The following is a 144,179-nucleotide window of genomic DNA, read 5'->3' on the forward strand; positions in this document are numbered from 1 at the left end:
TGGTTATAGGAAACGGAGACTGGCTATCGATTACTCTGAGACAATCAACAAATTTACACTTCTTGATGGGTACCCTCTACCTCGAATTGATGATACAGTGAACAAAATTGCTCAGTACTATGTGTTTAGCACAATTGATCTACAGAGTGCCTATCATCAAGTCCCTATAAGGAATGAAGATAAACCATACACAGCGTTTCAGGCTGGTGATGGCCTGTATCAGTTTACCAGAGTCCCTTTTGGAGTCACCAATGGGGTAGCCTGCTTCCAACGAATTATGGATTCACTCGTTCAGGAAGAGCAACTCATGGGAACTTACGCGTATTTAGATAATGTTACCATTTGTGGCAAGACCCAGGAGGAACATGATGCAAACCTTGATAAGTTTTTGGAAGCCGCCAAGAAGAAAAATATCAGTTACAATGAGGAAAAGTGCACTTTTTCAACTAAAAGGCTTAGCATCCTTGGTTATGTAGTGGAAGGAGGCTCAATATTCCCAGACCCTGAACGACTACGACCTCTACGGGAACTTCCAATGCCTCAAGACAAAAAGTCACTCCGAAGAACTCTTGGTCTCTTTGCTTATTACTCACAATGGATCTACAACTATTCAAGTAAAGTCCGCCCATTGAGTGCTACCACATTTCCTGTGACAAAGGAAGCAGAAGCCGCTTTCCATACTCTCAAACAGGACATTGAAAACTCAGTAGTTCAAGCCATTGATGAGTCCCTACCATTCGAAGTGGAAACGGATGCATCTGACATTGCCATTGCTGCAGTCTTATCTCAGGCAGGACGACCAGTAGCCTTCTTTTCGAGAACTTTTCAAGGATCAGAGAAATGTTACGCTGCTGTAGAAAAGGAAGCCCAAGCCATCATAGAAGCAGTTAGCCACTGGAGGCATTATTTAACTGGTAGACATTTCACCATAAGGACTGACCAACGGTCCGTGATGTATATGTTCGACAAGAAGCACAAAAGTAGGATAAAGAATGACAAGATATTACGCTGGAGGATGGAACTATCGTGTTATGACTGATATTCTGTACCGACCAGGTCAAGAGAACATCTCACCTGATGCATTCTCTAGGTCCCACTGTGGAGCAGCATGTCATGATTTGCAATCACTCTCAGCGCTCCACAAGGCTTTGTGTCACCCAGGAGTTACACGCCTGTACCATTTTGTCAAATCAAAGAACATGCCCTACTCAGTGGAAGATGTGCGACAAGTGATCAGAGCATGCAGAGTATGTGCAGAGTGCAAGCCAAACTTTCATCAGCCAGAGAAGACTCATCTCATAAAATCCACCCAGCCTTTTGAAAGATTGAATATAAATTTCGAAGAACCTCTACCAAGCACAAATCAGAATAGGTATTTCCTTAACATAGTAGATGAATATTCAAGGTTTCCCTTTGTATTCCCCTGTGCAAATATGGCTGCTTCAACTGTTATTAGTTGTCTTTCACAGTTGTTCTCTATTTTTGGTATGCCAGCTTATATCCATTCAGACAGGGGATCCTCGTTCATGAGTAACGAACTTCAGGAGTTTTTGGCTAGGAAAGGTATTGCCTGCAGCAGAACAACAAGCTACAACCCTCAAGGCAATGGTCAAGTGGAGCGGTTCAATGGTACTATATGGAAGGCAGTTACAATGACTTTGAAGTCGCGCAATCTACCTGTTCAACACTGACAAACTGTCCTACCTGATGCTCTTCACTCTATTAGATCATTGCTGTGCACAGCTACTAATGCAACCCCTCATGAAAGACTCCTCAACTATTGACGTCGTTCCTCTACGGGAGCCTCCGTGCCCACTTGGTTATGTCATCCTGGACCCGTTCTCCTGAAGAGTCACCGTAGGATGAACAAGACGGATCCTTTAGTGGAAGAGGTAGAGCTCCTGCAAGCTAATCCACATTACGCCCACATTCGCTACCAAAATGGTGAAGAGACTACAGTATCTACAAAACATTTAGCTCCAGTTGAAATCCCCATTAGTGTGGAATCTCAAGATACACCAATAGATGTGAAAGATGCTTCGTTTTCTCCTGGAAAGCCCCTTGAGACTACCCCTATGGAAATAGAGGATTCTGCTCCAGCAGTTAATCAAACCCCGCTGGAAAATATCGAACCTGGTGAAGAGGCTCAAGGGCTACGAAGGTCGGGACGTGTACGTCGCCCACCTAACAGTTTGGGAGATTACTGTCTCTGATATTTTAGAAGGGGGAGATTGTAGTGATACTGGTCCTGTGGGGAGCAGTAGCAGGATAATACTGCACCACCTCTTGGGGCCCTTAACAATAACAACAGTTTGGTGTGTGTCATGGGCGCCAACACATGGTGTGTGATTCTCTCCTCCTCTATATATATATTAGTGATGCAGATTACATGGTGAGTTTAAATATGTGGCCTGTAGTTATAACTTTTCTCTTGACATATGCAAGACATCACCATCCCTGTAGAAGCCATTATTAGATGTACTAGTCATTATATTTTGTTGTTGCAGAAGTACTATGAAGATTCTATGTTCAATAAAGCCTAGAGATAAGGCCTGTTTCTATCACAACAAGGTTATACCCAAGGAATGGGATCATTGACAAGCAGAAGCGCCACGAGTTCGCTAAGAGACAACACAATAAGTGTCAGGGGCCCAAAAATGTTCAACTACCTCTCAGCATATATAAAGGGGATTACCAATAGACCCCTGGTTGTCTGGATTCGCTCTGTAGACTTCGTCCTGTACGGTCACAGACGCTCCTGCACTTCTCAAACAGTCTCCCTACGATCCCCATTGGGGAGGGGAACCTCTATCATCTCCACGATGTCTCATCGTGTGAGGATTAAACCCAAGACTACTGTCATCAACGATGCCAGGAAGCTTGAACTTGCATCCTCTCTCCAATCTAGTTTGTGAGTTAAGCTCTCGAACATTACTACTCTGAAATAAGCTTTCCTTGTCACCTTTCTTGATGATGAAGAAGCAGACAAGGTACTCACGCCTGCTGCACTGAAGATCTTAAAGGACCGTGGCTTTACCATCTCTACCTCACCTTACATGCTAGCTAAACGGTCAGTGTTCATGAAACGCCTTGATAAGCTCATCACGAACCTATCTCCCTTAACGCCTGGGCCAAGACTGACTGTTATGAAGATCCCCAACGCTTCCACGATGCTCAAGGTCACGTTTCTGGACGTCACCATGGCGACCAGAGCACTGTCTGATGGCCTGGCCATCTCCTACTACTTTATCAACCCTCGTTAAATTGAACCAGAACGCTTCAACCATATAACACCTTGTTGGACATGCTACTCCTACAATCATTCAACTGCCGAATGCCATGTGAAGAACAAGAAGATCTGTTCCACCTGTGGGTCTGAAGGTCACGACTTTCGTTCCTGCACCTCAACTGCTGCTCCCACCTGCATCAGCTGTAAGAGTGACCACCATACACTGGCAGCCAAATGTCCTGTTCGTAAGGAGATCCTTTTTAAGAAGCTAAAGGAAGACCTGAAGACTACAGGAAACTCTCCTACTTACGCTGCTATAGCTAAGCTACAGACGACCACCACAAGCTACTCAACAGCCTCCACCACTCAGCAGCCTCCACCACTCAGCAGCCTCACCACTCAGCAGCCTCCACCACTCAGCAGCCTCCACCACTCAGCAGCCTCCACCACTCACAGCCTCTCCTCTACCATGATGAAATTAAGACGATATTTCAACAAAATTCTACTACTGCCTGATGTATGCACACATGCAAAATGCAGCTAACCCGAGTTGTTTCAATACAACTATGAATGATATTCTTGCCCTCAACAATCTGCCATCATTCAACTTCCCAGCTAGTCCTGCTTCAGCTGATGTTTTGAAGATTATTCCAAAAATCGTCAGCTTCGAGGCACCAGATGACTTGTAAGATATGATTTCTGCAGAAGCTACCTGCTCTGCTTAGCATTCCACCAATGAGAGACCGCCTCCTCCTCCAGCCACCACGTCTGTCAAGACAAGAGCAGCGTCCTCGTCTTCCATCACCACTAAACCTATCCAATCAACGACTTCGCCTGCCTCAGACTCTGATGATGAGAGCCTCGAAATACCTGGAATCACTTTCTTCACCACTCGTCAGTATCCTACAACGTTGATTCCCCGGACGTTGATCCACCTCCTCCAGAATGAACATGCTAAGTTCACCTGTACTGGACCACATCCCTGCAGCCTTGCGGAAGTGCTCAGTATCCTTACTGCTCCTGGGGGTAAACCCCGACGGCACGTTTAACCTCATCCATCTACCAAAAACGAAGTTCTTGTCTCTGCGTTCTGGGACACTAGTTTAATAAGCCTCCCACCGACCATCAACTATACACCTCATCCTGCTGGCTGCCTTCTGACCTTCCCAGCTCCTGTCGCCGCCTTTGTCTTACCCTCCCTGTGAGCCAAGTACTGGCGTCTGTCAACCATCTTCACCTACGCCTGCAGTACTTCCGTACCACATGTCCCAAAGTGGTTGGGCCACTTGCCTATTCTCCTCCTCCCTCCCATCCTTTTCCAGTATTTCCATCCTTCCTCATCCTTCTTCCTTCCCATCTCACGACAGCTCTGGCCGTCGTCCTCGTGCTTCGTCCTGTCTGGTTGTCTTCAAGAAGACGCTGGACAGGCACCTGAAGTCAGTACCTAACCAACCGGGTTGTGGCTCGTACGTCTACATATAAAGGGGATTTTGGCTTATATACCCAATTGTTATAAATATTTAATAATAATAATATATTTATTTACTACAAGTACATGTACAAGGTATACAGACCATAGCTGACATCAGTGACATACTACTATATACAAAGTCGCTTGTTATGCTGAGCATTTCCCGCAAATTAGGTCAATTTTGTCCCAGGATGCGACCCACACCAGTTCACTAACACCCAGGTACCCATTTTACTGATGGGTGTCTTATGGAAACGTCCTAATGTTATCCAGCCGTTTATTTAGGTACCGGTACACGTAAATACAGTTATCATACAGTGTTAATTAATGGTCCAAGTAGGACCGAAACATCGTGGTAAGCTCCTCTCTTCTATGTGCGGGTTATTTGTGTATCGTTCCAGTCACGGTATTGTGCCTTTTTTTGTTATCAGTGTTAATTACCTAGGAAACGCCAAAAACGTGAGAGATTATTTCCATTGTGGTCCTAATAGGACTACGTATTCTCATTTTTGCTAAATTTAATTGTTCTCATGCTAAACATTTTATGTTTCGCCAGTCTGATGCTTTTTTTATTTTTTGCATTAGCAAAAATTAGGTAGACCGCAATGTATAGCTAATTTGAGACCGTCATTACTTTAGTGTAAAAGTGTAATGTATGTAGCCATATTTTAGTTTACCATGTAAACAAGAGAATTAATGTGTATTTAGATGAGATAAGCAGCTGAAACAACACAAATATTTACTATATACAGGAACATGCGCATCAGTTATACAATATATTTGTGGAAGTGACGTTGCTAGTCAACAAGAGAATTGTAATAGTCTTTCACAATACTGAAATACTTGATTTTGTGAATGTCAGGCTAAAGGGAAGTATAAGTAGCTTGGCATGGAGGGTGATCCTCCTTAATGGGCGTGGAAGCGCGTTCCTGGCCACTTAACTCTGCTGGTGATGGTGGCGAAGGTTCCACCAGGGGAGTTTGATCCTCCTCACAGATGGCCTTCCAGCTCATGTAACTCGCAACTGTAAACAAGGCAGGTCCTGAAAATCTGGAAGTTACTCTGTAGTGAAGACGGGAAGATTTTACCATCACTGGGGTGGGTGTGTGTGTGCGTGGTGGCTGTAAGTATCATATATGAGCTGTATGTATGAGTAATTCAGAGGGACATACCTCCAGGAATACTGATGGCAATATATCTGGACTAATATTCTCGTATTTTTCACTTGTGGTCTCCTAGCAGCGCTAATCAATTACGCTTTTTTTTTCAGTTTGTCCATTGAATAGATTTTTCAGAGATATATGTAAATGATATCCGTGTCTTCTCTGCCCTATGTTCAACTGAGAAATATTTCCTTATGCATATGTAAGAGGTTTGTTCGTGGCTCAAATGATATTCCCTTCAGGTCACATCTGAAAGACCCGGGTTCAATCCGGACATAAGTGCAAATGTTGAGTATGTTTTCTTACACTTATTACCTCTGCCAACCAGTTATTAGGTACTTGGGTGTTAGTTGATTGTTGTGAGTCGCATCCTGGGAGAGGGGATCAGGTGATCCAGGTGAAAATAAGCCAGACTGAGTGACTTTCTTGGGTTTTCCTGTATTATGAATTCTCCGGATTAATACCCCAAATATAAACTCTTTTAAGATTTTTATTGAACTTGTACCTCATTGAGTTATCTTAGCTCATTTATTTCTTTGGATTTATTTGAAAAAAAAAAAAAGTCATTCCTGTGTTTTGTTAATAACTTGTATACAGAAATTCTTAAGAAGTATCTGCCATTATTTTTATACTTGTAGTCATTATCACGTACATTTTTCGATAGATTTTTTCATTTGTTTTTTTCAGAACCACAACATAAATTATGCAGTAACCAGAGAAAATAATAGACGGGAGGTGGAGCTGAACATGACTATGGGAACTATATACATTTACTGTCCGTGGGAGGACAGTTCTCCAGAGCCTCTTCTGGACATATGTGGGAAATATGTTATTGCTCACCCTGAAACTTTCTGTGTATTACACCAAGAAACTGGTCTGTGGTGCCTCAGACCAGGTGTTGCTCTCCCAACAGAAATATGTGAAAAGTTGATAAGTCTGTGGCAAGACAGGGATCCTGAGGCACTGGATGATAGATTTATTAATATTTTCAAAGACTTGACTAACACGAGGTTAAAACGTATAACGTTAAGAAACTCTGGGGTGTCGGATGGTGGCCTGAATCTCTTACTTTCTCATCATTTAGTAGAGCTAGATATTAGTAACTGTATTAAACTCTCAGAAAGAACATTAGAAAACATTAATAGAGTTGGTGACAGTCTAACAGCTTTAGTGATTGGAAAAACCAAAGATATTTTACCAGACTCTGTGTATTCACCATCTCTTGAATCCAGTGACAGTTCAGACTCCAGTCCTGTTAGCGAAATCAAACAAAGGGGATACATCTTGCGAACACCAAATTTGAAAAAACTGGTGGTTCGAGAGCTATATCTGCCTAAAGAAAAGGAATACTTTTCTCTCCTCCTGAAGCCTCTTACAAAACTCACTCATTTGGACTTGTCAGGCTGCTTGTTTCTTAACGATGCATCTTATATCCTTCCCATGAAGTATCTAGTCTCCATAAACCTGCATAATGTCCAAAGAATACAAGAGGCAATTCCAGCCATCTCGGAGATGAAAACATTAAAGTCAGTATATATTTTATTTTGTTCTTTGCAAATATTTTTCTTTGTCAGATAGGTAAACCAATGATTAATAGATAATAGTAGTTTTATCTCTATTTTCTATGTACAGAAAACCCTCAGTTTACTGGGCTTTGGAAATACGGAACAAAATTCACTGAGTCAGTTGATTCAGAATCAACTGACAAACTGCACTGGTTAAAGAATTGACCATTTTGTTATGATCGTGGCAAATTAATCTCGTATCTGTAGCTATACCACAGTCACTGTTATCGGTCATCTGCTACCCCATATTAGTCAGTTAAATTGAGGGTTTGCTGTATTGTAATATACTCTTTAAGTTCCAGCTACTGAAACCAATACTGGGGTGTTTTTTAAATATTCGGTATCCAAAGATTTTCTGCAAATTCTATGTAGATCTTCATGTTTCTTGAAGGGATGGGATGATGCCAAATTTTTTACTGATATTGATACTCAGTTTTAGGCTAATACTGACACTGATACTTTTTCTGTATTTTTATTTTGAAATTATGATAACTGTATTCAGCAAGGCAATGCTCATTGCTCAATAGGTATTAAATAACACATGGAGGTTAAATATTAAATAATTTAATTTATCTCAGAAGTCAGTGTTATTACTAATTTCTAGTACTTACATGTAATTCACAAACTGAAAAAAGAAAACTTGGAATTTCTGTATCTGCCTGCATATTTAGTAATCTGATGAAGACATCATCAGAAATTAATTAGGAAAATAAAAATGAGTTACCTCACAATCATAGGTTGGTGTTAATATTTCAGAAGTCCTTTAAAATAATAAAATTATGTTAAAAGTATCAGTTGGTATCCGAAACTTTTTCACCTATACCATGAAAAGGGCCAATACTCACCAATACCGATAATTTGTTAAAACCCTCGTTTCGTGTTAGATGGTATGTAATAGCTTAGCACAGAATAATGTATGCACTGTGTACAGCATCACAGTAAACCCTCCATTAAATGGATCTTGGAAATACAGAAAATTCGCTGGGTCAGTAGATTTGGAAACAGTGGAAGAACTCCTGTGGTGAAGGAATTGTTCATCATTATTACAGTTGCGACAAAGTAATCTTTCTTTATCCACCACATCTGCCATTAATGGACACCCAATTTCCCCCCCCCCTCATTTAATCCCATTATATAGAGGGTTTACTGTACATATTCTCAGTCCCCTTCAGCAGGGCTTTTGCTTCCATTGTTATTGTAGAGGAAATATTTTTGTGAGCAGTACTGTGTATAGTACTGTATGTTCAATATTTTAAAAGTTAAAATTACGTTTTAAGCAAATCTGTGAGGTGGTGTGTTAGTAAGGAGAAGCTGTAATATTTTAAACTGAGTAAAATTGTTTAAAAAATAGTATTTATACATGCAGTAAATATAAAAAATCATGAGAAAGGAGAGAGATTCTTTTTGACTAATTCCTACAACTAGCTCCTCTTAGGATATGCTGGGGTTATTGGGTGCTTTGAATGCCTTCCATGATGTGGGAGATCTATTTTCTATACTTTGTTTAGTTTTATTTGTAGCCAACTTTACTTTACCTGGAATGCTATAGTCATCAGTGTTTGCAAATGACTTAACATTTTTTCTTTTTTACTTTTTTTTTTTATAATATACTGTAGATTTCTGGACATTTCTCAAGCCAACCAGAAGTATGGTGTGTTCGAGTCACCAGACACTGTCCTAGCCAACCTGGTGTCAAGTCTACCCAATCTAATCAGTCTTGACATTTCTGGCACAAATTTGTGTGGGGATGGTACTTTTGATGAATACAGAGACTTGGAAAAGGTAATATTTGTGTGTTCAAGTTTGCCGAACATTCTTTCCCATTTTATTGAGCATTAACGCTTTCAGGGTCCCGAGGCCAAATTTCAGTGTGTACCAGGGTCCAAGAATTTTCAAAAAATAATTTTGTTATTTTTTCCTATGAAATGGTAGAGAATCTTTTTCTGAAGGTAATAAAACAAAAAGTACGAAATTTGATGGAAAATTGGCGAAATTATGCTCTCGCAAATTTTGATGTTTCGGCGGTATTTAAGCATCGGCAATTTTGCCGACTTTGACTCCCATTTTAGGCCAGTTACAGTATTTTAGTCAACCAAATTCTTAGCTATTTCTCTAGTATTACCTCTATTCTATCGATTGAGCACAAGAAAACGCCAAGTCAGCTGTTTCAACAACAAAATAAAGTGACCGAAATTTGGTAATTTGGCCAATTTAATGTAAAGTTCAAAATATTCCCATTTCAAAAGAAGGTCCAGAATAAACAATGCAGGCATTCCTGGCATTAAACTAGCATTTCCTCTGTTCATTAGTTATGTTTTCAGGCTTTACAAATTAATTCCATTTTGATTTTTTATTCGCATAATGAATTTTTATTCAAACCAAAAAAATAGAAGATTTACTCTTATGCAATACTGTAATAATTGTATAAATAATATCACCACATTTGTGAATGTATATTAGACCCACCAGCTGTCATGTACTAAACTTGTGAGGTCATTTGTTTACTCTTGAACATCAGCAAAAATTTAACATTTCTGCTACTTTGAGCTCAGTTTCAAGCCATTTCCAGTGCTAAAACCAATCAGAATAATCTCTATTTCTGTAGTATATCTTCTGTTCTATCAAATGAGACCAAAAAATTGCAAATACAACTATAAAAAATATACGAAAAAACACTGCAAAGTCACTTTTAATGGAAAATTACGGTCTCAGTTTTTTCTCTCGTGCACTGTGTGCTGCAGGGTTTGTTTTATGTGGTGCACACATACCACATAGATGTATTCTCTCATATCTAGGCCAAAATTTACTGCTCACAGCTTATCAGAGTGAGCTGAGTTCATGGCGTAGATCTACGGTTTGGACCCTGAACGTAAAGCCATAGATCTACGGCACGGACCCTGAAAGGGTTAAATAAAGCATGTTCATTATTTGAAAATGGAATATGTTAATCTTTTGTCGAAACTCATTCCCATAAACAGTCTTTTTCTTAAGCTAAAAGATTTTTACATTTTGCTGTTGTGAGATTGGGTGACGAGCAATTTTCATTACTATATATAACGTAATAATTACCAATATTTTTTCCCACATATTCTTCAGTTCACTTTACAGTTATTTTATTTATTTACACACCCTTTTCCAGAACGTTGACTATCATGTTAATCAACAGTATACTGTTTGTATGTATATATGTATGTGTGTGTTTTATAGTGATAAAAATACTAGTTGCAGTGAAGTCCTTTATTAGTGAAACATTTCACACACACGTGACCTTTTACAAGTTCATATTCTACCCATTGGTGAAACATTGTACCTGTATTAGTAAAGAACTTAACTGCAGTTGACTTACAAAATCGTAATAACACGATTGCAAACAAACCGTGGTGAGAGGGTGGGGTTAGAATTCATGACAAGTGAGTTGTAAATCAACAGTCTACTCTGTGTATGCATGTGTGCGTGCGCACGTGCGCCTGTGTTTGCACATTCTGACTAATTATAGTACCACATATGCATTGTGTGTTCCCAAAAATGCCATTATTTTTTTTTTTACTAATTGATGAATTATATGGTCGTGTTTTGTTTTTTTGATCAATATTCAAGAGTATCTTCTTTGCTTTCTTCTTCTGGCTTGTTTGCCAGTAGACTGCATGGGTAACCAAGCTGCAGTTAGTGATTACAAAATGAAAATTCTGCATTGCCATTGTGTACTGTATGTAAATCTTTGTGTTGTTTATGCAAGAAAAACTTTTTTTCAGAAGAGCGAAGATAGTGGAAACATGGAGACAGACCTGTGTGATATCCCAGGACTCAGAAGTCGGATACAAAACCCACTGGAGTTTCTTGGACTGTATAACACACTTCATGATGCATGTCACAGAAATCACATCCCTGCCAAAGTAGTAAGATCGTAATTCATTTGACTAATTGAAAAAAAAATTTTTATACCACTCTTGGCTCTAATATCTTATTGTTATGATTTAATCCAGCTGACTTTTAAAGTTTATTCAGCAGATTTTTTATAAACAATTCTGAATTTTAATATGAATTGAAAGAAGTTTAGGAACAGCCATATTCTTACCTAACAAAATTGTTGTCTAGTGATAAAAATACTAGTTGCAGTGATGTCCTTTATTAGTGAAACATTTCACACACACGTGGCCTTTTACAGGTTCATATTCTACCCATTGGTGAAACATTGTACCTGTATTGGTAAAGAACTTAACTGCAGTTGACTTATGAAATCATAATAACACAATTGCAAACAAACCATGGTGGGAGGGTGGGGTTAGAATTCATGGCAAGTGAGTTGTAAAACTCCAGGCCAATGTGTAAACCCCTGGGCCAGCTGGCTACAATAGGATTCATCCAACTAGGTATATTGATACAGCATAGGGAAGTTAGCATAGGCCCCAGGCCCATGTTGTAGGGAGGATAGCATGGGCCTGGGGCCCATGCTGTATAAATATACCAAGTTCAATTAATCTTATTGTAACCAGCTGGCCCAGTGGCATACACACTGGCTTTGAGTTATACAACTCACTTGCCATGGGTTCTAAACCACCCCTGTGCTATGTTTTTTTAACTGAAGTTAATGTCTTATCATCACTTGATGGCATTACATTTCCAGTTTATAACAGAATTGCTATATATTATCTCCATCCAGGTGCACTTAACAAATTTATCTCCTAGATCACTGGTGATGCAAGTGAGGAACAGATCTTGGCAGCCACAGCAGCATATCTCGACAGACCAGAAGTACTAGTTAAGGCTTTGAATGAACTTTTTCACATCTTCCGGTTTGAGACGTGTCATGATCAGCAGAGGGCCCTTAATTTAATTTTACTCTCTATGTTAAGACATCGCAGAGAGAAACATATTCAAATATCGGGGAGGTGTGTATTTCTTAAAATTCATATACAGATTTGATGTGTTATTTTTTATTTAAGTTTAATACACTGTATACGTATTTGTTAAAACTATTTTTCTAAATCCTGTACAGGCATACCTTGCTAATACAGTGCTCGCTTTAAAGTACTTTGCTAATACGGCGCTTTTCAATTCATATTTAGTATTTTTGGCACTTCTCTTAAGATGGTTTTTGTCAATTTTTTTTTTTTTTTTTACTTTTGCATTGTTTTTTAAGCTTAGTGCTATTGTACATTTAATAAATGATGGTGTAAACATATTTTTAGGCTTTTATATGCACTGGCAAGTGAAAAAAAAATGCTGTGATTCATTTTGTGATATTCACTTTACAACAACGGTCTGGACCCTAATCTGCCGTATTACTGGGGTATGCTTGTGAATTGGTTGTGTACATTATAATATTTTATGCTTTTCAGCAGTTGTAGATGTACTTAATTTTGTGTACTTTTCTACTTAAAAGTGCATCGCTATTCTACATTGCAAAGGGAGAAGATAAAAATAGCTTAAGTGTTAGAGCAAGACAGAAGATGATAATAGTTTTGCTAGATGCAATGGAGACACACCTTGATGATTCGACTATGATGCGCAATGGCTGCCTCACCCTGTGCCAATTCAGAATACCTCAAGATGTGGTAAGTGCATTACTTAGTGGTAACAGTGTAGATGTTATTGCATGACATTGATGAGACACTGAATGCCAACTGGTGGAGTTACTAAAAGTATTAGTCAGAGGGCAGAAGAGGGGTTGTTGAGAATGGAATAAAGTAGAATGACTTGGAGAGCATATAAATCTGTAGGGAAAGGAAGGTGGGGTAGGGGTCGTCCCCAAAATGGTTGGAGGGAGGGGGGTAAAGGAGGTTTTGTGGGCAAGGGGCTTGGACTTCCAGCAAGCATGCATGAGCATGTTAGATACGAGTGAATGGAGACAAATGGTTTTGGGGACCTGATGAGCTGTTAGTGTGAGAGCAGGGTAATATTTTGTGAAGGGATTCAGGGAAACCGGCTAGCTGGACTTGAGTCCTGGAAATGGGAAGTACAATGCCTGCACTTTAAAAGAGGGGTTTGGGATATTTTCTGTTTGGAGGGACATCTAAACTGTTGTATATGAGTGCCTCTGCTAATGCAGTGATTATGTATGAGTGATGGTGAAAGTGTTGAATGATGAAAGTTTTTTCTTTCTTTTTGGGTTTTTCTTTCTTTTTGGGCCACCCTGCCTCGGTGGGAAATGGCTGACGTATGTATTAAAAAAAAAAAAATACTGTTCACTATTTTTAATGCTAATCAGTGTATATTCAGTGTATTTTTATGTTTTGGTCTTTTCTCATAATTGTTGCTTTTATATCTGCACTATTGTATTATATATAAATTCTTGTACATTGCCACTAAAAAATCATTCACTGTAATTATACAAATATATGCTACAAAAAAAAAAAAAAAAAAAATGCTACAATGCAGAATTTCATTACTTTCTTGGAAATGTTATGGAGGTTTTGTGGAAAGAGCATGACAAGTAGTGCACACCTAGTTGTGGCAGTGGTGATGGATTATTTTGGTAAAAATCAGTCAAGAAATGTGTGACAAATGAGAATCATCTGTGTTGTGCTCGGCAGACTGAGGATCATGCCTTCACCATGTCTTACACTGTATGACCCATATGAGTTTAGCACTTAACATTATTAAAAAAAAAAAGTGTAATATATATAGTATCCATTTTCTTGTAGCTTTGTGCCATTTGTTTTATGGGCTAGTTTACAAGATAAAATTTGGTCTTTAAAGTGCATATGTTATGCTCATACTATCTTGGTACAAATAAACTAGGAATTGGATTTTTAATTTATTTTTCTTAAGTTATAATGAGGAATTATAATTGTCTTATTGTTTGGATAAATGCATTATCTTTAGTTTAGGTGTATATTCATTAGGTTTGTGTGGTTTGTTAATTGCTTTGGTAATGATGGATCAAGAAATCTGGGAGGTTTGGCAAGCTCCCTCCTGTCTCCTGCTCCTTGCACTGACAAACTAATAAAGGGAGATGCAGGGAGGGGGGTCATGTAAGTGAAGCTGCTCCCTAACCCACTGTTCTACATTTTAGGATTCTTACTTTGGGTATGTAAGAGTACTTGCGTGTATTGTTCACACATGTATCACTGTGTGTATTGTGTAGTGTAGTGTCTGTAGGTCTATCCTGTAATTTTACGTATTTTCATCTTATGTACAGGTTCCGTAATTCAATAACTAACTTCTTCAACAAATTCTGAAGGAGTCTCAAATATTCAGGAAATCAACACGACATGAATGACCCCAGTACAGGCTCTCAGAATATATAATTATATTTATGAAAGAAAAATATATATAAAAGAGGGAGCAAAGGGCTAGTAACCATTTCTCCTGTATAAATTACTAAATTTAAAAAGAAAACACTTTCATTTTACTTTTTAGGTCACCCTGCCTTGGTGGGATGCAGTCAGTTTGTTGGAAAAAAATTATGACAAAACATAAAAGGTAGTAATGAAGAGTGCAGATAGGGAATGACAGTTTTAAAAATGCAAACAAAGATATGAGTATTGCAAGATGTTAGTAAAGTTATTATGACAGAAACACTGAAAATTATATTCAAAGTATGTCATTATTATTTGCATTATTTACGATAAAGCAGTTATGCTGTATGTATTAAGACTTTTTTTGGTTGAAAAAAGCATTTTATTCCTTAACTATAAAAGGGACAGTTTTTATTTTCAGAAATCTTATTTAAATCAATGTTTTAACTTATACATGTGCTACTTAACGTTTTTTTAATTGGCATTCTTGTTTGGTTTTGATAAGTATTTATCATTGTTATTATTTAGCTTTTATTTGTAATTTGTTTTCAATACTACAGTGAACTCTACGTTTAATGGACTAATAGCAGAGAGGGAGTGCCCTTGAAATTGATTATCCGTTACATACTTATGATGAAACTTTTTCCACGATCATGTCAGCAACGGACAATTCTGGATTAATGAACTTTGTTAAGTTTGAATGAATTTACCTTAACAGTAACATAACTCTTTATTGAACAAACTTTGTCCAATATTTCTGAATATTGTCTTGCCATGGATTTTGTCCGGTATATCATTGTTTGTCAAATTGAGGTTTTACTGTACACGTGTAGTGATCCTTTACACAGGTTTAAAATTTAACTACAGTACCATAACCTTCTTTCAATTATATGACCAAGAACTGGCTTAATTCAAAAAATGCAGCTGTTAATATTTTTGGATTTTCAGCTGTTTGAATACCGTCGCTTGGTGCAGCTGTTACTACGTTTAATTAGAGGCAGAGGCGATGGTGATGATTTTGTGCGCCGCATTGCCATCTATCTCTTGAATTCCCTAGCCTGCCAAGTGGATGGGGAGCAGAAAGAGCTGGTTGGAGATCTTGGTGCTATTGAGGTGGGTTTTGTTATGCATTTGTTTATCATTATCATAATATTATCATAATCACAATCTTCATTTTAGCATGATACAATACGTATTTATAAAGATGGGTGACATTTAGGTGTGCTTGCAGAAAGCCATTGTTATGCAGAGCATTTTGGACAAACTAAACTCTATCTTAAGACGAAAAAGGCAATAACTAATTGATTGTTTATACAGTGGACCCCTGACTTACGATATTAATTCATTCCAGAAGTCTGTTCGGGTGCCGTTACTGAACGAATTTGTTCCCATAAGGAATATTGTAAATTAGATTAGTCCATTTCAGACCCCCAAAAATACATGTACAAAAGCGCTTACAAAAATACACTTACATAATTGTTCAAGTAGGGAGATGATCGTAAGGCGAGGGTTCACTGTACGTATATGGTCTTTAAGGGGTCGTAAACTTATGGTAAGATATTAGTTCATTACATTTTCTGAATCATACAGTGCATTTTGTGAAGAGCCTGTTGAAGTAAATTTAGAATTTTCACAAAGATATGGCAGATTTATTTTCATCTGCATTTCAAGCGCAATGCTTTAACCCTTAAACTGTCCAAATGTAGATCTATGTTCGCTCATGTAGCACTCCGAACGTAGATCTACTTATTTTTTACACACTTATGGAGAAAATCGAGGTCAGAGCGCTACACACGAAAACGCAGATCTACGTTTGGACAGTTTAAGGGTTAATTAATTATGACATTTTCACCTTGCTACATTATCAGCGTGCGTGAGCGTGTTAGATAGGAGTGAATGGAGACGAATGGTACTTGGGACCTGACGATCTGTTGGAGTGTGAGCAGGGTAATATTTAGTGAAGGGATTCAGGGAAACCAGTTATTTTCATATAGTCGGACTTGAGTCCTGGTAATGGGAAGTACAATGCCTGCACATTAAAGGAGGGGTTTGGGATATTGGCAGTTTGGAGGGATATGTTGTGTATCTTTATACGTATATGCTTCTAAACTGTTGTATTCTGAGCACCTCTGCAAAAACAGTGATAATGTGTGAGTGTGGTGAAAGTGTTGAATGATGATGAAAGTATTTTCTTTTTGGGGATTTTCTTTCTTTTTTGGGTCACCCTGCCTCGGTGGGAGACGGCCGACTTGTTGAAAAAAAAAAATCCCCATAGTGATGCTGGATCGTCTCATAGTGGTACCATTTAAGTGGGCTCGATGCCAGATTAAAAACTCATGAACCCGTTTTTATCTTAAATAGCTGGAAAAATTTTCTCTTTTCTTTCTTCTTTGGGCCATACCCCACCAAGGCAGGGTGGCCCAAAGGGAAAAACAGAAGTTTCTCTTTAATTTTAGTAATGTATACAGGAAAAGGGGTTACTAACCCCTTGCTCCCAGAATGTTAGTCGCCTCTTACAACACGCATGGCTTAGGGAGGAAGAATTCTGTTCCACTTACCCATGGAGATAAGAGGAAATAAACAAGGAACTAATAAGAAAATAGAAGAAAACCCAGAGGGGTGTGTATATATATGCTTGTACATGCAAGTATAGTGTAACCTAAGTGTAAGTAGAAGTAGCAAGATGTACCTGAAATCTCGCATGTTATGAGGCAGAAAAAAGACACCAGCAGTCCTACCATCATGTAAAACAATTACAGGCTTCCGTTTTACACTCACTTGGCAGGACGGTAGTACCTCCATGGGTGGTTGCTGTCTACTAAACTACTACCTACCTATGATGTTAATAGTCGTAAATTATGAAAGCTGAAAATTAGTAAAAATGGTCATTCACTTGACAGTGTATCTTGATCAACAGACAATGTTGAAGCTGATAAACGACAGGTTACAGCGGCACATGCATGACGACATGCTGGAGATTGCTTGGTCAGCCATGTGGAATGTCACTGATGAAACTCCTGTCAACTGTTTACGCTTTCTTGATGGCCAGGGTATGACTTATTTCCAAAAGTGTCTTAAGGTAAGTGTTTTCAACTGTTAGTTTGCTCATTTAAATATCTTTTGTAGTTTGCTCATTTAAATATCTCTTGTAGTTTGCTCATTTAAATATCTTTTATTTCATTAACCATTACTGACTACACACACAATTCAGTGAAGACACAAAATTAGACTGGATATGTTCATGGCAAAATACTTTCTTGCATGGGCAAGGTAAACAAAGGTATGCTTTATGAGGAATTTAGCACTATTAAGAGAGCATAATTGGAGCTTGCACTCCCAAATGAGCCACAGGGATTTTAGAAAACATTTCTTCAGTATAGAGTAGTAAAGGAGTAGTGGATGTGGCAGAGGAAGGAAGAAGAAGAAAAGATGGAGAGAATTAAGCCTGTGATGGAAGGAGAGGGGAGAGAAGAGTGGAAGTGGAAAGTGACCAGTGATATCATACAAGCATACTCCATATGGGCTAAACAATTTACAAGCCAGCACTGTCACATTAGCTGTTTGAAAGTTAAGAGGCAGGGCCAAGAGCTAATGCTAACCTCCTCCTCCCCGTTCCTGAAACTACAAGCAATAAAATGACAATCGGCACTGTGGAAACTAGATCAGCTGATATAATGGGAAAAGAGAATAAAGACTGAGACAGAGCCCTGATGATAATGGGCATTAATGAAGCAAATTATGGGGCACCCAGGGAGGAAAGGATTCTGCATAGTAGAGGTGAAGTAAAGAAAGTGATTCTGGAGTTGAAGATTGAAGGAGAAATTCAAAGAGAAGAGATAAGTCAACTGCACATGTATGTGGAAACATGCAAGATCTTCATAGGTGGCCTTTCCCTAGTAGCAGGTATCTGGTAATTAAGAGAAAGAATAATTTCCATAATGCCACAAGTTTTGGTAAAGATTGTTTTGGCAGAACATGCAGAAAGAAGAGAAAATGTGGCACTCCAGCATGGAGTTCAACCATTCATGACCGTTAATTACCATGGTGCTGGTGAAGGACTCTTGAACAAAAGAATTGCATAATAATGTATTTAAACATAATCATTAATACATAATTATTCATTTCTTTGCATCCTAATATAGTATATCCCTATCATTTGTTCACAGGAATTTCCGGACAAACCAGAATTGCTGAGGAATATGATGGGTTTGTTGGGCAATGTAGCTGAAGTGAAAAACCTTAGATCACGCCTTATGACTTCAGAACTCCTTACAACATTTGCTGACCTCCTGGATTCGAACTCAGATGGCATTGAGGTAAGGTTATTTGACCTACAGTTATTGATCCTCTTGAGAGGTGTAGCCAGAGACCAGTAATCTGGTCAAGTTTTCATAACTGCTGAATGAAGCAAGCATCCCCAAAGAGTACCTTTATTTGGTTGCCTGATACTTTTCCTTCCTCCAAAGTTTCATCCACATATCATTTATAGCCTGAGAACTTCTTATCAGGTTTATGATTTATTGTGAGTTATGCAAAATCAAGTTTATCATAAATTTTATAATATTATAATAGGTAACTTTTTTTGTTTATATCTCTCAGGTGAGTTACAATGCTGCTGGAGTTTTGTCCCACATTGCAAGTGGTGGAAGTGAGGTTTGGACCATTGAACGTCCGACAAGAAACGAAGTGCTAGAAAGGATGGTGGCAGCAATAGAACGATGGGATTTAGCATCAAAACGTAATATCAATTATAGGTCAGTTCTCTTTATAAGAGTGAAAGGCATTGTTTTATGACCACTTTCTTTACAATATGCTAATTTAAATTTTTTTATAAATCACATTCTAATTTTTAGTGTCCTTGACAAATTGTGTACCCATTTCTGCTTGTATATCTTTTGTTAGAGTAATAATTCGGGATATTTACTGTCTTTATAGGTAGTAGGTTGGTAGACAGCAACCGCCCAGGGAGGTACTACCGTCCTGCCAAGTGAGTGTAAAACGAAAGCCTGTAATTGTTTTACATGATGGTAGGATTACTGGTGTCTTTTGTCTGTCTCATGAACATGCAAGATTTCAGGTACATCTTGCTACTTCTACTTGCACTTAGGTCACACTACACATACATGTACAGGCACATATATACACACCCCTCTGGGTTTTCTTCTATTTTCTTTCTAGTTCTTATTCTTGTTTATTTCCTCTTATCTCCATGGGGAAGTGGAACAGAATTCTTCCTCAGTAAGCCATGCGTGTTGTAAGAGGCGACTAAAATGCCGGGAGCAAGGGGCTAGTAACCTCTTCTCCTGTATATATTACTAAATGTAAAAGGAGAAACTTTCGTTTTTCCTTTTGGGCCACCCCGCCTCGGTGGGATACGGCCGGTGTGTTGAAAGAAAGAAAGAATTTACTGTCTTTAACCCCTTCTCTTGTATAAATTACTAAATTTAAAAAGAAAAATTTTCATTTTTTTTTAGGTCGCCCTTCCTTGGTGGGATACAGCCGGTTCATTGAAAAAAAAAATTACTCTTTTTCAATAAATATTTGTTTACAGGTGACCAAGTAACCTGTTTATAGAAGTACTAAAGTTTATAAAAAGTTTTTTATTCTCATTGTAAAAATACTTTTTACTTTTGAATTTTCATTCCTAAATATTTTTCTTAATGCTTACTTATAGGCTCTTAAGTACTAGTAATTAAATTTATCTATAAATACCTGCAGATAGATTTAAAAATATGTATATGAAGAATTTTTGCAAAATGTTGTTGTTTTTTTTTTATAAAAGCCAATATCAAGACAGTTTAAAATTTGTTTCTCAGTTAATTTTTATATACATGGAGGGAAGGCAGGGTAGGGGCTGCCTTAGGAAAAGTTGGAAGGAGAGGGTAACGAAGGTTTTGTGTGCGAGGGGTTTGGACACCTAGCATGTTGGATAAGATTAGAAGCAGATTGTTTTGGGGACTTGACAGGCTGTTGGAGTGTAAGCAAAGTAACATTTTTGAGAAAGGATTCGGAGAAATCGGTTAGCCAGACTTGAGATCTGGAGGTGGGAAGTACTCTGAAGTACAAGTGGGAATATTTGTGGTTTGGAGGGGTAACTGAACTGTAATATCTGCATGCCTCTGGCAAGACAGTAATAGAGTAAATGATAGTGAAATTGTTTCTTTTTCAGGTCACTCCTGTCACAGCTGGATTATTATTATTATTATTATTATTATTGTTATCGTTAATACAAAGGCAGGGTGACTCAAAAACAAAAGAAAAAATAATTTGTTCCTGACATTATATTATATTATGTACATATTTTAATAATAAGGGAGGGGTACCTCCACTTCCTTGGATCAAGGAAGTGGAAAAGTGAACATAGATAAGAGTAAGGTGATGAGGGTATCAAACAATTTAGATAAGGAAAAATTGCATATCAGATTGGAGGGAGGGAGTATGGAAGAGGTGAATGTGTTCTGATACTTGGGAGTAGATTTGTCGGCCGATGGGTTTATGAAGGACAAATGCCATCTGCCATCTCATGAAGAACCAATGCCATCTGAGTTTGAATCTAGGAGGTCAGCAAATGTTGTAAGGAGTTCTGAAGTTTTCACTTCAGCTACATTGCCCAACAAACCCATCATATTCCTCAGCAATTCTGGTTTGTCCGGAAATTCTTATGGACAAATGACAGGGATGTACTATATTAGGATGTAAAGAAATGAATAATTATGTGTGGATGGAGGGAGATGGTAAAAGAGGTTTTGTGTGCAAGTGGCTTGGACATACAGCAGGCATGTGTGATCATGTTAGAAAGGAGTGAATGGAGACGAATGATTTGTGAGACTTGACGAGACAAATGGTTTTTGGGACTTGATGACGAGCTGTTGGAGTGTGAGCAGGGTAATATTTTGTGAAGGGATTCAAGGAAACCAGTTAGTTGGATTTGAGTACTGGATGTGGGAAGTACAATGCCTGCACTTTAAAGGAGGGGTTTGAGATATTTGCTGTTTGGAGTGACATCTAAACTGTCATATCTGCGCACCTCTGCAAAGACTGATTATACGTGAATGATGGTGAAAGCGTTTTTTTCTGGTTCACCCTGCCTCGGTGGGAGGTGGCCAGCATGTTAAAAAATAAAAGAATGTCTTTGTTTTTTTATCATTTAATAATATAAAATAACTGAAATACAATTTTCATAATTTTAATTCCTTGTCACCTTTAGATAAGAGATTTCCATTTGTATTTTTTATTTTCACATTTTTTCTTCTTTCCAGTACAACATAAACTTATCACACCTTTGTCACAAGCAAATTCCTTGTCTTTATTTCACCTCTTAATAGCCATAATTTTTAATTAATGTCAATTTTCAGGTCATTTGAACCAATCCTCCGACTCCTAGAGGTATATCATACGCCTCAGTGTCAACATTGGGCAGCGTGGGCACTAGCGAATCTCACACGAGTATACCGTGAGTTGCTTGTTATACAAGTCTTTTGTATTGGTCCTAGAGCTTGAACCTGTATTTGAATTGTGATGTCCTGCACTTCTGGCAAGACAGCTATTGAATGAATGATGGTGAATGTGTTTCCTTCTTTTTATCACTCTACCTTGGTGGGAAGTGGCAGATGTGATTAAAAAAAAAGTGTACAATATTTTGCTATTAGAGCAGCATCTCATTCTATAATTTTTTTTTCTTACAGCTGACAAATATTGCTCTTTAGTTGAGGAGGAAGGAGGTATTAATCTTCTCGAAGAATTACTGAAGTCTCCGAAACCTTACCAGCGTATTAAAGCCCTTGCCAGAATTGTTATTACACAGTGCCAAATGTTTAAGGTAAGTATCTCTCCATGGGGAACGGAACAGAATTCTTCCTCCGTAAGCCACGAGTGTCGTAAGAGGCGACTAAAATGCCGAGAGCAAGGGGCTAGTAACTCCTTCTCCTGTGTACATTACTAAATTTAAAAAGAGGAACTTTTGTTTCTCTTTTTGGGCCACCCTGCTTTGGTAGGATATAGCTGGTTTGTTGAAAGAAGAAGTATCTCCAGCTGATTTAGCAACCTGTCTTCTTTCTTTAGGAAGAGAAAAACCCCTTAATTTAGTGTACTTTTGGAAATACAAAATTCACTGGATTAGTTGGTTCGGACCCAGTAGACATAGCATAATACTTAAAAAAAAAATTGTTGTTTTTACAATCATGACAAATTAATATCATTTCTATTTTTTCTTCTTTCAACAAACCAGCCGTATCCCACCAAGGCAGGGTGGCTCAAAAAGAAAAACAAAAGTTTCTCTTTTCAAATTTAGTAATTTATACAGGAGAAGAGGTTACTAGCCCCTTGCTCCGTCATTTCTATTTACTGTACCATATTATGTCATTATTTTTTTTGTCATCTGTGCAGTGTACTACAGTTTGAATGTTGAAACACTTAACTATGTACATATTTTCTGCCATGATAAGAGCACCCACTAAACACTCATTGTTGTCTTGAGCATCACAGATTCTTTCTTAACATTTAGGTGAGTACAGTTAAATATGGTGTTTGTTTTAGGTTTAATAAGTAAAGGATTGAGCCTCCACAGTTCCTTGCACTGAATAGCCCCCACAGGTTTAGTGTTTCACATAATTTTATAAAAATGCTCCTCACTTTTCGATGGTTCAACCTAGGATATTTCATCTTCACGATGGTGCGATAGGGAGGCTGTACATTGATTGACAGGATAAACTTGTATTCATTTATTTACTTTTCAATACTGGTATTTAGTTAGTTACAGTAATTATTTGTTTATTTACTTATTCAGTGACAGTAGTTATTTATTTACTTATTTTTCTCATTCATATTCGACTTGCTATATTTTCACCTCATGGTGGGTTCATCGAAACATAACCCCATTGTAAATCAAGAAGCACATACTGCATAAACAAACAAATTTTACCTCATCTAAACACTAGGAGTGTTATCAACAAACATTTTAGGAATCTTAGTTAAGGCACAATAACAAGGGAAGGAGGAAATTAAGTAAAAGCTAAGCTTTCACGACAGTGTTCACGATGACTCGGGGATGCACACACTTCTCTTGTGCCAAGGTATGCAGCATTTTGGTTTGTTGGAAATTATGCAGTGGTTGCATCCTGCAGTGAGTGCTCAATTTGGGTAAAACATTTATTATTGCATTTGAAGATACTTAAGGAAGGGTAGTTTTATAGGAAACATTACAGAATCATGAGCTACTGCATAAATTTCTGGTTATGCAAGTACAATGCCTGCACTCTGAAGGCTGGGATATGATTTTGTGACTTGGAGGGGTCATTTGCTTGTGATTTCTGCACACTGCTGGGTAGACAACTATTGAAGGGGTGAGGGTGAATGTGTTTCCTTCTTTTGGTCACTCTTGTTAGTAAACGTGTTGAGTAACCTATAATCAGCCAGGATTTGAACCCATGACTGCCCCACTTATACAGCAGGTTAGGATCCAGGCAACTGCTGTAAAGTGAATCATAGCTCCTCTTTTTTTTTTTCTGTTAAATGCATATAAAAGCCTGGTAAAATGTTAGGCCTAAAAAAATGAATATACAGTACACACATTATTTACCTTAAAGTATTTTTGTTCTTAGCTTAGAGTAAGTGGTGAGTATATTGTAGGAAGTCTGAATAAATGAAGAATGGGTATAACTGAAAACTGCTGCATTAGCAAAACTCTAAAGTGGGGCCTGCCTATGCTAGTTATGCATGCTACTAGTCAACTAGTTCAGCTGGAAGTGATCTAGTAAGAGTGTTCTTGTTTACCATTCAGGTAGTTCTTTAAGCCTTGTTGGCTGTTCATGGTTTTATCACATGTATTTTGTGCACATGGATATGGATGATTTTTTTTAGATGTGGATATGCATAAATATTGATAAAAGTAGTGAATTATATTAAATGTTGACACTTATCTTTCAGGAATATGGATCCCTCGAACACATGGATTATGATTCAGACTGCTAAAATCTCATAAGTATGAAAAGCTGTCTGCAGAATTAATCAGGGTCCTCCTGCAGCATGCTTGTGTGTGATACTTAATGTCTCTCATATAGTAGTTAGTATGAGACTGATAAGAGATTTCAATGAAATTTAAACAGATTAAGTACTGTATAGTGAGGATATCTTCTACACACATTATGTTATGGGTGTCAACTTAAGTATTGTTGGCTGACATGTAATTAATACTGTTTATCAAAATTTTAGTTACATGTTTTGGGCTTAAAAAAATATTTTTTCAGATTTTTTACTCTTATGCCAAAAGGGCATAGAGAATATTTTTGGCACATAATTAAGCAGAAATTGTCAGTTTGTTTTCTTATTAGTAAGGTTTCGGAATATAAAATTTGATACTCATTTATTTTATGCATCATATCCTTTTATATAGCTGATGACAATAGAGTTACTGTACAGTAAACTCTCGCTAGTCCTTACTAACTGTGTCAAGACATTTGTGAAATTATCATAAGCAGCCAACCTAAAACCCAGACTTCAAAATCTACAGTGCTGTATTTCAAATTTTGTGCTTGTTTAACACAAAATAGAGATTAGAAATTTAATAGTTAACAAGTTTTTAATCTTGTCAAATGCTTTCTGTACAAATACTTGGTGAGAATAATAACTAAATCAATATAAAATAACATTTTGTCCTTCAGCTTTCTTAAGTATTCCAGCTATGTATTTGTGTTGCTTCACTACTTTCAACAAGTTGAGGACTGCCCACCATATTATACATGCAATTTTCATTTTGTAACTAAGTTTAGAAAAGATGCTATTGATTCTTGATGGTGTGAAAGCTGCACCTGAATAATATATGCCTTAAAAATTCAGTTTAAATGTTTTAAGGTGCAATAATGTTATGGTGTTAGCATGCCCACGATTAACGGGAGTTTACTGAAATCCTTAATATTATAACTTATACTGTATTAAAGTTCTCTTGCAGAAGAGTAGATTAGTATGAAATTTTTCATATAAGGAAATACCATTAGAAATCTTAGTGCACACAGTTGATTAATTCTGATCTAGGTTGTGTTAATGATTTATTTTAAAATTGTTTAATATTTAAATTTGTCCATTCTTGTTATGTACCTTTTTTTAAACTGTTGATCTTGATCCAATAAAAGACTTTAAAAGAACTTGCAAAATAAATTGCCCATTTGCTAAGAGAACTAATTAACATACAAATTTCTTATGAATAATAAAAAAAATTCTTTTGCAAATACTAATTACATAAAATTACTCCTATTGTGTATACTGTATTATTATCATGGGGGAATGCTATACCCAAAGGGATTATACAACGCCTGTAGGGGGGTGGGTTTCTACTTCAATCTCTTGCTACCCTCTACCCCCGTACTATCCCCTGCCCCGCTGTTTTCTGTAACCTACTGATCATCCCTCCTCCCTTCTGCCATCCAATACCCTCGCTTCCTTCCCTACCCTGCAGCGCTGTATAGCCCTTGTGGCTTAGCGCTTCTTTTTGATTATAATAATAATGTAGGGGGGTGGGGGGATGGAAGGCACTCAGGCTTATTTCAGTGAATTAGAGCACAGATTCAAATCCCTAGATCAAGAGCTCCTCACCAGCATTAAGGAACCTCCCTTGAAGGGTGTGTATATTGATTATTGCATTGAGGCTGAAGGCAGCTCAAATGTAATGTTTAAAATAAAACTGGGGTGTGAATATCAAACAGAGACAGAGTATGTGGTTAATAGAGAGCTTGTCTAATACTTTGGGTTCATTAACTGGCTAACCCTTTTTATCATTTTGGATGTTGGAATGGTCATTCGACTGCTGACCTTAGGCCTGAAACATTTGTAGTGATGCCTCTGATCATTTCTTTCGCAACTCATCTATGAAAACTGAACTACCAGAGTGGCAGAAGGGAGATGATAACACTGTAGTAACTTTCACTACACAATACTGTAGTAACCTTCACTACACAACACTGTAGTAACTTTCACTACACAACACTGTAGTAACTTTCACTACACAACACTGTAGTAACCTTCACAACATAACACTGTAGTAACTTTCACTACACAACACTGTAGTAACTTTCACTACACAACACTGTAGTAACTTTCACTACACAACACTGTAGTAACTTTCACTACACAACACTGTAGTAACTTTCACAACACAACACTGTAGTAACTTTCACTACACAACACTGTAGTAACTTTCACTACACAACACTGTAGTAACTTTCACTACACAATACTGTAGTAACTTTCACTACACAACACTGTAGTAACTTTCACTACACAACATAAGAACATAAGAACATAAGAACGAAGGAACACTGCAGAAGGCCTACTGGCCCATGCGAGGCAGGTCCAAGTCTCCTACCGGCTTAAGCCAATGCACCCAACCTAGTCAGGTCAGGTCACATTGACTTAAGGGAGGAACACGGCAACCGACCTGGTAGCACAAGCTATCAGGTCTAACTCACACCCACCCACATCTACTCATGTATTTATCCAACCTATTTTTAAAGCTACACAACGTTCTGGCCTCTATAACGGTACTTGGGAGTTTGTTCCACTCATCCACAACTCTATTACCAAACCAGTACTTTCCTATATCCCTCCTGAATCTGAATTTTTCCAACTTAAAACCATTGCTGCGAGTCCTGTCTAGGCTAGATATTTTCAGCACACTATTTACATCCCCTTTATTTATTCCTGTCTTCCATTTATACACCTCAATCATATCCCCCCTAATTCTACGTCTTTCTAGAGAGTGCAGTTTCAGGGCCCTTAGTCTATCCTCATAGGGAAGGTTTCTGATACATGGGATCATCTTTGTCATCCTCCTTTGTACATTTTCCAGAGAATTTATATCCATTCTGTAATACGGTGACCAAAACTGTGCAGCATAATCTAAATGAGGCCTAACCAAGGATGTATAGAGTTGAAGAACAACCTGAGGACTCCTATTATTTATGCTTCTTGATATGAAGCCAAGGATTCTATTAGCTTTATTGCGAACACTTATGCACTGTTGTCTTGGTTTCAGATTACTGCTAACCAGAACTCCTAAATCTTTTTCGCAATCCGTAATATTAAGATCTACATTATTTAGTTTATATGTGGCATGGTTATTGTCCTGTCCAACATTTAGAACTTTGCATTTGTCTATATTAAACTGCATCTGCCACTTCTCCGACCACTGCATCAGTCTATTCAAATCTTCCTGGAGTGCTCGAATGTCCTCGTCAGAATGAATTCGACGGCCTATTTTGGTGTCATCGGCAAACTTGCCGATGTCGCTCTTTATGCCCTCATCTATGTCGTTTATGTAGATTGTGAACAGCAGGGGGCCCAACACTGACCCCTGTGGAACACCGCTCGTGACGCTTCCCCACTCTGATTTCTCCCCATTTATGCAAACTCTCTGCTGCCTATTTGTCAACCATGCCTCTATCCAGGAAAAAATTTCTCCTCCTATTCCATGTGCTTTAATTTTCCTCAATAGTCTCTGATGTGGGACCCTGTCAAAAGCCTTACTGAAGTCCATATACACAATATCATATTCATTACCATGATCTACCTCCTCAAATACCTTAGTGAAAAAAGTTAATAAATTCGTAAGGCAGGAACGCCCCTTTGTAAAACCATGCTGAGATTCGTTGATTAATTTATGCTTTTCAAGGTGGCTACGAACTGCCTCGGCAATTATTGATTCCATAAATTTTCCCACTATGGAGGTTAGGCTTATTGGTCTATAGTTCGAAGCTAAGGACCTGTCACCTGTTTTGAAAATAGGTATCACATTTGCCATTTTCCACTTATCTGGCACCATGCCAGTTTGTAGTGATATGTTGAAAAGATTAGCCAAAGGTGTGCTAAGCTCCTCTTTACATTCCTTTAGAACCCTTGCATACAGTTCATCAGGGCCTGGGGATTTGTTAGGTTTTAATTTATCTATTTGCCTAAGGACCATGTCACTTGTGACCCTAATAGTGCACAGTTTATTATCGTCCTGTTCTACATAATTTATCATTACTGGAATATCGCTGGTATCCTCCTGTGTAAAAACTGAGAGGAAGTATGTGTTAAAAATTCTACACATTTCCTTATCACTGTCAGTGAGCTGACCCGAGGAACTTTTGAGTGGGCCTATCTTGTCCCTGATCTTACTTCTGTATACCTGAAAGAATCCTTTTGGGTTAGTCTTCGATTCTCTTGCAACTTTAACCTCATAATCTCTATTTGCTTTTCTAATTCCCTTTTTTATTTCTCTCTTTAACTGAATATATCGATTTCTTAATTGCCCCTCTCCTCTTTTGATTTGCCTATATATGCCTCTCTTTTGACCAATCAGATATTTTAATCTATTGTTCATCCATTTAGGATCATTTTTGTTTGATCTGATTTCCCTGTTTGGAACATAATTTGACTGAGCAGCTAGAACTATGCCGTGGAAAGCATCATATCGGCAACCATCACCACCTACCTGACCCCTAGTCAGGTCATTCCAGTTCAGCCCACCTAAGTAATTTTTCAGTCCTATGAAATCAGCCAAGCGAAAGTCAGGGACGGAGACTTGATTGCCATTATTAGGGGAATTCCATGATATGTTAAAACTGAGTGATTTGTGATCACTCTCCCCAAGCTCATCATTAACCTCAAGATTATTAATTAGTGTTTCCCTACTGGCAAGAACCAAGTCAAGGAGGTTATTTCCCCTAGTTGGCTCTGTCACAAACTGTTTTAAAAAACAATCCTGGATCGTATCAAGAAAGTCACCCGACTCTAAATTTCCTGTCAAATTGCTCCAGTCAATCTGTCTATAGTTGAAATCTCCCATTAGCACAACATTTTCGTATGTAGATGCCTTACGAATTTCGTCCCATAGAAGTTTACTGCACTCCCTATCAAGATTTGGGGCCCTGTAAATCACACCCAAAATTAGTTTTTCTCGGCCCTCGAGAAGCTGTAACCAAACAGATTCAGTGGCTGACGCTTCTAATTTAATATCTTGTCTAACACAACAATTTAAATTGTCTCTGACATACATCGCTACTCCACCACCTTTCCTGTTGACCCTGTCAGTGTGGAATAATTTATAGCCTTGTATGTGACATTCAGAGGGCATCTCTCTATCTTTCAGATTGAGCCAGGTCTCTGTTATAGCAATAATATCTACGTTTCCTGCACTTGCAATTAATCTTAGCTCATCTATCTTATTTCTAACACTCCTGCTATTAGTATAGTAAACCTTAAGGGAGCTAGTCCCTTGCTGCCCTCTGCTGTCCCCCTTTGTTTGCTGACCTGTTCTATTGTCTTTATTTATAACTTTATGCTGAATGCCTTTTATACATTTACTGTTTCCAACCCTAGTGTTGCAACCTGCTTGTTTCCCACACACACCCATACCTCTATCTTCCATCAGTTTAAAATCATAGGCATTTCACCAATGGCCTTCTCAATCGAGTCTGCAAGTGCTACCACCCCTGCCCCAGAGAGATGTACCCCATCCCTTGCATACATATCATGTTTGCCATAAAAGTTGTTCCAGTTGTCAATGAATGGGATTGCAAGTTCCTTGCAGTATCTGTCTAGCCAGCAATTTACACCAATTGCCCTAGACAACCATTCATTTCCTACTCCCCTTCTAGGCAAGATGCTACATATGATTGGGATCCCTCCCTTAGACTTAATGAAATCTATAGCTGACCTGTACTTATCTAGCAGCTCTTCTCTCCTACCCTTCCCAATATCATTTCCACCAGCACTGAGACAGATAATAGGCTTGTTCCCATTACCTGACATGATATTATCCAGCCTGTTGACAATGTCCCCAACACCAGCTCCAGGGAAGCACACTCTATCTCTCATCTTCTTATTCCTATTACAAAAAGCACGGTCAACATATCTTACCTGAGAGTCACCAACCACAAGAATGTGCTTACCTTCATTAGCAGGGGCAGTAGTACCCTTACCTTCACTGGCCACTGAAGTACATTCATCCTGGAGAACAGAGAAGCGATTTCCTACCTTCAGATCTTCACTCTTAACTTTCCTTACTCTGATGCGCCTCCCATTACTGTGAACAACTCGCCACTTGTAGCAGGTGCTGGGCTGCACCTCACTGCTGGTAGCCGTTGCTACCTCCCCACCTACAGCCTCCTCACAGTGAGAGACAGACTGCACCTCACTGCTAGAAGCCTCATTCCCCACATCTCCAACCACCTCACACTCTCTCCCAGGCCCATTGAGGTGGACCTTCAGCCTCCTAATCTCCTCCTGGAGAAGCAAGACCTCCTCCTTCAACTCTCCAACCTCAGTTTTTAAAACACTGCAGAAGCAAGCCATGCTTTGTAACCGTTCGCGCTAATCCCCAAAGCAGCTCAGGGTCTGTGACCTCACGTGACGACTGACCACTGAACACAACACTGTAGTAACTTTCACTACACAACACTGTAGTAACCTTCACAACATAACACTGTAGTAACTTTCACTACACAACACTGTAGTAACTTTCACTACACAACACTGTAGTAACTTTCACTACACAACACTGTAGTAACTTTCACTACACAACACTGTAGTAACCTTCACTACACAACACTGTAGTAACTTTCACTACACAACACTGTAGTAACTTTCACTACACAACACTGTAGTAACTTTCACTACACAACACTGTAGTAACTTTCACTACACAACACTGTAGTAACTTTCACTACACAACACTGTAGTAACCTTCACTACACAACACTGTAGTAACTTTCACTACACAACACTGTAGTAACTTTCACTACACAACACTGTAGTAACCTTCACTACACAACACTGTAGTAACCTTCACTACACAACACTGTAGTAACCTTCACTACACAACACTGTAGTAACTTTCACTACACAACACTGTAGTAACCTTCACTACACAACACTGTAGTAACCTTCACTACACAACACTGTAGTAACCTTCACTACACAACACTGTAGTAACCTTCACTACACAACACTGTAGTAACTTTCACTACACAACACTGTAGTAACTTTCACTACACAACACTGTAGTAACCTTCACTACACAACACTGTAGTAACTTTCACTACACAACACTGTAGTAACTTTCACTACACAACACTGTAGTAACTTTCACAACACAACACTGTAGTAACTTTCACTACACAACACTGTAGTAACTTTCACTACACAACACTGTAGTAACTTTCACTACACAACACTGTAGTAACTTTCACTACACAACACTGTAGTAACTTTCACTACACAACACTGTAGTAACTTTCACTACACAACACTGTAGTAACTTTCACTACACAACACTGTAGTAACCTTCACTACACAACACTGTAGTAACCTTCACTACACAACACTGTAGTAACTTTCACTACACAACACTGTAGTAACCTTCACTACACAACACTGTAGTAACCTTCACTACACAACACTGTAGTAACCTTCACTACACAACACTGTAGTAACCTTCACTACACAACACTGTAGTAACTTTCACTACACAACACTGTAGTAACCTTCACAACACAACACTGTAGTAACTTTCACTACACAACACTGTAGTAACTTTCACTACACAACACTGTAGTAACTTTCACAACACAACACTGTAGTAACTTTCACTACACAACACTGTAGTAACTTTCACTACACAACACTGTAGTAACTTTCACTACACAACACTGTAGTAACTTTCACTACACAACACTGTAGTAACCTTCACTACACAACACTGTAGTAACTTTCACTACACAACACTGTAGTAACTTTCACTACACAACACTGTAGTAACTTTCACTACACAACACTGTAGTAACTTTCACTACACAACACTGTAGTAACTTTCACTACACAACACTGTAGTAACTTTCACTACACAACACTGTAGTAACTTTCACTACACAACACTGTAGTAACTTTCACTACACAACACTGTAGTAACTTTCACTACACAACACTGTAGTAACTTTCACTACACAACACTGTAGTAACCTTCACTACACAACACTGTAGTAACCTTCACTACACAACACTGTAGTAACTTTCACTACACAACACTGTAGTAACTTTCACTACACAACACTGTAGTAACCTTCACAACACAACACTGTAGTAACTTTCACTACACAACACTGTAGTAACTTTCACTACACAACACTGTAGTAACCTTCACTACACAACACTGTAGTAACCTTTGCTACACACTGTAGTAACCTTCAATACATAACACTGTAGTAACCTTTCATACACTGAGGATATACAAACCAAGAAGGTTATATATTTTGAATGTGATCTAGGTCAAAGCTCTGCATAAAACTAATTCCATTGTACCTTAATTTATAAAAATATCATATTGTATATGATGGGGTGGTGAAAGAGCTGTTCAGTGATAGTTCAGTGTCTTTCTCATTCTACATAGTCTTCACTTGTTGATACTGAGTATTTTATATTTGCAAGTCCAACATCAGAACATGACTGAATTGAGAAAGCGATGGTGGGTATGGGTAGTGGAAGCCATCTTCCTTCTGGTTGTGGCTACTGACTTAGCCTGCCTCATGTACGGTAAGCACAACCTTGATCAACCTCTAGACGATAGCCAGAAAGACCCTACCGTTGTTAAAGCCCAAAATCAGTTCTATAAGTATCTGGAGGATACTGATAAATTTATAACTATTGACAATGTAATTTTTGGAAATGAATTAACAACGGATGAAGCAAAAGAAGTCAAATCTTCTTTGAAGACATGTACTATGACACTCGCTTCTGTTGTCACAATTTGGATTTTTAGCTTCGTTGCCCCAACATCTGCTTTTATCTTAATGCAAATTTGGGTGTTGTATGCTGGCTTCTGGGCAGATGATTATGTAGAAAAAGCTATTACAGTGCTCCAATATATTCAAGTTCGCCTACCAATGTATGCATTTAAATCCCTGGATCCAGAAGACATGGTATGGTCTGAAGGATAACTCTTTTGGTGGTGGGAAATAAAGATAATTTTTATCTATGCTGCTTCTACTTTTTCTATTTATAAATGTAGAAGTCTTCATGTTCAATCTAGCACTCCACAAGACGTGGAGTGTGGCTTCACAGATGATGTCAGGACCTCTTCACAAGACATGGAGTCTGGCCCTATACTAAATGATGTCAGGAGTCTTTCCCTCAGTACTAGGGCACAAAGGTACCTCTTCTTCTTATATAGACTATTTATTGCCCATCTATCAATGTGCAGAGCTACAAGATGGACGACTGACCAGTTGGCACTACAGTCCTCTGCGTTACCAGACCAGCTGGCACTACAATCCTCCCATGGTCTTCTATGGCAGGCTCTTCAACCCTTTGCCTCCAATACGAGGTCTCAAATACCACCTGCCAGACAAGTTCTCCCAGTGTGATGAGCTTTGAGGAACATTATGTTATTTTTATTTTTGGTGAGGCATTCTGAGCATTGTTGTATTTTGTATGATAAATAGTATTATTATTTTTGTGAGGAATATTGAATATAATAATTTTATATTATTTTGGATAGAATCATTGTATCAGTTTAAGAACATGTCAGCTAAAGTGGAAATTAGGGAAGTGCAGCATGAGAGTGATGTTTGTGTTGACCTGTCGTTGACGTGAGTCAAGATTGAAGATTTTGGAGAGTGAGCAGAGATGATAGTAGAGATACAGTTATTTGAATGTGTGGAAGATACTACAAGACCAGAGAGAGGGTCATTCTGTATGACCCATAAGAGGCCTGATATTTGTCTTTTAATAATAATAATAATCAGAGGACAGTGTTTGTTGGGATCGTAGGGATAAATCCTTACAAGAGCAGAATGGGGAAGTCTAAGTTTACTTCTTCATGGGGCATTGTTTACTGAAGTACCAAACTGTGATGGAATGGTATGCTGGGTAAATTACTGTGTTGTGGAGTGAGGTGAGATACAGTGAACATAGTTTTGAGTGTGATGTGACAGTGAACATTATGGGCATGGTGATGAGATACAGTGAACAGTATTGTGTGTATAGTGATGGGATACAGTGTTGTGCTTGTGTTGTATGAGCTAGTATTAATGTCACCACTATTTTAAGAGTAGCTAGGGCTTATAAACACCCTTAAATAATATGAAGTGGAAATTAAGAGAATATCGTGTAGTAGTAGTGATGCTACCTGATATGTTTGTGAATTCTTCATTTTAGTTTCACTGTTTAGTGATTATAATAATTATTTTACCATTCTAATAATTCTTATGAGTTTATGCATCATATAACATACATTTTTCCTGCCAAGCCTTTCTGACACACCCAATAAAACATGGTCAGTCTTAGCAATAAAGGTAGAGTTTTTGACAGTATGTTAGGTAAAATGAACCGTACTCTCCCCCATCCTGTTCCTCATCTTCATAAGTATCTGACATGGACAGAGTTAGGTAAAAGGACACAAGTGCAACTAATTTGACATTTTATTGTGGCAACGTTTCACTTTCCAGGAGCTTTATCAAGCTGTTGCAAACAATACATGGACACAAAGGGTATAAAGCTCCTGGAGAGCGAAACGTTGCACAATAAAATGTTGCATTAGTTGCACTTGTGTCCTTTTACCTAAGCATATTGTTGGTAATTCTACCAATATTAATGCATAGACAGAGTTGTTAGCCTCAGCACCATGTCTTCCTTTGTGAATGACACCTGTGTTTGCATGACAGTGTCATCTATCGATGACACTGCAAGACTCCAAGCAGATATCAACCAAATCTTTAAAGTGCACCGCAGAAAGCAACATGAAGTTCAATGAAGAAACATTTCAATTACTCTGAAAAATTAATGTGAAGGACCTGGGAGTGATAATGTCAGAGGATCTCACTTTCAACGGTCACAACAATGTATCTACCACATTTGCTAGAAAAATGATAGGATGGATAATGAGAACCTTCAAAACTAGCGATGCCAAATTGCTTTTTCTCTCTCGGCTGGAATATTGCTATACACTAATGGCACCTTTCATGGCAGGTGAAATTGCTGACCTGGAGAATGTACAGAGAACTTTCATGGCACACACTGGTATGATGATACACCTAAATTACTGGGAACAGTTGAAGTTCCTTCACTTGTATTCCCTGGAATGCAGGCTAAAAGGATATATGATAATGTAAACTTGGAAAATCCTCGAGGGACTAGTCCCAAATTTTCACACAAAAATCACTCTCTATGAAAGCAAAAGACTTGGCAGGAGATGCAAAATCCCCCCAGTGAAAAGCAGGGGCACCACAAGTATTCTAAGAAACAACACTTAAATGTCAGGGGCCCAAGACTGTTCAACTGCCTCCTAGCATACATGGACCCCTAGCTGTTTTCAAGGAGCCAGACAGGCATCTAAAGTCAGTACCTGACCAACTGGGCTGTATTTCGTACAATAGTAATTATGGACAAAGTAGATTACAGTGGACCCCCGGTTAACGATATTTTTTCACTCCAGAAGTATGTTCAGGTGCCAGTACTGACCGAATTTGTTCCCATAAGAAATATTGTGAAGTAGATTAGTCCATTTCAGACCCCCAAACATACACGTACAAACGCACTTACATAAATACACTTACATAATTGGTCACATTCGGAGGTAATCGTTATGCGGGGGTCCACTGTATATGGGAAAAGTAAACATGATATGTATTAGGAGACAGAAACTCGCATGTCTCTTAATGGTGTCTGCTTAGGTAATGGTGATAGAGAATGTTAGTTACCTTTGCATCTATAAGTTTTTAGATTTTATTTATTATACAACATGATTTTTGCATGAAGAAATTAACACCTATTATGTTATCAATGAATTACGCATTTGAATAGATGATTTTGTTCGGATTATTAACCCGGAGGGTTAGTAACCTAGGGTAGCCCATTACAAACCAAGCGCTAAACCCACATAGGATATATAGCACTGCAGGGTATGATGTGCTGAAGATAATATGCCAAATCAGAGACTAGCAAGGGTGAAGAGGAACCAGAGGCAGTCAGTAAGGGTGGTGAGAAGTGCTGCCAAAACATCAAAGAGGAAGTTTGTGTCAACGATGGGCTGTGTGTCATCAGGAGGACAGATATACTCTGAGGTAAGTAGAGAGTGAGGAAGTGGAGACAGATGAAGGATAACATGGAAGAGGGGTGTCTTCAGTGCCAGAGTTTAACCCAGCAGTGGAATGTCAATGACAAGAGGAGGGCAGAAGAGGCATGGTCAGTACAGCAGTAGGTAAGTTTATTCAGGTACAAGTACTCATAAATAAAGTTACATAAATTACCATACATAGGATGCCAGTGGAAATAAGTCACTTCAACTTTATTGGAGTTATCTGAGGTAATCTACACATGTACTGGTATGTATGATAATTTATGTAACTATTTATGTGCACCTGCGCTGTATAGTCCTTGTGGCTTAGCGCTTCTTTTTGATTATAATAATAATATGTGCACCTGTACCTGAATAAACTTGTTTACTTAGCAGCATAAGTAGATTACCTAAAATAACCCAAAAAAGTCAGTTATTTATTTCCATTGGGGCCCATGGTAGCCATTGATGGTGATCACAAAATAAGCACTGAAGCTTATGAAGGTATTTCAGTAAGCAGAACGCAAAAAGTAGTAGTAAATATATTATTATTATACTGTAATCAAAAGGGGCTCTAAGCCTACAAGAGTTATACAGCAAGCAGTAAATGGAGCAAAATCCAGCACCAGTGAGGTAAAAAGCTCAGTTCTCCAAGGCAGTGTCCTGGCACTTCTGCTGTTTCTTGTCCTCATTATTATTATTATTATTATTATTATCAAATGGGGAGCGCTATACCCGTAGGATTATAAAGCGCCTGTGAGGGGATATGGAAGGTATTCAGGTTTAATTCAGGGAACTGGAGCACAGATCCAACTCCCTAGATTAAGAGGGCCTCACCAGCATCAAAGAACTTTCCTTGAGGGGTTCTTATCCTCATAAAAATACCCGTCACAGTTTTGTAACATTTGCAGATGACACTAAAATAAGCATGGTAGTCACTTCAATTAAAGACGATGAAACAATACAGGAAGACAGATATAAGCAGTGTTTCCCAGTGTGCAGTGGAGAACATGGTGTTCGCTGGTGATAAGTTCCACCTGCTTAGGTATGGAAAGAATGAAAAACTCAAAAGAAAAACAATACAAAACTTAAGAGGCTCATTAATCAAAAGAAAGGGACATGTGCAAGACTTGGAAATAATTATATCAGCTGATCTTTCTTTCAAAGAGTCCCCCTCAAGGGAGGTTCCTTGACCCTGGTGAGGGGCTCTTGATCTAGGGAATTGGATCTGCTCCAGTTCCCTGAATTGAGCCTGAATACCTTCTAACTCCCCCATGATGCTGTATAATCTTATGGGTTTAGCGCTCCCCCATGATTATAATCTTTCAAAGATCATGAGACAAAGGTCACGACAGCCAGGAGGATGACAGGGTGGGTATTGAGAACCTTCAAAACAGTCGGGGTGGGTATTGAGAACCTTCAAAACAGTCGGGGTGGGTATTGAGAACCTTCAAAACAGTCGGGGTGGGTATTGAGAACCTTCAAAACAGACGGGGTGGGTATTGAGAACCTTCAAAACAGACGGGGTGGGTATTGAGAACCTTCAAAACAGACGGGGTGGGTATTGAGAACCTTCAAAACAGACGGGGTGGGTATTGAGAACCTTCAAAACAGACGGGGTGGGTATTGAGAACCTTCAAAACAGACGGGGTGGGTATTGAGAACCTTCAAAACAGACAGGGTGGGTATTGAGAACCTTCAAAACAGACGGGGTGGGTATTGAGAACCTTCAAAACAGACAGGGTGGGTATTGAGAACCTTCAAAACAGACAGGGTGGGTATTGAGAACCTTCAAAACAGACGGGGTGGGTATTGAGAACCTTCAAAACAGACAGGGTGGGTATTGAGAACCTTCAAAACAGACGGGGTGGGTATTGAGAACCTTCAAAACAGACGGGGTGGGTATTGAGAACCTTCAAAACAGACGGGGTGGGTATTGAGAACCTTCAAAACAGTCGGGGTGGGTACTGAGAACCTTCAAAACAGACGGGGTGGGTATTGAGAACCTTCAAAACAGACGGGGTGGGTATTGAGAACCTTCAAAACAGACAGGGTGGGTATTGAGAACCTTCAAAACAGACAGGGTGGGTATTGAGAACCTTCAAAACAGACGGGGTGGGTATTGAGAACCTTCAAAACAGACAGGGTGGGTATTGAGAACCTTCAAAACAGACGGGGTGGGTATTGAGAACCTTCAAAACAGACGGGGTGGGTATTGAGAACCTTCAAAACAGACGGGGTGGGTATTGAGAACCTTCAAAACAGTCGGGGTGGGTACTGAGAACCTTCAAAACAGACGGGGTGGGTATTGAGAACCTTCAAAACAGACGGGGTGGGTATTGAGAACCTTCAAAACAGACAGGGTGGGTATTGAGAACCTTCAAAACAGACGGGGTGGGTATTGAGAACCTTCAAAACAGACGGGGTGGGTATTGAGAACCTTCAAAACAGACAGGGTGGGTATTGAGAACCTTCAAAACAGACAGGGTGGGTATTGAGAACCTTCAAAACAGACGGGGTGGGTATTGAGAACCTTCAAAACAGACAGGGTGGGTATTGAGAACCTTCAAAACAGACGGGGTGGGTATTGAGAACCTTCAAAACAGACAGGGTGGGTATTGAGAACCTTCAAAACAGACGGGGTGGGTATTGAGAACCTCAACAATGTAACACTTCAAATCGCTCGCGATCCCTCATTTGGATTTTTTCTAAGTGATGAGGATGCCCCTCAGGGCAGGAGAAATATCAGAACTAAAACAAACACTGTATATTAATGCTGCATCTCAGCTAACTTTTCCATATTGATGTTAATTGAAACATCATTATGGGACCTGAAAGTATTATTTTTGTCCGGATGTGAGTAAGAAACTGTAATAGTGATGTAAAAAAGTGGGATAGTGGCCAATTGGATGATATGTGAGCAAGTATATCTGAACTTTGGGTGCTATGTTGGTCCAGATATGAGCTATGGCAGAAGTAGATGTTTCGGATTTTAGTTGGTTTGGTGATTTAGTCTAAATCACCAAACCAACCAATATTAGGTTAGTTTTGTTATTGCCTGGAGTTTACCTGGAGAGAGTTCCGGGGGTCAACGCCCCCGCGGCCCGGTCTGTGACCAGGCCAACCACTCCACAACAGAATGTACACATTCTGTTCTTCAAATGAAAGATATGTAACAAAGCCAAACCTGAAATAACCTGAAGTCAGCAATAGATATGGGACTGGCACACTTTTGTTTATATTTGCTGTAATTGGTCAGGAAAATCAATACTAACTGTTGATTGGGCTTGACGTGTAGTTATTATTATAATCAAGGGGAAGCGCTAAACCCGGAGGATTATACAGCGCCTGGGGGGGGATGTGGAAGGCATTCAGGCTTAATTCGGGGAACTGGAGCACAGATCCAATTTCCTAAATCAAGAGCCCCTCACCAACATCAAGGAACCTTCCTTGAAGGGTTGACGTGTTGTACATCCAGAAATATACGTATTACTTTTCTAATATTTCCCAAATTATTATTATTATTATTATAATCAAGGGGGAAGCGCTAAACCCGTAGGATTATACAGCGCCCAGGGGGGGATGTGGAAGGCATTCAGGCTTAATTCGGGGAACTGGAGCACAGATTCAATTCCCTAAATCAAGAGCCCCTCACCAACATCAAGGAACCTTCCATGAGGGGAATATTTCCCAAAGAACCTGCTCTTGATGCTGAAGTGTTTGTTCAGTTAGTAAGAGGCCTGGTTTTGTGCGTCTTTAGGCCTGGGGTTCACCTGATCTAAACTGGGAATTTCATGTGACCCTTTCTTTTTCCTGGGGAAGCTATTTCCTTTCTGTTTTCTGCCTCTATTTGAATAATATATTTTTCCTGGCCTCTCGGGAAGTAGAGCTCAATAAAGCGTCAAGTTTGGTGGCCCTGAACAACTAAGTTACAAGTATTAGTGTGAGGGTTTCCATAAACGGCAAGACTTAGTTTATTTCCAGGTGTTGCATGAAGCTTACGGGTTTAGCGCTGCCTGGACAATGTCGACAAGGCCTCTTAACTAATGTAATAATGTACCCGCTGTATGACCCTTGTGGTTTTAGCGCTTGAGTTTGATTTTAATAATGTACAGCTGTAGGTACGTTTATTCAGGTATAGGTACACATAAATACAGTTACATAAATTATCATACATAACAGCATATGTGTTAATTACTTAAGATAAACCCCAAAAAATTCAAAGTGACTTATTTCGATTGGGTATGTCGGCCAGTAGGTCAGGTATGGTGTCAGTGTCTGCCTGTGCTGGTGCCACTGACTGGAAGGTCCACATCTCTTGTGTGGGAATATTGAATTACTCTCTTCCGCATTACACACAAATTTGGCCAATATGAACACGTCTTAAGTTAGTTTTAGTTAATATCTTTATTATGGGCTCCTTAGGGTGCCCCGTGGCCTGGTGGCTAAAGCTCTCACTTCACACGGCGAGAGTCCAGGTTCGATTCCCAGCGAGGGTAGAAACATTGGGCGTGTTTCTTTACACCAGTTGTCTAAGTTCACCATCAGTAAAATAGGTACCTAGGTGTTAGTGGACTGGTGTGGGTCGCATCCTGGGACAAAACTGGCCTAATTTGCCCGAAATTCTCTGCATAAGTAAGTTTATTCAGGTATACACAAATACAGTTACACAGATTATCATACATAGCATTATATGTGTAGAGAACCAAGGATAACCCCCCAAAAAGTCAGACAAAGTGACATTTCCATTTGGGTCCTTTCCATTGCAGGCTTTCTACATAGTAGTATGTCACTGATGTTAGCTAGGCCTGTATACCTTCTACATGTACATGCAGAAATAAAGATATTATATTATTATTATAGCCATCCTGTGGAGGGTAGTCAAAGGATTAAAGAGGTAAATAATGAGTGGAGGGACTGGACACCAGAAGACGACTCAACCTGGAATGTCCCTTATACCCCTGAAGACGGCCGGGGGGGGAGGAGGTGGAGTATTGATGAAGCTGAGACACAACACTGAGTGATAACTGAGACAACACTGAGTGATAACTGAGGCAACACTGAGTGATAACTGAGATAACACTGAGTGATAACTGAGACAACACTGAGTGATAACTGAGGCAACACTGAGTGATAACTGAGATAACACTGAGTGATAACTGAGACAACACTGAGTGATAACTGAGACAACACTGAGTGATAACTGAGACAGCACTGAGTGATAACTGAGACAACACTGAGTGATAACTGAGACAACACTGAGTGATAACTGAGACAACACTGAGTGATAACTGAGGCAACACTGAGTGATAACTGAGGCACAACACTGAGTGATAACTGAGACAACACAGTGATAACTGAGGCACAACACTGAGTGATAATTGAGACAACACTGAGTGATAACTGAGGCAACACTGAGTGATAACTGAGGCACAACACTGAGTGATAACTGAGACAACACTGAGTGATAACTGAGGCAACACTGAGTGATAACTGAGGCACAACACTGAGTGATAACTGAGGCAACACTGAGTGATAACTGAGGCAACACTGAGTGATAACTGAGGCACAACACTGAGTGATAACTGAGACAACAGTGATAACTGAGGCACAACACTGAGTGATAATTGAGACAACACTGAGTGATAACCGAGACAACAATGAGTGATAACTGAGACAACACTGAGTGATAACTGAGACAACACTGAGTGATAACTGAGACAACACTGAGTGATAACCGAGACAACACTGAGTGATAACCGAGACAACAATGAGTGATAACTGAGACAACACTGAGTGATAACTGAGGCAACACTGAGTGATAACTGAGGCAACACTAAGTGATAACTGAGGCACAACACTGAGTGATAACTGAGGCACAACACTGAGTGATAACTGAGACAACACTGAGTGATAACTGAGGCAACACTGAGTGATAACTGAGACAACACTGAGTGATAACCGAGACAACACTGAGTGATAACCGAGACAACAATGAGTGATAACTGAGACAACACTGAGTGATAACTGAGACAACACTGAGTGATAACTGAGACAACACTGAGTGATAACTGAGACAACAGAGTGATAACTGAGACAACACTGAGTGATAACTGAGACACAACTCTGAGTGATAACTGTCTCAACACTGAGTGATAACTGAGACACAACACTGAGGGATAACTGAGACACAACACTGAGTGATAACTGTCTCAACACTGAGTGATAACTGAGACACAACACTGAGGGATAACTGAGACACAACACTGAGTGATAATTGAGACAACACTGAGTGATAACTGAGACACAACACTGAGTGATAACTGAGGCACAACACTGAGTGATAACTGAGACAAAACTGAGTGATAACTGTCTCAACACTGAGTGATAACTGAGACACAACACTGAGTGATAACTGAGACACAACACTGAGTGATAACTGAGGCACAACACTGAGTGATAACTGAGACAAAACTGAGTGATAACTGAGAGAGCACTGAGTGATAACTGAGTCTCAACACAGTGATAACTGAGACACAACACTGAGTGATAACTGAGGCACAACACTGAGTGATAACTGAGACACAACACTGAGTGATAACTGAGACAACACTGAGTGATAACTGAGGCACAACACTGAGTGATAACTGAGGCACAACACTGATAACTGAGACACAACACTGAGTGATAACTGAGACACAACACTGAGTGATAACTGAGACTCAACACTGAGTGATAACTGTGACTCAACACTGAGTGATAACTGAGACAACACAGTGATAACTGAGACATAACACTGATAACTGAGACACAACACTGAGTGATAACTGAGACACAACACTGAGTGATAACTGAGACACAACACTGAGTGATAACTGAGGCACAACACTGAGTGATAACTGAGACAACACTGATTGATAACTGAGACACAACACTGAGTGATAACTGAGGCACAACACTGAGTGATAACTGAGGCAACACTGAGTGATAACTGAGGCAACACTGAGTGATAACTGAGACAACACTGAGTGATAACTGAGACACAACACTGAGTGATAACTGAGACTCAACACTGAGTGATAACTGAGATAACACAGTGATAACTGAGACATAACACTGATAACTGAGACACAACACTGAGTGATAACTGAGACACAACACTGAGTGATAACTGAGGCACAACACTGAGTGATAACTGAGACAACACTGATTGATAACTGAGACACAACACTGAGTGATAACAGACAACACTGAGTGATAACTGAGACAACACTGAGTGATAACTGAGGCACAACACTGATAACTGAGACACAACACTGAGCGATAACTGAGACAACACTGAGTGATAACTGAGACAACACTGAGTGATAACTGAGGCACAACACTGATAACTGAGACACAACACTGAGCGATAACTGAGACAACACTGAGTGATAACCGAGACAACAATGAGTGATAACTGAGACAACACTGAGTGATAACTGAGACAACACTGAGTGATAACTGAGACAACACTGAGTGATAACTGAGACTCAACACTGATAACTGAGACACAACACTGAGCGATAACAGACACAGCACTGAGCGATAACTGAGACAACACTGAGTGATAACTGAGACAACACTGAGTGATAACTGAGACTCAACACTGAGTGATAACTGAGACAACACTGAGTGATAACTGAGACACAACACTGAGTGATAACTGAGACTCAACACTGAGTGATAACTGAGACAACACTGAGTGATAACTGAGACACAACACTGAGTGATAACTGAGACACAACACTGAGTGATAACTGAGACTCAACACTGAGTGATAACTGAGACTCAACACTGAGTGATAACTGAGACTCAACACTGAGTGATAACTGAGACAACACTGAGTGATAACTGAGACAACACTGAGTGATAACTGAGACACAACACTGAGTGATAACTGAGACTCAACACTGAGTGATAACTGATAACCGTAGCCACAGAGAATATAACCATTGTCACATTACCAGTCTTCTTTATCTGCTACAGCTACCGGAGTCTACTCTCAGGAGAGGTACCTTGATGTTAGTTAGAGGCTCTTGTTTCAGGGAACTGGACTTATTCTGCCTCTGCAGTTGAATGCCTATCATTCCCCAGGCGCTGTAGGACCCATACGGGTTTAACGCTTCTCTTGATTAAAATAAAAAACACCATGGTATCACAAAACACCAAATACTCTTGACATTTGACTTATTTCCATTTCTCAGTGGAATTATAGTCTTCATCACCACCTTTGCTCTAAAATAACTTGCTTAATGCAATCAACCCTAAGGATTTAGCGCTTCCCCTTGATTATAATACACCTTTTGTCGAAATTTGAAGCAGCATTGTGTAAACTACATGTGTGTCAATAAAATAACCTTTAGTTGAAATAAGTCACTAATTTATTTTTAGGGGTTATCCTAGGTAATTTACACTATATAATATTTGTACTTGTGTGTACCTGTACTTAATTGAACTTACTATATTATTTTTTGCAAGCAGTTACTATTCTGCCCATCCCTTGAAGGCAAAGTTGTGGAATATTTAGGTTATAAGTACCCTTATGTTTGTCAGAAATGCTGTGCATAGAAAGGGGCTTTTGGCTTCTACACCCAATTGTTATACTCCTTTAATAATAATAATAATAGTAATAATAATTATTTACTACAAGTACATGTACAAGGTATACAGACCATAGCTGACATCAATGACATACTACTATATAGAAAGCCGCTTGTTATGCTGAGCATTTCCAGCAAGTTAGGTCAGTTTTGTCCCAGGATGCGACCCACACCAGTCCACTAACACCCAGGTACCTATTTTATACTGATGGGTGAACACGGACAGCAGGTGTCTTATGGAAACACATCCCTAATGTTTTCCAACCGTACCAGGGATTTGAACTCCAGACCTTAGTTAGGTTAGGTTAGGTAAGGTTCGGCAGGAAACAGGACAAATGTTTCCTGACGCTCTGAGTGCATTAGTGATCGAACTACAAACATATCATGCTGAGGTGCTTATTGGTTTAGCACTAAGTTATGATTATAATAATTAAGGATATATGTAAGTTTATTTAGGCACAGGTACACATAAATATAATTATCAGGCATACCTGGAGAGGGGTTTTAGGGGTCAATGCCCCCCGGCCTGGTCTGAGACCAGGCCTCGTGGTGGATCAGGATCTGATCAATCATGCTGTTACTGCTAGCCACACACAAACTGACGTACGAGCCACAGCCCGGCTGGTGAGGTACTGACTTTAGGTGCCTGTCCAGCGCTCTTGAAGACAGCCAGGGGTGTATTGGTAATCCCCCTTATGCATGCTGGGAGGCAGTATGTTACAATAGTAACATGTGTAAATTACTTAGGATAACCCGAAAAAAAAGTCAGTGACATATTTCCATTGGGGTCCTTGTGATATCCTTACATGAACAAAGAATGGCAGACCCAGATTACAATTAAAATGTGCATGCAGAATATATGAAACACATACCTATACATGTATTAATATATATGCACAGTATAACATTAGGTATTACAAAGGGAAATGAAAAAAAATTAATGTGTTGTGTACTGAAATCTTATTTTAGACAACAGCAAATATTTTGTATTTTTTATGGAGAAAGGTAAATATTTGAATGGAAATTATATGGAAATGGATTTAGAATTTATAAGACATAAGAACATAAGAAAGGAGGAACACTGCAATAGGCCTGTTGGCCCATACTAAGCAGGTCCTTCACAAATCCAACCCACTAACAGAATAAACACAGTGTATGCATATACTGTATGTGCAGATACTATGTAGTTTGTACTCATATAATTCTCACATTATTATATAGCAAAGGAGTTTTTTATTCATGAAAATTTGTACCACTCAGTAAGTTTGTAACATAACATTACTGAGTTTCATTATTAGCTTTCACTACCTAACAATAATAATAATCATAATAATAATAATCTTTATTTCTACAGGTACATGATACAGCATGTACAGACCTATCTGACATCATTGGCATATATATAGTCAACACACTGGTTGTGCTAGGTGAACAGAGGCAGCAGGTGTACATGCCTAACATTTCACCAGTGCCAGGGATTGATTCCGAACCCTCAGTGTATGAGCCGAGGATGCTGTCAACCAAGCCATGAGTTCCCTCAAGCAAATCACTATGTACCTCAACTAAGTTTAATTTTGTGGTGTAACCAGATGAATTTTACTACATCCTTATCTAATTTACTGCCACATGAGTCACTCACCCAAAGCTAATCTTGCTAGCTTCCTCGAGCATAATATGGGATTGAAATGTTTTATTTACCCTAAAATAATATATTTATTAACACATCAGGTGTTTCTCACCAGTGTAGGTTACCCTGAAAAAATGGAAATGCATTCACTGTTGCTCATTTTCTAGTTGTTATTCAAGAAATGCACAGACATCACAGTGCAAGTGAATCACTGAACTGCAACATCCCCACTGTAGTATAAATGTCATTATTGTACATTATGTAAATGTTAATGCTAAACTGCAAGTTATCTTATATTTACAGCATACAGAAACTAAATAAAAATCATTGAATATATGCTATTGTACTAATAATGTTAGGAGGCTCCCAGGGTGGTAGTCTTGTCAGTATCCAGTATCTCTTTATCAGTGATTATCTTCAACCTTTGCTTCACTCATTTTTCCTTCTCTGTAACATAGAGATCATATCTTCAGTAACATTGTTAGATACAAACAGGTGAGGCTGGGATATACTGCCTGTGGACCTACAGGTTCAGATGTTGGTTTACTGTCTGTATACCAAGTTATTTGATCTCAAAAAAAAAAAAAAAAAAGGTTGCTTATGGTGTAATTTTGTGTGATGTAATAGATTTTACTAGATTTATCTCTATTATTAACTTTTCTTATATTATCTACAGCAGCATTTTACAATGTTTTAAAACCATATTGATCTGATCTTTTTTATCACTTTACTTAGGTGGCCAAGATGTATAACATAAGATTCAGGAAAAGATTAATGCCTCGCACTTTAACGGACCTGAGTGCCATGGTGTTCATGTCATTGGCTATTCCTGCTGTGTATTGGTTTGAGGTATGTGCAGTAAAGCTTTGTGTATGTGAGTACAGTATATTGAATTTGAGAGCCTATTGACCATGGATACTAGGATTCTGCTCTGGTAGACTTTTTCTTAAAACTCTAGATGGCAGTATTTATTGTCCAGTAGCACAAGTTTAATACACTGCCAAAGTGAGACCAATATTATTGTAGTCTTTCATTATTGGACATGTAATATAATGAAGGGCAGTGTTAAAGTGAAAAGAATTCTTAATATGGGAAGCACAAGTTTGCATTTTTTTTTTAACCTGAAAGAGGAGAATTTTTTGAGACAGAAATATTAAACATTCATTCTTAAATTATGTGCTACAGCACTATACTGTATAATACTGAACTACATATATTATTCACAAAAAGTATATTAGCCTAATGCATGTGAGTTTCTAAGAAATGTGCATGGAGTGCCTTACTGTATGGCGAGTTGTATACATGAAGTATACCTGAAGAGGGTTTCGTGGGTCAGTACCCCTGCAGCTGGGTCTGAGACCAGGCCTCATGGTGTATCAGGGTCTGATAAATCAGGCTGTTACTGCTGTATGGTATATGTATAATACTTACCTAGTTCATACAATGCATGAAGAAAATAACTGTTTCACATATCTAGACACTGTCTGCAGTTCTTCCCATTAAAATGTGGAACATGTCTCTAAAAAAAGAATTATTTTACATGTTCAGTGAAACCATAAATTGTGCTTTTCTCTTAAAACTCTGAAGAGAACCTCCCAGTGCCATCAGTAGTGAACACCTGTGAAGTGTAATAATTTCAGTTACACTTGTGTATTGTATATGTGATATTAGCTTTCATAAAATTTATGACTTGTCACTTTAACTCTTAGGCTATAAAGGGTTGGACAAAATTTCACAAAGCTTGGTAGTTGACATAGAGAATATTACAAGGCTAGCTAGGATTTCACAAACCTTGGTGGTTGCCATAATTCTCATTGACAAAAGCTTGAAAATGAACTACAACAATATTTTTAGTTATGCTCCCTAGGGCCTTATATATTACAAAGAATGTGAGGATTTGCAGTGGCTTATGATTTACTTTAGTTAAAATACATTCATGAAATCCTGTAAAAGAATGGATAGAATATACAGACAAATGTATATATAGGCCAGGAAGATTACAGAATAACCTTTTTTTTTCTTTATCCAGATCTATGTCGTGGCTCCCACAGTATATAACTGGATTCTCAATATTCTTCATACTATTCTTGGAACATATTTTGTCATTAACATTATTGGGAATTTTATGGCAATTATTGCTGTGGACACATCTACACAAGGACTGCTATTACCATCACAGGTTTGTAAATCATATCTGCAACTAAGTGAATGTTATGGAAGCTCTTTTATTAATTTCAGACATCATAATTTTGACAAAAAATTTAACGAATATAGAGGTTTGCTGTATCTTGTGTGGCAGGAAGTCAATGGCTCATGATTTCCCTGCACAGGGATTTTTATTAAAAGTTTTATTTCCTCATCAGGCTGTATAGTGAATTTAGTTAATGAAGAAGAAAAAGGCACAATGCACACACATAACTCGCACATAGAGAGAAACCTGTGACGATGTTTCAATCTGACTTGGACCATTTACAAGTCACATTGTAATAGTGTGACTTGTAAATGGTCCAAGTCAGACTGAAACGTCGTCATAAGCATCTACGTGAGGGTATTTGTGAATTTAGTTAATGAAATATACATTTTACAGGTACCTCCTGGATGGCATGTGTGCGCTATTTGTGAGAGCACAGCACCTCCCCGCTCACGCCACTGCATCACCTGTAATATGTGTGTTTTGAAAAAAGAGCATCATTGTGTTTTTGCTGGGTGTTGCGTTGGGCTTGGAAATCACAGATATTTCTACATGTTCCTCTTGCTTATGTGGGTATCAACAATGTATTGCTCCTGTCTCAATGCCTGTTTCATCTGGCCATATGTAGGTGAGTTAAAACATTTATTATGATATAATGATCAAATTGGGGAGGAGGAGTATGGAAGAAGTGAATGTTTTCAGATACTTGGGAGTTGACGTGTTGGCGGATGGATTTATGAAGGATGAGGTTAATCATAGAATTGATGAGGGAAAAAAGGTGAGTGGTGCGTTGAGGTATATGTGGAGTCAAAAAACTTTATCTATGGAGGCAAAGAAGGGAATGTATGAAAGTATAGTAGTACCAACACTCTTATATGGGTGTGAAGCTTGGGTGGTAAATGCAGCAGTGAGGAGATGGTTGGAGGCAGTGGAGATATCCTGTCTAAGGGCAATGTGTGGTGTAAATATTATGCAGAAAATTCGGAGTGTGGAAATTAGGAAAAGGTGTGGAGTAATAAAAGTATTAGTCAGAAGGCAGAAGAGGGGTTGTTGAGGTGGTTTGGTCATTTAGAGAGAATGGATCAAAGTAGAATGACATGGAAAGCATATAAATCTATAGGGAAAGGAAGGCGGGGTAGGGGTCGTCCTCAAAAGGGTTGGAGAGAGGGGGTAAAGGAGGTTTTGTGGGCAAGGGGCTTGGACTTCCAGCAAGCGTGCGTGAGCGTGTTAGATAGGAGTGAATGGAGACGAATGGTACTTGGGACCTGACGATCTGTTGGAGTGTGAGCAGGGTAATATTTAGTGAAGGGATTCAGGGAAACCGGTTTATTTCATATAGTCGGACTTGAGTCCTGGAAATGGGAAGTACAATGCCTGCACTTTAAAGGAGGGGTTTGGGATATTGGCAGTTTGGAGGGATATGTTGTGTATCTTTATATGTGTATGCTTCTAGACTGTTGTATTCTGAGCACCTCTGCAAAAACAGTGATAATGTGTGAGTGTGGTGAAAGTGTTGAATGATGATAAAAGTACTGTATTTTCTTTTTGGGGATTTTCTTTCTTTTTCGGGTCACCCTGCCTCGGTGGGAGACGGCCGACTTGTTGAAAAAAAAAAAATAATAATGATTTTAACTGACATCAAAAATAGTAATAAATTTACCTGGTTTGCCATATAAGAAGCAAATATTGTTTTTAATTTTTGAAAAGTTATACACATCAGAAATTAGAAATTCTTGATTATTAAAGAAAATATGAAAGGAAAGAAGATACTGTATATATGTGAAAATTAAAAGAAAATATTATTTCTTCATAGCATTCAAAATTTGAAACATTTGCAATGAAAAAACTACTGTGTAAAGATTGCAGAGCAGTAATTAGTCATGGTCTCACCAGGGGTTTTCAGCTTTTTTTTTTTTTCTGTGACCTATACTGGCCAGCCATAGGACCTCGTGACCCTCAGGAGGATCATGACAGAACATAATGATATGATAGATCACTGGTCATCTGACAGTTATTTGGCATTAGTTGTTATTCATCGGTCTTGTTTAATCCAGCAATTAAACAAGTAATGCTAAAAGAAGGAATGTACAGCAAAAATGAGACCATAAAATATGCCATAATAGTCTGCTGTTATTGCAAATCCGGCACACCTCTTACCCAAGATAGCTGAATTATTTAAAATCTACTGTACATTCTTATTTTTACAATAGCTGATCAACAGTTGTGAACATGGGTGAAACATAACTATCCTTTGCACACATCATTTCTAGGAAGAAAGATTGATGTTAAAAATTAGTTGGAGCACCAGAGATATACCTTTTTTTCATACATAAATGCATTCATACATACATACATATGCACGCATGCACACTTGCACACATGCATGCATTCATACAAAATACCCAAGAAAAATTTATAGAGTAGGCAGGGAAAGGCTGTTTGAGAGGCAAGAACCATGTGCTGAGGGACAAAACTGGAAGTTGAAGACACAGATGAGCCACAGGGATGTCAAGAAGTGATTGGTAATGGATTGATATTGAAGAAGTGGTGGAAATAGGCTCTATACAGCTTTAAGAACAGGTACAGTGAGGTCCATGAGGCTAGGAGGGAACAAACCTGGCAATTAGCACAGTGAGAGGGCAGGGCCAGGAGCTAAGACTCAACCCCTACAACCACATATAGGTGGATGCATTACATACATTCAGTTTCTGTATAACTACCATTAACCATTTTACAGGTGGATTCAACCTGTGGGCTTTGGTACGTCTGGTGTTGCCTGGTGTATGGCTAATGTTGGAACCATCACTGGATACTCTGTATGCTTTTCTGTTCTCCATAAATGTTATTGGCTTCCTCTTCATGTCCGTCCTTATGTACTACTACACAGGACTGCTGGTGACAAACACAACCACCCGTGAAAATAATAATCCTAAAGGACAAAGTTATAATTATGGAAGAGAGCATAACATTAAGGTAAGACTAATGTTCTTTGATGGTTCTTCTATTATTGTACCTTATAAGTTGTTTCGTTGTTACCAAAATTCAAGGGAAGGGGGGTACCTGGATGCCAATGAAGGGCTTTTGATCCAAGGAATTACTTACTCTCCTTTTCCTTGGATCAAGCCTGATTACATCCCCACGAATATAATAACAGTAATTTCATGTCACAAATGAACACAACTAATTTTCCTCCTAGTAATGTTGATTGTGCTTATAGCAGATACAGAAACCATATTTTGTATTTCTAAAGCACATAAGCACATTATTAAAATATGATTAAAACACTTGAATTCTGTATTACAGGTGACTCTGGGAGAGCGATGGTATTTGACATGGGTGTTCCCAACATTATCTTCCCCTCTGCCTTATGATGGTCTGGATTGGTCTGTGCAAACCGAAGAGAAAAGTGTTCGCCCCAAGACCAAATAAAATATTATTGTTAGTAATTACTCCTGCCACTCAAGTGAATACCCTTCAAACCAAGGCTGCTCTGATTGGCTGGAAGTACAAAATACACTAAGTTATATTGTCTAATTTCTGAACAGTTTTAAGATATTTTATGAACATAAATTGCATTAAATCTGTAATTACAAATATTTGTGTAGTTTACCTGTCAATTTTGAAATAGGCTAGGCATGACATAAAAATATTTATTGTATACTTATAATTTTTTATACTTGCCAATTCAATTAAATTGCTAGTCATTATTGGTAGCTCTGAGCAGGCTATCTTAAGTCATTCATATTCATCAAACACCCGGTTATCCCAAATTTTCCTCATGCACCACAGAATTAACTACCACGTATACAGCACCATCTTTTCGGTGTTCATGTTTTCATTGGATTCAGAATGAGCCATTGTTCATTGTGTTCCACCTGCTGATGACTATCACCGGCAGATGGAACAATGGCTCAATTGAAAGCCAACAAAAACGTTGAACACTGAAAATAGGTGCCACTGTGTACATGTATGTGGGACCCTCCTGCATTTCATTCACTAATTTAGACATAATGAACTTAAAGTAGCTTGTCATTTCCATAGACAAGAATGTGCCATAGAAGTTTGCCAGATTTTTCTATACTGGATCACAAATTACCCTAATGTTAGTAATGTACTGTGCTGTTTTTGCCATTTTATCATTTGAATTTCACATTGTCATACAGACCTTGCTACAAAGGTGGCAGCTATGTTTCTTAAGGTATGCAAAAGTTTAAGTGAGTGGTCATGGGAATGATATATGGAATGGGGAAAGAGAAAAGGAGCAGTTAATATCAGAAAGTTAACATAAAAATGAAAAATAAAGGGAGTATGATAAATATTGAGGATAGTTTGGCACATAATGCTGACCATACAGTGTACAAAGTGAATGATACAGTACTTTGAATTTATATGGAATTCTCTGTGAACTCTCCTATATTTCAGAGATAGTACAATGGTAGATATTGTACAGTCCATTTGAATAACTTTAGTTATGCAGAAGTCACACATGCTGTCTAGTGATTGTTTTTTTTGGTCATAGATGTTTATATACATATAGGTAGTAGGTTGGTAGACAGCAACCGCCCAGGGAGGTACTACCGTCCTGCCAAGTGAGTGTAAAACGAAAGCCTGTAATTGTTTTACATGATGGTAGGATTGCTGGTGTCCATTTTTCTGTCTCATAAACATGCATGGGGAATCAAATTCAAAATGGGAATTGACACAGTTACTTTTTGCTGATGATACTGTGCTTATGGGAGATTCTAAAGAAAAATTACAAAGGTTAGTGGATGAGTTTGAGAATGTGTGTAAAGGTAGAAAGTTGAAAGTGAACATAGAAAAGAGTAAGGTGATGAGGGTATCAAATGATTTAGATAAAGAAAAATTGGATATCAAATTGGGGAGGAGGAGTATGGAAGAAGTGAATGTTTTCAGATACTTGGGAGTTGACGTGTCGGCGGATGGATTTATGAAGGATGAGGTTAATCATAGAATTGATGAGGGAAAAAAGGTGAGTGGTGCGTTGAGGTATATGTGGAGTCAAAAAACGTTATCTATGGAGGCAAAGAAGGGAATGTATGAAAGTATAGTAGTACCAACACTCTTATATGGATGTGAAGCTTGGGTGGTAAATGCAGCAGCGAGGAAACGGTTGGAGGCAGTGGAGATGTCCTGTCTAAGGGCAATGTGTGGTGTAAATATTATGCAGAAAATTCGGAGTGTGGAAATTAGGAGAAGGTGTGGAGTTAATAAAAGCATTAGTCAGAGGGCAGAAGAGGGGTTGTTGAGGTGGTTTGGTCATTTAGAGAGAATGGATCAAAGTAGAATGACATGGAAAGCATATAAATCTATAGGGGAAGGAAAGAGGGGTAGGGGTCGTCCTCGAAAGGGTTGGAAAGAGGGGGTAAAGGAGGTTTTGTGGGTGAGGGGCTTGGACTTCCAGCAAGCGTGCGTGAGCGTGTTAGATAGGAGTGAATGGAGACGAATGATACTTGGGACCTGACGATCTGTTGGAGTGTGAGCAGGGTAATATTTAGTGAAGGGATTCAGGGAAACCGGTTATTTTCATATAGTCGGACTTGAGTCCTGGAAATGGGAAGTACAATGCCTGCACTTTAAAGGAGGGGTTTGGGATATTGGCAGTTTGGAGGGATATGTTGTGTATCTCTATACATATATGCTTCTAAACTGTTGTATTCTGAGCACCTCTGCAAAAGCAGTGATAATGTGTGAGTGTGGTGAAAGTGTTGAATGATGATGAAAGTATTTTCTTTTTGGGGATTTTCTTTCTTTTTTTTTTGGGTCACCCTGCCTCGGTGGGAGACGGCCGACTTGTTTAAAAAAAAAAAAAAAAAAAAAAAAAAACATGCAAGGTTTCAGGTACATCTTGCTACTTCTACTTACACTTAGGTCACACTACACATACATGTATAAGCATATATATATACACACCCCTCTGGGTTTTCTTCTATTTTCTTACTAGTTCTTGTTCTTGTTTATTTCCTCTTACCTCCATGGGGAAGTGGAACAGAGTTCTTCCTCCGTAAGCCATGCGTGTTGTAAGAGGCGACTAAAATGCCAAGAGCAAGGGTCTAGTAACCCCTTCTCCTGTATATATTACTAAATGTAAAAGGAGAAACTTTCGTTTTTCCTTTTGGGCCACCCCGCCTCAGTGGGATACAGTCAGAGTGTTGAAAGAAGAATTGCAACCAGTTGTATCCATTGCTTGCTAATAAAGTGTATGCAACATTTTACTTTGTGCATATATATAATTTTTTTTTTATTTTAGTAAATAGCAAGTTTTCTCAAGATGTTCCATTAAAAGTGTATTATTTCACAAACAAGTTGAAAATTGGTATTAGAGGATTCACAAAAAAATTGTCTTCCTTCCTTAAAGGAAAAGAATATGGTGCATTATTTAGGTACTGTACATACATCTGTGTGCGCATTCATACAGTTAACTATGTTTAGTGTAGTTTATATTTGGTGAGACACTGTACAAAACAGACACACAATGCATACATTTAAGTAATTTATTTATATAGTGTTGTAGAGATTTCATATAGTCACAATATACAGTTTTTCGTACAGGTATTTATTAGTATTTATTATTTATTATTTATTATTTATTAGTATTTATTAGTATTTATTAGTAGTAGGTTGGTAGACAGCAACCACCCAGGGAGGTACTACCGTCCTGCCAAGTGAGTGTAAAACGAAGCCTGTGATTGTTTTACATGATGGTAGGATTGCTGATGTCTTTTGTCTGTCTCATAAATATGCAAGATTACAGGCATGTCTTGCTACTTCTACTTACACTTAGGTCACACTACACATACATGTACACATTTATTTATACACACTCATCTGAGTTTTCTTTGATTTTATCTTAATAGTTCTTGGTCTTATTAATTTTCCTTTTATATCCATGGGGAAGTGGAATAAGAATCTTTCCTCCGTAAGCCATGCGTGTTGTAAAAGTCAACTAAAATGCCGGGAACAATGGGCTAGTAACCCCTTTTCCTGTAAAGATTACTAAAAAGAATAAGAAGAAGAAAATTGTCAAAGTGGGAAGTCTGAATGTGCGTGGATGTTGTGCAGATGATAAGAAAGAGATGATTGTGGATGTTATGAATGAGAAGAAGCTGGATGTCCTGGCTTTAAGTGAAACAAAGCTGAAGGGGGTGGGAGAGTTTCAGTGGAGAGGAATAAATGGGATTAGGTCAGGGGTTTCAAATAGAGTTAGAGCTAAAGAAGGAGTAGCAATAATGTTGAAGGATAAGCTATGGCAGGAAAAGAGGGACTATAAATGTATTAATTCAAGGATTATGTGGAGTAAAATAAAGATTGGATGTGAAAAGTGGGTTATAATAAGCGTGTATGCACCTGGAGAAGAGAGAAGTGTAGAGGAGAGAGAGAGATTTTGGGAAATGTTGAGTGAATGCGTGGGGAGTTTTGAATCAAGTGTGAGAGTAATGGTGGTTGGGGATTTTAATGCTAAAGTGGGTAAAAATGTTATGGAGGGAGTAGTAGGTAAATTTGGGGTGCCAGGGGTAAATGTAAATGGGGAGCCTTTAATTGAGCTATGTGTAGAAAGAAATTTGGTAATAAGTAATACATATTTTATGAAAAAGAGGATAAATAAATATACAAGGTATGATGTAGCACGTAATGAAAGTAGTTTATTAGATTATGTATTGGTGGATAAAAGGTTGATGGGTAGGCTCCAGGATGTACATGTTTATAGAGGGGCAACTGATATATCGGATCATTATTTAGTTGTAGCTACAGTTAGAGTAAGAGGTAGATGGGAAAAGAGGAAGGTGGCAACAACAAGTAAGAGGGAAGTGAAAGTGTATAAACTAAGGGAGGAGGAAGTTCGGGTGAGATATAAGCGACTATTGGCAGAAAGGTGGGCTAGTGCAAAGATGAGTAGTGGGGGGGTTGAAGAGGGTTGGAATAGTTTTAAAAATGCAGTATTAGAATGTGGGGCAGAAGTTTGTGGTTATAGGAGGGTGGGGGCAGGAGGAAAGAGGAGTGATTGGTGGAATGATGAAGTAAAGGGTGTGATAAAAGAGAAAAAGGTAGCTTATGAGAGGTTTTTACAAAGCAGAAGTGTTATAAGAAGAGCAGAGTATATGGAGAGTAAAAGAAAGGTAAAGAGAGTGGTGAGAGAGTGCAAAAGGAGAGCAGATGATAGAGTGGGAGAGGCACTGTCAAGAAATTTTAATGAAAATAAGAAAAAATTTTGGAGTGAGTTAAACAAGTTAAGAAAGCCTAGGGAAAATATGGATTTGTCAGTTAAAAACAGAGTAGGGGAGTTAGTAGATGGGGAGATGGAGGTATTGGGTAGATGGCGAGAATATTTTGAGGAACTTTTAAATGTTAAGGAAGAAAGGGAGGCAGTAATTTCATGCACTGGTCAGGGAGGTATACCATCTTTTAGGAGTGAAGAAGAGCAGAATGTAAGTGTGGGGGAGGTACGTGAGGCATTACGTAAAATGAAAGGGGGTAAAGCAGCTGGAACTGATGGGATCATGACAGAAATGTTAAAAGCAGGGGGGGATATAGTGTTGGAGTGGTTGGTACTTTTGTTTAATAAATGTATGAAAGAGGGGAAGGTACCTAGGGATTGGCAGAGAGCATGTATAGTCCCTTTATATAAAGGGAAAGGGGACAAAAGAGACTGTAAAAATTATAGAGGAATAAGCTTACTGAGTATACCAGGAAAAGTGTACGGTAGGGTTATAATTGAAAGAATTAGAGGTAAGACAGAATGTAGGATTGCGGATGAGCAAGGAGGTTTTAGAGTGGGTAGGGGATGTGTAGATCAGGTGTTTACATTGAAGCATATATGTGAACAGTATTTAGATAAAGATAGGGAAGTTTTTATTGCATTTATGGATTTAGAAAAGGCATATGATAGAGTGGATAGAGGAGCAATGTGGCAGATGTTGCAAGTATATGGAATAGGTGGTAAGTTATTAAATGCTGTAAAGAGTTTTTATGAGGATAGTGAGGCTCAGGTTAGGGTGTGTAGAAGAGAGGGAGACTACTTCCCGGTAAAAGTAGGTCTTAGACAGGGATGTGTAATGTCACCATGGTTGTTTAATATATTTATAGATGGGGTTGTAAAGGAAGTAAATGCTAGGGTGTTTGGGAGAGGGGTGGGATTAAATTATGGGGAATCAAATTCAAAATGGGAATTGACACAGTTACTTTTTGCTGATGATACTGTGCTTATGGGAGATTCTAAAGAAAAATTGCAAAGGTTAGTGGATGAGTTTGGGAATGTGTGTAAAGGTAGAAAGTTGAAAGTGAACATAGAAAAGAGTAAGGTGATGAGGGTGTCAAATGATTTAGATAAAGAAAAATTGGATATCAAATTGGGGAGGAGGAGTATGGAAGAAGTGAATGTTTTCAGATACTTGGGAGTTGACGTGTCGGCGGATGGATTTATGAAGGATGAGGTTAATCATAGAATTGATGAGGGAAAAAAGGTGAGTGGTGCGTTGAGGTATATGTGGAGTCAAAAAACGTTATCTATGGAGGCAAAGAAGGGAATGTATGAAAGTATAGTAGTACCAACACTCTTATATGGGTGTGAAGCTTGGGTGGTAAATGCAGCAGCGAGGAGACGGTTGGAGGCAGCGGAGATGTCCTGTTTAAGGGCAATGTGTGGTGTAAATATTATGCAGAAAATTCGGAGTGTGGAAATTAGGAGAAGGTGTGGAGTTAATAAAAGTATTAGTCAGAGGGCAGAAGAGGGGTTGTTGAGGTGGTTTGGTCATTTAGAGAGAATGGATCACAGTAGAATGACATGGAAAGCATATAAATCTATAGGGGAAGGAAGGCGGGGTAGGGGTCGTCCTCGAAAGGGTTGGAGAGAGGGGGTAAAGGAGGTTTTGTGGGTAAGGGGCTTGGACTTCCAGCAAGCGTGCGTGAGCGTGTTAGATAGGAGTGAATGGAGACGAATGGTACTTGGGACCTGACGATCTGTTGGAGTGTGAGCAGGGTAATATTTAGTGAAGGGATTCAGGGAAACCGGTTATTTTCATATAGTCGGACTTGAGTCCTGGAAATGGGAAGTACAATGCCTGCACTTTAAAGGAGGGGTTTGGGATATTGGCAGTTTGGAGGGATATGTTGTGTATCTTTATATGTTTATGCTTCTAGACTGTTGTATTCTGAGCACCTCTGCAAAAACAGTGATAATGTGCGAGTGTGGTGAAAGTGTTGAATGATGATGAAAGTATTTTCTTTTTGGGGATTTTCTTTCTTTTTTGGGTCACCCTGCCTCGGTGGGAGACGGCCGACTTGTTGAAAAAAAAAAAAAAAAAAAAAAAAAAATTATTTTTTTTTAGTCCTTTGACTGGACAGCTCCTACATATTGCACATGGAAATACCTTGACTTAACAGCCCTTATAAATATATGGCTTTGTGATTCATCCATAGCTTCAGATATTTTGATAATCATGTATCTTTTAAAGGTTGAATGTGAAGATGATATAGTACTAGTGTATTGAAGGGAGAACTGACTTGTACCTGCCCCTGATTAGAAAAGTGTGAATCAGGATGCAAGCTTCAGCGATATGAAGAATAACAGTCACAATACACTGGCTAGAACAACTCATTATTTACCTGTCTCCAGACAGTGTTTTGGAGCAGTACAGACCAAAGCATTGTATGAAGTTTCCTTTCAAAAAACAGGTTTATAATGAATTAAAGTGGTGTAAATTATTATTATAATCATAAATAAGCACTAAACCCACAGGGGTCATACAGCGCTGAAAGTGGTGTAAAAATAGTAAAGCAAATGTTGCCTAGAGCATCTGTTCATTCAGTTATTAGTCAACAGTGACCAAAGTGCAAGGGTTAGATATTTTGGAAGTGTTAAAAAAGCCACCATGACAGGCACAGCCAGATATAAGATACTGGTCAAAGGATTAAAACTCTTATTCATTAAATGTTAAACAGTCACAAAAAAAGGTAGTTTACAATATATATTTTAAACTTTGGTTAAGAGACTATGTATTCTTAAAGTTATGGTTTTCAGTGCTGTGACAGAAGTAAAATTAATCCCAATAAGCTGCAAGAACCAGTATGAGTACAGTAGTGTATAGTGAAAGTTGGTGGATGTGTAACTTTTATGTCGAAAAACTAGCTCTGTTAATTAATAAATGAGTACCAATTCCATAGCATGTAGATGGGAATAGTGTTATAAACAGATTATTATTATTATTATCATCATCATAAATAAGCACTAAACCCACAAGGATTATACAATGTTTATGAACGGATATACTGTATGTATATTGTGTAGCTCTACTGTTAAAATAGTGGATTTTTTCCTTAGATTTTCATGGTTGGTTAGATCAGATAGACCATAAGTTTAGAATGCCTCTGGACCCAATTGATCCAAATTTTCAGTGGACTATCAAACAAAACTATAGTATAGTGATGTGTTCTACTGAACTACAGGACTAAGATTCTTTTAGGTGATAGGATATTGCATACTCTGTAATGTTGATGTTTTTAAATGTAAAAATTTCCTATGTCTAAGGAGATACCACTTCTCATATTGAGAAATGATGTTATAAAGGTATTTTCTCTTAAACTTTAAACTTTCTGATTAAAATTTAAGTTCTTGTTGTTATACTATAACTTGTTTAATTGAATAAAGCTTTTACATGAGGATGTAAGACATTTACATACTGTATGAGTTTTGGTGATACTGAAAATATGTAAAATAAACTTTTCATTCATTATTTACAGTGAGCTTGAATTACTGTAGTTCAAAGCAAGTTTTCAGACCTTTGAATATGATCAAATTTATACAGAAAGTATAAGGTACAGGTACAGTGGAACCTCAAATATTGAACTTTCTTCGGTCCAGAAGGCTGTTCGAGTGCCTTTACCGAATGAATTTATTCAAATCAGGAATAATGTAAATTAGATTAGTCCATTTCAGACCCTCAAAAATACACTTGTAAAAGCACTTACAAAAATACACTTACATAATTGGTCGTGTTGGGAGCAGTTCGATTTTTGAGGTTCCACTGTATCATGATTTTTAATAATTATCATTTTTACTTCTAGTAATATATATTATAGCTAGTCATTTATACTTTACATTACTGCAGTTTGTTAAAATTCATCTTCTTGTGTAAACAGATATAGATATGACTAAATATACCATTCTGTTTATGAAATTATGAATTATTTTTACTCCTCTAAAGTCATACATAGCTTTTTCCGACGATTATTATTATAATAATCAAAAAGAAACGCTAAACCACTTTTTCCAACGAATCCACCATAAACTGAAAATATCGTAAGTTGAATACGAATATGTGTTAAAAAAATAAATAGCCACTTTCAGTGAATAAGTGCAAAAAAAAAAAAGTACATACAGTGGACCCCCGCATAACGATCACCTCCGAATGCGACCAATTATGTAAGTGTATTTATGTAAGTGTGTTTGTATGTGTATGTTTGGGGGTCTGAAATGGACTAATCTACTTCACAATATTCCTTATGGGAACAAATTCGGTCAGTACTGGCACCTGAACATACTTCTGGAGTGAAAAAATATCGTTAACCGGGGGTCCACTGTATTATCCTTTTGAAAAGACCTTGTTTTTCTCCATTTTCCATTTACAGCTGTGTCTTTTTGTTCTGAATTTTTAGTACTGAAAAATATTCTTTATCTATTCTTTTGTATTATTTTATCACTTTATATACATATATATATATATATTTTTCAGTTGGCCAACAAGAGTATCTACTTTTAGTGTTTTGAGATTTTTATTTTTTACCTCATCTTGTTCAGAGCCATATAGTAGTTCAACTTTGGTCTGTTGATCTTGGCCACATTCCCCACTAACCCTTTCATACTCTAGCATCATCACTCTCATCTAACCTCCTCATATTCCCCCCTTTAGCACATCTCTTCCTGCAGTGCTGTATGACCTTTTCAGGTGTAGCAATTAATTTGATACTATCATCTTGACCACGTTTTGTATCTGTGGACACATAGTGCCACCGAATATCCCAATTTTTTCATGTGTTCTGTAAACAGCATTTTTTAGGGTTAGCTGCTGATTACTGTTAATCTATAGTTCAGTCTTCACACAAATATTCATAGCACAATAATTCATAAATTAGTGAATAAATGAGGTGATATAACAATACTGAAAAATAGAGACTTTATCTATAAAAATTACAAATGCACCTAATGTGTATTAATGTAATGTACATTTCTAAAAGACTCCCTGCTGTTAAATTTAGCCGAGATCATTTTTTAATCTCTAAAAAAATTATAGTTACATTTAGTTGAAAATATACATACAAAACAGTGAAGTATACACATTATGATCTGCAAGTAGATAACCTACACAAGAGCCTGACTCAGGTTGGCGGGGATGATTTTTGCTGTCAACTGGTCCTCAGTTGTTCAGTGGTTTATGCCCCACCTATGAAGGAAAACTGAGAAGTGTCTAGATGTTAGGTTACATTATGTATAAGGCAAACTAATAAATATTTTAATCATTTGTACCGCACATGGATGTTTTTTGAACAACTCAGGTGCTATATAACAAACTGCTAAGAATTTAATTCATTCCAAAGATTGAAATAATAACTGATGACTTTTTCCACTACTGTTCTGGTTTGGAGAAGCCAGCTGTGAAAGTAACCAGTTCAGTCTTTCGATTAGTGGACAAAGCACTAAGCCTCCTCCAATCCTTGAGCTGAATGACCAACATAGATTTAATGCTTCTCATAAATATAAATATAATGTGTTTCACCCACAGTGGCCTTCATCGTCACAAACACTGGGCTAACAAAGTCAGTCAAGATTTGCATTATACTGCATGTGTCTATTTTTACATTGTCAGTATTTTATGCCATTTATCATGATTCAATTTTGTTCCTTCACTACATAGATCAGTGGTAGTTTGGCTCACAGCTGAAAAGACCCTGGCACATTCTGGGCAGGGCAAAGCATATGGGCAAATCTCAATGACCACTGCTTCTGCTACTTAGAAATAAACAAATCTAAAATTCAGTTGATCTTTGGAGGATCTAATACCCTAATGGAAATAACCACACTGGTCCTCTATAATTTACAAGTTTAGTGCTAAGTTATGATTATAATAATGTTCTATGACAGCAGTGCTATATAGCCATGGTGGGTTTAGCACTTGGTTTTGGTTATAATAATCCTCTATGACAATTATACAGCATCCTCCATGACAACTAAACCACTCAATTCACCAATGTTCTCCATGACAATTACACAATCTGCTCCACCACTGTTCTTAACTACACACCCACTACTGGTCCTGGAATTTACCTGGAGAGAGTTCCGGGGGTCAACGCCCCAGCAGCCCGGTCTGTGACCAGGCCTCCTGGTGGATCAGAGCCTGATCAACCAGGCTGTTACTGCTGGCTGCACGCAATCCAACGTACGAGCCACAGCCCGGCTGTGGCTCCTGAGGCGCTACAGCAGCATATGGGCGACTAGCAAACTAAGAATAGCCTTCCGATACCTCGCTAAGGGCCTGTGTACGTCAGGCCCATATTAGAGTATGCAGCACCAGTCTGGAACCCACACCTGGTCAAGCATGTCAAAAACTTATAGAAAGTGCAAAGGTTTGTAACAAGACTAGCTGTATAGTCCTTGTGGCTTAGCGCTTCTTTTTGATTATAATAATAATGTAACAAGACTAGTCCCAGAGCTAGGGGTCGTGTCTTATGAGGAGAGGTTAAGGGAAATCGGCCTAACGAAACTGGAGGACAGGGGGAAGACATGATAAGGACATAAAATTCTGAGAGGAATTGACAAGGTTGATAGGGACAGAATGTTTCAGAGATAGGATACAGTAACAAGGGGTCACAATTGGAAATTGAAGACTCAGATGAGTCATAGGGATGTTAGGAAGTTGTCAGGAAGTCGAACAGTCTGGAAAGTGAGGTAATGGAGGCAGGAACCATACACAGCTTCAAGGTGTATGATAAGGCTCATGGAGCAGGGCTTAGTGGCGACAGGTGAAGAGGCTAGGGGGCCAGGAGCTGTGAATTAACCCCTGCAACCACAATTAGGTGAGTACAGCCTAATCCACCACTGTTCCTACATGACAAAACCAAGTACGTACATGTACAAGGTATACAGACCATAGCTGACATCAATGATATACTACTATATAGAAAGCCACTTGTTATGCAGAGCATTTCGGGTCAGTTTTGACCCAGAATGCGACCCATAACAGTCCACTAACACCCAGGTACCCATTTTACTGATGGGTGAACATAGACAACCGGTGTAAGGAAACACGTCCACTGTTTCCACCCCTTCGCCGGGAATCGAACCCGGACCTTCACCGTGTGAAGCGAGAGCTTTACCCGGAGTTTACCCGGAGAGAGTTCCGGGGGTCAACGCCCCCGCGGCCCGGTCTGTGACCAGGCCTCCTGGTGGATCAGAGCCTGATCAACCAGTCTGTTACTGCTGGCTGCACGCAAACCAACGTACGAGCCACAGCCCGGCTGGTCAGGAACCGACTTTAGGTGCCACCAGGCCGTGACAAAACCAACACGATTTGCACCATTATTCTTCTAAGGCTGCTGCTTCATTTCGTGGAATGTCACTGGTCTAACATGGCGTGGTAGTCTCGTAACACCGACGAGAAGGTTGGCATTCGTACATCCCATGACAGCACCAGCTCACAGTCCCTCACTTGCTGAGAGAGCGCCTGTTAGGGTAAAGTTATATTAAAGTTTTCTAAAGTTATAAGCTGTCCGTGAGGCTGAGTACACCCACAGTTATGATTTAAATATATTGCAAATCTTCAGGCACACTGTTAGGGCAGGGACTGACCTTCAACCTACTCCTGGTGGCTGGCATGTCGTGGCTGGGGTGACCTGACCTCCTGGCCAGCTCTATCTGCAGCCTCACCTCCTCTCGAGCCATCCTCACTGCAAGTTTTAATCAAATGTTGTGCAAATATATTTTGTTCTACGGTCTTAAGGGTACACAAGAGCACAAAAAAGTGCATTATACAGATATAACCTGTGATGTGATTTCCAAATGTAAAGTTACTAATGCTTCTTATTTCGATTATCTTGCTATAACTTTATAATTAATATATATACTAAGATTTCTATACCACCCATATGGTTCCTCTGATATTTTTCCGACACTAATTATATTGCCACCACTTTTTCATTTACTAAACCATTCTCCTATAAGGAGCTCTATGTCATCATTCGCAGTTGTTATAGGCTATTCATAAATTCAATTTCCCTCATCCCATCGACCTTGTATACAGCTTTGGCTATGTCATGTTTCTATTAGGCACAAAGAAGTGCTTTATTGGATCCCTGGACACGCTGATATTCAGGACAATGAACGTATAGACTCAGTCTTTCGGACAGCATTTCAGGACCTCCAGATTTCCCACAGGGGTGTTCCTTACTCGGTCCATTTTTCAGTGCTCTCACCACCACTGTGGTTTAGCGCTTCTTTTGATTATAATAATAATCTCATCATGACTGTAACCGCTAGCAACAACGTTGGTCTGCTAATATTTGGCCACCACAAAATGTTTTCCATTAATTACGTTTAGGATTTTGGCCATCCCTTTTTTTACCATTGTTGGGTTTGAGAGACTTAAGTCGCAGTTGCGTATTGGACAAGAGTGACTCACTCATGGATAACACATGGAGAAGCAACTGGCAACACTCTTTAAGGACTGTCAGGTCGTATGGTTCATTTAACATTTTTTTTTTTCAACAAACCGGCCGTCTTCCACTGAGGTAGGGTGATCCAAAAAAAGAAGAAACACTTTCACCATCATTCACTCAATAAGTTTCCTGGTAAAACGTCACTGTCTTAACAGTGTCCTGTCTAACAGACTGCACGCAGAGGATCCACTTTCAACGTTTAAACAGCCTCTCCTTGCAGAGAGTCCCACCTTTGATGTAGATGCTCTCTTTGACTAACCTATGACACCAACTTTGATTTCAGTTTTATTTGCACTAACCGTCCCACTAATTCCAAACTTTAATCACCATTACCTCTCGCTCAGTCTTGGCCTTTGCACGTCCCTCTCCGCAGCGCTATATGCCCCTTACCGGTTTAGCGCTTAATTTGGTTATAATAATTAAGATAGTGGCGTTCGTTAAATAGTGATGAGTGGCTGTTATGGGAATTCAATGTCGTTTTAAACATGCAGAAGCACACGAAAAGCAATTTATGTGAAACTGGCTTCCATAACTGGAGAAGAGATTGACTTTGAGCCTAATGATCCTAGTATTACCTGGAGTTTACCTGGAGAGAATTCCGGGGGTCAACGCCCCCGCGGCCCGGTCTGTGACCAGGCCTCCTGGTGGATCAGAGCCTGATCAACCAGGCTGTTGCTGCTGGCTGCACGCAAACCAACGTACGAGCCACAGCCCGGCTGGTCAGGAACCGACTTTAGGTGCTTGTCCAGTGCCAGCTTGAAGACTGACAGGGGTCTGTTGGTAATCCCCCTTATGTATGCTGGGAGGCAGTTGAACAGTCTAGGGCCCCTGACACTTATTGTATGGTCACTTAACGTGCTAGTGACACCCCTGCTTTTCATTGGGGGGATGTTGCATCGTCTGCCAAGTCTTTTGCTTTCGTAGTGAGTGATTTTCGTGTGCAAGTTCGATACTAGTCCCTCTAGGATTTTCCAGGTGTATATAATCATGTATCTCTCCCACCTGCGTTCCAGGGAATACAGGTTTAGGAACCTCAAGCGCTCCCAGTAATTGAGGTGTTTTATCTCCGTTATGCGCGCCGTGAAGGTTCTCTGTACATTTTCTAGGTCAGCAATTTCACCTGCCTTGAAAGGTGCTGTTAGTGTGCAGCAATATTCCAGCCTAGATAGAACAAGTGACCTGAAGAGTGTCATCATGGGCTTGGCCTCCCTAGTTTTGAAGGTTCTCATTATCTATCCTGTCATTTTTCTAGCAGATGCGATTGATACAATGTTATGGTCCTTGAAGGTGAGATCCTCCGACATGATCACTCCCAGGTCTTTGACGTTGGTGTTTCGCTCTATTTTGTGGCCAGAATTTGTTTTGTACTCTGATGAAGATTTAATTTCCTCGTTTTTACCATATCTGAGTAATTGAAATTTCTCACCGTTGAACTTCATATTGTTTTCTGCAGCCCACTGAAAGATTTGGTTGATGTCCGCCTGGAGCCTTGCGGTGTCTGCAATGGAAGACACTGTCATGCAGATTCGGGTGTCATCTGCAAAGGAAGACACGGTGCTGTGGCTGACATCCTTGTCTATGTCAGATATGAGGATGAGGAACAAGATGGGAGCAAGTACTGTGCCTTGTGGAACAGAGCTTTTCACCGTAGCTGCCTCGGACTTTACTCTGTTGACTACTACTCTCTGTGTTCTGTTAGTGAGGAAATTATAGATCCATCGACCGACTTTTCCTGTTATTCCTTTAGCACGCATTTTGTGCGCTATTACGCCATGGTCACACTTGTCGAAGGCTTTAGTATGTGAGCATATTGACCCTAGTATGTGAGCATACTGACCCTAGTATGTGAGCATATTGACCTTAGTATAAGAGCATACTGACCCTAGTATGTAAACAGATTGACCTTAGTATGTGAGCATATTGACCGACCTGTAAGTCTGGTAAGCGGGGCCTCCAAGACCCTCACCACTCCCATTACCAAGTCAGCGATGGCGGCCAATGTAGTTATCTCCGTGTCACTCATCTCTGCAGAAACAGTAAAATAAGTTATACATATGTATATGTAGAGAGAGAGAATGTCTGTCTACATGTCTTATGATGTATTGCTATGCTACATGATGTTACACCTATAATGACTTTATCTAAGAAATATTTTTTTCATTATAGTTAAATTTTGCACACTAGCTCCTCTTCGAAATGTTGGTAACGTACCCTTAAGCTCCTTGTTGACAATGGTTTTGAGGGTCGAAACGTGTAGCTGGAGGAGGACATGATGTGTAGGGTGAAGACCAGCTTGTAAATGTTCTGCTAGGGCTGTTAGGGCGCCTGCATCATTTGGAGATAACCCATGCAAACTCTTACCAACCTTTGCGCCAAAAGCTGCAACCTGTTCACAAAAAAAAAAAAATTACTAGTTGACCAATTTAAAAAAAAAAGGTCAACTGTCGCTGCAAAAATTTGTTCCCTGTGCCTCTTAAGGAGGTTCCTTGATGCCGGTGATGGGCTTTTACTCCAATAAACTACACTCATTCTTCCCTCCTTGAATCGAACCTAATTGCCTCCCATTTAATAGGCCCTGTATAACCCTTACAGGTTTAGTGCTTCTCTTGATGAAAATATATAACTCGCACCAAAACCTAATAAAAGTGACCAAAAAATAGTTCTTTAATGTACTGAAATGGTGTGGTTTTGTAATTTAAGTTTAAGACATGACAGCTCCTGTTACATTTCTACATTAAATATCACCACTATCGGTTTTTTCTTATGGAATTACTGTTAATATATTTGGTGTTGAGGAAATCTACGGGTTTAACGCACCCCATTAATATAACTATATATTTCAACTGTTTTTTTAATATGTTATCAATACGATTAGCGTAACAATGTCAGAATTAAATCGAATCGAAGAAGACGACGAGAGTTGTCGTGAGATGGGAAGGAAGAAGGATAAGGAAGGATGGAAATACTGGAAAAGGATGGGAAGGAGGGAAAGAGGAGGAATCAAGGCAAGTGGCCCAACCACTTTGGGACATGTGGTACCGAAGTACTGGAGGCGTAGATGGAGAGGCTTGGATGATGTGGGTACTTGACTCACTAGGAGAGGATGGCGAAGGCAGCGGCAGGAGCTGAGAGTGTCAGTAGGCAGCAAGCAGGACGAGTTTTATTGGTGGTGGTCGGCTTGAGGTGTGTTAGAGTCTGGAACTTCAGTGTTGGCATGGTCAATGTCAGAATTAAAGAAATACAAAAACGACATTTAAGTGCTGTCGATAGATGACGGTGGGCTAAAGAGGACAGAGATATTTGAGATATTAGCATGAAGTTGATAATAAGAATGATTATAGATAAATGAAAATGTGTATAACTTGGATGTTGTAGAGAAAACATTACCTCCTTGGCAGGGGCAGTGTGTGGGCATCCTGAGTGGCATACCCAGTCTGCTGTAGGGTCGAGAGGAGCAGAAGAGACGAGGGTTCCACCACACCTTGGGCACAGCGGAGACCCCAGGAAGGTACCCAACTCGGTTGGGTCCTGGCACCGTCTGCAGGTGCAGGTGAACTGCTTCGACACACGCAAATGATCCTGACGTAGCATGGTGGCCCACTGGGGGTCAGTGTAGCAGGTGGTGAGAATGTCTCCCTCAGAGATGTTTTCCACGGCTCTGAGTACCAGGTAACCGTGTTTGGTAAACCACTGTTGGGTGTTGGCGCGGCAGTCGTGGGTCAGCAGGGATGCCATGGGATAGAGGCCATGGACCCTGGTGCCCCACCCCAGTGGCACCTCGAAGCCATTAGTATCCCAGACGGAACATACCCAGTGAACCAGCTCAAGGTCGCTGGCTGCACCCAGTGTGTTAACCACAACATCAACGATATTCTTCTGGTTGACTCGGTAACGCTGCGACTCTTTATCCGTATTAGCTTGAAGTGTCAGAATAAGTTTCCTGGTTAAGTCACTATGATTCATGGCGAGGATAGTCCGTACTGCTGGCTGCACTGTATACTGGCGTAACACCTGTAGGCGCCTCTGCTGACGGGAGGTTGTCTGCACCTGCTGCAGCAATACCTGCGCCTGGGCCCGTTGCTCGCAGGGCATGGCAGCCAGGTGTTCCCACATCACTCTCTCCTCCTGTTGTCTCTCCTCCTCAGATGGGTCCGCCAGTCCCAAGCGTCTCAGCACTACACACTCCTCCCGGTGAGCCTCTGTTAAACATTCTGGACCACAAAGAAAAAAGCCGCAGGAAGGGCAGGTAAAAGTTTCAGCCCTTCTAAAGCAGGAGGAGCAGTAGGGCGAAGACTTGGCCCTGAGAGCCAACAACAGTGGAGGTTCTACCAGCAGGACCTCCCCTGCCTTCATGCCTCTTGCAGCTAGCAGATGCCGACCATAAACAGGGTTCACCCCCACCTTCAGGACACCTGCCAAGCCCCCGCCCACCTGTAGGGTCGTCTCCCACAGCACTCCCTCACGCCACTCCTGTGTCTTAGCTAGCAAGTCCTCGTGTGAGAGAGCCATGTTTGTGGCCCAGGGTGGAGGGCTGGTCAGCCAGGCGGGATTGTAAGGTACGAGATTTACCATGTATTCCTCCAGCACCTTCACGCCCTCCACTCTACTCACTCCATCCTCCACGCTCCTAACAGTGTTTTCCGAACCTGGCGTTGGAGTTGTCTGTTTAACAGTAGACATTTTTTTTTCTAAAAAATAACATCACATAATTAAAGAAAAATGAATCTTCACAATCACCACTTATTATAAGTCTCCTCTCCCCCGAGAGGTAAGGAACTTATGATTGTTTCCGTCAATGTACATAACTAAATTTACTTCACATTGTACTCACTTTTTGTCTTATTTGAATTAGCCTTTTTGCGTGATGTTTTGCCGTACAAAATGGTACCTAAAATCTTCACGTAAGAGTACCTTTTCCCAACTTAAGGAAACAAAGTTATTGTATAGTAACTATACCCAGAGTGGGATACTTGACGATATTCTCATATCTACCAGTTTTCCAGCTCAAGCTGATAGATTTCATTACCTCAAGTGCCAGCCCATTCTGTGTGATGGAATACGAGAAACAAAAACATGCATCATATCCTTGATAAATTAGACACATGTGCAACTCTTGAGTATCTTTATTGAGGAAACGTTTCGCCACAGTGGCTTCATCAGTCCATACAAAGGAGAAACGTGAAGAACAGGAGGAGAATGAGGTAATCAGTCCCTCAACCTTGAGTCGATGTGGTCAGTCCATCAATCTTGAATAGAATCATTCTCATCCTGTTCTTCACGTTTCTCCCTTGTATGGGCTAATGAAGCCGCCACTGTGTGGCGAAACGTTTCCTCAACAAAGATACTCAAGAGCTGCACATGTGTCTAATTTATCAACGTGTAGGTTCTCTGAACCATTCATCTAGCATCATATCCTGCTGGAAATATTATCTTTATTTCTACAAGTACATGTATAAGGTATACAGGCCTAGCTGACATCAGTGACATACTACTGTATAGCAAGCCCCTTGTTATGCAGAGCATTTTGGCAAATTAGATCAGTTTTGTCCCAGGATGTGACTCACACCAGTCGACTAACACCCAGGTACCCATTTTACTGATGGGTGAACAGGGACAGCAGGTATCTTATGGAAACACGTCCTAATTTTTTCGGTCGTACCGAGGGATCGATCCCATTACCTGTGTGTGATCTGAGTGCACTAGCTATCGAGCTAGAAGAAATTCGCACATGGTGGTGTATCTAATCATGGTAAGTGTTTAAAAAAAAGGAAAGCTGTCGTGAACGAACATCAACTGGTTATTAAAAGATCAAGGTGTGTTCAGGTCAAACATCAAGGTGTATTCAGAGCAAACATCAATGTGTATTCAGGACAAACATCAAGGTGTGTTCAGGGCAAATATCAAGGTGTGTTCAGGGCAGATATCAAGGTGTATTCAAGGCAAACATCAAGGTGCATTCAAGGCAAACATCAAGGTGTATTCAGGGCAAACATCAAGGTGTTCAGGACAATCAACAGGGTGTGTTCATGTCAAAAATCAAGGTGTGTTGATGTCAAACATCAGTATGTGTTGAGGTCAAACATCGGTAATGTTGATGTCAAACATCAGTAGATGTTGATGTCAAACATCAGTAGGTGTTGATGTCAAACATCAGTAGGTGTTGATGTCAAACAGTCACATTCTGCATCTATCAGATTTCTTTGAAACATTCTACTTACCAAATTCCCACCACTATTTTGCACTAATGTTTCAGAAGGAAATGTTACGAATATGAAATCTTTTCTTCACAAAAAAAAAATAATAATGTATAGCCTAATTTGGCTTAAAAACAAATATCTGTTTTCGCTCGTCCCCACTTGCGAGTTTAGGACAATTTTGCTCTTGATGACGCGTTTGTAGCCTCGTTCTGTCTAACACAGCTGTGGCCTCGTTCTTATTAAAAATATATATTTTTATTTTCTCTCTTTACTGTTCTGGGTCTATGTTTGTGTGAGAGAGAGAGAGAGCACCTGAGTCAGTCGCTACTAGAGTCAGGGGGCCACTAATGCACTCTACAAACTAATAGCCTGACACACCTTGGTGGCTCAGGTTATTTTTAGTGCTTAAGATATTTTTAACTGTTTCCTGTAGGCACAGTACTTCCGGTGGACGCCCTATTATTTAGCGTAGAGAAGCCAACATTCCTAAGGGAAATAATGCAAGGCGAATTTCCCAGCTTTTATGTTTAAAATATGAAGAATTAATTAATGTATCGATATTTCTTACATTCTTCCAGTCTTATTTGATCAATGGAATCCTTCGTTTGATCAATGAATTCCTTCATTTGAGACACGTAACACATGGGAATCTTTATTAAGAACATAATAATGATTCCCATATGTTGCATAAGTGTCTCGATCTTCAACTTGTTGGTTTTTTAAACCATTAATCACTCGCGACTATTCTTTCTTTCCAACTCTTGAAACCCAGTATTTCTATAAGTTTTTCTAGCATATATATCATCCAGTACCTACAGGTTATATCATCTTCCAGTATACATTCGCAACTTGTAATATCTTTATGTAGCACTATAACCTACAGGTTATAGTGCCTTCCAGTATCTGTGGATTACAATATAATTAGTATTACTAGAGATTAGACTAGTAAATATCTTCCAGTATTAACAGGTTGTTAGAATATATATTCCAGTACCTACATGTTATTTAAGAATATATCTTCCAGTACCTACTGGTTATACTAGCATATATCTTCCAGTCTTTACAGTTATACTAGCATCCGTTTTCTAGTATCTACTGGCTATACCAGCGTATAACCTGTAGATACTAGAGGCGAATATTCTTGGTTATAAACGGAAACCTTGGAGGAAGCAAAACGTTTCGCCACAAGGGTTAATGGACTGAATATATCGACTCAGCCTGGAGTCGATAAGTTCAGTCCGTCAACCATTTAAAGGCACTCCTCTCTGAGATACCTAATTGAACTATGTACACACGTTAACAATAAACTTTATTCTTGTAAATTTAAAGATTTTACAGACGCTGCTTCAAGACTGATTAACAAACCCGCATTTGTATCAGTCATTCAATACTCCGCATTTCACGGGTACACTCCAGAAGTCATGATTCGTATTGACAATTTAGCATATCTCTTGTCCAGGACATGCCTTTCACAGGACGAGTGTGTCTTTTTCACAAAGGTATTTTGTCCCCTATATGACTTCGGACAAAACTGAAGTTTTCTTCCACATTGGCATTATTCTGAGTAGTAAACTAGTGTAGCTATTTTCAGTGCTAGCTAAGTGGGCAGAGTCAGTAGCTAGGTGGCAAGGAAACTTAGGTGGACAAGGACAATAGCTAGGTGGGCAAAGTCAGTAGCTAGGTGGACAAGGACAATAGCTAGGTGGACGAGGAAAGTAACTAGGTGGGCAAGGGCAGCAGCTAGGTGGACGAGGGAAGTAACTAGGTGAGCAAGGGCAGTAGCTAGGTGGACGAGGGAAGTAACTAGGTGAGCAAGGGCAGTAGCTAGGTGGACGAGGAAAGTAACTAGGTGGGCAAGGGCAGTAGCTAGGTGGACGAGGGAAGTAACTAGGTGGGCAAGGGCAGTAGCTAGGTGGACGAGGCAAGTAACTAGGTGGGCAAGGGTAGTAGCTAGGTGGACGAGTGAAGTAACTAGGTGGGGAAGGGCAGTAGCTAGGTGGACGAGGGAAGTAACTAGGTGAGCAAGGGCAGTAGCTAGGTGGACGAGGGAAGTAACTAGGTGGGCAAGGGCAGTAGCTAGGTGGACGAGGGAAGTAACTAGGTGGGCAAGGGCAGTAGCTAGGTGGACGAGGCAAGTAACTAGGTGGGCAAGGGTAGTAGCTAGGTGGACGAGTGAAGTAACTAGGTGGGCAAGGGCAGTAGCTAGGTGGACGAGGGAAGTAACTTGGTGAGCAAGGGCAGTAGCTAGGTGGACGAGGGAAGTAACTAGGTGAGCAAGGGCAGTAGCTAGGTGGACGAGGGAAGTAACTAGGTGAGCAAGGGCAGTAGCTAGGTGGACGAGGAAAGTAACTAGGTGGGCAAGGGCAGTAGCTAGGTGGACGAGGGAAGTAACTAGGTGGGGAAAGGCACTAGCTAGGTGGACGAGGCAAGTAACTAGGTGGACAAGGGCAGTAGCTAGGTGGACGAGGGAAGTAACTAGGTGAGCAAGGGTAGTAGCTAGGTGGACGAGTGAAGTAACTAGGTGGGCAAGGGCAGTAGCTAGGTGGACGAGGGAAGTAACTAGGTGAGCAAGGGCAGTAGCTAGGTGGACGAGGCAAGTAACTATGTGAGCAAGGGCAGTAGCTAGGTGGACGAGGGAAGTAGCTAGGTGAGCAAGGGCAGTAGCTAGGTGGACGAGGAAAGTAACTAGGTGGGCAAAGGCAGTAGCTAGGTGGACGAGGGAAGTAACTAGGTGGGCAAGGGCAGTAGCTAGGTGGACGAGGCAAGTAACTAGGTGGGCAAGGGTAGTAGCTAGGTGGACGAGTGAAGTAACTAGGTGGGCAAGGGCAGTAGCTAGGTGGACGAGGGAAGTAACTAGGTGGGCAAGGGTAGTTGCTAGGTGGGCGAGGGAAGTAACTAGGTGAGCAAGGGCAGTAACTAGGTGGACGAGGGAAGTAACTAGGTGGGCATGGGTAGTAGCTAGGTGGATGAGGAGAGTAACTAGGTGGGGAAGGGCAGTAGCTAGGTGGACGAGGGAAGTAACTAGGTGGACAAGGACAATAGCTAGGTGGACGAGGGAAGTAACTAAGTGGGCATGGGTAGTAGCTAGGTGGATGAGGAAAGTAACTAGGTGGGCAAGGGCAGTAGCTAGGTGGACGAGGACATTAACTAGGTGGGCAAGGGTAGTAGCTAGGTGGACGAGGGAAGTAACTAGGTGGGCAAGGGCAGTAGCTAGGTGGACGAGGGAAGTAACTAGGTGGGCAAGGGCAGTAGCTAGGTGGACGAGGGAAGTAACTAGGTGGGCAAGGGCAGTAGCTAGGTGGACGAGGGAAGTAACTAGGTGGGCAAGGGCAGTAGCTAGGTGGACGAGGCAAGTAACTAGGTGGACAAGGGCAGTAGCTAGGTGGACGAGGGAAGTAACTAGGTGAGCAAGGGTAGTAGCTAGGTGGACGAGTGAAGTAACTAGGTGGGCAAGGGCAGTAGCTAGGTGGACGAGGGAAGTAACTAGGTGAGCAAGGGTAGTAGCTAGGTGGACGAGTGAAGTAACTAGGTGGGCAAGGGCAGTAGCTAGGTGGACGAGGGAAGTAACTAGGTGAGCAAGGGCAGTAGCTAGGTGGACGAGGCAAGTAACTATGTGAGCAAGGGCAGTAGCTAGGTGGACGAGGGAAGTAGCTAGGTGAGCAAGGGCAGTAGCTAGGTGGACGAGGAAAGTAACTAGGTGGGCAAAGGCAGTAGCTAGGTGGACGAGGGAAGTAACTAGGTGGGCAAGGGCAGTAGCTAGGTGGACGAGGCAAGTAACTAGGTGGGCAAGGGTAGTAGCTAGGTGGACGAGTGAAGTAACTAGGTGGGCAAGGGCAGTAGCTAGGTGGACGAGGGAAGTAACTAGGTGGGCAAGGGTAGTTGCTAGGTGGGCGAGGGAAGTAACTAGGTGAGCAAGGGCAGTAACTAGGTGGACGAGGGAAGTAACTAGGTGGGCATGGGTAGTAGCTAGGTGGATGAGGAGAGTAACTAGGTGGGGAAGGGCAGTAGCTAGGTGGACGAGGGAAGTAACTAGGTGGACAAGGACAATAGCTAGGTGGACGAGGGAAGTAACTAAGTGGGCATGGGTAGTAGCTAGGTGGATGAGGAAAGTAACTAGGTGGGCAAGGGCAGTAGCTAGGTGGACGAGGACATTAACTAGGTGGGCAAGGGTAGTAGCTAGGTGGACGAGGGAAGTAACTAGGTGGGCAAGGGCAGTAGCTAGGTGGACGAGGGAAGTAACTAGGTGGGCAAGGGCAGTAGCTAGGTGGACGAGGGAAGTAACTAGGTGGGCAAGGGCAGTAGCTAGGTGGACGAGGGAAGTAACTAGGTGGGCAAGGGCAGTAGCTAGGTGGTACTAGCTGCTACTACCACTACTACTATTACTACTACTACTACTACTACTACCACTGCTGCTACTACCACTACTACTACTAATAATAATACTACTACTACTACCACTGCTGCTACTACTACTACTACTACTACTACTGCTACTACCACTGCTACTACTACTACTACTACTACTACTACTACTGCTACTACCACTGCTGCTACTACTACTACTGCTACTACTACTGCTGCTGCTGCTACTACTACTACTACTACTACTACTACCACTGCTACTACTACTACTACTATTACTACTACTACTATTACCACTGCTACTACTACTACTACTACCACTGCTGCTACTACTACTACTACTACCACTACCACTGTTACTACTACTACTACTGCTACTACCACGGCTACTACTACTACTGCTACTACCACTGCTGCTGCTGCTACTACTACTACTACTACTACTACTACTACTACTACTACTACTGCTACTACCACTGCTGCTACTACTACTACTACTACTACTACTACTACTACTGCTACTACCACTGCTGCTACTACTACTACTACTAATGCTACTACCGCTGCTACTACTACTACTACTACTACTACTACTGCTACTACCACTGCTACTACTACTACTACTATTGCTACTGCCACTGCTGCTACTACTACTACTACTACTGCTACTACCACTGCTGCTACTACTACTACTACTGCTACTACCACTGCTGCTGCTACTACTACTACTGCTACTACCACTGCTGCTACTACTACTACTACTGCTACTACCACTGCTGCTACTACTACTACTACTGCTACTACGACTGCTGCTACTACCACTACTACTACAGCCGAGCCTGGGAATCAAACCTGTGATATGTCAAGATACACTTAACTTAGATTTAAATAAGGGGAGAAGAAGAAACCAAGTATAAGTATTTTTCCTGAGGTCCAGATTGGTGTGTATATTTTTTAAGCATGTACAGTATACATGGAATTTATATAAAATAAATATTACAAGTGTGTAAAAAACACAAGCTTAATTTACATATTTATTGGAAATAAGTCACTTTGACTTTTTTGGGGAGTTATTCTAGTTAATTTTCGTATATGTTACTATGCATGATAGTTGCATCTATGTGGACCTGTACCTAAATAGGCCTACATAAAGGTTATTAGAATATATTTTTTGGGGCTCATCAGACCCATCTATTGCTTAGCTGGAGAACTACTTACAATTCCCTAAAATTCTAGCACGAAGAATTTTCCTTATAAATCCATGGGATACACATATTCTATATAATATTTTAAATACATAAAAACATTGTAAAACGCGTTAACTATCAAATTAAAATAGAGAGATAAATTAATGAAGGTGGAGTGAGGGAGGCAGCGGGCGCCGAGGAGACGTTATGGTAGACAGTTGTAAGAGAAGATAGTTGGTGGTAGTGCGCCTGCGTCTCTCTAACATTTAAATTCAAAGATCATACACAAGGTGCTCCTCTATTTGTGGTGGTTGGTGTTGAGTCTCAGCTCCTGGTCCCTTCTGTGGTGTTGTTACTGATGTACTCTGTGCTTCACTGGTGAGTTTCTTTAGGTATAAGTACACATAAGTACAATTTTATATAGTAATATATTGTTTTCATTCTAATGGAATATCCTGATTACAAGAATGTGTTTTGATTCTTAATATTTTGCTTGCTTCCTTTTCTTCAAGTGTTTTCAGTGCTTCTGGATTGTTTTACTGGTGGGAGAGAAATATACGAGTTTTGAAACTGGTGTCACTGGATATATACACTGAGAGGTGTATTTCAGCCTATATATACTGAAATTTTACCTGAAGTCCTATTTTAGGGTTTAAAATTCTTGTCTGGTGAAAATGGGTTACATGAAGCCTTAATAACCCCAGTCTAGTTGATGAACTTTTTAGGTTATCCTTGATAATCCCCTCAAGGAAGGTTCCTTGATGCTGGTGAGGGGCTCTTGATTTAGGGAATTGGATCTGTGCTCCAGTTCCCCAAATTAAGCCTGAATGCCTTCCACATCCCCCCCCCAGGCGCTGTATAATCCTCCGGGTTTAGCGCTTCCCCCTTGATTGTAATAATAATAATCCTCCCCCCCCACACACGTGCACTGTATAGTCCTACGGGTTTAGCGCTCCCATGATTATAATCTAGGTAATTAACACTTGATTATATTTGTGTGTATCTGTGCCTAAATTAACTTAATTGTTTACTTAACCCCCATTAAATAACCTGCCACCTGTATAAGCCCTACAGTAGGCCTAACTAAATTCGAATTCACTGTTCTATTCTTAATGTTTGTGTTTTAAATAGAAATGTCCCATAAGGGAGACCTTAATGCCAGTGAAGCTCTCTTGATCCAAGGTATTGGACCTATTTTTCCCTAAGATAGCTTGCTTGTATTTTAATAAATGATCCAATAAGATCATAAAGGAGCACTGCAGGAGGCCTACTGGCCTATGCTAGGCAGGTCCAAGTCAATGGCTGAGTTCTGACAAGTACATATACTAAATATCTTTTTCTTTTTCTGTTGGTTTTCCTGTTTCCTTAAACCTCATAGCTCAGTGGTGTAAGTTTGAGACAGGTACATGCAAGTACAATTATCTTGCATAGTGTAAATTACCTAGGATAACCCCCAAAAAAGTGACTCGTTTTCATTGCGGTCTTTGTAATATCTTATTTAAACCTTAAAAATTAAAACCAGTAACTCGGCTGTGTGAAAAATGTTAAAATAAAAGGAGGTATCTGATAGTAGTCAAGTTTAAATCACCAGTGACAATTATCCGAAATGCATGTGCATGCTAGTGGCTTTCTTTTGTACTTAATGATTTATGTATTACGTGTAAACTGCAATTTTATACCGCACAAAAAAAAATTTGTTTATCCAGGCAGCAAGTTTGGCAACCTACAAGTTATCCATCAGTTTCGGTTATGCTGGGTTCGTGTATTTTTAGGATTAGTTTTTTTTTTTTTTTTTACACAGGGTTTGACAAGGTTAAGGATCCCTAGCTTTATTGACAAGCTATTTACAGGTTAAGTGCTTATCAATAATTAGCAAATTTATGTATGGGAGAACATTTTACTAATAGGGAAAGATCTGATTCTGACCAACTAATTTTGGATTGCCTGCGATAACAATTTCTTAATTATATAATTTAAGTGATTTATATTCCTTTGAGGATATGGGGGATGGGGACGCCTTGATGCCAGTGAAGGGCTCTTGATGCAAGGATTTGGAGCTTCCCTCTTGGATCAAATATGATTTAAATTTTCTTTGTGGACATCAACCAAATCTTTCAGTGGGCTGCAGAAAACAATATGAAGTTCAACGATGAGAAATTTCAATTACTCAGATATGGTAAACACGAGGAAATTAAATCTTCATCAGAGTACAAAACAAATTCTGGCCGCAAAATAGAGCGAAACACCAACGTCAAAGACCTGGGAGTGATCATGTCGGAGGATCTCACCTTCAAGGACCATAACATTGTATCAATCGCATCTGCTAGAAAAATGACAGGATGGATAATGAGAACCTTCAAAACTAGGGAGGCCAAGCCCATGATGACACTCTTCAGGTCACTTGTTCTATCTAGGCCGGAATATTGCTGCACACTAACAGCACCTTTCAAGGCAGGTGAAATTGCCGACCTAGAAAATGTACAGAGAACTTTCACGGCGCGCATAACGGAGATAAAACACCTCAATTATTGGGAGCGCTTGAGGTTCCTAAACCTGTATTCCCTGGAACGCAGGAGGGAGAGATACATGATTATATACACCTGGAAAATCCTAGAGGGACTAGTACCGAACTTGCACACGAAAATCACTCACTACGAAAGCAAAAGACTTGGCAGACGATGCACCATCCCCCCAATGAAAAGCAGGGGTGTCACTAGCACGTTAAGAGACCATACAATAAGTGTCAGGGGCCCTAGACTGTTCAACTGCCTCCCAGCACACATAAGGGGGATTACCAACAGACCCCTGGCAGTCTTCAAGCTGGCACTGGACAAGCACCGAAAGTCGGTTCCGGATCAGCCGGGCTGTGGCTCGTACGTTGGTTTGCGTGCAGCCAGCAGCAACAGCCTGGTTGATCAGGCTCTGATCCACCAGGAGGCCTGGTCACAGACCGGGCCGCGGGGGCGTTGACCCCCGGAACTCTCCAGGTAAACTTCAGGACCCTTGAAATTAGTGCTTTCCAGTAAATATGTATACTGTACAGTATACCCTCAATATACTGAATTTTTATGTAATAGGTTATACATTATAACAAATTTGTGTATACTATTTTAGGTGGTACAGTGTAAAGGAGATTGTAAATTGCTGTTTTTTTTTTTTTCTCTCTCCTTTCTGTTTAACATTGATTTAATGGATACTAGGACAGTCCTCCTGTATTAGTATTATGCATTCCCATGTGCAAATTTCAAATGTAATTGCCTTGCATAACCCTAGGTTAATGAGTGAAGTTTAAATGAACACCAATTTGAGCTGATTAAAAAAAGATAAAGGAAAGAAATAGTTATCCAAGATGGTGAGATTTAACCTTGACATGGGTGCAGAGTAACATGAAGACCAGGACAAACTATAAAAATAAAAAATATGGTGTTCTGTGATTTTGGTAGGCAATGCTCTCGCCTCACACAGTTCATGGTTCAATCCCTGGCCAGGTGGAAATGTTGGGCATGTTGGCCCTGTTCACCTAACATTAAGTAGGTACCTGGGTGTTAACTGACTGGTGTAGGTTGCATCAACTGAACCATGAGAGTTATGACCTAAATTCAGTATTGTACCAGGGAGAGTGAAAGAGATTTTGCAGTATCTACTGTATACCTGCAGGGAGTTTCAGGGGTCAACGCACCCATGGCCCGGTCCATGACCAGGCCTCCTTGTGGATCAGGGCCTGATCAACCAGGCTGTTACTGCTGGCCATGCGTAAACTGGCATACGAACCACAGCCTGGCTGGTCGGGTACTGACTTTAGGTGCCAGTCTAGCCCCTTGAAGACAGCCAGGGGTCTGTTGGTAATTCCACTTATGTATGCTGGGAGGCAGTTGAGCAGTCTTGTAGCCAGGCATTAAATAGTTACCATTATATAGCCATAAGACTAATAATTTACCTAGTTATATTAGATGCCAGTAATATTCTAAATTTAAGCCTAAAGCTTAGGAGTACCAGATTTATGAAGCTGTGGGAAAGGGAGCCATGAACTTTTTGTATTTTTAACATTGTTGAACTAGGCGTAACCAACTTAAACTGAAATATTAATTTTAACAAGTCGTCGTTTCCTGTAATTTAATTTTTTATTCGCTGATAGCATGCATAAGTGCTTAAATACTGTCTCTCTGAAATGGAGTAAATCACTCTTTGGCTTTGTTGGTTTATACTCTTTTTTTTTAAATCTGAATGCATTATCAGTGCACACCGTAATGTGCTTAGTTATTCCTACATATAAGAGCAGGCAATAAAATCTAACTACTCTACCCCCAGTGCAAAGTAGGGGTACCACTGGTATACTAAGAGAAAACATAATAATTGTCTGGGGCCCAAGACTGTTCAACAGCCTCCCACCAACCATAAGGGGAATTAACAGTAGGCCCCTGGTTGTCTTCAAGAGGGAGCTGGACAGATTGCTAAAGTCAATACCTGATCAGCCGGGCTGTGTTCATATGTTGGACTACCTGCGGCCAGCAGTAACAGCCTCGTTGATCAGGCCCTGATCCACCACGAGGCCTGGTCGTGGACCGGGCCGTGGGGGGCGTTGATGCCTGGAATGCTCTCCAGGTAGACTATACTGTATTAAAAAAAATTTTTTTACTTTCAGTTAAACATGGATGAAAATTGTCAACCTGATATGAACTCTGAGTCCCCTCAAGGACAACAAAATACTTCAGTAAAAGAACAGTCACTTTATACTACGCCAGTTTCAAGCCATCGCTCTCCTTTTAAGGACATAGCTAATAATCCTCTAGAGGTTCGGACAGTCAAGGCAGACAAGGTAATGTTTATAATTTATTTTTTTAGTATATTTTTATATAGTATATAAAAATTTACTAATTGCTTTAGTGTAACAGTGTATATATTAGCATTTATATTTCCAAAGACCCTGTCATACGCCTTTTCCAAATCCATAAATGCCACAAAGACCTCTTTAGCCTTATCTAAATACTGTTCACTTATATGTTTCACTGTAAACACCTGGTCCACACACCCCCTACCTTTCCTAAAGCCTCCTTGTTCATCTGCTATCCTATTCTCCGTCTTAATCTTAATTCTTTCAATTATAACTCTACCATACACTTTACCAGGTACACTCAACAGACTTATCCCCCTATAATTTTTGCACTCTCTTTTATCCCCTTTGCCTTTATACAAAGGAACTATGCATGCTCTCTGCCAATCCCTAGGTACCTTACCCTCTTCCATACATTTATTAAATAATTGCACCAACCACTCCAAAACTATATCCCCACCTGCTTTTAACATTTCTATCTTTATCCCATCAATCCCGGCTGCCTTACCCCCTTTCATTTTACCTACTGCCTCACGAACTTCCCCCACACTCACAACTGGCTCTTCCTCACTCCTACAAGATGTTATTCCTCCTTGCCCTATACACGAAATCACAGCTTCCCTATCTTCATCAACATTTAACAATTCCTCAAAATATTCCTTCCATCTTCCCAATACCTCTAACTCTCCATTTAATAACTCTCCTCTCCTATTTTTAACTGACAAATCCATTTGTTCTCTAGGGGGGCAATGTGGCAGATGTTGCAAGTGTATGGTGTAGGAGGTAGGTTACTGAAAGCAGGGAAGAGTTTTTACGAGGATAGTGAGGCTCAAGTTAGAGTATGTAGGAAAGAGGGAAATTTTTTCCCAGTAAAAGTAGGCCTTAGACAAGGATGTGTGATGTCACCGTGGTTGTTTAATATATTTATAGATGGGGTTGTAAGAGAAGTAAATGCGAGGGTCTTGGCAAGAGGCGTGGAGTTAAAAGATAAAGAATCATACACAAAGTGGGAGTTGTCACAGCTGCTCTTTGCTGATGACACTGTGCTCTTGGGAGATTCTGAAGAGAAGTTGCAGAGATTGGTGGATGAATTTGGTAGGGTGTGCAAAAGAAGAAAATTAAAGGTGAATACAGGAAAGAGTAAGGTTATGAGGATAACAAAAAGATTAGGTGATGAAAGATTGAATATCAGATTGGAGGGAGAGAGTATGGAGGAGGTGAACGTATTCAGATATTTGGGAGTGGACGTGTCAGCGGATGGGTCTATGAAAGATGAGGTGAATCATAGAATTGATGAGGGAAAAAGAGTGAGTGGTGCACTTAGGAGTCTGTGGAGACAAAGAACTTTGTCCTTGGAGGCAAAGAGGGGAATGTATGAGAGTATAGTTTTACCAACGCTCTTATATGGGTGTGAAGCATGGGTGATGAATGTTGCAGCAAGGAGAAGGCTGGAGGCAGTGGAGATGTCATGTCTGAGGGCAATGTGTGGTGTGAATATAATGCAGAGAATTCGTAGTTTGGAAGTTAGGAGGAGGTGCGGGATTACCAAAACTGTTGTCCAGAGGGCTGAGGAAGGGTTGTTGAGGTGGTTCGGACATGTAGAGAGAATGGAGCGAAACAGAATGACTTCAAGAGTGTATCAGTCTGTAGTGGAAGGAAGGCGGGGTAGGGGTCGGCCTAGGAAGGGTTGGAGGGAGGGGGTAAAGGAGGTTTTGTGTGCGAGGGGCTTGGACTTCCAGCAGGCATGCGTGAGCGTGTTTGATAGGAGTGAATGGAGACAAATGGTTTTTAATACTTGACGTGCTGTTGGAGTGTGAGCAAAGTAACATTTATGAAGGGATTCAGGGAAACCGGCAGGCCGGACTTGAGTCCTGGAGATGGGAAGTACAGTGCCTGCACTCTGAAGGAGGGGTGTTAATGTTGCAGTTCAAAAACTGTAGTGTAAAGCACCCTTCTGGCAAGACAGTGATGGAGTGAATGATGGTGAAAGTTTTTCTTTTTCGGGCCACCCTGCCTTGGTGGGAATCGGCCGGTGTGATAATAAAAAAAAAAAAAAAATTTCCAAAGACATTGAATTATTTAAATGTTTTGCATTATCTTGTAGACTCGCAAAATAATGTCTCGATATGATGTGGGTCGTGAGCTTGACGAGGATGAAAAGTGGCGTGATCGCACGGAGGTAATCACCCGCATTGATCACGATGCATATCAGATGTTTGCAAAGGAAGTAATTAATGAAGTTGTCAACGAAGTTGAAAAGGAATCGGTTATGTAAGTCTAAGCACATTTGTTAATTTAGCAAGGAAGATCTGTATCCTCCCAAACCCAATAATACCTGTATTGTCTTAACTGGAAATGTGCCTACATCCTATTGGCAGCCTTGCAAAGGCTGTTGAAGAGTAAAAAGGCACAGTACCGTGACTTTGCACATAAACTTTCACACCCTTAGTAGACTTTCAAGAAAATTTACTGGTTAAGATGACAAGCATAGTTTTTGTGACAACTTTTGCATATAGCAAAACTAAGTCACTGACCTGGTAAAGCTCTGCCGTCCAGGGAGCTAAACAGTCACAAAAGGTGGCCCTTCTAATCATCTTCATTACTGTCAGCAGAATGTTTCTTTTTTTATTATATCCAAATTTACTGGTATTAATTTATTTTTTTGGGCTCTTGAGATTGTCCTTTCACTTCTAGTCAAATTTTGTCTACATCTTGAAATAAATTACAAAAAAAAAAAGTTTTATACCAGCACAAGACTCAAATTTGCCAAGGATTCAGAATTAGCATATCTATACCACAGTTACAGTATTTTGCTGACTTTACTGATTTTTATTGATACTGTATGTGAATCCTCTTTTCTAGAAATTGCTGTTATGAAAATAGGGTTTGCTGCCCCATTTGCTGGTTTCATCATTATTGTTCAATGAAAGAATTTGTAGCTACAGTTCAGATAAATGTAAATACAGAGGATGTTTTGGATAAAACCCCCTCCAGGATGGAAGACTTGGTTTGGAGAAGCTAGTGAATGATTTATTACCTATTAACTGTACAAGACATAAGACAGTGGCTTAATTACCATTACACAATACTAGTACACCAGTTGATAAATTACACACATGTGCAACTCTTGGGTATCTTATTAAGGAAACGTTTCGCCACACAGTGGCTTCATCAGTCCATATACAGGAAAAGCATGAAGAACAGGAGGAGAATGAGGTAATCAGTCCCTCAGCCTTGAGTCGATGTGGTCAGTCCCTCAATCTTGAGTAGAATACGGCATATGAGCGGAGAAGGAGCTTATAAACCGTAGGTAAGAGAGGTGCAGCAGTCGAAGGTGGTGTCACATTTGCCCAATGTGGAAGTAGGTCGTGCCCAAGGGTTAGGCAAGCGAAGAATTCCCAAGTATTAAGATCCCAAGAAGTTGGTGTCTGACAGGATTGTAGATGAATGGTTCACAGAACTGCTGCACCTCTTGCCTACGGTTTATAAGCTCCTCCTCCGCTCATATGCCGTATTCTACTCAAGATTGAGGGACTGACCACATCGACTCAAGGCTGAGGGACTGATTACCTCATTCTCCTCCTGTTCTTCATGCTTTTCCTGTGTATGGACTGATGAAGCCACTGTGTGGCGAAACATTTCCTTAATAAAGATACCCAAGAGTTGCACATGTCTGATTTATCAACGTGTCATTTCTGTGAACCATTCATCTATAGTACACCAGTGTTGTCTTAATCCCAGTCTCTTATGGCTAAGAACTGTTAGCCATTTTTCTGTTTCTTGATTAACAAAACATCTGATGACTACTTGGCTCAGCCTGACAGGGTATATAGCAATAATTACAATGGTCTACCTCCATGAATGTTTTAGTTATACTTCTGTATAACCCTTGTGGGTTTAGTGCTTATTTTTTATTATAATTAGTTACATTGCCAGTTAAAACAACCATGCTAATTTTTTTTTTTTTTTCCAGGGCCAAATTTCTAGCAAGTAAGCCACCCCACAGGAGTGTTGCAAAATTCCGAGAGGCTGCCATGGCAAGCCTTGGAGACTCAGGTTGGTAATAAATTAAAATTGATAGGTTGATAGTAAATTAATATTGAAGTCTAATCCAGATCTGACACCATATTTACTGCACACTTATCAGTTACTATGTCAGAATTCTTTAGTTTTTCAAAAATCAAATCAGTGGGGTAATATCACATAGGGAATTAATATATCAGTGGGCATGATCACGTTGAATATAAGAACATAAGAACATAAGAAAGGAGGAACACTGCAGCAGGCCTGTTGGCCCATACTAGGCAGGTCCTTTACAATTCATCCCACTAACAAAACATTTGCCCAACCCAATTTTCAATGCCACCCAAGAAACAAGCTCCGATGTGCAAGTCCCACTCAAATCCAACCCCTCCCACTCATGTACTTATCCAACCTAAATTTGAAACTACCCAAAGTCCTAGCCTCAATAACCCAACTAGGTAGACTGTTCCACTCATCAACTACCCTATTTCCAAACCAATACTTTCCTATGTCCTTTCTAAATCTAAACTTATCTAATTTAAATCCATTACTGCGGGTTCTCTCTTGGAGAGATATTCTCAAGACCTTGTTAATATCCCCTTTATTAATACCTATCTTCCACTTATACACTTCGATCAGGTCTCCCCTCATTCTTCGTCTAACAAGTGAATGTAACTTAAGAGTCTTCAATCTTTCTTCCTAAGGAAGATTTCTAATGCTATGTATTAATTTAGTCATCCTACGCTGAATGTTTTCTAACGAATTTATGTCCATTCTGTAATACGGAGACCAGAATTGAACTGCATAATCTAGGTGAGGCCTTACTAATGATGTATAAAGCTGCAGTATGACCTCTGGACTTCTGTTGCTTACACTTCTTGATATAAATCCCAGTAATCTATTTGCCTTATTACGTACGCTTAGGCATTGCTGTCTTGGTTTAAGGTTGCTGCTTACCATAACCCCCAAGTCCTTTTCGCAATCCGTATGGTTAAGTTCTACATTATTTAACTTATAAGTGCTAGGGTTATGGACACTCCCGAGCTTCAGAACCTTGCATTTATCTACATTGAACTGCATCTGCCACTTTTCTGACCAAGAGTAGAGTTTGTCTAAATCCTCCTGAAGTTCCCTAACATCTACGTTTGAATCAATTATCCTACCTATCTTCGTGTCATCGGCGAATTTGCTCATATCACTAGTAATTCCTTCATCAAGATCATTGATATATATTATAAACAACAACGGGCCCAAGACTGATCCCTGTGGAACGCCACTTGTTACTGATCCCCACTCGGATTTAACCCCATTTATGGACACTCTTTGCTTCCTGTCTGTGAGCCATGATTCGATCCACGAGAGCACCCTTCCCCCAATGCCATGAGCTGCTACTTTCTTCAACAGTCTTTGGTGCGGAACTCTATCAAATGCCTTACTAAAATCTAAGTAAATAATATCAAATTCTTTATCGTGGTCAACAGCCTCAAAAGCTTTACTGAAGAAAGTTAATAAATTAGTTAGACAAGACCGGCCTCTTGTGAATCCATGCTGAGTATCATTAATCAAGCTATGCTTATCGAAATGGCTTCTTATAATCTCGGCTATAATTGACTCTAGTAATTTGCCTACAATTGAGGTCAGGCTTATTGGGCGGTAATTTGACGGTAACGACTTGTCCCCTGTTTTAAAAATAGGAATTACATTAGCCATCTTCCACATATCAGACACTGCACCTGTTTGAAGAGATAAATTAAAAATATTAGTTAATGGTTCACAGACTTCCATTTTGCATTCCTTTAGAACCCTTGAAAAAACCTCATCAGGACCCGGTGACTTATTTTGCTTCAGTCTGTCTATCTGCTTCACAACCATTTCACTAGTGACTGTGATGTTACATAATTTATCTTCTTCTGATCCACTATAAAAATTAATTACCGGAATATTAGTGTCTTCCTGTGTAAAAACCGAGAGAAAATAATTATTTAAAATCGAGCACATTTCATTCTCTTTGTCAGTAAGATGCCCATAGTTATTTTTAAGGGGACCTATCTTATCTCTGACTTTTGTTCTATAGACCTGGAAAAAACTTTTTGGGTTAGTTTTAGAATCCCTAGCAACTTTAATTTCATAGTCCCTTTTAGCTTTTCTTATCCCCTTTTTAATGTCCCTCTTAATGTCAATATACTGATTCATAAGATGACCCTCGCCTCTTTTGATACGCCTATAAATTCCTTTCTTATGCCCTAGTAGATATTTCAGCCTATTATTCATCCATTTTGGGTCATTTCTATTTGATCTAATTTCCTTATAAGGGATAAACGTTCTTTGAGCAGCATGTATTGTGTTCAGAAAACTGTCATATTGATAGCTCTCTTCGTTACCCCAGTCAACAGATAAGTGTTCTCTAAGCCCATCGTAATCTGCTAAGCGAAAATCTGGGACTGTTACTGAGTTATCCCTACTATCATACTTCCATTCAATTCTACATGTAATTGATTTGTGGTCGCTAGCACCCAGTTCCTCTGAAACTTCTAAATTATTAACAAGGGATTCATTGTTTGCCAGAACTAAGTCAAGCAGGTTATTACCCCTTGTAGGTTCTGTCACAAACTGCTTCAAAAAACAATCCTGAACTACTTCTAAGAAATTGTATGATTCTAAATTCCCAGTCAAGAAATTCCAATCAATATGACTAAAGTTAGTCTCCTAGAATTACTACATTATCGTGCCTTGTGGCCCTAACAATTTCCTCCCATAGTAGTCTCCCCTGGTCCCTATCTAAATTTGGGGGACGGTATATCACACCTAAAATTAATTTTTCATGCCCCTCTGAAAATTCTATCCAAACAGACTCTGTATGTGTTACTTCAGACTTAATACCCGTTTTTATGCAACAGTTCAAGCGATCTCGGACATACAATGCCACCCCACCCCACTTCCCGATACTTCTTATATCACAAGTGGTTGCAGATCATATATGTCTACGTACCTCCTAACACACCTACTGTATGTCCAGGCCTCGCACATAAAACCACCTTAACCTCCCTTCCCTCCAACCGTTCCTAGAGCAACCCCTTACCCCAGCTTCCCTCCACTAGATATTTATTCACCCTCGGTCATCCTGTTTTATGCCACTCTCTAAATGTCCAAATTACCTCAAGTCCTACCACACCTAATCTCGAAGCTACGAATTTCTGCATAATATTCACACCACTCTCCCCCAGACAGGACATCTCCACTACCTCCAACTGCCTCCTCATTGCAACATTAGCAACCCATGCCTCACCCACATTAGTGTTGGTAGCAGTATACTCGCACATTCACCTTTTTTTTATCCTCTACGGATTGTTTTGTCTTCACAGATGCTTCAATGCACCACTCGCCTTACCCTAAATTTGTATACCCAGCTGCCGACAGATACACTCCCAATTATCTGAACACAACCATTTCCTACATACTCCTTCCAATCTCATACCCAGTCTTTCTCTACCTCAATAGTTTATCCTCATCACCTTGTTCTTAATATGTTCACTTTTAATTTCCTTTCCTCCCAAATGTCTACCAATCATTGCAACTTCTCAGAATCTTCCAAAAAGTCATTAGCATAAAACAATTATAACCACTCCATTTTATATTAGATTCTGTGTATTTTAATCCCACACCATCCAACACCTTAGCATTCACCTCTTACAATCCTATCTATAAATGTTAAACCACAGTGACATGCAACCATGTCAAAGGACTACTTTTGCTGGAAAATAATCTCCCTCCTATATTCCCTAACTTGAGCCTTGTCCTTGTAAAAACTCTTAACTGCTTTCAGCAGTCTACTGCCTATTCCATGTACTGGCAGCATCTGCCACACTACTTCCCTCTCCACGCTATTGCATGCCTTTTCCAAATCCATGAATGTAACAAAAAACCTCCTTACCTTCATCTAAGTATTGTTCACTTTCATGCTTCAATGTAAACAGTCTACACATTCCCTACTCTTCCTAAAGCCTCCCTGTGTATCTGCCATCCTCTCTCCATCTTATCCATAATTCTTTCAGTATTAACTCTACCACACACTTTACCTGGTACACTCAGTAAGTCAGTTTCCCTATAACTTGCTCTCCTTGTCCCACTAAATAGTGTGAGATCCATGTAGTGCATGTTTGTTCAGTGAATGGCACTCCCATCCCCTGGCATAAGAGGTACTAGTGAAATTTGATGGTAGTCAGTGCTGGTCATTAAAATAGTTGTGCAAACAATTCTTCTATGGCATTAGGGAAAGTTTAGGTATACATTACTATACTTCAGTGAATCTTGAAAGGCATATGTGGCTCTTCATATACAAATGTGTGCTTTTAAGTGTGTAAAAAATCAATTAGTGGCTGAGTTTACAGGATTTGGATGCATTCAAATAGTTTTAGGGCTTTTACATTCATAGTACTGTGTTCATTTCATTCTCATTGTACTGTTAAGTACCCTACACAAGATTCAAAATTAAAGTAATTCTTAACTTGTTACAGAATCTGAATATGAGAGTGCAGAGGAACTGGAGGAGATTGACATGCCTTCTGCACCAAAGATTCTTTCCCCAGTCTTGCCAGTGGCAAACTCTACGCTGCTTAATGTAGCATCATCGGCTAATAGCACCCCAAATAGGTAACCAATGTTTAAGATGAAAATATAAATTCAGTGAAAAAAATATTAGGCTGGTACATTCATTTGTGATATAAAGCATTTTTTGACAGTTCACTTGATACAAGGAAGTACTTGTACGAATGGAGTGTCCATCAAACTTGTTTGAAGTTTTCCTTTGTCTTCACTGTATTTTGTAATGTCGGTAGTTTTAAAAACATTTCCCATGTTAATAGTAATTTACCTGGTTTCATAACCTGCATTGTAGTTTCTTGATCGTGTGAATAAATTTTTTTTTATTGGACTTCGATAAAAAGCCAGGGATAAAGTAGTGATACCTTGATTTATCAGACCTTTGTTTACAGATTTCTTATTAAAAACATTCTCAAATGGACCAATTGCAATGCATACGCAATTATCCCTTATGATCTGTTTAAGTTGATTTTGGAAATGACTATCCTTTTTCAGAATTCATTTGTTACAATCTTGAAAAAACAACTCATTGTTTGGATTTAATGGACAGTGGCATTACCAGACACTCTCTCTTCCCCTACTGGTCAGTTAAATCAAGGTTACCCTATATGAAAGGAATTTAAAATTGGGACATGGAGATAGAAAGGCAAAGGTTTTATCAATTTATCCTTTGAGTATTATAATTGGCATCTTTATTTTGCAGGTCGGATGCTGTATTTGAGAACTCGTTTATAAACAGTTTTGAAAAAATGAAAATTGTGGAAATTGATGAACCAGTTGAGAAGTTCCATGATGCTAGTGATTCGTTGGATGATATGTCACCTTCGAGTAACAATGTGCCTGAAGATAAGACCAGAGAAACAGAATTGTTTGATCAGTTTGTTACATCGTTCGAAAATAATATGAAAGTCCTTTCGGACAAACAGGACAATCACATTGCACAAGATGAAAAGAATGAACAAATAAGGAGTACGTCACCTCAGGAGGACATAGCTGCAATTTCACATATTTCCCCTGAAAATGAGCTTCAGTCTTCAGATGAAACAGTAAATGCTGCTGTATCTTTGGATAAAGCCTTTGGTGGGCAGTCATTGAAAGTTGTTCATGAGACAACTCCAGAGGTGAAGCTAACTATTCCACAAATAATGGTAACATCTTCAGATGTACAGGAAGTGGTTCCAGAAGTGAAAGATGTCCCAGTAGGGATGGAGGCTACTCCTGAGGTGAAGAAAGATGTCCCAATAGTGATGGAGGCTACTCCTGAGGTGAAGAAAGATGTCCCAGTAGTGATGGAGGCTACTCCTGAGGTGAAGAAAGATGTCGCAGTAGTGATGGAGGAGGCTGCTCCTGAGGTGAAGAAACTTGTCCCATTAGTGATGGAGGCTACTCCTGAGGTGAAGAAAGATGTTGCAGTAGTGATGGAGGCTACTCCTGAGGTGAAGAAAGATATCCCAGTAGTGAAGGAGGCTACTCCTGAAGTGAAGAAAGATGTCCAGACAGCAGTAGGGGCTGTTTCAGAGATCAATGTTCAGGTGGTGACAAAAACCATCCCACCAGGGGTTACCAGTGTTCCAGCAGGTAAAGTTGCCGTACCAGGGGGTAAGACTGCCTTACCAGCAAAGAAGGCCACCGTACCAGCAGGCAAGACTGCCGCACCAGCGAAGAATGCCGCTGTACCTGTGGGGAAAGCCTCCGTTCCAGCAGGGAAAGCCTCCGTTCCAACAGGGAAAGCCGCCGTTCCAGCAGGGAAGGCTATCATTCCTACAAGAAAGACAGTTAATCCTGTAGGGAAGACTGTCATTTCTGTTAAAAAGGCAGTCAATCCTGCAGGGAAAGCTGTCATTCCTGTAAGAAAGGCAGTTAATTCTGTAGGAAAGGCTGTCATTCCTGCAAAAAAGGTTTCATTTCCAGGTGGAAGGGTTCCCGGTCCAACAGGAAAAGCTCCTGCAACAGCTGGAAAGTTAGCTGTTGCTACAGGGAGAGCAGCAATACCAGTGCCAAAGAAAGCAGTTCCTGAGAGAGCAACAATTTCATCAGTCAATGAGGTGGTTTCAGAAGTCTCGGAGCCCATTTCTGCAGGTTCCGAGGTGGTTTCAGAGTCAGCAGAGTCCATTTCAATTGTTGAGGCAGTTTCACAAGCTGAAGAGCCCATCTCTGTGGTCGGCAAGGCAGTTTCACAGGCTGAAGAGCCCATCTCTGCAGGCATCAATACAGTTTCACAGGCTGAGGAGCCCATCTCGGTCAATAATGCAGTTTCACAGGCTGAGGAACCCATCTCGGCAGTCAATGATGCAGCTTCACAGGCTGAAGAGCCCATCTCTGCGGTCAACGATGCAGTTTTACAGGCTGAAGAGCCCATCTCTACAGGTGTCAGTGCAGTTTCACAGGCTGAAGAGCCCATCTCTACAGGTGTCATTGCAGTTTCACAGGCTGAGGAGCCCATCTCTGCAGGCGTCAGTGCAGTTTCACAGGCTGAGGAACCCATCTCGGCAGTCAATGATGCAGTTTCACAGGCTGAGGAGCCCATCTCTGTGGTCAACAATGCAGTTTCACAGGTTGAAGAACCCATCTCAGCAATCAACAATGCAGTTTCACAGGCTGAGGAGCCCATCTCTGTGGTCAACAATGCAGTTTCACAGGCTGAGGAACCCATCTCGGCAGTCAATGATGCAGTTTCACAGGCTGAGGAGCCCATCTCTGTGGTCAACAATGCAGTTTCACAGGTTGAGGAACCCATCTTGGCAGTCAATGATGCAGTTTCACAGGCTGAAGAGCCCATCTCTGCAGTCGACAATGCAGTTTCACAGGCTGAAGAGCCCATCTCTGTGGTCAACGATGCAGTTTCACAGGCTGAAGAGCCCATCTCTGCTGTCAACGATGCAGTTTCACAGGCTGAAGAGCCCGTCTCTGCTGTCAACGATGCAGTTTCACAGGCTGAAGAGCCCGTCTCTGCTGTCAACGATGCAGTTTCACAGGCTGAAGAGCCCGTCTCTGCTGTCAACGATGCAGTTTCACAGGCTGAAGAGCCCGTCTCTGCTGTCAACGATGCAGTTTCACAGGCTGAAGAGCCCGTCTCTGCTGTCAACGATGCAGTTTCACAGGCTGAAGAGCCCGTCTCTGCTGCCAACGATGCAGTTTCACAGGCTGAAGAGCCCGTCTCTGCTGCCAACGATGCAGTTTCACAGGCTGAAGAGCCCGTCTCTGCTGCCAACGATGCAGTTTCACAGGCTGAAGAGCCCGTCTCTGCTGCCAACGATGCAGTTTCACAGGCTGAAGAGCCCGTCTCTACAGTCAACGAGGCAGTTTCACAGGCAGAGCCAATTTCATCAGTCGTAAAGGGAGTTTCATGGGTGGCCGAAACCATTTCAGTGGACACTGAGGCAGTTCCAGAGGCGGAAGTTATTCCAACAGTAGTAGAGACCATTCTTACAGTGGATGCTCTTCCCAGGGTGAAGGATGATAATTTAAAAGCTTTACTTGGTGAAGCTTCTCAAGAAAAAAATGATCAGTGTGTAATGCTTGAAAATATGGAAACTTTTTCTTCATTATCAGGGAAGGAAAATCAGGAAGAACTAGTAGGGCAAGCCTTCACTCAAAAAGTCTGTGGGGTAGACTTCCTTGATAAATTTGATAGCAATGATTTCAGTCCATTTGAAACCAAAGCACTGATTGCCAACTCTCCAGAAAGAGTGGGCATTGCGCTTATTCAGTCAGAGGCAAATGAGGAACCTTACAGTGCTAAATCTACAACCGATAAGATGGGAGAAGAGGGCGAAATTGGGAGAGAGTGCATCTATTCCCAGAAATTGAACATATCAACCAATATGGAGTGTCTGGCAGTCAGCCCAAAGAACAATAAAGATAATGCACAATTGCCAACAGTTGTAAGTAATACACAAATAACTGAAAAGGAAAAAAGTGAACGAAGCCTTGACAATAAAGGGGCAACAGTGCAGGAAATACTTTGTCAGAATTCAGTAACAGAGGATATGCCTGAGGAAATAAAATCTGCCATATTAGAAAGGGTTTTTGAAAAACCATTGGAAACTTCAGGTCTTCCTAAGTCTAACATGTCTTCCCTTATGTTAGAAGAGTCTAATTTTGATCATGTAACCAGTGCCACAGTGTCCCACTTGGCCAGTGCAATGAATAAAACTATGGTAATTAGTGATGAAATGCCTTGTAAGGAACTAGAAATGGCAGATGTACCTGAAAATACCAAGACATTACCATTGGAAGCTGCAGAAGAGCCACTGGAGAAAAATTTTCCTCAAAAAGGGTACCAACTGGATTTCCTAGATAAACTAGATGACCCTAATTTTAATCCCTTTGCAACCAAAACTACTGTTGCAAATTCTCCATGCAAAAAGGTTCAACCAGATGCAACTTTGCAGGAAATACAGCAGGATGAAGTAAAGGTACAAAGCATTTTTGTGAAGGAAGCAAGTTCCCTGGGATTGTTGAAAGATTCTCTTGTAAAACCTATTGAAGAGGAAAGTTCTTGGCAGGAAAGTCACAACTTTGATTCTTCAAGGAAGTTGGAAGATTCAGATTCTGACCCTTTCAAATATAAACCGTGCACGAATTCTCCAAATAAAAATGAAGCTGGATACGAGGCAGACACACACACACAGTCGGACAAGGCAGCGTTACTTGAAAATGAGAAAAATAATGGAGCATCACTAGAAAAAACATTGACTGAAAACCTGAATGCGATTGTAGTAGAAATGTCTGCCCCAAAAACAAATAGTGCTGTTTCCAAGATAGAAACTTCCTTGCCATTAGAACAAATTGAAAATTCTTGTAAAAATGAAGATTCTGTATTAAAAGAATGTGCTGTGGAATTCCTTGACAAGTTTGATGATCCTAATTTTAATCCTTTTGCCACAAAAGCTGCTGTTCAAAATTCCCCAATTAGAAACTCGAATTCATTCAATGCTCAAAATATAATTGAGGATGAAACTAAAAGAAAGAAGCCAGTGTCTGAAATAATGCCTGTGAAATCTTTGGAGGAGGTGGAAAAAATAATTGGAGGTGAAGCAGTCCCACTTGTATCTCAAGAAAATAAAACAATGGATTGCTTTCAAAAAACAGATAACCAAGGTTTTATTCCTTCAGCAACAGAATCTGTTAGAAGTAATCCCTCCATGAAGGCGTTTTCTAGTTTGATAGATGCAGCCATTCATTCTGAAACTCTTGCAAAGTCAGAAAAGGGAGAAATTGTGATTTCTGGGAATGCTGCCTTCTATCATGGACAAGGGAAGGCACAAGCTAGTACAGAAGAGGTGAACCAACATGTCTTCAGTCCCCTACCCAAAGGTCAAGCAAAGAAAAAAGAAAATGCTGATAGTGTCTTTGACTTTGAGGAATTTACTAGTGCTGCTGAATGTAAGTACACTGCATCTGAATTTGTTTTTGGATTGTATATTTTTTTCTTCAATGGAATTATTTTTTTTTTTATCACACTGGCCGATTCCCACCAAGGCAGGGTGGCCCGAAAAAGAAAAACTTTCACCATCATTCACTCCATCACTGTCTTGCCAGAAGGGTGCTTTACACTACAGTTTTTAAACTGCAACATTAACACCCCTCCTTCAGAGTGCAGGCACTGTACTTCCCATCTCCAGGACTCAAGTCCGGCCTGCCGGTTTCCCTGAACCCCTTCATAAATGTTACTTTGCTCACACTCCAACAACACGTCAAGTATTAAAAACCATTTGTCTCCATTCACTCCTATCAAACACGCTCATGCATGCCTGCTGGAAGTCCAAGCCCCTCGCACACAAAACCTCCTTTACCCCCTCCCTCCAGCCTTACCTATGCCGACCTCTACCCTACTGATATACTCTTGAAGTCACTCTGTTTCGCTCCATTCTCTCTACATGTCCGAACCACCTCAACAACCCTTCCTCAGCCCTCTGGACAAGTTTTGGTAATCCTGCACCTCCTCCTAACTTCCAAACTACGAATTCTCTGCATTATATTCACACCACACATTGCCCTCAGACATGACATCTCCACTGCCTCCAGCCTTCTCCCCATTGCAACATTCATCACCCATGCTTCACACCCATACAAGAGCGTTGGTAAAACTATACTCTCATACATTCCCCTCTTTGCCTCCAAGGACAAAGTTCTTTGTCTCCACAGACTCCTAAGTGCACCACTCACCCTTTTCCCCTCATCAATTCTATGATTCGCCTCATCTTTCATAGACCTATCCGCTGACACGTCCACTCCCAAATATCTGAATACATTCACCTCCTCCATACTCTCCCTCCAATCTGATATCCAATCTTTCATCACCTAATCTTTTTATCCTCATAACCTTACTCTTTCCTGTATTCACTTTTAATTTTCTTTTGCACACCCTACCAAATACATCCACCAATCTCTGCACCAATCAATGGAATATAATGACAAATGTGGTATTGACAGTGCCAGATGATGACCAGGAGCCCGTGGAAGGAGAGAGCTTTAATTCTCCACGTATTTATCCACGTGAGTTTTATACTAGTCAGGCAAGAGATGTATTAGGTAGATAGTGGCAGAAGGTGACCTCTGGAAATACACTGATAGCAGTGTATCTTTTAAAGGTATCTTCTGCTAATAGCGTAATTTTCAAGGTATGGATTAACTGGGTTTTTAATAGACTACTAAAATAATTTTAAACAAATTCATTAATTCGAAATCAGTGGTAGTGTTCTGATCCATTCTGGATTATACTAGTGAATGGCTTGTGATCCAAGGAATCAGACCTACCCTCCATTTTCTTGGATCATACCAGACTGCCTCGCATTCCTCAAGCTGTCTAATCCCCAGATTTAAGTTTTCTTAATGAATATACTAAGATTTTGCTTGGTTTTCATTACAAGTTTGTGAATTGTCCAAGCTATGCTATACAGTGACTTGTTTACTGAAAATTGTCAGTTTTGTAGGGGGTTACTTGTAGAATTTAGAGGGAAATAATTATGAATGCTTATTTCAAGAATATGTATTGTATTTAGTTTACATTTTATTTATTGTATATCTTAAATATGAGGTTAGTGGAGTGAATATGTTACAAATGTATACTTGCATTTAGTATACACATTCATTTGCTTTCCTGGTCCACAGGAGCACAACTCTACTTCTACCAGTACTTCTATATTCTTTCTAAATCTGATTTTATCCAACTTGAAACCAATTATATATAAAGTATGACTGTATCTGGCAGAAAACTACTCTTAATTTTTGCATCTATAGTTCTTGACCAGTGTGATAACTCTCCATGCATAAAATGAATATACATAAAAAATGAATACATTGATAAAATTTTTTATTTTTTCTGTTTCAACCTCTCAAGAACTTTAGAAATAGCACTGCACTAGCCCTAGTGGTCCATGCTAAGCAGTTCCTCAAACCCAACTCTTGTGTGTGTGTGTGTGTGTGTGTGTGTGTGTGTGTGTGTGTAACCTATTTTTAAAGCTACCCAAGGTACTAGCTTCCAGAACTATCCCTCTCAGTATTCCACTCACTTTGCTGCTTCATTATTAAACCTTAAACTGTCCCAATGTAGATCTGTGCTCACGTGCGTAGTGCTCCGACCTTGATTTTCCCCATTTGAAAGCTTGTTAAAAAAAAAAAAAATAGATCTACGTTCGGATCACCCCCAGCATGTGGACGTAGATCTGTTTGGACAGTTTAACCCTTTGAAGGTTTCGGCCGTACTAGTACGGCTTACGACCCAGGGTTTTTGACGTACTTGTACGCCTAAATTCTAGCGCCCTCAAATCTAATGGGAGAAAGCTGGTAGGCATACATATGAAAGAATGGGTCTTTGTGGTCAGTGTGTGCAGTATAAAAAAAAAATCCTGCAGCACACAGTGCATAATGAGAAAAAAAAACTTTGACCGTGTTTTTGGAATAACAGGGACTTTTGCACTGTATTTTCGTATGGTATTTATTGTTGTATTCTAGTTTTCTTGGTCTCATTTTATAGAATGGAAGACAAATTACAGAAATTGAGATGATTTTGACTGGTTTTACAATTAAAATTACCTTGAAATTGAGCTCAAAGTAGCAGAAATGTTCGATTTTTACCAAAGTTCAAAAGTAAACAAATCATGCCAAGCGTCCAATACACGTCAACTGATGAGTCTAATATTCTTTCACAAGTGCGCTGATATTATTTATGCCATTTCTACGCTAATGCAGCAGTCTGCATAACGGTAAATCTTCCATTTTTTTGTAAGAATAAAAATTGAAAGTGGAAAGCCAAAGAAATATAGGAGGGGCCTGGGGATGTGACTGACGAACAGAGGAAATGTCATTTTAGTGCCAGGAATGTCTTTCTTGTTTATTCTGGACCCTATTTGGAAATTGGCATCTTTTCAAATTTGTGTGAAATTGGCAAAATTGCTAAATTTTGACCACTGTATTGGATAGTTGAAATCAGTAAATGGGTGGTTTCTTGTACTCATTCGATAGAAAAAATGGAGTTCTAGAGAAAGTTATGATTTTTGTCGACTAGTACACTGGAATTGGCCGAAAATAGGGCTCAAAGTGGGCAAAATCGCCGATGCGTAGACATCGAGACCGCTAACTTTGCGAGAGCATAATTCCGTAAGTTTTCCATTAAATTTCATACTTTTGGTGTTATGATCAGGAAAAAATTCTCTATCTTTTCATTTTTTTTTTTTTTAATTTGGCCGACCCTGAGAACAAGTCTGAGAGGGCCTGTCGACCCTCAAAGGGTTAAAGGTTAAATCTGCATTTCTGTATATCCTTTATTTTATTTAAAACTTTAAAATGATGAATTTAATATACAGTGGCACTTATTAAATTTATAGAAGTACTTTACACAAGTGATTCTACTGCCTCTATATTCTAGTAAAAGTGGCTTGGAAAGTATGTAAAATGGTAACAAAAAATCTAAATATTAATTAAATAACTGGTCAGAAATGCAGAAAAAAAAGCACACTACTAGGATATATAGTGTAAAGCATTCTTTTGTAAATGTGTAAGTTTTTGTACTGTACTGTTAGTTAATTTGCATGAAGTGTTAAAAGATTGTTCATGGTTGTTTGGTAGTGCCTCACCCAACACTGTAGAATGATACTTTCCTAACATTTCTCACTAATTATAAAAAGGTATGTTGTACTCTTCCTTGCAAAGTATTCTCTTTATCAGTTTCAGTGTATGCACTAGCATGTTAATCTGGGTAGATATGACCATTGATTTCTCTCCGTTTTAGTATATCCATATTTTTTGTGTTAAAACCTCTGTATTATTTCCCTCTTGGCATGACATGTTCAGTAAAATGGCTTTGAAAATGCACTGGCCTGCAAGTTTTAGGACTTACTTGCCATGGATTCAAGCCCTACTTTTTTTTTTTTTTTTTTTTTTTTACCTCCTCTACACATCGACAGTCTCCCACCGAGGCAGGGTGACCCCAAAAAAGAAACGCTTTCGCCATCCTTCACACGTAATCACTGTCTTTGCAGCAGAGGTGCTCAGAGACAACAGTTTAGATGTCACTTCAAACAGCCAGTATCCCAAACACCACCTTTAAAGTGCAGGCATTGTGCTTCCCACTTCCAGGACTCTTAAGTCTCGCTACCTGGTTTCCCTGAATCCCTTCACACAATATTACCCTGCTCACATTCCAGCATCTCATGGGGTTCCAAAACTCATTAGTCTCCATTCACTCCTATCTAACATGTTTACACATACCTGCTGCATGTCCAAGCCCCAACACACACACACACACACACACACACACACACACACACACACACACACACACACACACACACACACACACACACACACACACACACACACACACACACACACACACACACACACACACACACACACACACACACACACACACACACACACACACACACACACTGGAGGACAGGAGGGTCAGGGGAGACATGATAACGACATATAAAATACTGCATGGAATAGACAAGGTGGACAAAGACAGGATGTTCCAGGGAGGGGACACAGAAACAAGAGGCCACAATTGGAAGTTGAAGACAAATGAGTCAGATATTAGGAAGTATTTCTTCAGTCAGAGTTGTAAGGCAGTGGAATAGCCTAGAAAATGACATAGTGGAGGCAGGAACCATACACAGTTTTAAGACGAGGTTTGATAAAGCTCATGGAGCGGGGAGAGAGAGGGCCCAGTAGCAACCGGTGAAGAAGCGGGGCCAGGAGCTAAGACTCGACCCCTGCAACCACATATAGGTGAGTACAAATAGGTGAGTACACACACACACACACACACACACACACACACACACACACACACACACACACACACACACACACACACACACACACACACACACACACACACACACACACACACAGAGGGGTTTTGAGAAAATGGAAGGAATGGATGGCATGGGCAAAAGGGACTACTTAGTAGGAACAATCCAGTCTGAGGGACATAAGGTGATAATTGCAGTAATGTACAACCCACCACAGAACTGCAGGAGGCCAAGAGAAGAATACGATGAGAGCAACAGAGCAATGGTCGACACACTAGCCGAGGTGGCCAGGAGAGCACACATGGGGGGAGCAAAGTTACTAGTTATGAGTGATTTCAATCACAAGGAGATTGACTGGGAAAACCTGGAGCCCCATGGATGTCCCGAAACATGGAGAACCAAGATGATGGATGTGGTACTGGAAAACCTCATGCATCAACATGTTAGACTACCAGAGAGAGAGGAGAGGATGAACCAGGAAGACTGGACCTTGTATTCACCTTGAGTAGTTCGGACATCGAGGATATCATGTATGAAAGGCCCCTGGGAGTTAGTGATCATGTGGTTCTGTGCTTCGACTACATAGTTGAGCTCCAAGTGGAGAGAGTAGCAGGAATAGGGTGGGAAAAACCAAACTACAAAAGGGGGAACTACTCAGGTATGAGGAACTTCCTTCAAGACATTCAGTGGGAGAGGGAACTGACAGGAAAACCAGTACAAGAAATGATGGACTATGTGGCAACAAAATGCAAGGAGGCAGAGGATAGGTTTGTTACCAAGGGAAACGGAAATAATGGGAAGAACAGAAAGAGTCCTTGGTTCACCCAAAGGTGTAGGGAGGCAAAAACTAGATGTACTAGAGAATGGAAAAGGTACAGAAGACAGAACTCAGGAAAATAGAGATTAGCCGAAGAGCCAGAAACGAATATGCACAGATAAGAAGGGAGGCTCAGCAACAATATGAAAATGACATAGCATTGAAAGTCAAGACTGACCCGAAGCTGTTGTACAGCCACATCAGGAGGAAAGCAACAGTCAAGGACCAGGTAATCAGACTGAGGAAGGGTGATGGGGAATTCACAAGAAACTACCGGGAGGTATGTCAGGAGCTCAACACGAGATTTAAAGAGGTATTTACAGTGGAAACCAGTAGGACTCCATGAAATCAGAACGGGGGTACACCAGCAAGTGCTGGATGAGGTACATATAACCGAAGAGGAGGTGAAGCTGCTATGCGAACTTGACACCTCAAAGGCGGTGGGACCAGACAACATCTCTCCGTGGATCCTTAGAGAGGGAGCGGAGATATTGTGTACCATTAACAAAGATCTTCAACACATCATTTGAAACTGGGCAACTCCCCGAGGTATGGAAGATGGCAAATGTAGTCCCAATTTTTAAAAAAGGGAGACAGACATGAGGCACTAAACTACAGACCCGTATCACTAATGTGTATAGTATGCAAGGTCATGGAGAAGATCATCAGGAGGAGAGTGGTGGAGCACCTGGAAAGAAACAAGTGTATAAGTGACAACCAGCACAGTTTCAGGGAAGGAAAATCCTGTGTCGCAAACCTACTAGTTTTATGACAAGGTGACAGAAGTAAGACGAGAGAGAGGGGTGGATCGACTGCATTTTTTCCCACTGCAAGAAGGCCTTCGATACAGTTCCTCACAAGAGGTTACTGCAAAAGCTAGAGGATCAGACACACACAACAGGAAAGGCACTGCAATGGATCAGAGAATACCTGACAGGGAGGCAACAACGAGTCATGGTACGTGACGAGGTGTCAGAGTGGGCGCCTGTGACAAGCGGGGTTCCACGGGTCAGTCCTAGGACCTGTGCTGTTCTTGGTATATGTGAATGACATAACGGAAGGGATAGACTCAGAAGTGTCCTTGTTTGCGGATGATGTGAAGTTAATGAGAAGAATCAAATCGGATGAGGATCAGGCAGGACTACAAAGAGACCTGGACAGGCTACAAGCCTGGTCCAGCAACTGGCTCCTTGAGTTTAACCCTGCCAAATGCAAAGTCATGAAGATTGGGGAAGGGCAAAGAAGACCGCAGACACAATATAGTTTAGATGGCCAAAGTCTGCAAACCTCACTCAAGGAAAAAGATCTGGGGGTGAGTATAACACCGAGCATATCTCCCAAGGCGCACATCAATCAGATAACTGCTGCAGCATACGGGCGCCTGGCAAACCTACGGATAGCGTTCCGATACCTCAGTAAGGATTCGTTCAAGACTGTATACCATTTACGTCAGGCCCATACTGGAGTATGCAGCACCAGTTTGGAATCCACACCTAGTCAAGCACGTCAAGAAATTAGAGAAAGTGCAAAGGTTTGCAACAAGACTAGTCCCAGAGCTATGGGGATTGTCCTACGAAGAAAGGTTGAGGGAAATCGTCCGGAGGACAGGAGGGTCAGAGGAGACATGATAACGACATATAAAATACTGTGCGGAATAGACAAGGTGGACAAAGACGGGATGTTCCAGAGATGGGACACAGACACAAGAGGTCACAATTGGAAGTTGAAGACTCGGATGAATCAAAGGGATGTTAGGAAGTACAGTGGACCCCCGCTTAATGATCACCCCCCAATGCGACCAATTATGTAAGTGCGTTTGTACGTGTATGTTTGGGGGTCTGAAATATACTAATCTACTTCACAATAGTCCTTATGGGAACAAATTCGGTCAGTACTGGCACCTGAACATACTTCTGGAATGAAAAAATATTAACCGGGGGTCCACTGTATTTCTTCAGTCATAGAGTAGTCAGGCCATGGAATGGCCTAGAAAGTGACGTAGTGGAGGCGGGAACCATACATAGCTTTAAGGCAAGGTATGTTAAAGCTTATGGGGCAGGGAGAGAGAGGACCTAGTAGCAATCAGCGAAGAGGCGGGGCCAGGAGCTGTGACTCGACCCCTGCAACCACAAATAGGCGAGTAACACACACACACACACAAGCACGTAAAGAAACTAGAGAAAGTGCAAAGGTTTGCAACAAGACTAGTCCCAGAGCTAAGAGGTATGTCCTACGAGGAGAGGTTAAGGGAAATCGACCTGACGACACTGGAGGACAGGAGAGATAGGGGGGACATGATAACGACATACAAAATACTGAGAGGAATTGACAAGGTGGACAAAGACAGGATGTTCCAGAGATTGGACACAGTAACAAGGGGACACAGTTGGAAGCTGAAGACCCAGATGAATCACAGGGATGTTAGGAAGTATTTCTTCAGCCACAGAGTAGTCAGTAAGTGGAATAGTTTGGGAAGTGATGTAGTGGAGGCAGGATCCATACATAGCTTTAAGCAGAGGTATGATAAAGCTCACGGCTCAGGGAGAGTGACCTAGTAGCGATCAGTGAAGAGGCGGGGCCAGGAGCTCGGACTCGACCCCCGCAACCTCAACTAGGTGAGTACACTCACTCACTCACTCACTCACTCCATCCTTTCCTAGGATGACCCCCTACCCCTCCCCTCCAGGTTATCCCATTTTGCTCCATCCTCTAAATGACCAAACCACAACCACAAACCCTCTTCAGCCCTCTGATAATACTTTTAGTAAATCCACACCTCCCAGTAATATATATGGATCTGAAAGTGTAGTAGTTCCTACAATTTTTTGTGTGGTGGGTTTCAATTATCCAACAATTTTACTCTACAACTTAAGAATGACTTGATTATCCGACACTTCTGGCCCACTCACTTTCCCATGCCCAAGTCCTTGTCCATTCTGGTCAGTATTTATGAAATTCAAAATTAGCCCACTAGTGATACATTAGTCACTGAACCCAAGTGAAAATTTATACTCTTAGATTAAATTACTTATTCGTAGTAAAAGCCCCAATTTTGTAGACTGCTGTAATGTATTAATAACATTTTTAATTTTTTACAGTGCAAACCATTTATATTATTACACATTTTCCAGTCTTCAATAACCCAGAGGACTTTGATGAGTTGAGTGCTCATGGGACCGATGGTGACAAATTAAATCTTGTGCGTAATTCACTCTACGTGAAATTTGACCCATTGGTGTCTGGGCGACAGTCTCTTGCACCATATCTTGCACAACACCTGAAAGAGTGAGTTGAGCTATCCAAAATTTTAAATTCTAGGATTTGTAATTCTTTATCCTGCACTGAAATAAGTGTTATAGAGTAGAGGGTGATTAATATTTTGCAAATTTCTCTATAAATTACCATCCATTTTACAGTGCTTGTGTAGTTTGTCTATACAAGATTTCCAAGCTGCATTTTAAATGTATATTTTGTAATTATCCCTTAACATTTAATTTTTAGTATATATCTTAAGCATCTGTGCATTACAGTACCTTGATACTCTGCATATTGATTTCATTGTGAATTGATATCTGACTAGGTCTAATGCATTGGATCCAAGGAGATGTAGTGGACTCATCTCGTTCAGCCCCTCGCCCACTAAGGTTAGTATCTGTACACTACAATTTTTTGCCAATGGTCCCAGAAATTTTGTCAAGAAGATATCTGGCCTTCATTTAAGGAACCAGTGCTACCCTCTTTCTGCAGATTAAAGCAGATTGCCTCCCATTCCTCAGGCACTGTGACCCATAAGACTTGGTACTTCTCCATGATTGGAAATAGTGGTAGAGTATACTGACAATGTAAATATGACACTGGGTTATGGCTTCTTATTTATATTAATAGTACCTAGTGAACCAAATGTCTTAAAGGTAAAATGCCATAACCTGCATTCCTCACACTTACAATTTAGCTACTAGAAATGCACAAGTGATGCTGCTCTTTAAATGCTGAGCAAAATTTTGATAATGAAATCTTGACTAACTTTAGGGCAGTGAAGCCTTGAATTGATGGACTCCCAATTATGGATATCTGAAACTACGGAGAACAAAAAAGTTGGTCAAACTTTGGAATTATCGTCCAGTAGTTTGGCGACTTATGTCAATCTGCCAATTCCTAACTTTGTCAGTTTGTATTACAATCATGAAAAATGAATTATATCATTCAGAAACTAGATACTATTTGGAAGTAATAAACACCCCCCCTTCTTTGTATTAGTCCATTAATTTGAGGGTTCACTATTACAATGTGTTATCTCGCCCTGCCATTATTTCCATTTATAATGGTTTTTTTTTTTTGTATTGTACTTTTATTTTGATAAGGTGTACTGTAGGTACAGTAAACCTTCACTTTAACAAATACACTAGTGGGTAGCTAGTAATGGTTATGGTGCATAGAGCAGATTAACTGTGATTTTAGCAATGCAGGTCGGCCATCACTAATCCAGCAATCGGTTATCCGGTTCCATCAGTAATCCGGCACTAATTTCGGCTAACATAATTTCAAATTTCATCATTATACTGGCTCAAATCATTATACTGACTCAGAAATTGTGCAGATGGTTGTAAATCCACAGCAGCAAGCCAGTGGAGGAGAAAGTGATGAAAATGAGGAAGATGTAGCAGAAAGTCATAACATAAGAAAGAAGGAACACTGCAACAGGCCTACTGACCCATGTGGAGCAGGTCCATGTCCCCCTCTCCCCAGATTAGCCCAGTGACCCACCCAGTCTGGTCACCTCCACTCAAGGAAGGAGCACAGCTCCAAACCCAGCAGCACAAGCTGGTCAGGTCCAACTCTCGCCCACCCACACCCACTCGTGTATTTATCTAACCTATTTTTAAAACTACACAACATTTTAGCCTCGATAACTGTACTCGGGAGGTTGTTCCACTCATCCACAACTCTATTACCAAGCCACTGCTTTCCTATATCCTTCCTGAATCTGAATTTTTCCAACTTGAAACCATTGCTGCGAGTCCTGTCTTGGCTGGAAATTTTCATCACGCTATGTACATCCCCTTTATTTATTCCTGTTTTCCATTTATACACCTCGATCATATTTCCCCTAATTCTATGCCTCTCGAGAGAGTGCAGATTCAGGGCCCTCGGTCTATCCTCATAGGGAAGATTTCTGATACATGGGATCATCATTGTCATCCTCCTCTATACGTTTTCCAGAGCATTTATATCCATTCTGTAATACGGTGACCAGAACTGAGCTGTGTATTCTAACCTAACCACTTCGTAATCCAGCACACAACAGGTCCCAATGATGCCGGACTAGTGATGGCCGATCTGTAACTGAATTCTGGAACCAGTTGACTTTCTCCATTGTTTCTGAATAAATTAACCAAACAGATTTTGGCCCAAGTTTCTCAAGTTCATTCAATTGAAGGTTTACAGTTTCATCCAGTTGTATGCAATTTCCTTTTGTATCTGGATACTTTAAAATGAGCGATTTTTGTAGGGTAACCTGCATCTTTGGGGTACTATAATTTCTTTACTGAAATGCTATGTACAAGTTAAAATTGTAAACACTCCACTTATTGTCCATCAAAGTTGACTCCCTCTTAAAGTATAATTTGTGTAAATTTGTATATACAGTGGACCCTTAACCAACAAAGGCATCGTTTAATGATAAAATTGACTAGCGAAGTGTTTTTGCGTAAAAATTTTGGCCCAGCCAACGATGAAAAACTCGACTAACAAACATTCGTCCTGAACGTGTCCATCTGGCCTGAGTGCCTCAGCTCGGCTAGTGTGCCATTGTTTACAAGCCAGGGTGGACGGTTGCACACATACATTCGATAAATTTTGTATTTCATTGTTTTTAGAGTTTGTAACTGCTAAATAATCCACCATGGTCCCAAAGAAAGCTTCTAGTGCCAACCCTGTGGTAAAAAGGGTGAGAAATACTGTCGTACCACAGTCAGCTGCTGCTGTACCATGGTCTGCTGCTGCACCACCGTCAGCTGCTGCTGTACCACTGTCAGCTGTTGCTATACCACCGTCAGCTGTTGCTGCTGCTGTACCGCCGTCGGCTGTTGCTGCTGCTGTACCGCCGTCGGCTGTTGCTGCTGCTGTACCGCCGTCGGCTGTTGCTGCTGCTGTACCGCCGTCGGCTGTTGCTGCTGCTGTACCGCCGTCGGCTGTTGCTGCTGCTGTACCACCGTCGGCTGTTGCTGCTGCTGTACCACCGTCGGCTGTTGCTGCTGCTGTACCACCGTCGGCTGTTGCTGCTGCTGTACCACCGTCGGCTGTTGCTGCTGCTGTACCACCGTCGGCTGTTGCTGCTGCTGTACCACCGTCGGCTGTTGCTGCTGCTGTACCACCGTCGGCTGCTGCTGCTGCTGTACCACCGTCGGCTGCTGCTGCTGCTGTACCACCGTCGGCTGCTGCTGCTGCTGCTGTACCACCGTCGGCTGCTGCTGCTGTACCACCGTCGGCTGCTGCTGCTGCTGCTGTACCACCGTCGGCTGCTGCTGCTGCAGCTGTACCACCGTCGGCTGCTGCTGCTGCAGCTGTACCACCGTCGGCTGCAGCTGCACCACCGTCGGCTGCTGCTGCTGCACCACCGTCGGCTGCTGCTGCTGCACCACCGTCGGCTGCTGCTGCTGCACCACCGTCGGCTGCTGCTGCTGCACCACCGTCGGCTGCTGCTGCTGCACCACCGTCGGCTGCTGCTGCTGCACCACCGTCGGCTGCTGCTGCTGCACCACAGTCGGCTGCTGCTGCTGCACCACCGTCGGCTGCTGCTGCTGCACCACCGTCGGCTGCTGCTGCTGCACCACCGTCGGCTGCTGCTGCTGCACCACCGTCGGCTGCTGCTGCTGCACCACCGTCGGCTGCTGCTGCTGCACCACCGTCGGCTGCTGCTGCTGCACCACCGTCGGCTGCTGCTGCTGCACCACCGTCGGCTGCTGCTGCTGCACCACCGTCGGCTGCTGCTGCTGCACCACCGTTGGCTGTACTACTCGATGTGGAGAGACTGTTGTTGGTGTGGCTTAACGAGAAACAATTACCGAGAAACAATTAACCCCAGAGGGTTAGCCACCCAGGATAACCAAAGAACGTCAGTGCGTCATCGAGGACTGTCCAACTTATTTTCATTGGGGCCCTTAATCTTGTCCCCAGGATGTGACCTACACCAGTCGACTAATGCCCAGATGAACAGGTAAAAATGCCTGGATCTAGTGCTCATATTGGCGAATTTAAGGTCTGCAAAGGTTTGTTTGACAGACTTAAGAATCGTAGTGGCATACACAGTATAAGGTATGGCAAAGCCGAAAAATTCATCCCCCAACAAGTGTTCCATTGTAACAAAAGCCTGTTCTGGAAGAAAATGCCAAACAGGACCTACATTACTCAGGAGGAAAAGGCACTCCCAGGACACAAGCCTATGAAAGACAGGCTAACTCATGTTTTGTTGTAATGCTAGTGGGGATTGCAAATTGAAGCCTTTACTCGTGTATCACTCTGAAAATCCCAGTGTGTTCAAGAAAGTCTCATCACTCATCAATACAGCTAAGTGTCATTTATTCTTCATGTAGTATTTACTGTGCATGTATCCTTGTTTTTCTGTGTAGGAAAATGTATATTTCATGTGAAAAAAAATTTCATACTTTTGGGTGTCTGGAAAGGATTAATTGGATTTCCATTATTTCTTATGGGGAAAATTGATTCGACTAACGACAAGCTCTCTGGAATGGATTAATATTGTTGGTTGAGGGTCCACTGTAATATGTGCAGTACAGTATATGCCCAGTGTAACCCTTGTTTGAGAATGCTTTCCTGGCATTCTGTTGTAAAAAGTTTCTTCCCAGCCATAATGATTGAGCCTTGGTTGATTGTTACCCTCTTCAGATCTTTCTAAATTTGTATTTGCTATTGTGAACCTTTTTATTCTGGCAGCGCCAGAGAGAAGCAGAACCAGCAGGAACTCCTGTGAAGGCCCTTACTAGCAGTGTTTCTGATGATACTGTCTTTGATGCTACAAGCCTTGAAAACACAACGTTTGCTGAGAGTGGTAACACTACTGTTGTGGTCTCGAGTCAAACGCTCAACAATACCACTATGATTACTAACATCACTGATCCTAGTGAAACCTCTCTTCAGTTATCAGTAAGTAGGTTATAAGTTTGCTCTCGTGTACAGTACTGTTTAAGCATTATTTGGTCTTAAGTGTACCTAATGGCTGGTAAAATATTTTCATGCAAATTATAGATTGGAAGGTGGAATGGTGAATTTAACATAATCTTTGGTGTATTGTAGAACTGTATTATATAAGGGTAGGGGTCATCCTAGGAAAGGTTGGAGGGAGGGGAGTCAAGAAGTTTTGTGTGCAAGGGGCTTGGACATCCATCTGGTGTATTTAAGGAATGGGGCAAATGGTTTTCAGAACTTCATGAGCTGTTGAAGTGTGAGAAAGGTAGCATTTTATGAAAGGATTTGGGTAAACTGGTTAGCCAAACTTAGTCCTGGAGTGCCTGCACTGAAGGTGTGGAGATATTTACTTTTTAGACGAACATCTGAACTGTAGTATCAACACACCTCTGAAGAGACTGCGGTGGTGAAAGTGTTTCTTCTCTTTTGGGTTGCCCTACCTTGGTGGAAGATTACCAGTGTCAAAAAATGAATTGCACCTGTACCACACAGGGTTATCTTTATTTTAAAGAGGTTTCACCAGCCAGTGCCTTTTCATATTCAATAAAGCTTAACTGAAGACCCTGTATTCCTTCAGTAATAAGTGGTGTGAGCATGAATGACCCTCAAAGTCACCAGCACACTCTTCATACAGTATTTTTGTTGTGCACATTCTTGTTTTGAAATAAGGTAAAAAGTGAGTTTTATATTACCATCCTTTCCTTTCTCCTTGTCCTTGTTGCTACATAAGTGGTGTATGTATAGTTGATGTGGCCATTATTGGCCAAAATTTTAGACTGGCCTACACCTGTGGCCTCCATCTTCACTACATCATGAACACTAAATGTTCTTTTAATAAATTTTTTCATACTATTGCCAATCACCGACATATTTAACAACTATATAAATGCAGCTAGCATGGTTAAATGATTTTAACACACAAGGATGTGTAATTATTTATTATTTTTGTCACACTGGCCGATTCCCACCAAGGCAGGGTGGCCCGAAAAATAAAAACTTTCACCATCATTCACTCCATCACTGTCTTGCCAGAAGGGTGCTTTACACTACAGTTTTTAAACTGCAACATTAACACCTCTCCTTCAGAGTGCAGGCACTGTACTTCCCATCTCCAGGACTCAAGTCCGGCCTGCCGGTTTCCCTGGTAGACAGCAACCACCCAGGGAAGTACTACCGTCCTGCCAGATGACTGTGAAACAGAAACCTTTTAACTGTTTTGCATGATGGTAGGATTGCTGGTTTCTTTTTCTGTCTCATAAACACACTAGATAACAGGGATATCTTGCTACTCCTACTTACTTTGGTCACACTTCAGACACGCACATGCAGTATTTAGATAAAGGTAGGTAAGTTTTTATTGCATTTATGGATTTAGAAAAGGCATATGATAGTGGATAGAGGAGTAATGTGGCAGATGTTGCAAGTATATGGAATAGGTGGTAAGTTACTAGATGCTGTAAAGAGCTTTTATGAGGATAGTGAGGCTCAGGTTAGGGTGTGTAGAAGAGAGGGAGAATACTTCCCGGTAAAAGTAGGTCTTAGACAGGGATGTGTAATGTCACCATAGTTGTTTAATATATTTATAGATGGGGTTGTAAAAGAAGTAAATGCTAGGGTGTTCGGGAGAGGGGTGGGATTAAATTATGGGGAATCAAATTCAAAATGGGAATTGACAGTTACTTTTTGCTGATGATACTGTGCTTATGGGAGATTCTAAAGAAAAATTGCAAAAGTTAGTGGATGAGTTTGAGAATGTGTGTAAAGGTAGAAAGTTGAAAGTGAACATAGAAAAGAGTAAGGTGATGAGGGTATCAAATGATTTAGATAAAGAAAAATTGGATATCAAATTGGGGAGGAGGAGTATGGAAGAAGTGAATGTTTTCAGATACTTGGGAGTTGACGTGTCGGCGGATGGATTTATGAAGGATGAGGTTAATCATAGAATTGATGAGGGAAAAAAAGGTGAGTGGTGCGTTGAGGTATATGTGGAGTCAAAAAACGTTATCTATGGAGGCAAAGAAGGGAATGTATGAAAGTATAGTAGTACCAACACTCTTATATGGATGTGAAGCTTGGGTGGTAAATGCAGCAGCAAGGAGACGGTTGGAGGCAGTGGAGATGTCCTGTCTAAGGGCAATGTGTGGAAATTAGGAGAAGGTGTGGAGTTAATAAAAGCATTAGTCAGAGGGCAGAAGAGGGGTTGTTGAGGTGGTTTGGTCATTTAGAGAGAATGGATCAAAGTAGAATGACATGGAAAGCATATAAATCTATAGGGGAAGGAAGGAGGGGTAGGGGTCGTCCTCGAAAGGGTTGGAAAGAGGGGGTAAAGGAGGTTTTGTGGGCTAGGGGCTTGGATTTCCAGCAAGCGTGCATGAGCGTGTTAGATGGGAGTGAATGGAGGCGAATGATACTTGGGACCTGACGATCTGTTGGAGTGTGAGCAGGGTAATATTTAGTGAAGGGATTCAGGGAAACCGGTTATGTTCATATAGTCGGACTTGAGTCGTGGAAATGGGAAGTACAATGCCTGCATTTTAAAGGAGGGGTTTGGGATATTGGCAGTTTGGAGGGATATGTTGTGTATCTTTATACGTATATGCTTCTAAGCTGTTGTATTCTGAGCACCTCTGCAAAAGCAGTGATAATGTGTGAGTGTGGTGAAAGTGTTGAATAATGATGAAAGTATTTTCTTTTTGGGGATTTTCTTTCTTTTTTGGGTCACCCTGCCTCGGTGGGAGACGGCCGACTTGTTGGAAAAAAAAAAAATACATACATCTAGGTTTTTCTCCTTTTTCTAAATAGCTCTTGTACTTCTTTATTTCTTCTATTGTCCATGGGGAAGTGGAAAAGAATCTTTCCTCCGTAAGCCATGCGTGTCGTATGAGGCGACTAAAATGCCAGGAGCAATGGGCTAGTAACCCCTTCTCCTGTAGACATTTACTAAAAAAGAGAAGAAGAAAAACTTTATAATTTGTAATTAGTGAATTATAATTGTTACACTAGCCATGTGAATAACCTAACAGCCATCACCACAATCTGCCTCCAATCACTATTTAAACCACAACTTTTTTAGATATTATAAAAACTTCATGCTTAATCCTTCTTGACACTTCCAGCATCACTTATTTCTTTTGGGTGCCATAACTTATGTCCAGACACGAAGAAATGTAATGTGAATTAAATATAGGATAACCAGTCATATATGGTATGTGTCCAGAGGCTTAAACTAATTTGCTTAGGCTAAGCAGTTGTTGTGCCTTCCTCTCGCCAAAATGAGGGCCTTCCTCAAGGAGTGGACATGTGCTCCAAAAAATTATGCGTTACACCAATTCTTCCCTTGTGCATCTTGATTGTAATGGCATGCTAATATTGGTAATGAAAATTTTAATATACACAGAATATTGAAAATGTGAGCTATGAGCACATGATTTATGGTTTTGTACTGTACATGTGTATATGCATAAAAATAAATTTCCAGTCTTGCATATTTATGTCAGTGTCCAGCAGTAGTAGTCAGCCATCAAGCTAATCTTCAGGTTTTCCTTGATATCTCCTCTTCATGATTATTTCATTGAAATAGTTCCCTGGGATTCTATTTCACAAACTACATTTTTAGGGGAAAATGTTTCAGATATGAATTCAACATTACGAAAAACAGTGTATTAGAAATGTGTTTTTAAACATAAACTGAAGCCAATGTTGACCAGTGCAATCAGTTTATACAGTGGACCCCCGCATAACGATTACCTCCAAATGTGACCAATTATGTAAGTGTATTTATGTAAGTGCGTTTGTACGTGTATGTTTGAGGGTCTGAAATGGACTAATCTACTTCACAATATTTCTTATGGGAACAAATTCGGTCAGTACTGGCACCTGATCATACTTCTGGAGTGAAAAAATATCGTTAACCGGGGGTCCACTGTATATTCTTAACTTCCTTCCTTTCCCCTTCCTTGAAATAGGAAAGGTCATTTGTTAAGTTTGGTTATTTTTTCCAGGTTATCCATGCAGAAAAAATGATTACTGAGCGTGCGATGAAGGAAAAGCTTAAAAATATGGAGTTAATTATGCAGGCAAGTGTTTTTTTTTCTCTCTCAGGCAGGCGCTTTTATTAGTATCTTGTTCGTTTGTAATAATGTATAGTGGAATATTTGGACAAATGTGAATCTTCACTGTACTGTGCAACATTATGTACTCTGTTGGGTAGGTATAAATTATTGGCTATGTAGCTGTATTAGTAATTCCTGTGCATATTTTAAACTGCTTGAGGTGTCGGCTGTAAAACCATTGATCACAAGTCAAAAAATGTGGTACAAGGATGAAACTTGAATTTGTGCATATATATTTGGGTCACCCTGCCTCGGTGGGAGACGGCCGACTTGTTGAAAAAAAAAAAATAAATAAATAAATAAATAGCAAAAGTAGGTTACAACAGTAGTGTACAGTATAACAATGTTAACTGTATTTAATGCTTTTTCTTAATGCTCATATTTTTTTTTTTTTTTTTTTTTTTTTTTTTTTTAATTTTCCTAAGCTTTACAAATACATTGTGTTTAAGGGTATTTAATAATTATGTACTGTTTCAATGCAGTTGCAATAAGAATGATAAGACTACCTCCAATTGGTTAAATATGGCCATTCCCAGAGTTAAAAAGTTTGGCTTGTTTCAAGAAATTAATACGTACTTGCATAAAAGTAGTGATTGTGCTTATTCTACAGGACAGTATGCTGAGGAAGAGCCGCGAGTTTGAGGAGATCCAGAAACGCCTGAAGCGGCAGCTGACAGAGCAGGGTATTGCTATGACTAGCATGGAAGAAGAAAATGCCACACTGAAGTCAGTAATGGAGATGTATAGGTTTAATTTTTTTCAATGTTGATTAGTTGCTTTGGAGTGAGTTGGTTCATATTTAGTGTTCATCTTTATTTCTGACTGCTGCTTAGGTGAGATTCTCCAAACAAATTAATGCACATCAGAATCAGTGTAAAATCTGATGGAAATGTTCATTTTACAAATATTTGGCAAAGATTTTCTGATAGCTGCCATATTTGCAACACTGAATAATCGAACTGTTCTAGTGCTTTATTAATAAATTAAAACTAATTCATTGTTACTTTAAAAAATTTACTGAACTTTGCTGTTAATTTTAAGTGAATGAATGTGCTTGTTTTTAATATTGGAGGTTTATGTATTTTCACTGCTGAAATTTACATTAGTGACAATACATAAATTTATAAAGAAAGCTCAGTTGGTCATAGCTTCAAGCACCCTCTATCTTGCATGGTGGTAAATGGTAATAAATTTTTCCCTTCAGGTCAAGTATTAAACAGATGCAAGGTGTAATGGCAAAGATATTGCAGCATGAAGCATCCAAGGAAAAAGAACACAAGACTCAAATGCTTTTATTGGAAAATCAGTATGAAGTCAAATTAACTGCTCTCCGTAAAGAATGTGAACAGTACCAAGATGAGCTGAAGAAGTCTGAAGTTCCATTCTTTGACTTGGTCAAGTAGGTCCACATACTTCTGAATTCTGTCCACAGCAGGATTTGGACCTGCACACTGCATCAGAGTATGCAGTACTGTATCAACACAGCCAGCTGTGTGTTTTTTTTTTTTTTTTTTTTTTCGAATCCTGCTGTAGACTGATAAATAATGATTGTAAATAATTTTACGAATTGAGCATACTTCTGAATGTTAGTTAATTGCAACTATGTTGAAAGTAAGAATAATTAAGAACAGTTACTAGAGTAGCACATTTCTGTGTGTACTACTGTAATGTGTTAAATCAGTTTTTAATACCTGTACTTTATGTAACAAAATGTACTTTTTTTTTATAGGAGATTCGAGCGATTGCGTGAGGTTACAGCAGTCTTGCATAAAAATGAGGAAGCTTTGAAGTCTGAAGTAGAGAGCTTGAAAGCTAAGATGGCTCAGAAAGAAGAATCATTCCAGTCAGTTGTTAAAACTTTAGAAGAAGCATATGGAAAGTAGGTTATACTTCAAATAATTTAATTTCAAAATGTTTTATTATTATCAAAAAGAAGTGCTACCACAAGGGCTATACAGCTCTGCTTTAAAATGTTTTACCTGGTACAAATTACTAGTTTTTTGACTTTCATTCTAGTTGTAATTGTTATGGAAACGCGTTCGAGGATGCTGGGCCGAGGTGGATGGCTGTAGTTTTTGTTGTGGATTAAGGTTTCAGTAGTTGATTGTACTGAAGTATTCTAACGCATATGGTCTGTTTTACGCTGCAGTAATGACCTTTACATTTTCACCAGGTCATAATAAGCATTACTTGTTGCACAAATCCTTATTTTGTCTTAATTTTACATGGTGTAGTCTGCATCATGTACAGTATCTAAAATTAACACTTTTCAGTATTGCCAGTTGTGCTCATTGTTCTTACCACCTTCATCATTAGTATTCCTCTTAAGTGCCATGGTTAACTTCAGAGATGAGGTTGTGAAAAGATCCAGAAAAAATCTATGAACACAGTAAGGCATGTAATGCTCCCAGAAAGTAAGTGTAGGTGGCATAAATGAGAGGACTTTTGTGGGTCAGAATGTGTGGGGAAGGTTCCATGGCTTGAACCACCAATATTTAATGCATCACTTGATGCTTCTATCCTTTAGGAACATACTATCAAGAAATTTTAAAATGGTCTGGAAATTTGGTAATGGAAAGAATGGGTAGTTTGAGTGATTTAGTGTACAAAAGGGATGTAAAGGAGAAATGTAGACAGTGAAAGAACAAAAAGTAGAGAAACGTATATGTGAAGAGGGTTTTGAAGAAATAAGTAATGGTGTGCAGTACATAGCCTTCCTTCCCACTAGTGGATTAATTAAAATAGTTTGGGCATTGCTTTATTTGAGTGTGGTTTCCTAATAATAGAAGCAATACAATAATGCTTTTGTCATAATCTTAAATTGTGTAAATTACAATACTTCATTTGTAAGGAATAAAAAATTTCTTATTTGTATTTCAGAGCTCAAGAAGAGTATTCAGCAATGAAGCAGAATTATGAGAGAGAACTGAAAAAGGCATCTGTGATGTTGAAGAAAGCTGAAGTGAAAATTCTCACACTCACAGAAACAGTGGAGAAAACATCTGTAGAAAATCAGAGACTCAAAGATTTGATTGAGGATATCACCAAAAATATTGGTGGTAGCTAACTTAAAACTTGAAATAAAAGTAATGTAACTTTCCAGAAACTTTTTTAATTTTTATTGGCATTTATAATTTTATTAATGTATATTAAAGGAAATCTGCAAATTTTATGTAAAAAACTCGTCAGTATATTGTAATAATTATACTGTCAAATGTATATTTTGTATCAAAAACATGTATAATAATGACACTTTTTCAATTCCTTCCAGAATGATTTGGGCAAAAATATTCCAATGAAATGCACTTTCATAGTACAGGCATTTGTAGTTGAGCAGTTTCATAAAAGTACATTTTGAGGAAAAGGTCAAAATAGAGCATACTGTAGGAAACCATAATTCTTGACAGCACAACTAGTTTTGTGGTATCTTTTCTCACTGGTTTCCCTTGCAGTTTAGTGCTTTTTGATTATAATTCTCACTGGTATAGTTAACTTTTCTTTATTATGGTTGTTAATGTCAGCCTTCTGCTTTATTCACACGCTAAACTTATGAGGACTTAGTTACGACAATGACTTGTATGCTCTAGAGCAGTATTTCACCATGGGCTGCGGCCCCACAAGTGTCATTAGCAGGTTAAACCTTGAGCATTTTCAGATGGTTGCCCAGTTATTACTAAAATGCCATTTAACCACAAATGAGAACTTAAGCACTATTTTCATAAGGCTTCCATATTTAACAATCTATACTTTCAAAAAATTTTAATATTTTTGTTTTATTGTTTGGTCTCCTAAATGGGGCTTAAAGAATTTTTAATACAAAAAAATGCATTGTATACTTTTTACAGCAGAGCTATGACTAAGGTTTAGTGCTTAATTTGATGATACTACTACTTTTACAATCCCATCTATGAAGGTTAAAAGAGGGTGACATCCTGAATGTCTGTTTTGATTTGAGAAAGTGTCTTCTTAGTTCCTACATACTCTAACCTGATCCTCACTGCATGAAAACTAAATCTTGTTAAATATATTAGCCAAATGGCTTGCTTATCCACCCTTATACTTTATATAATTTTGTGTGTGCGCACGCGTGCGCAACAAAACTCATTCACCTTATTTAAGTGTTGCATACTTCAGTATGAACATTTGGTGGCTTACACATCCCCCCACCCCTCGTAAATTCTTGCACCTCTGCATTTCTATTTTTGTACTTGCCCCTACAGGTTAAGAAAACTATTATTGTACTTTCAATAATTCTACAGTACACTTTACCCAGTATGCACAAGACTTGTACCCCCTCTTAATTTTTCCTTGTACAAATAAACTAGGCATATTGTCAATGCTTAGGTGTCTTTAACATTTCATGCTGCATTTTTTTCAACATCTCGACCGTTTCCCATCAAGGCAGGATGACCCAAAAAGAAAAAAAACTATCATTCAACATAATTGTCTTTGTAGAGACAAAGAGGCACTCAGATATGACAGTTTGGATGTCCCTCCAAACTGCCAATATCTTAAAACCCTCCTGCACTTTAAAAAGTGCAGGCATTGTACCTCCCATTTCCAGGACAAGTCCAGCTAACCAGTTTCCCTGAATCCCTTCACAAAATATTACCCTGCTCACACTACAACAGCTTGTCAGGTCCCAAAAACCATTAGTCTCCATTCACTCCTATCCATCACGATTGCGCATGCTTGCTGGATGTCCCAGCTCCTTGCCCACAAAACCTCCTTTACCCCCTCCAACGTTTTCAGGATGACCCCTACCCTGCCTTCCTTTCCTTACAGATTTATATGCCCTGCAAGTCATACTACTTTGTTCCATTCTCTCTAAATGACTAAACCACTTCAACAGTCCCTCTAATACTTTTAGTAACTCCACACCTAATTTCCATACTTCAAATTCTCTGCATAATATTTACACCATACATTGCCCTTAAACACGACATCTCCACTGCCTCCTTGCTGCAGCATTTACAACCCATGCTTCACACCCATGTAATTACGTGTTGGTACCACTATTCCGATATATTCCCTTCTTTGTTTCCATGGATAACGTTTGTCTCCCAATACCTCGACACACCACTTGCCTTATTTCCTTCATCAATTCTATGGTTAACCTCATCCTTCATAAACCCATCAGCTGACAAGTCAACTCCCAAATATCTGAAAACATTCACTTTTTCCATACTCCCTCCTTCCAATGTGATATCCAATTTTCCTTTATATAAATCATTTGATACCCTCACCACCTTACTCTTATCTAAGTTCACTTTGCTGTATAGCCCTTGTGGCTTAGCGCTTCTTTTTGATTATAATAATAAGTTCACTTCACTTTCAACTTTCTACCTTTACACACCCTCATATATATAGATATACATTGAACGAAAACATGAACCCGTCCAATATTATATTCCCAAGTGTGTTGCTGCTCTGAAAAAATGTGCACATCAATAGCTCTTAATTTTATTTTACACCAGCTGTCTCCCACCTAGGTAGGGTGGACCAAGAAATGCTTTTGCTATCAGTCATAGCTCAGATGCCCCTCCCGAGTGCAGGCACTGTACTTTACACTTTCAGGACTAGTCCAATTAATTGATTTCCCTGAATCCCTTTGTAAATGTTACCTTGCTCAAAATCAATCAGGTCCCAAAAATCATTTGTCTATTTCTATCTAGCACACACACTCATGCCTGCAATCATCTTAAAAGAATTCCCCTTTTTCTGTAATTAAGAAAATTTCACTCAAGTTATAAGTTCTCTCTGAAATTTACTGTACTTCAGTGTTGTATTTTTAATGCCACCCTTTTCCCACTTGCCATTAATTACCTTGCTTCCTTTCCCCCTCAAGGAGAGCACAGATCCAATTCCTCGTATCAAAATACCCTCGCTGGAGGAAACCTCTATCACCGAATCATGTTTTCTGCAATCAAACGATCTGTGGTTTATATATAATTTGAGACGAATGAAATCTAGCAATACTATGGGTACACCGATTTTCTGACAATGGCTGGTCCGGCATCTCCTTTAGTCTGGACAAAATTACAAGCAGGAAATTCCTGCACTTGCCAGAACTTTACTGGGTAGCCCACAAATGGATTTGTGTAGCCACACATGTGAATTGTGTACACTACTTGCTGCTGGTGATACCTCAATATGTGAGATTCTTAGCTTATTTTGCTCAAATATAACCCTCGCTATAGCTTCTAAAAGATGAAAGTATCAATAGTAGTGTCAAATGTAAACACCAGTCCATATCAATTCAAGACGAAGTTGAACTTGTTGAATTTTTCTTTAAGGTTTTAGCAGTTCATGGTGCGTTAGACGTACAGAAAGTGTACAATTAGTGGGTTAGTGTATTCGTGACCATTGGTTTGACAAAACGGTTAACCCAGCATAGCTTTGGACCCAAGGGTGCCAGAAAATCTGTTGTGCCTGTATTAGTATACCCCTGGTGTTCCTGTATGCTGGTGAGGGCTCTTGATCCAAGGAATTGGATCTGTACTCTTCAGATCAAACATGAATGCCTCTCATACCCCCCAGGCTCTGTATGACCTCTATGGGGTGAGTGCTTCATTATTATAATAATCAAAAAGAAGCACTAAGCCACAAGGGCTATACAGCTTCGTGCTAAATAAATTTTCATGGGGTACACTAAACTCGTAAGGGTCGTACAGCACCTGTGGGAATGGTAAGCAATAAGGTTTGATTGTTACTCTGGTCAAAATCCTCGAATCAAGACACTTATCACTGGCATTAAGGAACCTCCCCTGAAGAGCCACAGTACTTGCACTAAACATTCCTGTGCAGCCTATCTACACTTTTGCTTTAGATAATTTTAGCACTTTAGATTGTTTTATCTATTCTAAGAGGCTTTTAAAGAATGTCAGTCTCATGGTTAACCTTACTGCATATGATTGAATTTACTACCAAATTTAAAATATTTTTGCAAAACAGCATTGCTCATTCTTGCACAATATATTATAAATTGCATCTGAAATATAATTTTGTTTATTATGAGGTCCTCTTCAAGGGGGGCTCCTTGGTGTGGTGAAGAGGCTCTTGGTCTGAGGAATTAGACCTGTCGGTCTACTTCCTCAGACCGAACCTAATTACCCCCCAATCCCCCGTTCCCTATCCCATCCTCCCCTTTTTCCTTTCCTCCTCCTCCTCCCCACCCCTCCCTTTTGCCCCTTTTTTTTTTTTTTTTTTCTCCCACAGGCACGCTAGTTCCTAGGTAGGGGAAAGGGTACCGGGGTCCATCCCATTCCGTTGAGGTTCTTGGCGGTGGCGCAGTTTGCCGTGGAATCTGGATTGCCTGGGGATGTCCTGATCCCTCTCCGGTATCCCGGAGGGTGGCTTTGGGTGTATCTCTGGAAGCCACCTTTCGGATTCCGGGGGTGGTGGCCGAAGGAGGTATGCTTTGTGGCGGATTTCCGGCCGCCCTCTCTTTTGTCCACCGAGGTAGCTTGGCAGATGTGAGGTTGCTATCCCGGATTGCCGGTTTACTGGCATGATGGGTAGGGTATGACACGGGTTCCATGCTGCATCTGCGCTACTTGCGGTGCTGAGGTCCTCTTGGGCGCGGAGGGAGATTTCTGGCCCTTTCATTCCTCCTAGGAACTATCCCTCCCCGGTCCCCCCTTTTTTTATTCTTTTTATTTTTCTTTTTTTCTTAAACAAAAAGAAAGAAGTAACCTAACCATGGCAGCCCTAGTCCATGAACCTGCTACCCCCGGGCCCCTTCTTGATACCGCACCCCGCCTCGTCTTTGGACCACTCTTCAGACACTCCTCATGCCTCTACCTCTTGCCGGTGCTGTTTCCTCACCCGCTTCAGGTACTGAGGCCTCGACTGACTCCTTCGATTTATCTGACCTTCGCTCTCCTCTGACTATGCTTCCGGCCTCTCCCTCTACGGTGCGGCAATTTTCGAATCGCCGGCCTGTTCCGTCGGACCAACTCTGGTCCCACGCCTAAACGACAATGACAATTACCTGCTGACGATACTTCTCGTTCTTCTCAGAAAAGATCGACACGTCCTTCACTACCTTTCCACTATCAGTTTCAGACTGCACAATGGACTAAATTCTTCACTTTACGACCGACTTCCTCTGCTGCCTATCTTTCTGACCACAGTATTGGCAAGGCACTCCTACGCCATGTTGGTAAAGATATTTCTTTTCATGCTCTTAAGAGCGATACGCGCATCGTCACCGTACAGAATGCAACCCAGGCTCATGAGCTTTCTCGTCTTTCCCAAATCGATACTGTTCCTGTAACTATTGAAAAGCATCATTCCCTCAATTCTTGTAGTGGTACCGTCATTCTGTCTCATACCATAGTTCAACAAAATTTCCAGACATGTGGCACTGACATTCTTGAACAGCTGGAACTCCAAGATCTCCCAATCCTCAAGGTAGACACTTATGTTCTTCCTGCCCGCGGGCGGAGACAATACCCTAGCAATGTGGCTCGTTTAACTTTTGACAGTTTATGTAGCAGGACATCGGTTACAAGTTCGAAAGGTGATCCCTACACCGCAACAGTGTAGAAATTGCTGGCGATTTGGCCATCCAGCGAAATATTGCAGATCTATCGCCGAATGCCCAGTCTGTGGTGCCGATGACCATTCTAATATGTCTTGCAATCGACCTCCCTCTTGCCTTAATTGTCATGAGGCTCACCCTTCGTACTCTCGCCGTTGTCAAGTCTACTTAAACGAGCAGGAAATCCGTTACCTCAAAGAGGCAGAAGGTCTCCCTTATGCCATGGCAGTTTCTCATCTCCGCCTCCAAGGGAGACTACCTCGTGTTTCTTATTCCCGTGTTTCAAAACGTCCCCCCACTTCTGGTATCCCATCTTCTGCACCCACCTCTGTGGTTACCTCTCCCATAGTCACTCCTGTAGCTAATTCTTTTGCTGTCCTCGGCTCAGACGTCCCTACTTCAACGTCTCAGTCTGATCTTGCTTCGTGTTCTCTCTCACAAGCCTCAGTAGCGACGAGATCTCGTATGACACCTCCTCCCAATCGTCCCTCTACTTCTCAAAAGTCAAAAAAAGGTCCGTTAACACCTACCCATCTTCCACCTCTTCATTTTCCCTTCCCTGTCTCTGTACCTGGTTCTCCCCCTCTCACTGGCTCTGTTACAAGTGTAGAGGTTCACCCTCCTCGTACTGTACCTTCCTCCCCTGTTCCTTCCCAAGTTTCTTCCTCTTCTGCCACCTCCCAGGTTTCTGCCTCTTCTGTCCCCTTCCACGCTTCTACAGTTCCCTCCACCCTTTCGCCCCCCCCCCCCTACCTTGGTACAGTCCATTACAGTTCCAATCTTTACTCATCCTCCCCCTACTATTTCCAATATTGTCTCCCATATGACGTCTCTGAATTCTGAAACACTTGAAGCAATCTCCATCTGCGCAACTCCTTTCTTCACAGCGCACCGTTCCTTCGCTGCTTGAACGTTTTCCACTGCCTCCGCATGTGGACTTTTCTAACCCCTCTAGTCCGTAGGAACCCTTACCTGCGGATTTCAGGTATCTTTATCATTGCCAATCATGGCCTATTTACAGTGGAATATACGCGACCTCAGGGGTAATCGGGATGAGCTTCAGATGTTATTCTCCCAGTTTTCCCCTGTTGGTGTTTGCTTACAGAAACCAAAATTACACTCTGCTGTTATCTCTCCCATCTCAGGCTATAATTTATTGTATTCTTCAGATCCTTTTCCTGATGGGACCTTTAATGAAAGTGCCCTTCTTCTACGCACTGATATTCAGTACCATCAGCTATTTGTTCGTACTTCGCTGCATTACACAGCAGCCCGTATCCACTTGCATAGGTGGTATACGCTCTGTTCTTTATAACTCTCTCCTTCTCGGGCATTATCTATTCCGGATATTGCCTTTCTTGTTTCGTCATTACCACCACCGATTCTGTTACTTGGCGATTTTAACGCCCACCATTTCCTCTGGGGGAGGGGGTCTCACTGTGATTCCCGTGGCATTCAGTTAGAGGCTTTTCTTGCCACCCACCCCCTCCATGTTTTAAATACAGGTACTCGCACCCATTTTGATCCTCGGACTCACACTCTCTCTTGCATCGATCTCTCAGTCTGCTCTTCCAGACTTACATGACAGCGATCATTTCCCAATCATTCTTACTTCCCCTTCATATTCACCACCTCTTCGCATCCCACGCTGGCAATTTGATCAGGCAAATTGGAACCTTTACTCACACCTAACTGCTTTTAGAGAGGTTCCTTCTTCGTCCTCCATCGATGAGCTTTTACACCTCTTCTCGTCGTCCGTTTTAACCGCAGCTTCTCATTCTATACCCCAGACTTCGGGCAGGCATTCTCAGAAATGCGTGCCTTGGTGGTCTCCTGCTTGTGCTCGTGCAGTACGTTTGAAACGCGCTGCATGGGGCAGGTACCGGTACAATAGAACCACAGAGACTTCTTGATTTTAAGCAGAAGCGTGCGATCGCTCGCCGTGTCATCCGTGACGCTAAATGCACTTGCTGGCAAGATTGTCTCCACCATCACCTCTGCTTCCTCTATGAGTGCAGTCTGGAAAAAAGTACGAAAACTGAGTGGTAAATATTCTCCTGACCCAGCTCCTGTTCTGCGGGTTGCCAGTGTTGATATAGCAAACCCACTAGATGTTGCCAATGAAATTGGCAATCATCTGGTCCGTATTTCTCAGGGACTCCATCTATGCCCCTCATTTCTTTCCTCAAAGTCTGCCAGAGAGTTAGCACCCTTGGACTTTTCGTCTCTCAGAGAAGAACAGTACAGTGGACCCCCGCATAACGATCACCTCCGAATGCGACCAATTATGTAAGTGTATTTATGTAAGTGCGTTTGTACGTGTATGTTTGGGGGTCTGAAATGGACTAATCTACTTCACAATATTCCTTATGGGAACAAATTCGGTCAGTACTGGCACCTGAAAATACTTCTGGAGTGAAAAAATATCGTTAACCGGGGGTCCACTGTATAATGTGCCTTTTACACTTCAAGAACTGGAGGCAACACACTCAGCTTGCCGATCATCGGCAGCTGGGCCCTACGACATTCATATTCGTATGCTACAACATTTACATCAGTCAGCCCTTGCAGTCCTATTACGCCTTTACAATCTTATTTGGTCACAAGGAGTTCTTCCACAGCTGTGGAAATCCGCCATTGTTCTCCCTTTCCGCAAACCAGGCACTACGGGACATGAAACCTCCCACTATCGTCCCATTGCTCTTACCAGTGCAGTTTGCAAAGTGATGGAACGCCTAGTAAATAGACGTTTAGTGTGGTATTTAGAGACACAACAGTCTCTCCACTTGTCAATATGGCTTTCGTAAGGGACGTTCTACCATAGACCCTTTACTACGCTTGGATACGTATGTTCGTAATGCCTTTGCGAATAACCACTCAGTTATTGCCATATTTTTTGACCTTGAGAAGGCATATGACACAACTTGGAGGTATAACATTTTAGCCCAAGCCCACTCCTTAGGCCTTCGAGGCAATCTACCATCCTTCCTTAAGAACTTTTTAACTGACAGGCACTTCCGTGTTCGGGTTAATAATGTGCTCTCCCCGGACTTTATCCAAGCTGAAGGTGTCCCCCAGGGATGTGTTCTGAGCACAACACTTTTTCTCCTTGCTATTAATGATTTGGCCTCTAGTCTTCCATCAAATATTTGGTCATCACTATGTTGATGACTTCGCTATTGCCTGTGCAGGCGCTGACTGTCACCTTATTACAGTTTCTCTCCAGCATGCAGTCGACCGTGTTTCCAATTGGGCCACCACACGTGGGTTTAAATTTTCCAGCACTAAAACCCACCAAATTACTTTCACTAGACGCTCTGTTATCTCCGATCATCCTTTGTACCTCTATGGCTCCCGTATCCCTGAACGTGATAGTCAAGTTTCTGGGCCTCCTCTTTGATCGTAGGTTATCCTGGAAACCTCACATTACCTCTCTGAAGGCAACTTGTCACAGCCGGCTGAACCTTCTTAAAACCCTTTCTCATCTTTCATGGGGAGCTGATCGTCGAACCCTCCTTCGCCTACATTCCACCCTTATCTTATCGAAACTTGATTATGGTGACCAGGTCTATTCAGCGGCATCTCCTGCTACTCTCTCTAGCCTTAACCCCATTCATCACCAAGGATTACGTTTATGCCTTGGTGCTTTTCGCTCTTCCCCTGTCGAGAGCCTCTATGCAGAAGCGAACGTTCCATCCTTATCCGATCGCCGTGATGCCCATTGCCTTCGCTACTATGTACGCTCTCATGATCTCCGCAATCCTTCCATTTATAGAATGGTCACTGATATTAGTAGACATTATTTGTTCGCCGCCCCTGTTTACTCCGTCCCTTCTCTCTTCGCCTTCATTCGCTTTTGTCTTCTCTTCAATTACCACCTTTCTATGTACATATAGCATCTCGCTTTTCCCTACCCCCCTGGGAAGTTCCAGCTGTTCGAATCTGTTCTTTCTCTCTCCCTTGCTCGAAAGCCCAACTGTCTACGGTCGCTTCCCGCTCTCTTTTTCTTGACCACTTTCACTCTCATTCTCATGCCATTGCTGTGTACACAGATGGCTCTAAGTCTTCTGACGGCATAGGATTCGCAGCAGTGTTTCCGGACAGCGTCGTACAAGGGCATTTACTATCTTCAGCTAGTATTTTTACTGCTGAATTATATGCCATCCTTACAGCACTTATCCGTATTGCATCTATGCCTGTGTCATCATTTGTGGTTGTCTCAAGACTCCCTTAGTGCTTTACAGGCTATACAAAAATTTGATACACCTCACCCCTTAGTCCTCCGTATCCAACTTTGGCTACGCCGCATCTTTACTAAGCATAAAGATATTGTTTTTTTTGTTGGGTCCCTGGTCATGTTGACGTACAGGGCAATGAACAGGCAGACACTGCTGCGCGGTCAGCAGTACATGACCTACCAGTTTCTTATAGAGGTATTCCATGTACGGACTATTTTGCTGTAATATCTTCCCACCTTCACACCCGTTGGCAACAACGTTGGTCTACTATGCTCGGCAACAAACTTCAGTCTATTAAACCGAGTATAGGTTACTGGCCGTCTTCTTATCACCAGTGTCGAGGTTGGGAGACTACTCTCTCCCGTCTTCGCATTGGCCATACTCGTCTTACTCATGGATATCTCATGGAGAGGCGTCTTGCTCCTCTCTGTGAGAATTGCCAAGCTCCATTATCAGTCAGCCACATTCTGTTGGACTGCCCACTTTATCAACGAGCACGCAGAATTTACCTCTGTCGTCGTCTTCGCCCCGCTGCTCTCTCTTTACCTTCCCTTCTCGCTGATGGACCCACCTTTCATCCGGACTCTCTCATTGACTTTTTGACAACGACTGACTTACTTCACAAATTCTGATACTTTCAGCCCTTTCTACTTGTATCTCTTGCTACCCTCTACCCCCGTACTATCCCCTGCCCCGCTGTTTTCTGTAACCTACTGATCATCCCTCCTCCCTTCTGCCATCCAATACCTCGCTTCCTTTCCTACCCTGCAGCGCTGTATAGCCCTTGTGGCTTAGCGCTTCTTTTTTATTATAATAATAATAATAATTATTATTATGAGGTGCTATCAAAAATGCTTGTCTAATTTTTGTATGCTTCCTTTGGGGATGGGGTACAGTGGCAGTGTACATCCCTATGCACTACACTCCTTTGTGAAGGTGGGTAATTGGTCATTTTGTTTAGATGGGCATTTTTTCTTTTTGTAACAATAGAATCTGAAAGAACAGTGCTTCAGCTTCAGCATTTGGCAATGAAGAAAGAGTTGGACAGTGTTTTGAATGGCTTCCTCAATTCAAAGGATGAATGCAAGTTGACTATGCTCAGGTCATCAAAGAAAAAAAATGGAAAAAGTGAGGAAGGCTATTGTTAAAGATTGTTGTTGGCATATCAAAGACATTGCAAGTGCTGAAGGGATTTCTTGTGGGTCATGTCAAAGCATTTTGACAAACTTTGAACACGAGGCTGCAAAATTTATGCCCTGTCTGCTGACTAGAGTCCTGAAAGACATGGTCATCCCCCACCCTTCCTGCTAATACCGATATATTATTATAATCACAAGTAAGCACTAAATACCCAGATGCAGTCCATGATGTCTCTCAAAAAATACAAATGACACTAGAGGGGCAATGTTTCAAGGTGGAGGAGATTAGAGTAGAATCTAGGCTGTGCTAGACACTTAGGAAAGAAGAGTTCCAGAAATGTTTTGAGATGTGGCAGAGGCACTAGGATCAGTGTATAGCTTCACTGAGTACTTCAAGGTAAACAAACTAGGTGATAAGGTAAGCCTATGCATTTTTTTCACGGCAGTCCAGGAAATTTTTTTGATAGCACCTTGTAAGTTCAACTTTGTTTTTAAGAATAGAACCTGACCAGTAACACTAAAGCATTTAACACTTGGATTTTGTGAAAATGACATTTTCTTTTACTATCTAAACAAATATTAACATAAGGTTTTAGTTACCCTGAATAAGAGGGATATACATTATTTATTTCATGACATTCTACAGGCTTTGGTATCACATACAGAGGCACTGATGTATAAATGTGAGCAACTCAATGTACAATAATTACAACTTCAGCAGTTTTAGTATATACCATTTGTGGAAGATCCTAAGGTGAATTTGTAGATTGCTTAAAAAAAAAAATTGGCCACATGAAATCTGTCCTGCATTATGGCACAATTAATTTAATATTTACAAATATTAAACTGATTATCTGCTGCAGTTGAATGACACACTCGCACACACACTAAAAACTTTACATCTGATAAAACCATTCACAATACAGTAAGAAAAATCCACTTGACTAGAATTTTTTTTTTCAATCCCTTTAACATACAACAGTAATTCAGGCAAACAATGCTGAAAGCCTAGGATGAAGTTCCAAGATCTGTGAATGTTACTGGGAAATCCTTTAAGAATATTCATGGGGGATAATGGTTTGTAAGAAACATTCTTATATAAAATACAAAAATAGTACATTAGGCATTCAAGACCACACATCAGTCTATACACCTAATCCTCATCATATATAGGACATGCTTAATTTCTTAGATTTGTGGTGGCATTTCAGGTATCAATGTTGACAGTAGTGGCCTATAGTAGGTTTTCACTTTATAGAGTTCTAAAAACTAAAGGAAACTATCCAATTTCATGTACACTAAACATCTATGGTACAGTCATCTCCAATATATTTCAAAAAGATTAAAGCATCTTGGGATGAGGTGTTGGGGGAAATTAGTGCAATAGCTCTTTCTCCCACATACATCACTGCTAGGGGCAATCTTCTCTCTGTATTTCTCTAGACAAGGGTGTGTGTAAAAAAAAAAAAAAAAAAAAAAAAAAGCTTATAGACAGTGAACATCTGTTGCTGTGTTCAGTCAATATCCATTTCCAGCACTTTCAGAGGCAGCAGCTCTAACAGCATGATAGGTATCCTAGCCCCTAAATAAGAATGTTTTTAATATTATGAAAGGAGAGGGGAGCAAGGGACAGAGCAGTCAGCTTTTTTCACTTTTATGTACAATAAAGCCCTTAAGGTATGTTCTTTGATGACAGTGAGGAAGGACTTTAGAACCAAGGAATTGGACTGGCCCCTCATTTTTTCTTGGTTTGACCCTGTATTATACCTATGTACTTTAGTGTTTCCCCATAATTGCTTTACATTCATGAGGAAGGGAGTAATAAACTTATGGATCATACAGCACCTGGAGGAATGGGAGGCAATTGAGTCTGATCCTAGGAAGAGGAAATTAGGTCCAATTTCCTAGATAGAGCTCACTGGAATCAAGGCACTTCCCTTGAGGGGCTCTGATGAATATATATATATATATACTATGTGCACAATAAATACTTTTTGCTGTCTACAGCCACCTTCAGTTATTGCCATCAAATTAAGAAATATGGTGGTAGATGTCTTTACAAAACAATTTTTTTTATTTTAGCACAGCATTCACGTAGGTTAAAGAGCAAACACTACATATAAGGCAGATTACATCAGTAAACATACAAAAGCCTTCAGCAGAGTTTGTCTGTACTTAAGTAAGAGCTCTAAAGGCTGAAGTAGACTTCATTCACACTCGTGTAAAATATGCATTTGCAAATTAAAATTGTGGTTTTTACAAATAACTACAACCAGACAAAGCAATTAACTGCATGGACATAGACATTAACTCTTGTTCACTTGTAAGAAGAAATATTTAAAAAATATCGAAGTCTTGTAGGAAAATACAATTACATATATTAAACCACTGAAAATAATGCAGAAATCTAAAATGTTGGTTAATGAAATCTTTACAAAATTGGACTGAGATGGAAATGCCAAAATTCTTTCTATAAAAATAACATGGCAGGTTTCCAGAGATCTGTTGAGGCACTGATTAAACAATTCAGTAATTCATGTAACTGAGGTATTAAAATACTTTCAGATCAAAACCCTTATTTCAAATTAAGTTGAAACCACAACAAATTTATTGATTTATGGTTTGAACATTTGTTCATATCAATGTTAAAAAAATATCTAATACAAAGTAAAAAATAAATTAATTACCAAATTACCACCTTTATGAAATGGTGTGGGGTCCTAATGCTGCCATCTGCAATCTTCGACTTCCTTCTTCTGCTGATTTTTGTCGGCTTTCTGTTATTTGTAGAGCTCTCATTAGCTGAGCATTTTCCAGGTATAGTTCCTTAACGAGAGAATCACTACGACTGGCCTTACTAAGCTGAAAAATCCCAAAATTCGCCTGTACATTAGTTCACACATTTCAATAAATTTTATATATTTCACGAAAAATTTGTTTGGCTAAGCTTCACCACAGACTATTTAAATTAAGGTACCAAAATTTACAAATAACCAGCTGAACGTTGGCAGGGATAATGTTCCTGCAAATCTAGAATTGACAATACTTGCTACTTATTATATTGGTTTTACTTTTTACTTGAATGCATTATGAGCACATATGGAGACAAAATGGTAAATAACAGGAGTGAGTGTACTATATCTTTTGACCTTGTGTTCAGTGAAGCCAAAATGTTCAGTATTCTTAGCCTCTGTTTCATTACTTCCATGTGTGTTTGCTCTAATACTTGTTATGCATCTAAGCATGAACAAGCTTTTACAAAAAAGTAAACCCATTATATTATTAACTAAGAGTGATATGTTATTAATACTATAGATTTAACTACATACTGAACCGTGACTCAAAATAAGAACAATCTAACATAATTAGCGAAGTAGTTACATTAATTTTTTTTATTTAAAGTAATTATATGCCTCACCTGGTCCTTGTATTTTGCAATATGTTGACCAAGCATTTGCTGAGTAGCTGCCATCATGCTCTCAAGGTTTTGCACTTCAGCTGCATGTTGCTCTCTTGTTACTGAAAACACAATTTCATTTAACACTGACTGTCTTGCAACCCCCCACCCACTCAAAAAAAAAAAAAAAAAAAAAAAAAAAAAAAAAAAAAAAAAAAAAAAAAAAAAAAAGAGAGAGAACACTCAACTGCTGTCTTGCCAAAAATGTGCAAAGTAGCAAGTCAAATGACTCTGATCTACAAGATCCTTGCTCCTCCTTCAATGTAGGTACTGTATTTCCCACCTTCAGGACTCGGGTCCAGCTGACTGAGTTTTCATGAATCCCTTTATAAATACTGTGCTCACACTCCAACAGTATCTTCATTAAAAATGTGTCCCCATTCACTCATAACCTGGTCACACAAGACTGCTGGATGCTCAAGACCCTAAAACTCTAAAAATCCTTTACTTCCTTCCTTCAACGTTTCCTGGGATGACCCCTACCCCTCCTACCTTACATCCCAGATTTAGACACCCATTTCATCTTTTTCCTCTCTATCCTCTCTACATGCCTAAATTACCTCACCATTCTTTCCTCAGACCTCTGAATTTTGCCCTTGGTACTCCCCACACCACCTTTTAATTTCTACACTCTGAATTCTCAACATAATATTCAAACTACACATTGCTCTCAAACATGACATCTTCCATGTAACTTTGTTATACTATATTTTTTCCTATAAAGGAGGCTGAAAACTTCAAATGCCCCAAGTTACATACATCCTCATTTACAAATGCGAACTTATGATACATCTGAAGTTTTAGAACTGCGAAGCCCCAGTCTAAGAGATATGTGAAACATAACCATTCTTTGTATTACTCATTTCTATGCAAACAATTTGTTGGTAAGTTCAAAACCAGAAACCTAATTTATTTACAAGTTGGGGACCTCTGATATATGGGTTATAGTGGACAATAATGTTGATCCATGAGAATGGCTGTACCTGTTAGTATTTGAGAAGCATGGGTATGATGTTGACGAAGTGCAGCTTCAAGGTACCGCAATCGTCCATGACACTGGCGTAGTTGAGCTCGTAGTGACCCATTAATAGTCTCTTCTCCTAAACTTCCAGAACTCTTCAGGAATAGAAAAAATAAAAAAACTGATAAAAATTTTGCAAGAAGACTGTCTGAATATGATTTAAAAATGTTAAAAAACCAATAAACTATTCACTACATTAAGTGTATTTACCACTTGTTGGCCTTATGCCTTTATTAGGTATACTTTGATATGAATTTAATAAAAGAAGTAGACTACTGTACTAGGACCAAAAATAATCTTACATATACCCTGATAACACATTAAAAGAACACTATTCATATTTCTTTTAAAAAAAATATTAGTATACTTGGGTTTTGACAATGTTCAAGCTGTTAACCTGGGAAATAATTTTAAATCCAGCTGGTTTCCACACACAACGTTTCCCTCCATGTCCTGGGTGTCCCCATTGTTTTAGAAGACTAGCTTGTCCCCTTCTCTGTTTACACCATAAATAAGACTGAAAAGTTATTAAATGTGTGGATCAAGCAGCTGATTCTACAAATCAAAGCCATCCACCTTGGCAACTTAGGGTCACATCAACCCTCTCCACTGATGTCCAGGTCACTATGCAGCAGCAACCAGAATTTAAGGTACTGCAACCAAAAGATATTTTACGTATCTTTTAAACCTAGGATGTTGTGTACTGAAGCTATAATACTCGCTGGTGTGGTATTGAGCCATGCCCATTTCCTCTAGAAATGATTCCTTGCCCATTTGCTTGGAAGGTACTGTACATTGTGCATACTAAGCTATCAACAACCAAACTTCTCCCTGGTGATGGTGGAAGGTGGGATTGCATGGTGTTAGTAGTGATAGGTGATGGGGTTGGTGGTGGCTACGGCAGCGGCAGAAACTACATTATGCAATACTGGCCACAGGTGATGGTAGAAGGTGATAGTGCTGGTAGGTGGTGGTGATGGTGGTAACAACTACAGTACATGACACTGGCCACAGGTGATAATGGAATATGGTGGTGGTGATAAATAGTAGTATTGGTGATACCTCTGGTAGGTGGTGATAAATGGTACCATACATTTACAATGTTTAGTATAAAAAATAAATATTTCTGATAAAATAAGCCCTTAAAAAGTTTGTTTTTTAAAGACCCAAACTCTTATGAACCAGACAGAAATACTTAAGATGAAACCTTTATACAGGGGTTAAAAAGCAGATCTGACAACTATTTAATTTCAACCCATCAAAAGCTGCTAAGCAGGACCAAGAGCTAAGCCCCACCCAATTCAGAAGGATAACTATGTATAGCGAATAATGTCAAAGTAAAACTGTAAGAGACTGCCTCTTGAAAGTTTTGTATTTTTCTTCTGATAATACTTTAACAGATACTGGAGCCACCCGATCCATGAGCCGAGCTGAACTACTACCTATGACACTTGACCAACCTGATAACATGGCCTGTCTTCTTGTGTTCCTGGGTTGGGTGGCTCTTCAACTTCTGTGGCATGGCCATTCATTAAGGCAGTTCTTACCTGAGAAAATAGGCACACTAATATAACCAAAATAAAGCAAGTGAAGGAAACTGCACCAAACTGTCTAGTATTTTTAATACACTTAAAATACTCTACAGTACAAAATGATGCACAAATTCTAAATATTAAATTATAGCAAAACAACATCTTCTTTCAACAAACCAGCCGTATCCCACAAAGGCAGGGTGACCCAAAAAGAAAAACAAAAGTTTCTCTTTTTAACTTTAGTAATGTATACAGGAGAAGGGGTTACTATCCCCTTGCTCTCGACATTTTAGTTGCCTCTTACGACATGCATAACTTACAAAGGAAGAATTCTGTTCCACTTCCCCATGGGAAAAAACATTAATATATTCATTAATAAATTTCAACAAGTGGTTGCAATAATAAGTCTGTTCAAGAACAATCTCACAAATATAAAAAAACAAATAGCCAGAAGACCTTGGATGTGTATCAGTGGGTTAAATTATTTAGACAAATTAGTTTATTAAGCAAATTACCTCTTCTAATGAATTGAGGTACTGCTCATGTGAGACTACTAATACAGTTTAGTAAAGTGTGTGCAATCAGATATGCAAGTGACTGAGCTTAAACCCCTGTGAGGATTATTTTCAACAAAGACTGCAATGGTTCATTATAATGCAAAGAAGCACAACAAACAGCACAAATATCTACTTCAGTAAACACCTATGAAGTCTGTGAGTGTGCAGCTGGAATGACTGAGCTATACTGGTCTATAAGAAGACATTAAGTACCTGTACAAAAGTACATTTATTACAAAAAAATAAATGACCACAGCTACTCATCAGCAACACAAATCCCAAAATGATCAAAAAACTTCAAGGCCTTTTGACTACCATTGGCAAAGCTTTTGATACTTGAACCTCATTACAAGCTACTGTACTAACATTACTGATGTGGGCTAATTCATAATCATGAGAACAATCAAGGCATTTACACTTAGCACAAGTAATCAGAGGGTTACTAAGTATTTATCATCATTGCTCGCTTGCAGATAATAACAGTGGCTCTACTGCAGTAATGGATATATAAAAAATATCTTTAGCAAAACAAAAGAAAATTACAAATAAAAAGACATGAACCCGTTAGTATATGCCTGTATGACCCTAGTTGGTTTAGTGTAGTTTTTATTATAATAATAATAATAATGTCAGTATATACAATGTATGTAAAGTAAAAGGACACAAGTACAATTAATATAATTTTTTTCTATTTACCAACACTCAGCTTTTCTTCACTGTAGACATGGAGAAGTGATTAAGGTGCTTACATGATTTATTTAAAACATCCTAACAAAGTAACATTTTAGAATTATAAAGCAATTCAATACAAGCATTTTGTATCATTAATATCCCATAATTCTTACCATGATTGCCATCCAAATTTTCTTATTATTTGACTAATTATAAACTATTAGTAGCAACAGCTGATGGCTAGAGTGAAGTCATATGTTAGCTTAAGATAAAATACTGTTATTGTTTTGGACTTGGATTATTCAGGCAACACCAAGATTAATTACATTACATATCTAGATATTTATTTTAAAAAACATAATCTTTTTAAGAAAACTCAATTTTTTTTATCAAGTTGACAACCACTCACACTGTTTCTACCTGCAGGTGAAAGATAACTTTAATTCAAAAGACTAGTAATCAAAGAGTATTTACAAGACCATATGCTACACTATTTCTGAGATGGATACATGAGGGATGATGTGTGTAACTACAGGTGTCTCAAAAAGTGTATTCATTTTGATAAAGAATATGCGAGTATATTTCCCAAGGAAAAACATAACACAAAATGGTACATACTCCCTGTATGGAATGACACACACAGGTTTAAAACTTAATATAATACACTCTATTGACATTCAAACAATGTACGGCAAATTAGAAATAATACTGAAAATTTTCAAGTGTGTGTACTGCAAATGCTGTGGAGGTTAAGAATTTTGTAACTAAGTCTCTAACAAAAATAACAATTTCAAGAATTCATGCTAAATTTGAACTGAAAGGTACTGTGCAAGACATGCATAAACAACACTTTGGAAGACCATGAACATGAATGGTTTAGGATAATGCTATAGTATTAACAGCATTTAAAAATTCTGTAGAGTTTGTGTGCCTTAGACTGTCTTAGGCAAGTGTACATAGAAATCTAAAAGTTGCAGTAGTAAACATATAGTACATGCTAAAGCTACAAACAATGAATGAAGATAATTCTGATCACTGTGCTGAGCACTAATTGATGAGGATACATAGGTAATAGACATTTTTCTAGACTGATTAGGCAACACTGAAGTTATTTTGTACAGTACTCTGGGATGCAAAAATTTATGTACTGGTACCCTTAGAGTTTAAATATTCACAGGAACAAGGCAGTGAATTTGCCATTTCTTACAACATGATGTGTATTCCCAAGATACTATATATTTTTTTTTCTTTGAAAGAACTAGTCCTGGTGCTGGGTACCTAACCATGCTGGAGTCGTCCAATAACCCAGCCATTCATCTTTTTTTTTTTTAACAATGGCCATTTCCTACTGAGGCAGGGTGGCCATTTCCCACTGAGGCAGGGTGGCCATTTCCCACTGAGGCAGGGTGGCCATTTCCTACTGAGGCAGGGTGGCCATTTCCCACTGAGGCAGGGTGGCCATTTCCCACTGAGGCAGGGTGGCCCAAAAAAGAAGAAACACTTTCACCGTCAGTCTTCCCAGAGGGGTACCAATACTACAGTTCAAAGAAGCAAGTATCCCCATCACTCCTTCAGAGTGCAGGCACTGTACTCCTCACCACCAGGACTCAAGTCTGGCTAGCCAGTTACCCTTAATTCCTTATGCAGATGGAAAGGTTTACTGTACTAACAGCAAGATGGAGCACTCCTATATTTTCATAATGATGTCAGGGTCTACCTTGATATTAATTACATTAAACTAGCAGACAGGGCAAAGAGGAACTGTTATATACTCCCTCATAACTACACTGGACTTTCAGCTGTGTCACTAACCTGAAGAATAGTGTACAGGAGGGTCCCGCTTACAGCAGGGCTACTGCTGTAAGGCAAAAACCACTGTATAGTGAAACATAGCCCTTTTTTTCACTTTCAAATGCATATAAAAGCCTAATAAAATGTTTACACTATCATATATTAAGTGAACAATACAGCTAGGTGTGAAGGCTTATTCAGCCCTGTAACAACTTCAGACAGTATTACCCAGGCTGGCTCCTCCTCAGGAAAATTAATGAATAGAAAAAGAAATAATAATTCACAAAGATAAACACTTTATTATTTATTAATGCAAAGATAAAACAGTGAAACATGAAGGTGTATCCTACTTGAAAGAAAAATGAAAAATGAAATGAAAAATTGCCATTTGAATTCAACGCTAATATGTACAGTTATACTGGGGTGTCTGGTGGAGGTTGACACCGTCTTGTAGAAATTGTAGCCGTTGATAATGATGTGTGGGGGGGGGGATTCACAGGTGTTGGTGACAACCCAACGACTAGTTCTTCACAGAGTCTATAGCCTTGAATAGTCAGTCCAGATGACAGGAACGCAGGTTCTTTACCACTGCAAAGATGACGGGTAGTGTTCTGTACAATTAATCAGGTAGGTAGATTATAAGGTGACGTCCCAAGACCGGTTTCAGTCTGTCTCCTTCAACACTTCTCGTTGGTTGGCAGGTGACCCGATCTGTCATTCCAAGAGTTGTGCTGGGAGCTGTGAGTCAAGTGATTACTGTTTGGCCGGAGCCCCACACGTCACCTTTCGGGGTGGAGAAAAAGGGGGGGGAGGGGATAGCGGGAGCGAGACTGACCCTACCTTAACAAGCAGCCGGCAATCAAACTATCATCACCATATACTCGCTCGCTACACCTATCTGTTGAACTTTTCCCCTCACACTAGGCCTAATAAATGCATATACAGTACACAGATACTTTAAAATATTTTCAGCCTTAGCTTATAGTGAGTGGTGAATATATTTGTTGCAGGAAGTCTTAAATAAATGAAGAATGGGTATAACTGAAAACTGCTGTATTAGCAAAACACTGTAAACAAAGCACAGTAAAACAGGGCCCTCCTGTATAGAAGGAAACCACTATCAATGGTATTTAAATTACAATATTGATCCATCTGATACAAGCCATTGATCACTATTTTTTTCTTCACTAATATAGTATTCTTTCTGAAAATTTGTATGTATTTTTTGAGACACCCTACACAGTGTATATATAATTTTATAGAATACAGTTTGCTTTTCCGGAAACTTACTTGCAGGTTCAATTTCTGTTGGTTCACCAACTCCTGAACACGTTGCTCTGATTCTCTTCGAACTTTCTCCAATTCTTCTAGCACTGAAACAAAGCAAATAGAAGAAAAATATAAACTGCATGCAATTAAGCAGGTTGACGATTATTTTATGAAAATGGGGCAAAAAATTATTTTAGTTCCTTCATTTAAACTTTTGTTATCATAATTCATAGACTCCTGTGGGTAGTATCTTCCTTGCATCTGACTGGCTCACTACATGACCAGTTAGGCAGCATCTCGCATAAATACCTCCAATTTGTTTCACTAGCATGCACATATTACTAGGCAATATCCATCGACTTCACCACTGATTTCAGAGGCTATACCTAACAAGCCAAGAGTTTTATGTCCTAGTACAGTACAAGAAAGCTTTATTTAAAACGAGTTGGTTAAAAAAAATTATTAAAATGAAATCAGTGGTTCCAGGGAGATAAAAATATTCGAGCCTTAAAACTGAAAAATAGTTATGCAGAAGATGAAGAAATATTCAGCACAGCTAGAGCTAATAAATGTTCCCCCTTCAAAATAAGATAATACAGTGGACCCCCGCTTAACGATCACCTCCCAATGCGACCAATTATGTAAGTGTATTTATGCAAGTGCGTTTGTACGTGTATGTTTGGGGGTCTGAAATGGACTAATCTACTTCACAATATTCCTTATGGGAACAAATTCGGTCAGTACTGGCACCTGAACATACTTCTGGAATGAAAAAATATCGTTAACCGGGGGTCCACTGTACTGTACAATACTATATGAAATTGGAGCATAAGTAATATTAAATATAGATTAGAATGATGTCTATCAAGGCTCAATGAGGAGTTTTGGTATAATTTCTATGTAGTCATGGTGGAGAATGAAAAATAGCAGGCATGTTTTTTTTTTTTTGCCTCCATTATACATGCACCTTCACACCTTGAAAAGTAACAAATTGATGTTTATAGGAAGAGACAGCTATGTTGAAGCTAATTAACTACAGTAAACTCCTTAATTAATGGACTAATAAGTGGAGAGAGGGTGCACGTTATTGCCAGTTGTCCATGGAGTTTGAATTATAAATTTTATTTTTTCTCCATGAGGAAGTGGAATAGAATTCTTCCTCTGTAAATCATGAATGTTGTAAGAGGTGACTAAAATGCTGGGAGCAAGGGGCTAGTAACCCCTTCTCCTGTATATGTTACTAAATTTAAAAAGAGAAACTTTCATTTTTCTTTTTGGGCCACTCCACCTCGGTGGGAAACGGCCGATTTGTTGAAAGACAAGAAGAGGAAGAAATAAACAAAGTTAGGAATCAGTGAACTTGGTCCATTGATTTAGAAGACTACCAGACACTAAAAATATAACCTGTAAAACAGTACAGTACTAAACAGGAATTAAAGTTGGAAGTACAATGGTACAGTCATGTACAAGACACTGCACTAATTTTACAGTAATTTTACTCACCTTTTGTGGTTGAAAGATGAGGTGTAAAGTGTCATGAACAACAGTGGTGACTTAAAATGACATTTATTCTTAGTCAGAGGAGCTGTAAAGCTCCACAAGTGAAATTGTAGATGGCTGCCATCAACAATAAACTTAAAAGGATTGTCCTTGCTTAACACCTTATTCCTCACATACCCATGACACGGAGACTCCAGACTAGACCTTCCTTATTAGTTCAATTTCTGCTTAGCACTGAAGTTCACATGTTTCCTCTTGGCATCACCACTTACTTTGGAAGCCATTGCTAACTGCACTTTACTATGTTAAAATTCATATAAAATGCTGTAAATCCAAGTAAAAATTGTAACCTGAATGACAAGTGTATCTCTGAGCAAGGACGGACAATAAACTGATGCAGATAGTCTATGACTCGGGGGAACAATAACAACAGGCAGGTCCTGTACAAGGATACTCTGGCCTGTACCAGATAAATGTCAGAATCATCAGACCTAATCTGTTGATTCAGAAGATTCCAAGGCACTTTTGCTACAGATAAAATCCAGAATCTATTAATTTTTTCCATTTTGTCCGATGATTCCAATGTTCGTCCAGCCAACATTTATCCGTACTTTCAAAAAACTGTCAAATGAGGATCTGTTAAGAGGTTTTACTGTACTCATTAGTTACCAAAAGTATTCAGTTACCTGCTGTAACTTGTAGTTGTGCTTGATGAAGCTGTGTTGAAAGGTTATTAACTTGTTCCTGGAGGTTAGCACACTCCTGAGCAGCAAGGTGTCTCTCCTCAGACACACGGGCCTCCATGCTACTCTCCTGTGCAAATCACCAAAACTTGCTCAGGAATTTTAAATACAAAGGAATCACTGAAGAAGTCTATACAGTCTTAAAGAGCATTTAGCAAATGTGAATTTATCATGCCTAAAATAAATTAAAAACCCAAGTACGTATTTTCAAATGTGAAAAAAAAAAAATCAGTTTGGGACACAGATACAGCAGTTTTTTTGCTGCTTTAGCTAAAGCTATACAAACCCCTTAAATAACCCACACATACAGTCAGTGTACTACTTGCAAAGAAATAAAATTTGATTGATTTGATAGGAAAAAACTTATAACATTTTGGTCTTCCTTGGACCATTAACTATTCATCATAAGTTTTTCTCTCTTATGTGCAGGTTATTTGTGTATTTTTCCAGTCATGATATTGTGCTTTTTTATTAATTTACAAACCCCAAATAAAACTGGGAGCAGTCATACTTGTGACTAATTTTGAGGGGTTTTCAACCCTCACATCCTAGCTTGAAGATTTCATACATCTGAAATAAAAGTTCAAATAAAGATCATACTGTATTATTCTTTATCATAAACACAATTACTAGTATGATCAGAATTACAAAAACAAAATCACTGACATACCAACTGATGTCTCTCCTCCCTGAGGTCATCAATTTGCTTCCGCAAGAGCGTCACCTCTTCCTCCAGCTCAGTAACCTAGCAGGTTAATAAAAAAAATTAATATAAACTCGTGTAAAGGTGAAAATAAAGTCTAAAATAATTATGACAGTTTCTGAATAATCCATATTTCACATACATTATCACTATTATATTCCAAGAGAGAGCACTGAACCCAAAAATTCACACAGTGCTGGGGAATGAGTGGTTATCAGTTAAATCAGGAAAGATACTTCAATTCCTAAGATCAACCTCCATTTCTTAGCATCAAGGCATACAGGCACATCCCTGGAATGGTGTCTCACATACAGAGTTTGCTTTTTCTAGAAATACAGGTGCTAACACTCATAGCTGTATCCTAAACTCAGGTATATCACCTAAATAAATTCACGTAGAGTACTTTGCAGATGAAATTTAACTTTTGTTATTCATTTCTTTACTTTTCAATACTGGTATTCAGTTAGTTACAATAATTATTTGTTTATTTACACTTATTTAGTGGCAGTAGTTATTTATTTATTTATCATATCATATATTCATATTTAACTTACAGTGGGTTTGTCAGAATGTAACCCAATCATAAATCAAGGAGCGCCTGTGGTATTCCCATATGGATAAAGTCCATTTCATTGGAACCATAAGTACCTGTTTTTCCCAAACCGCACTCTCATCAATGGTTGACAAACGGTCAGATTCATCAGAATTCTCTCGTCCTCCACTTGCTCCTGTTCCTCCACCTCCTCCTCCAGACAGCACCAGATCTTCATATTCCCGAATTTTCTTCTCCAGAGCAGAAAATTTATCATCATAAAGGCGGCGTTCTTCTTCATAGTAATCCTGTTCTTCTTGTAGTTTCAATGTCCAATAGTCTTCACTCTTGTCAAATTCCACACGAAGAATCTGACAAATTGGATAAATAATTATTTTTTTATTTTTTTTATTATCACACTGGCCGATTCCCACCAAGGCAGGGTGGCCCGAAAAAGAAAAACTTTCACCATCATTCACTCCATCACTGTCTTGCCAGAAGGGTGCTTTACACTACAGTTTTTAAACTGCAACATTAACACCCCTCCTTCAGAGTGCAGGCACTGTACTTCCCATCTCCAGGACTCAAGTCCGGCCTGCCGGTTTCCCTGAATCCCTTCATAAATGTTACTTTGCTCACACTCCAACAGCACGTCAAGTATTAAAAACCATTTGTCTCCATTCACTCCTATCAAACACGCTCACGCATGCCTGCTGGAAGTCCAAGCCCCTCGCACACAAAACCTCCTTTACCCCCTCCCTCCAACCCTTCCTAGGCCGACCCCTACCCCGCCTTCCTTCCACTACAGACTGATACACTCTTGAAGTCATTCTGTTTCGCTCCATTCTCTCTACATGTCCGAACCACCTCAACAACCCTTCCTCAGCCCTCTGGACAACAGTTTTGGTAATCCCGCACCTCCTCCTAACTTCCAAACTACGAATTCTCTGCATTATATTCACACCACACATTGCCCTCAGACATGACATCTCCACTGCCTCCAGCCTTCTCCTCGCTGCAACATTCATCACCCACGCTTCACACCCATATAAGAGCGTTGGTAAAACTATACTCTCATACATTCCCCTCTTTGCCTCCAAGGACAAAGTTCTTTGTCTCCACAGACTCCTAAGTGCACCACTCACTCTTTTTCCCTCATCAATTCTATGATTCACCTCATCTTTCATAGACCCATCCGCTGACACGTCCACTCCCAAATATCTGAATACGTTCACCTCCTCCATACTCTCTCCCTCCAATCTGATATTCAATCTTTCATCACCTAATCTTTTTGTTATCCTCATAACCTTACTCTTTCCTGTATTCACCTTTAATTTTCTTCTTTTGCACACCCTACCAAATTCATCCACCAATCTCTGCAACTTCTCTTCAGAATCTCCCAAGAGCACAGTGTCATCAGCAAAGAGCAGCTGTGACAACTCCCACTTTGTGTGTGATTCTTTATCTTTTAACTCCACGCCTCTTGCCAAGACCCTCGCATTTACTTCTCTTACAACCCCATCTATAAATATATTAAACAACCACGGTGACATCACACATCCTTGTCTAAGGCCTACTTTTACTGGGAAAAAATTTCCCTCTTTCCTACATACTCTAACTTGAGCCTCACTATCCTCGTAAAAACTCTTCACTGCTTTCAGTAACCTACCTCCTACACCATACACTTGCAACATCTGCCACATTGCCCCCCTATCCACCCTGTCATACGCCTTTTCCAAATCCATAAATGCCACAAAGACCTCTTTAGCCTTATCTAAATACTGTTCACTTATATGTTTCACTGTAAACACCTGGTCCACACACCCCCTACCTTTCCTAAAGCCTCCTTGTTCATCTGCTATCCTATTCTCCGTCTTACTCTTAATTCTTTCAATTATAACTCTACCATACACTTTACCAGGTACACTCAACAGACTTATCCCCCTATAA

The 144,179-nt window shown here is 40.0% G+C and overlaps 5 protein-coding genes across 20 annotated transcripts in view; 3 read left to right on the forward strand and 2 right to left on the reverse strand.

The window, feature by feature from the left end:
• The first annotated feature begins 5,609 nt into the window (after positions 1-5,609).
• LOC128701538 (protein zer-1 homolog) lies at positions 5,610-25,807 on the forward strand. 4 transcript variants are annotated; one of them, XM_053795264.2, is made up of 13 exons: positions 5,610-5,735; positions 6,551-7,389; positions 9,045-9,210; positions 11,181-11,324; positions 12,115-12,317; positions 12,812-12,983; positions 15,618-15,782; positions 17,587-17,748; positions 18,836-18,985; positions 19,269-19,423; positions 22,025-22,122; positions 22,355-22,488; positions 24,594-24,783. In XM_053795264.2, exons 2-13 carry the CDS (start codon positions 6,611-6,613, stop codon positions 24,636-24,638), a joined length of 2,373 nt encoding a protein of 790 aa, XP_053651239.1. In that variant the 5' UTR covers positions 5,610-5,735; positions 6,551-6,610; the 3' UTR covers positions 24,639-24,783. The 4 variants fall into 4 exon arrangements, with proteins under 4 accessions (XP_053651239.1, XP_053651238.1, XP_053651237.1 ...); XM_053795263.2 differs by having other exon boundaries at positions 5,679-5,798; XM_053795262.2 differs by having other exon boundaries at positions 5,688-5,823; positions 24,594-25,807.
• Positions 25,808-40,699: 14,892 nt separating this feature from the next.
• On the forward strand, positions 40,700-52,806 carry LOC128701539 (probable palmitoyltransferase ZDHHC24). Of its 5 annotated transcripts, none has more exons than XM_053795270.2 (7): positions 41,721-41,736; positions 44,779-44,803; positions 47,755-47,868; positions 49,049-49,198; positions 49,607-49,838; positions 51,948-52,183; positions 52,514-52,806. In XM_053795270.2, the coding sequence occupies exons 3-7, from the start codon at positions 47,764-47,766 to the stop codon at positions 52,637-52,639; spliced, it is 849 nt and encodes a 282-aa protein (XP_053651245.1). In that variant the 5' UTR covers positions 41,721-41,736; positions 44,779-44,803; positions 47,755-47,763; the 3' UTR covers positions 52,640-52,806. The 5 variants fall into 5 exon arrangements, with proteins under 5 accessions (XP_053651241.1, XP_053651245.1, XP_053651246.1 ...); XM_053795271.2 differs by having other exon boundaries at positions 41,725-41,736; positions 44,779-44,813; XM_053795266.2 differs by lacking the exons at positions 41,721-41,736; positions 44,779-44,803 and adding an exon at positions 40,700-40,798.
• Positions 52,807-61,632: 8,826 nt separating this feature from the next.
• LOC128701540 (SET and MYND domain-containing protein 4) lies at positions 61,633-72,471 on the reverse strand. 2 transcript variants are annotated; one of them, XM_053795273.2, is made up of 6 exons: positions 72,442-72,471; positions 69,320-70,620; positions 68,144-68,318; positions 67,862-67,957; positions 65,067-65,164; positions 61,633-64,941 (listed from the first exon to the last, which is right to left on the reverse strand). In XM_053795273.2, exons 2-6 carry the CDS (start codon positions 70,610-70,612, stop codon positions 64,834-64,836), a joined length of 1,770 nt encoding a protein of 589 aa, XP_053651248.1. In that variant the 5' UTR covers positions 70,613-70,620; positions 72,442-72,471; the 3' UTR covers positions 61,633-64,833. The 2 variants fall into 2 exon arrangements, with proteins under 2 accessions (XP_053651248.1, XP_053651247.1); XM_053795272.2 differs by having other exon boundaries at positions 72,151-72,461.
• Positions 72,472-77,915: 5,444 nt separating this feature from the next.
• Positions 77,916-117,782, forward strand: LOC128701645 (microtubule-associated protein futsch-like). Of its 2 annotated transcripts, XM_070101547.1 has the most exons (15): positions 77,916-78,056; positions 82,321-82,494; positions 84,614-84,780; positions 86,483-86,565; positions 91,047-91,182; positions 91,835-96,519; positions 97,570-97,632; positions 105,345-105,498; positions 105,794-105,857; positions 110,167-110,376; positions 114,420-114,494; positions 115,141-115,256; positions 115,735-115,929; positions 116,260-116,409; positions 117,411-117,782. In XM_070101547.1, exons 2-15 carry the CDS (start codon positions 82,327-82,329, stop codon positions 117,595-117,597), a joined length of 6,453 nt encoding a protein of 2,150 aa, XP_069957648.1. In that variant the 5' UTR covers positions 77,916-78,056; positions 82,321-82,326; the 3' UTR covers positions 117,598-117,782. The 2 variants fall into 2 exon arrangements, with proteins under 2 accessions (XP_069957648.1, XP_069957649.1); XM_070101548.1 differs by lacking the exon at positions 97,570-97,632.
• A 12,783-nt stretch (positions 117,783-130,565) lies between these two features.
• LOC128701646 (ninein-like protein) overlaps positions 130,566-144,179 on the reverse strand; it is a 100,309-nt gene continuing 86,695 nt past the window's right edge. For 5 of the 7 annotated variants that reach the window (XM_070101552.1, XM_070101551.1, XM_070101555.1 and 2 more), the window contains 8 exons: positions 142,346-142,600; positions 141,665-141,739; positions 140,938-141,064; positions 138,773-138,855; positions 134,391-134,477; positions 132,893-133,025; positions 131,871-131,971; positions 131,016-131,314 (listed from right to left, as the gene is read on the reverse strand). In XM_070101552.1, the coding sequence (XP_069957653.1) occupies positions 131,153-131,314; positions 131,871-131,971; positions 132,893-133,025; positions 134,391-134,477; positions 138,773-138,855; positions 140,938-141,064; positions 141,665-141,739; positions 142,346-142,600 (1,023 nt within the window). In that variant the 3' untranslated portion in view covers positions 131,016-131,152. Of the gene's footprint in view, positions 131,315-131,870; positions 131,972-132,892; positions 133,026-134,390; positions 134,478-138,772; positions 138,856-140,937; positions 141,065-141,664; positions 141,740-142,345; positions 142,601-144,179 lie in introns of all 7 variants that reach the window. The other 2 variants (XM_070101554.1, XM_070101553.1) reach the window with 2 other exon arrangements.

This window comes from Cherax quadricarinatus, chromosome 78, assembly GCF_038502225.1.
Source record: "Cherax quadricarinatus isolate ZL_2023a chromosome 78, ASM3850222v1, whole genome shotgun sequence".
In the NCBI taxonomy this organism is placed as follows: domain Eukaryota; kingdom Metazoa; phylum Arthropoda; class Malacostraca; order Decapoda; family Parastacidae; genus Cherax; species Cherax quadricarinatus.

Bases quoted from the DNA above. Each gene is read 5' to 3' on its own strand.
- LOC128701538 (XM_053795264.2), top strand. From the start codon at position 6,611: ATGACTATGGGAACTATATACATTTACTGTCCGTGGGAGGACAGTTCT. The intron at 12,318-12,811 runs GTGTGTATTTCT...TCTACTTAAAAG, and splicing joins CATATTCAAATATCGGGGAG to TGCATCGCTATTCTACATTG. The intron at 15,783-17,586 runs GTGGGTTTTGTT...CTTGATCAACAG, and splicing joins GAGATCTTGGTGCTATTGAG to ACAATGTTGAAGCTGATAAA.
- LOC128701539 (XM_053795266.2), top strand. From the start codon at position 40,742: ATGAAGCTTACGGGTTTAGCGCTGCCTGGACAATGTCGACAAGGCCTC. The intron at 40,799-47,754 runs GTAATAATGTAC...CACTTTACTTAG, and splicing joins GACAAGGCCTCTTAACTAAT to GTGGCCAAGATGTATAACAT. The intron at 52,184-52,513 runs GTAAGACTAATG...TCTGTATTACAG, and splicing joins GAAGAGAGCATAACATTAAG to GTGACTCTGGGAGAGCGATG.
- LOC128701540 (XM_053795273.2), bottom strand. From the start codon at position 70,612: ATGTCTACTGTTAAACAGACAACTCCAACGCCAGGTTCGGAAAACACT. The intron at 67,958-68,143 runs GTACGTTACCAA...CTGTTTCTGCAG, and splicing joins TGTCAACAAGGAGCTTAAGG to AGATGAGTGACACGGAGATA. The intron at 65,165-67,861 runs GTCGGTCAATAT...TAAAACTTGCAG, and splicing joins CCCGCTTACCAGACTTACAG to TGAGGATGGCTCGAGAGGAG.
- LOC128701645 (XM_070101547.1), top strand. From the start codon at position 82,327: ATGGATGAAAATTGTCAACCTGATATGAACTCTGAGTCCCCTCAAGGA. The intron at 91,183-91,834 runs GTAACCAATGTT...TTTATTTTGCAG, and splicing joins GCTAATAGCACCCCAAATAG to GTCGGATGCTGTATTTGAGA. The intron at 116,410-117,410 runs GTAGGTTATACT...TTTGTATTTCAG, and splicing joins TTAGAAGAAGCATATGGAAA to AGCTCAAGAAGAGTATTCAG.